The sequence below is a fragment of the Thamnophis elegans genome, chromosome 4 (genome assembly GCF_009769535.1).
Source record: "Thamnophis elegans isolate rThaEle1 chromosome 4, rThaEle1.pri, whole genome shotgun sequence".
Lineage (NCBI taxonomy): Eukaryota > Metazoa > Chordata > Lepidosauria > Squamata > Colubridae > Thamnophis > Thamnophis elegans.
Window position 1 is genome coordinate 30,497,653 of NC_045544.1, and position 110,287 is coordinate 30,607,939.

The 110,287-nt window shown below is 38.4% G+C and overlaps 1 protein-coding gene across 2 annotated transcripts; it reads right to left on the bottom strand.

Moving 5' to 3' along the window:
- Window positions 1-3,038: 3,038 nt before the first annotated feature.
- On the bottom strand, window positions 3,039-48,803 carry SCML4 (Scm polycomb group protein like 4). Of its 2 annotated transcripts, none has more exons than XM_032214865.1 (7): window positions 48,603-48,803; window positions 32,805-32,934; window positions 30,979-31,179; window positions 28,028-28,219; window positions 19,800-20,066; window positions 8,554-8,699; window positions 3,039-3,164 (listed from the first exon to the last, which is right to left on the bottom strand). In XM_032214865.1, the coding sequence occupies exons 1-7, from the start codon at window positions 48,801-48,803 to the stop codon at window positions 3,039-3,041; spliced, it is 1,263 nt and encodes a 420-aa protein (XP_032070756.1). The 2 variants fall into 2 exon arrangements, with proteins under 2 accessions (XP_032070756.1, XP_032070757.1); XM_032214866.1 differs by having other exon boundaries at window positions 19,800-20,069; window positions 48,603-48,758.
- Window positions 48,804-110,287: the final 61,484 nt, after the last annotated feature.

The window sequence follows — 110,287 nt, forward strand, 5'->3', positions numbered from 1 at the left end:
GTACAGTTATATTCAACTCTATATACACTCAGATGAAACAGAACACCTTTGTCCTAAAAAGCAAGAATTGTGCTTAACTGTACAACTGTACAAATATCTTGTTCTGGTGTTCTCAAATTTTCAAGTTAAAGGAATTAATCCTCTATGCTACCTCAGAGCTCAAGGACTTACTTCTTCAGTTATTGGATACACTGTTAAGCTTATTCACATATGTATTTCAGTTTAATTGACCAAACCTCAGAGGACTTGACCTGATTTAAATGTGCTTACAAAAATAGTTTAAACCCCTAGAGATCAAGATATGTATATATACCTCCAGTCTAATGAGAAGGTGATCTAGACATAATAAGACGGCTGTGAAAGACAACTGCTCGTTTGCATGTGGGAGGCTCCTGTGGGACCTATCCTGCAATTATGCTAACAGGATGCCAGGTTATGGACCTCTAAGGACCAGTAGTTGTGGATATGCTGACGATGTGCATGTGACAAGCTCCAAGAGGCCTCTTTCTCTATCTGTGAAACATCTGATGCATGTAGAAAGGCCCATGCCTTGCAGCAACAAGATGTAAAGTTATTCAAGTTAATAACAATAAGAATATATATATCTGATCTATTTTTGGACACCAATACTCTGAATATTTCCAGGGTATATGAGATTGTGTTAATCTAAACAAAAAAGTTAGAATAGCTGTAATGTATTCCCAATATGTATTCCCAATACATTCCCAATATTAGGGCAAAACAAAACAAAATCTTTTTTTCTCTGAGATGTACTTACACACAATTTTTAAACCGAGAAAAACAAGGTATTATTCAACTTTTCCAATTTATCCCTTAAAAGATCTTGTTCTCACCCACTGCTTACCAGATGTATCATGTAGATGGAATAATGGCAGATATGTAGTGTAACTGTATAGGATAATACATCTGTTGAGAATTAATGCAATTTTTGTAATTTTAGCTACAAGATAAAATTAATGATAATGTATGTTTCTTCTAGAGTGAACATCCTTGTAAGTCTACAGTGCAGCGTTTAATTATTTTATCTTTCTTTCTGATACATTATTTGTGTGAGTCCCCTCTCCCCATTCCAAATACACAATATTTGCAGAATAGAACCAGATCATGAAGGAAAATTGTTAGTCAAGCAATTTGTTTTGTTTGTAAGCTTCCTAACCAAAATTCCCGACCATAGGATTCTCATTTACTGTTCTGATATCAAAACTGTCTTCTGCATGTGAAAAGTAGAAGTACCATCTGCAGCAGGAAGGTTTGATTAGAGTAGAAGCTATAAGCCCATATTTGATTAAAGGTGAGATATCACTCAAGGGAAAGTTGTTCTTTAGAGTGCAATGATGCTATCACAGCTCAAGACTGGAGTTGATTAACATCAAATCCTCTTGTGACAAAACAGGATACTTGAGATAAGAGAGAGAAATATTCCTGTTTCTACTGAAATAATTCATGTTTTCAAAATAGTGCAAACCACGGGACAGATTTCCCATAATACCATAGAATAAAATAATATCTTTAGTTAATTGGATACAAATTTGTAGATTTCTTGGTTCTTAGCTAATCAGCCTATGATCAATGTGCATGCATCAAATAAGTAACTGCAGTATTTTTTTAGTTAACCAAATCACATCAAAGTTTGGTAGGAAATGTGGCTCAGAGTGGATTACACTCCACAAATTTGACAGCTAACCAGTCACTGGTAATGGTTCCTGGCCAACAAGAAACAATCTTTCTACTACAAGTTGCCAAAAAAATACTTTCCTTGAGTTCTTCAAGCTTGAAGCAGGCAGATGTTATTCACTTCAAAGCTTTGGGAGAGATGTGACCTCTTGCTCCTGGCCGTCTATTTCTCTGCACATTCAGGACAGTTTTGGTAAGCCAGCTAAACCACCAAAGAACGACTAAGCAAATTAACATCTGTAACTTTCATTCCAGTGATGTTAACAATTGTCACATAACGTTTTCAAAGAGTATGGAGCAGTTCTATGAATTATGAATGTTTGGCCATGGCCTTTCTTCTAGACTAGATCTTGTGCAGCCAAGAGTTAAAGAAACTGTGGGTTTCTACATTATGTACTAGACTTCGGGGGCAAACTAGAGAAGGGATATTTCCTCATTGTTTTCAAATGGTATGATATTGTATACTTATCATGTTATAAAACAGTCTGTTGCCAATATGCTCCTGGCTATCCAAAATCACATTACTTAGACCTTCATGCTGATGACTATGTAGGAAAGCATATGATTCAGGGTAGCAAGAAAAAACCTGGAGAACAGCAAACAGTTAGCTGTTCAGTCAGTTTACAGGCTGAATGCCATGAAAACATGATTAAATTCACAGTGTATGTCCAAGCAAATGCACAATTTTTATCTTCATATTCCCAGAATATTCTGTGATCCTCCCAGGTCACTGGGCAAAAATATAGATGGGTCTCCTGTTAAAGGAATGCATGTGTGGTTACACAAAAGAATTAGATTAGGAGTTTGTTTGCAGATGCGTGAATGTTGCTAGACTACAATTGATGATTGGCAGCTAAATGCATTCATTGATTCCAATTAAAAACCACTCTGTTTGAGGTGATATGAGAGTGCTTTGACTCTGATAGCAAATTCATAAGACGAGTCACCTGATATGGCCAGATGCAATGGCCAGACTTAAGTGAAGCAGCCCAGAAAAAAATTTCCTAAAGCTTTTCAAATGTCTTCTTTTCTAAAAAGTAGGGAAGATCTTTTGGCGTACAATTTTTCTTTTATGATTACAAAAATAGGACTTAATAATAATAATAATATTAACAATAACAATATGAATAATACAAAATAATTATAATTGTATACTTTTTTGGAAAAGTATTCACACAAATCAGCAAAAATGGTGAAGATGAAGACTTTTAGAAAGGCCAAGTTCTCAGTACAAAACAGAGGAGAAGCAGCTTGAAAATGGATTATTTTTCCATAAGGCAACTTGTTACCTTTCATCTACTTCCTTGATTTATATTGGAATTGTTTGGTCTTTTAAAAAAGCATCAGAACTTGGCTTGTTTCAATTTATCGATGTGATAACAGAGTTTGAGTGCCGGTCCCAGCTTCAGACCCAAATATTTCATGATCATGTCGCTTTTCAGTAGCAAGAGAGCATTGCCATCAATCTCCTAATACAAAAAGAAAGACAGAAGATGGAATGAAGAGCATAAATCATAATTTGGAACTGTGTTTGCAGAAGAAATAAAACAATTTGCTGCAAAGCTGTAGAAAGAATTGCCCTGCATGTCTCTGACGATACCAAACATTTTTGAGAAATTCAACAAAGTAGGACCTCAATTCCCAAATGTTCTACTATTCCAGAATTGGATCTATTTAACTGAAGTGCTGGTGAATTTATTTATTTAAACTACGTTCATGAAACCTGCCACGCCATGCAACATCTGGTAATATACAACATTAAAATGCCTTCCATAAAAATGTAAATGAACACAAAAGTAATAACGAGATCACTGAATAATGAAACACCACCACCATGAAGAGACAAGAACTAAATGTGTGAGCGTAAGTCTAAACGGAAGTCAAATATCAGAAGCAGCTGTTGATTTTCTTGATGGTCCAGCTTCATCAAGTCCTCTGAGTTCAGAGCCAGTGTCAGATGTCTGTTCTTGGGGTACTACATAGTCACAAGGAAATATGATCTTTCACAACAGCAGCAGCAACTACAAACTAACAAATCAGGTAACAGGGCCAGGACCGTCTAGAAGCCGCCGATAGCAATAGCACTTAGATTTATATACTACTTCATAGTGTTTTATAGCCATCTTTAAGCAGTTTATGCAGTCAGCATATTTCACCCAACAATCAGGGTCCTCATTTTACCAACCTCGGAAGGATGGAAGGCTGAGTCAACCTTGACCCAGTCAGAATTGAACTCCTGGCAGCCAGCAGGTTTAGCCTGCAATACTGCATTCTGACCACTGCGCAACCACGGCTCTTATGCTCATAGTCAGATGACTATGAACTGCAAAGGAAAGGACTTTAACGAATGCTCTAACGTGAAACAGTTGAAATATGAACTATAAAAGTTGCCTCTTACAGGATCTCTGCAGGAGATGTCAAAAAATGTCAAGATGGCAACCTTGGCTGCCCTACTGAACCTCTGTCCCCTTTTTATATGTTCTGTGTCTGAAATCAGGTAAAAGGGATGGAGACTTCAGTTCAAGTCTCATGGTTGTCACCAGACACAAAACATGCCAGGCCAGTAACAATAAGATAGCTGAGCAGCTTCTAATAAAGTAGAAAGAATTTGAGGACAATATTCACAGTGGGAATATTGTGCTCTTTGTGAAATGGGAGATTGCCACCCCTAGTAAAAACAGGAAGAACAAAGGGCCCTTACCAGATAGTTCCAGAGCCCAAGCACAGAGGCAGAAATAAGTTCACACAATCAAGAGACTCATGCATTGTCCTAAAACCCCATATTTCTTGTAAAGAGAATGTATTCCTCAGATGCTTCTCTCCATGATTTACTTGCTGGGATCACCTTCATGAAGGGTATATTGCAGTGATGTCTAACCTTTTTGTCGTTGTGTGCCGAAAGCACGTTTGTGTGCGTGACAATGCGTGTGTGCGTACCTACACCCGGTTCACCGACAAATGCGCGATACACATATGCGCGCCGACAAAACTGCAATGGACAAATGAGCACCGTCAAAATCGCTAATTGATTCTCGACAATAGCACGCCGACAAATGCACGATGACAAAATCGCGTCATCAACAAACTACAGACAGCCCTGTGAGTGTGCTGGGCCTTTAACATAGTGGGACGCGTATACGTACGTTATAACCCTAACTCTAACCCTAACCCTAACCCTAAACATTTTTTGATTTTATTGTGCTTGTCATTGCGCTTTTGTGGGCGCGATTTTGACATCGCGAATTTGTGGGCGCGATTTTGACGTCGCGTTTTAATCGGTGCTATTTTGTCAGCGCGCATATGTCTATCGCGCAATTGTTGGGTCATGCCTATACCCATAATGCAATGTGCATGTGACACACACAGACCGTGTGCCCTGCCCCCAGTGCATGTGCCCCACTCCCCGTGCCCTCTTTTGGGCCTAGCAGGCCTCTCTGCAGCCTCTTGGGAACAAAAATGGTCTCCTGCATGCGGCAGAGATCCAAAAATCATCTGGCCGGTGGGAGACACACAGACAAGTACAGTGGAGCTGAGCTAGGGTGACAGTTCACGTGCCCGCAGAGAGGGCTCCACGTGCCACCTGTGGCACAGGTGCCATAGGTTCACCATCACGGGTATATTGCATCAACTAGAAAAGCTAGGTGTGTTGCAGTCCAAAGTAGAGCTAAATAATATCCAGCAAGCTGGGGTTAACGTAAAAAGCTCCAGAGAATTTTGTAAAGCAGAAACAGCACACCAGGCAGTGATTGATTACATAGTCTTCCATCACAGGCTTGGTTTAGTTCTAAAGCTGAACCATATTAATCATTTCAGGAGTTGTTTATAATGGCCACCGGAGCAGGGATGGGTTCCTGCCAGTTCTAACCTCTTCTATAGAAGAGGTTCCACAAATCTACAGTGCCGTTTAGAACCAGTTCCAGCTCCCTCCCCTCTCACATCATCAAGATGAAGAGTGAGAGGAGGAATTCTGGGAGTTGAAGTCCACAAGTCTTAAAGCTTTCAAGTTTGAACACCCCTGGGGGTTTTTTCTAAAGGGTTAGGTGTGCAAGGGTCTTGTAACTTGACAGCTTTAAGACTTGCGTGCTTCAAATGCCAGAGTTTCTGAGCCAACATTTTGATTGCTAAGCAAGAGCTTTGTTAAGTGAGTTTCACCACATTTTACAAGTTGGCCATGCCCACCCAGTCACCTACAGAAGAGGTTCTAAAAAAAATTGAAACCCACCACTACCACCGGAGCTCATAAGATGCACTGGCTTCTCAAACTCTGCTGTGAGGCTGCAAAAGCATAAAGCAACTGGAAACATTTCATGTTGCTTTATTACAATCTAATCCTGTGAACACCAACTGTCAGGTTTAATATTTCAATAGTGGTGTAAAACTCTCCGAGAGAGCCCACTAACCAATGCAAACAAGCTCTAAATCATAAGGCTGACTTTGCTGTAGCTTCTTAAAGTGTAAAACATTCTGCTTGGTAATTGAACAGAAATGGAAGGATTGCTTTGCCATCTCTTCCCCCCCCCCCCTTTGCTCTGTTTTTTAAAACAACTGGGAAAACAAACTTTATACTGCCCAGCAATATTATCACTCTATTAAGGTAAACTAATTGGAAATAAAGCTAAAATAATCCATGCAAAAATGGTTCAGTCTTAACAAATACATATGCTTTCAGTTCTATGTCTCATCAGAGGAGGCAGATCCGATTCTGAATGAACAGGTTAAATCTGTCTTCATTCAAAAGCTGCACTTTCTCTTCTGTATTAATTTTTTGGTCCCAAACCAGAACTCAGCGAGAATTCTGTTGCATCAAAATCTCATTTTTGGGTTGGCTTCCTTATTTGTTAGTTAGCCTGATGGCTTTGATTTTTAACTGTACCTGTGAACTCTGTTCGCACACCCAAGCACAATTTGCTTTACATACAGCTTGTTGAACAAACCACAAGGGATTGAGTTTACACAATATACTAAGCTATAAATCCTGGCTTAGAAACAATAAGGACGGAGTTTACATAACCTAAGCTGTGGCCAAAGGAAGCCTGTTGCCCAAACTTTCCTTTTATTGTCCTACTTCTCCCTTGAAAGTGCATAGATCAGCCCAGCTGGCAAGGGATTTAGGATCTGGTGAAGATCAACCATCCCAAGAGTAATGAAGCATGCCTTAATTAAGACACACAGCGTTGATGTCGCAGATGTTGTTTTCAGAATATACATTGCTGATCTCTCTTTGTTGTGACAAGTCAAACGAATAATTCTTCTCATTGGACAGTGGTGGCATGTCACAGCCAAATTAGCTGAATGCAAGGAAGGGAAGACAGGAGCTCGGAATGTCAGTGGCATTCGGGACATCAGTTTAAATGATGCACCTACATTTTAAAATGATTTAACGTGCTGAAAACTGTGGTTAAGGTTAATGGAGTAATCACTTGTCTCTCACCTCTGGTGTCTTCTTGTTAATCCAGTTTAGCTACAAACGTTAACAATTGCTCAGAAATGAGTAATTCAAAGGCATAATTGAGCTGAATACAGCGATAGTTTTAATCAACCACTAGACCTCTTGTAGGTTTCCCTGCGAAGCTGACTGAATTATAAGCAGGAGGTGAGTGAGTGCCAGGGTGGGGAGAGGATTTAAAACCAATGTATCTTTGAATTCTCATCTTTCTTACAAAGGATATTGTTATTCTACAAAAAAAATGCTAGCAATCCTAGTTATTGGATACTTTTCTGACTGAAAACAAAAAGCCAAACAAGGTTAGCCCAGCTAGCTCTTCAGCAGACTTTTTCCCACAATGACTGAAGTGGTATTTCTGGGGAGTGCACAAAAAGATGGTTCTGCCATTCAGTTCTCTTGCAATTGACCCTCAGTGGCAGGCTGCCTGGCCCTGGGGTCCCTCTTTAGCTGTAGCACTAACAAGCTTTAGATCCTCTCTGAATCCATCCAAGCCCCACCTCAAGCTCTCTAAGATATGAGTGCCATCAAGTTGTGCCTGAGATCCATGGTTCCACCACAAAACCGCGAAGCCCTTATCCGCGCTGACATAAGTGCGGAGGGCAAATCCGCGCCGTTCGAAGCGCTAAGGAAAAACGCGACCCTACCGCGATGACATAATCGCGGAGGGCAAATCCGCGCCTTCCGAAGCACTCAGCACCCTAAACCAAACCCTAAACCTAACCCTAAACCTAACCCTAAACCTAACCCTAAACCTAACCCTAAACCTAACCCTAACCCTAAACCTAACCCTAAACCTAACCCTAAACCTAACCCTAAACCTAACCCTAAACCTAACCCTAAACCTAACCCTAAACCTAACCCTAAACCTAACCCTAAACCTAACCCTAAACCTAACCCTAAATCTAACCCTAAACCTAACCCTAAACCTAACCCTAAAGCAAACCCCTAAACCTAATCCTAACCCTTACCTTAATTTAAATCGGCTTTCTGCCACCGCACTGTTTTAAAGTGCCCTTCCGTCACCGCGCTGTTGTCGCGGTGGTGATGATGCGCAGTGATGACGTCGCGGCTTTAGTGACGTGGTTTTATCACCGCTATTTTGACGAGCGCGGTTTTGTCGTGCCATGGACATCCATATTCAGTGTTTCTCAATCTTGGCTACCTGAAAATTCATGGACTTCAACTCCCAGAATTCCGCATGCTGGCTGGGGAATTCTGGGAGCTGAACTTCACCCATCTTCAAACACTGCCCTAGATTAATTCTATTTGCCTGGAGGAAGACTCACTTTGATTAATTTTTGTCAGCTGTCCGTTTCAATTTACATTTACATTGGTTCAAGTACAGACCAAAGCAGTTTGCTAGAAGGTTACATTTGGATCCTGTCATTTATCGCAGAAAGACTTCTACGTACGTGTTTCCTGAAGAGTTCCACGTGAGGTCCTAAAGCATGAGGATCCGCATCTTTAACAAACCATACCACATCATCAACAGTCCAGGTCAAAGGATTTTTGCTTGTGGGTCTTGTGGCATCCTGTCTTTCTGGAGATGGACTGGAGGCTATAGGAGTGAAGCAACAATTAGTGGGAGAGAATAACACATGACAATCCATCCACTGTTTCAACTGTACCGTGTCGGCTGTGACCAGCCACACCAAACAATTTGAAGTCTAGATAACTAGGTTACATTGATACGATTACTGTGTTTGTATGTCATTTTAAGCTGTAATAAAGTTTCTTTGGGTTTGATTTAATATAGCGTGTGAACTCAACCTCTGTAAGTTTTAAAGCATGTTTCAAAGCTGACTATTTTGTATGAATGCAGTCAGTTATGGTTAACCAATAAGCCAGTGGTGAAATTCAAAAAGTTTTTATGGCCGGTTCTCTGGGCGTGGCTTGGTGAGCGTGGCAGGGGAAGGATACTGCAAAATTCCTATTCCCAGCCCACTCCAGGGGAAGGATATTGCAAAATCTCCATTCCCACCCCACTCTGGGGCCAGTCAGAGGTGATATTTGCCGGTTCTCTGAACTACTCAAAATGTCTGCCACTTGTTCTCTAGAACCTGTCAGAACCTGCTGGATTTCACCCCTGCAATAAGTCCCTATTAAGCAAAACATGAGCGAACCTATTTTCTGAACTTACAAGAAGGTTTTAATAAATGCATTTGTGTAATGTTAATGCCTGTTAGTTTTTGAACAATGCACAGCAAGGAAACATAATGTCAGTGCTGCTTCGCCTCATTGCTGCTTCGCTGATACCAGAGTGATTGGCCAACCGACCCTAAGGTCACAATCATGGGAATGCAATACAGAACAGGACTGAGCTCATCAAATGTCAAAAACATTACCAAAACAATTTGTTTTTAATTTAATTGGACACTAGGGAATAGTTGCAGGGGGGTGGGGACCTGGAAAGGGGGAAAGTTGGTAGGCAGTTTTCACACTCAAGGCTCAGATCTGCCTTTTTCTATCTTGTAACCACTTGGCTTTAGTAAAGTTAATCCTTTCACGACTTATGCAGCCCAAGGCTCTTTTTTTGATAAACAACCAGTTCGGGACAAGTCCGAAACGTAAGTTGTGTTGCATTCAGGAGCAAGCAGTATTTTCATAGGCATTATTACAAGTCGAAATAACATCAAAAACACAGTATGTATAGCATGATATTGTGCAAATAACCTAATTATGTAATCTATATTGTGACATCTATTACAAATATACCATATTTTTCGGACTATAAGACGCACCGGTGTATAAGACACACCAAGATTTCAAAGAAGTAAGTAAGAAAAAAAGTTTTTGCCTTCCCTCAGCCCCAAGCAGCACTCTGCAGGCTTCAGCAGGTCTGGGGCAAGGCAAAAATGCCCCCATTTTTGCCTTTACCCAGCCCCTGTATTTGCCTTGCCCCAGCCCTGCTGAAGCCTGCAGAGTGCTGCTGGGGGCTGAGGGAAGGCAAAAAAGCCTATGTTTTTGTGAAAAGAGGCCCGTTTGTTTTTGCAAAAAATTTTTGCCCCAGCCCTGCTGAAGCCTGCAGGGCTGCAGGAGGCCAAAAATGGCTGTATTCGGTGTATAAGATGCACCAACATTTCCAAGCTCTTTTAGGGGGGGAAGGTGCACCTTATACTCTGAAAAATATGGTATATACTTCATGAGGTATATGTCATTTGCTTGCACACACACCCCAGGATGGCCATGATTCCATAATGCTGAGAATGCAGATGTCCTAATGCTCCGCAATAAACCTTGACAAGCCCACATTTTATATCCTTGCCAAATGTCACTGGTGGTTGAATTTCTTCGGTACTAATAATTGTGTAGGGGATGTGAATGAAATCCAAGTTCCATAGAAAAGGCTTGTGTATTCTTTTTTCTTTCTCTCCCTCCTCTATAGAAACTTTCCCCAATCCTGCACCCTCCAGAATTGTTCCAACTAGCATTAGACAATTTGGTGTCTCCAAGCCCCTGGAGATCTCAGTTCCATCAGCTAATAGAGGCAAACACAAAGGCCATTGGAAAAGTCCCAAACCAACATTTCTAGAGAATTCTAAGCTGTCCATCTTTGTTTTTAAGTTCAATTCAAAATTCCTATCCAGGATCACCATGAATGACTGGCTGGGAATTCTGGGAATTGCAATTTTAACTCATTCAACAATACCAGCCTAGAAAATCTGTTCTTGGCAATGCACTAATGTCATTCCTCCAAATTAAATTATTTAATAGGATTTTAAAATATCTATAATGACACAATATCACCAATCCTCGTAAGATTTAAGCCATGGGAAAGAGTCCTGAAATGAGAGATCTCACAAGATTTCAGGTAATTTGGGGAAAGAATCCAGGGCCTGAAAACAATGATCAATCTCTGCTTTACAGCCTAAGCAAAGGTGAGGAACCTGTAGCGCTCCAGAAATAATGAAAATGCTATTTGTGGACTTCCACTCCCATGATGGATAGGGAATTCTGGGAATTGAAGTCCACATATCTTAAAGTCTCCATGATTGAGGAACACTGGTTTAGGCATTCAGGAGGTAAGGATGAAGCATTTTAATTCAGCAATAACTGAAGGGCTGCTGCTTGCCTATCTATTAATGTCTATGGTTGGTATACCAACCTAAAATGGTTGTGGCAGATCGTGGCGTAATATGTTACGTGAATCCAATCAATTAGGTTGAATATTTAATTATGGTTAATTAAACCATGGATTTCCTTGTGTGAACACAGCCTATAATTTCTTCTGATAGGATCTTTCTTAGTGTTTGGTGGATGTGCAATTCTACACCTTCAACATATATAAAAAAGCAGTAACATTTAAAATAGTTCAGCCATTGATTTTTATACGTATTTTGCTTTATTGCCACTTCATATCTTCTTGCAATTAAATTCCAAGGAACTTGCATTCAGTATAGATCATTTTCACTTTATCACTTCACTGTCATTTTCATCCAGATAAGGTTGAAATTCAGATAATATATGAAATGACAGCTTCATTCAATCTTTTGCTATGGCATCCCAATTGGGACTGAGATCTTTTCATAGTCCATCTAAGCTAATCCAAGTGAACATGTGTTATTTATAGGGCTATTACCATGTTACTTTTTGCGTCCATCTCTGTCTGATAAATGTACAATGTATTTTTCATATTTATATTTCTGTTTTAATGTTATAGTTATTACATTGTTGCAGTTAGTTTGCCACTTCCCTCGTTTCTTATTTGATTTCCAAGTAAAGCTTTAGCATTTATTTTTTCTGTTGTACCCTGTGTGATTCCAGATCAGTACATATAAAAGAAAGATGCTAATAGGATAGGAGAAGAAATAAAAAAGCAAATCAGCTATAAATGCTTCCATTTCTTGTGACATGAAACAAAAAAGCTGTTAGCTACCAAGTTGTTGATTGAAAATAGTAAATACCAAATTCTGCATCATGTGCGCAAAGCATCTATTTCATAACTCCGCTTTGATCCTATCCCCATATTCTACTTGTGATTATCCTGTTCCATTTTTTTTGACATTGTTTTTTGAACTTTAAGTGTGAAACTCATGGACTTTGTCCAGAACTCATATGCTTCTATCAATAATGAAATCTCACCATTTTATTTTTATTGATGGTTTCAGATATTTGGATTGTTTTATTATGTCCATCACCCAGAGTCACTACCTGAGATGAATGACTATAAAAATATGATAAATAAATAAAATAAAACCCGTGGCACGACATAACCGCGGTAGACTAAAGCGCGCCGACGACACCGTGGCGCTAAAACCGCGATGTCAAAAGCGCGTCCACAACAGCGCGCCGACAACAGCGCGCCGACCGAAGCGCGATTTAACTTAAGGTAAGGTTTAGGGTTAGGTTTAGGGTTAGGTTTAGGGTTAGGTTTAGGGTTAGGTTTAGGGTTAGGTTTAGGGTTAGGTTTAGGGTAGGTTTAGCGTTAGGTTTAGGGTTAGGTTTAGGGTTATTTTTAGGGTTATGTTACAGCGCGCTTCTGTCAGCGCGCTGTTGTCGGTGTGCTGTTGTCGTGCGGTTTTGACGGTGCGGTTTTGTCACCGCGCTTTAGTCACACGCGCTTTAGTCTACCGCGGTTTTGTGGTGGAACCATAAAACCAGCTATTATCTGGTAGAAGAAGAAGGGGATGAAGACTAGGAAGGAAGGAAGTAGAGAAGGAAGGGAGGGAGAAAGGAAAAGAAAGAGAAAACAAGGTGGTGTCTTAGCAGGTGCGAAGGATGGTAAACAAAGCATTCTAAACTGTACCTTATAACCTTCCAAATGGGATAATAATAATATAAGAACAGCAAAGAAAAAGAATAATTATGTGAATGTATATCTATAATCTGTATGTAAGAGAACAAATGACAGTAAAAATATATAGCATAATATAGGTAAATAATATCTGGTCATAAGTAGCTAAGTTTAAATAAATAAAGAAATGTACACACAAATGGATAACGAATAAGGAGATTATGAATGAAAGATAGAAATGTATAGTAGGGAAAACACTAACTGCAAAGAAACCGGTTCGGAACTGCTGTATGATATACGATGGAACTTATTGTTCCTATGTTGTTTTTAAGTTATGTGTTTGTTTTTGTTGATGTGTTTATGTGTTTAAAATAAAAACAAAAACAAAAAAAACCTAGATATTATCATCACAGGTAACTGATCAAAGCAGCCATCCAAAAGGCAAAACAAGATTTCAGTAAATCATGGAATCAATATGTCATTTAAATTAGAGAATAATCTCCTTTGGCTGCAGTTCACATGGTGAAAAGTAAATCATTTCTACGGTGTTGTCTATTATATTTTAGAGGAGAGCATGGAAATTGCCTATCCTTTGAGTATCTCTATCCCTATTTCTACCCACCCACCCCCCTCGGTCTGATAAAATGAGTGTGAAATTAGAACCTGGCAGCTGACAAATTCAGAAAGTCCTAACAATGACATCTTTTTCTCCGTTTCTCATTATAGGATAAGTTATGGCTGCACTTTTCCTTTCATCAACATTTGCTTCATCAATATTTTCCTTCAACAATACAAAGGAAAGGAAACATTACATGAGGGACAGGCCTAACCTTTGTATCATTTCTGGTTTTATGGCTTTGTAACCAGGAGTTTAGATGTAATGACTTTCTCTTTGGAGAGCTACTAAACAACACAATGATGAATATGGTGGACATACATTTTAATGGCAGGGAACCTGGACAGATTAAGGTCATTTGGCATTTAATCAAAGCAATAAAGCATTTTGGGAATGAAAGTGCAGTTTTGTTTTTATTCTAAGACTGAAGAATTATACAGCTTGGTGGTTGTCTCTGTTCCTTTCCTGAGCATTTCCCTTTTTCCTTACTCCTCTTTTAAAGTGCCAGATGGCACAAGATTAAATGATACCTGCTTAGTTGTTCTTATATCTGTGGTGTGCTTACATAAGGGACAATTTAATTTTAAATTTATTTTTATCTAGTCTTTATAATTTTCATAAATAACTCAGGATGGCAAACCTGCCAAATACTTCTTTCTCTTCATATTTTCCCCACAACGATATCCTTGTGTGGTGAGTTGGGCTGAGAGAGAGTCACCCAAGGTCACCCAGCTAGCTTCCATGCCAAACTCTGGACCAGAAGTCATAATCTCCCAGTTTCTGGCTTGGTGCCTTACCACTAGACCAAGCTGACCTAACAAATGGAAGATTAAAGGCTTAGACAATGGAACATAATGTTAGTTATATAGTTTAGTTTAAGAAGTCTCACCTCAGTTTATCCTCAAAATAATCCCACATGATAGCTTGAAGAGACAAGAAATAACTGAAATTCAAACAAAGTATTTCCATAATTCCAACTCATCACATTGGCTACGTGGCCCTCTATATGATACTATTTGCTTTATCAATCCTAAGTAGCTACTGGAAAGCAATTTTCAGAAACCTCTAGCTTAACATCTTAGCACAATGCAAAATATCTTCAGGAATTGCAACAGTGCTAACTTCTCATTAGCCTGCCTGTTCTCTGGTCTTGTACAAGAACTATCTGGATATCAGCATGGATGTACATCATTGATAAGAGTCAAGGAAGGGCAGGATCCCTGTAGATAGCAGCCCACTGAAAACTCCAGATGTAATTTCCACCCTCTCCTTGTACAGCAGGAACTCATTGTCCTGTTTGAGACTGGAGAACTGTGCTGGGTAATGTTAACATTTCTGAAAAGAGCAGACCAATGGCCTGATATTCTACAATGCAGTTTTCTATGTTTCTACTATACTACTGCTGTAAAAAAAAACAGCATCAGAATGTCTGACAGAGCTTTACACAATATAAGTCAGTAAGAGACAAATGAAGGGCATGAGAGATATGGAGGAATTGAAATGTCTACTACAGAGATGGCAAACGTTTTCGACACCGAGTGTGTCGAAACTGGAACACGTAATGTGCGCGCCGGAGGCTCAGAAACTCAAAGAACAGCTGGTTTCTGGCCAGCTGGTCTTCGCAGGCATTAGAGCACGGGAAACCAGAAGACCAGGTGGCTGGCACATGCATGCACACTGGAAACCAGAAGAGTGACGGTGACGGTGTGCAGCCCACACAGAGGGCTCTGCATACCACCTCTGGCAAGCGTGCCAAAGGTTCACCATCACAAGTCTAGTAGATGAAGAACAGGAGAGCCAAGAGACTCAAATATATTATTAAGAAATGAAAGATCCAGAAGCAGAGTGTAAACTGTTAAACAAATAGAGATTATAAGAAATTATTGCCTGTTTAAAGTTACAATGATCAGGTTTTATGAACATAAGGTTCACTTCTGCAATATACTGATAAAGATAGTCTTTCTCCTAAGATTTCCTCTATTTGACATTTACATACTTTAAATGCTAAACTCAAAAAGCCAAAAAAAATGAACCAAATAAGCCCAGCTGTTTGCTTATAAACTAACCCAGAAAATAAATTCCATGAAAGGCCTTCCAGGAGAATTTTGGACTCGCATCAAAAAGACTTTAAGAAACTAAATTCAACATCATGAACTGAGTTATAATTGATAGTCTAATGTAAAACTGGTTGACACCACTCTTCTTCATGAATATTGTATGCAGTTATTTTTTGTTTTGCTTTTTCTTTCTTGCTGTAGGAGTTCTTCCTGTATATAAATCCTGCATTTATGCATCTGAAATTATTCACACCAGGGATTAAATACATTAATAACAATCTCATCTCTCACATGTCATAGGTATCCTAGGGCACTTGTCATCAGAATTAATCAAGATGATAAAGAATACTCAAATTACAAAGAGAGAGGACTGTTTGCCACCAATAATTACCCATAAAGATCATAATTTAGATAAAATCCAATTTCCCGGCTTTGGCAGGTGGGAAGGAAAAATGCAAATGAACTCTGGGGTGCTTAAAAACTTAGAAAGCATTTCAAAAGGAAGGGGAACCTATTTATCCATTCTTAAACAGTGTATACAGAATGTGATAACATCAACTAGTAGATTTGGATTTACATAAACACTCCTGTTATTGGGAATCAAAAGCTGCATGAAGTTAGAATTTAGCAACTTGACTCATAGCATTTCAAGAGCTCCCATATTAATGCTGCTTTGCCCACCCCCCACTTTAAAGGACAGGAGAGGGATTGATCCTTGTGTGCCTTCACTCCATGCAATGAGCTTCTCAATGTTTCCTTTTTTGAAGAATGGGAATTGCAGACTTACAATATCCACCAGAAGAAAAAGCCAACCTAATCAACTCTGCAGAAAATATAGCAGCTAGTATTGATGAATGGAATGACTGTCTCCTCTAGGCCAAATCCTAAAGATTGCAGTGCTGCAAATAAATAAACCCTTGGTCGACTTCTTCCATTTTACTTTCTCAGTCCATCTCTTGGGCAGTTACTCAATGTACCTCTTTGGTCTACTGAACAAGATCTGTTTTGTCATTTCTCAGCTCCTAACTTAGCAGCAGCTGGCTGTCCTGTCTTTATAGGTATGTGATTGCTCACCTGGGACTCAGTTTCCCTGGAAGTAAGAGAGTTCCATAGCATTCACATTGTAGCAGATTCTGGATCCCCTTCATGCTGCCAGAAAACACGGTGCAGCATGAGCACATCATTTCTGCATATCACCTGCCATTTAAAAGCACACCGTTCAAGGAGAAAAATCTCCTGCCTCCTTTGTTGCGCAGTACATGGCAGCCTGAGAATCAGAAGAGGTTTGGATTGCGCTGATCAGGCTTCTGACTGTGGTGCCCACCAAAATCTTGAGTCCTGTATGCTCCAAGAAAAAAGGGAGTTGGAGCAGAATTCTAGACTCCAGGCAGAATGTATTAGGGTTATGCTTGTATCTTGTGTGCATGTGCCTTTAAATCACTGTTTACACTATTTACACTTTGTGACCTCCTGGACAAGTCACTGCAGTTGTCTTTGGCAACATTTTTCAGAAGTGGTTTGCTCTTGCCTTCTTCTTCGGGCTGAGAGAAAGTGATTGGCCAAAAGTCACCCAGCAGGCTTCAATCATAGCTATGTCTAGAACTCACAGTATCCTAGTGTAGGAAGTTAGCTCCCACCCCTCTCCTAGAAAAATGAAATATCCTGGGAAATATAGAAACGGCAGAATATTATATTTCCAAGGATCAGAAATGAAGAAACATGTTTTTAGGCAGGAAGCAGACTCTTTCTTAATAGCCCCCACCTTTGTCAATGAGCCATTAAAATGCCTGAGCCAGTCTAATCTACATAACAAAGATCTCCCCCCCCTCAGCTCCAGGGTGATGAGATTAAGGCATGATAGTATTAGTCCTTTACCCATCTCACCACAGAACACCTGTGAAGAAGCAATGCTCAACCAAATGTGGGCTCACAGCCTACCAAGTTGCCCCTGCATGGCCCCATGGGAGTCTGACAACCAATCAGAATACAAGATCAAGATCAAAGGCCAGAGAGGGCATAAAACCAGGAACTTTCAGCATCTCGGTCTCTTTTTCTTCTTCATCTAACATCTGGAAGCATGTGATCCCCCTTTTCTGTTCAGGAGCTCAAGCCATGTGATCCTATCCACCAGTAAATCATCTTTCCAAGCAGCCTCCATGTTTCCAGTGTCTTTTTCTGGAACTGAACCCAGAAGGACATTTCTTCCAACACTAGTTTCTAGCCTGAAGCCTTAACCACTGCAACAGATTACCTCTCTTTAAAAAAAGATGCTTGTATCTTTAGAAAAGTTAAGTTTTAGTGACCTATGTTTTCTCTTGTGAGGCAAAACTAATTTTATCTGGTCAGAAGTTGCATAATTTTGGTGATAGGTAAATGTAGTTTAAAATTTTGCTACCACTAGGCTAAATGATAACATTTGGGTTTCTATACTGAAGTTATCTCCTGTTTTATCAACCCCTTTCCTCGTGGCTTAGTATTTCAGGCATGGTAGGTAGTAGGAGTAGGGAGAGGATAATTTCGGACTGTTTCTTATCTCATCTGAGGATTAATTATTGAATACCTCTTGATGGAAATGTATCTGGCAAGAACATTGCGTGAACAAGCTGTGGGGTAGGTCACTTACTAATAAGAAGAAAAACGGTCCTCAACTGGACCATATCTGTTTAACCAATAGAAGATAATATTTGTAGCTCAGGGTTGAAGTATGGGGCCCTCTGGGTGTTCTCTGAGTTTGGTGCACTGATGTTGTTACCTAGTTTGGCAATGAAACGCCTGCAAGAAAACCACCAACCTCAGAAAGCACCAAATAATATCTGTTTATACTGTCTGATTCAAGACATAAGTGGCAGGGGAATAAGAAAATACAGAAAACTCTAATTCTTTGCTGCCATCTAATGGCCATTTGGATTTTTGGTAATCCTATTTTAATAAGGGATGTGGTGGCTCAGTGGCTAAGATGCTGAGCTTGTCTATCAGAAAGGTCGGCAGTTCAGCAGTTCGAATCTCTAGCGCCACGTAACGGAGTGAGCTCCTGTTTCTTGTCCCAGCTTCTGCCAACTTAGCAGTTCAAAAGCACGTAAAAATGCAAGTAGAAAAATAGGGACCACCTTTGGTGGGAAGGTAACAGTGTTCCATGTGCCTTCGGCGTTTAGTCATGCCAGCCACATGACCACAGAGACATCTTAGGACAGCGCTGGCTCTTCAGCTTTGAAACGGAGGTGAGCACCGCCCCCTAGAGTCGAGAACAACTAGCACATATGTGTGTGGGGAACCTTTACCTTTACCTATTTTAATAAGTTTCCTTCATGTACTCTAAATAGCAGAAGGGATTTCATTCCCCCCATTAGCCTCAACTAGTATAATAGATCACATCAATCTCTGAGATTCCCCATTCTATTGTACAGGTAGACTGGGGGGGCACTATATTTATTCAGTAGGATCCAATTTTTCTTCATTTTGAAAAAAAGTTGCTTATTATTATCAAATGATAGTTGATATCTGAATCCCATGTCTGAACTTTTAAATGTTCTTATTTACAATTTTCTTCCATAATAAGATTAAGGTGCGGGGTGGTAGTGGATTAAAGTGGTGGGGGGGATGGACCTGCAGGGAAGTTAAATAGGTATATCAATAATCTATGTCTTATTATGTTTAACTGACCCCATCAGGCATCTTTAGTAGCTCCCAGGTATGAGATTCCTACTCTATCTTTTCCAACCTCAGAGCAGAGCCTAAATGGATGGGACTACATTCAGTACTGTCCAGCGACTTTATAAAATAACATCTTGATGATATCTGGTTTATAAGAAAGAAATAATATGCAAACTTCAGAAATGTTCCACTATTACATAAAATACAAAAGGGGTTAAATTAGAGTCCTAAATCATTGTTTTCATCAGAGCAGTCAAGAGAATTTAATGGGAAATCTAAAGTTACTGTCATAATTGTGTCTTATACAGTTACTGTAATTTGTGCGGGTTTATGTCCCAGCACTAAACTTAACTTCTATGGATTTAAGTGCATTTGATTGCACGAATAAGCCCTGCATGTCTGCAGGCTTTGCACAGAGTTTACATCCTTACACAGTTATTGCACAAAGCTTGGGGTGGGGTTTGATGCCACAATCCTACTGTTATCTGATTGCAATTACTGTATACGCAATTGCTTTCTCAAGAAGAGGTTTGAAATAAAGACTACAGGAATCAGCAAGGTGATAAAATCATTAGGAGAAAGGGGAAAGTGTTGTGTTACCATTTCTGTTTCCTTCCAGAATGGTTCCGTTTCTGGTTGGGCTTGATGTTTGATGCCTCAGGGTAGCGGTTGATGGGCCTCCCGAAGCCACTTGAGCAGAGCGATGACTGCAGGAGGAAGAGGACCCTCCACCGTGCCGTCCCTCTCCAGAACTCTGTCTCATAGAGTACAATGATCCCATGCAATTAAATGCTGAATCCGAGGGATCGATGCTGTAATGCTTTGTAGCCAGTGGATCAACCAGATAATCTTCAGGTATAACTGTTTCTGCTTGAAAGAGAAGAATCAGGTTATCGTGGAACGCAGTCCTATTTCCTAAAGCAACAAAATTGATTTTGAAAACTTGTTCTTTTAATTCTGTTTTAAAGACAGTTTAAATCCACTAGCAGATTAAAGTGTGAGCTACTGCAAATGGAAAGAGTTGTATTATATACAAATTATTAATAAGGATGTGTAATTAAAATAAGTTGGGGTTTATTTTTAAGATGATAGCTACCTAGTTTGGAAATTAATTAATACTGACATCACTGTCAATCTGAAACTCAGAGCTTAAATTGCTTTGGAATGATGATCTGAATATGTGCAGAAAAGGTATTATTAGGCTTAAATAAATATGTAAATTCAAGAGCTTTCTGGGGTGGTACAAACTAAATCACAGAGCAGATTGGTGATTATTAACTATTAACTCTCCTCTTTGATTGCAGTTACAACAGGAAGGCGTGAAAGGGGCACTTCATTGGTAAAACCTTGTACTACATTTTTAGTCACGAGAATAAGCAAAATAGATTTTGACAGATCTTTAATCTTCCCCAAAGAAAATGCTTTTTATTGGTGCAAGCCCTATGTCTTATTTGAAATGGGGCTTTGTTAGCAAATTACAGGAAAGGAAGCACAGGTGATGCTTGGCAGCAGTTGTCTAATTAGAGTTTTCAAACTTTTTCAGGCTGTAAAACCTGTTTATTAAAAAATTAAGAAATCCCGGGATCCAGGCTCAAGAGGCAAAGCTCTAATGATCGAAAACTGTCTGTGTGGATTGAGGTTTCCTTTGCCTTTAGTCTCATCAAGTTTTTATGGAGTTCTGTGAAACACAGCTTGAAACATCTTGGTGTAAGTTACTCTTTTAGAATGCTTTAGGCATGATACTATAATTATGGGAAGCAGAATCAAAGAGTGGGAACCATGATAATATTGGAGAGGCTTCTTATCTTTCACCTTACACTTGAACACTAATTCCCAGATACTTGCTGCTGCAAAATACTGATACTGTGATTAAAAAAAAAAAGCAGGGGTTATAATATTTCCAATTTTATTTTCCATCGGTGTTCTCTGCACCACTATAGTCTTTTCTTTTATTCATTGGCATTAGCAAGCCGTTATGACAAAAATATTAGTCATTAAAATGCTACCAGGGAAGATAGCTCTTGACAGTTTAATTTCAGAAACACGAATGAACTAGACTGTACATTACATCCAGAATGTTATCACATTTTCTGCACATGCACATTAAAACAATAAAGAAACAAAGACTACCTGGGGATTTAGAATTTGCTACAGGAGCAAATGGATCTCTCTTTTCTCAGTAGATGATTTCTCTCTGATAAGAAAGAGTCTTCATAATATTACATGCAAATGTGAAAGTCACATGCTGAGGCTAGGGCGAAGGGTTCATCAATTTGGCAACTGACCATATTTCCATGTTCGTGTTAGCGGTCTCCATAACAGCCTTCTCCCTCACATTCCTCTCAAGATTGGGACAAGTGTGCTAGTTTAGGAGATGGGTGTTGTAGTCTTATCTGGAGGCTGAAAGGCTGCTCTAATTTTTTCTTGGAAACAAATTATAAGAACTAGCAGGCCTGGCATTCATTTGGGGTTATAACATTGTTTTCTCCTTTGTCTTTTTTCCTTTTCCATTACTGTATTTTCCTTGGTCAACCCCCCCCCCCCAAAAAAAAACCCTAGTTACTAAGGAATATAGTCAATGTAAAAATATTGTGCTGGATATATGCCAAGGGTCACTTCTGTTCTCACCAGATGCCCTTCGGAAAATCACAATCTCATAAACTGATATCGAAAGACCATTAATTTCAATGCAAATAGTATTAAACTAGAGATTAAGAAGGAAGATGGATGAGAGGTAATTGGAGTCATGGGATAACACCCCCCCTCACACCATTTTTCAATGCCCTATAGCCATGATGGCGAACCTATGGCATCCTGGAGTCATATTTGCCGGCACGGCAGACCTCAGCTCCCAAACTTCCGGTTGGACCGTTGGACTGTTTTTCACCCTCCACAGGCTCTGGGGGTTTCCGGAAGCCTGGAGAGGGCGAAAAACAGGTCCAACGGTCAAGGGGAAGTTGGTTTCCAAACTTCTGGTTGGCCCATTGGGCCTGTTTTTCACCTTCCACAGGCTCCGGATGCTTTCCTGTAGCCTGGGGAGGGTGAGAAAATGGCCCAAGAGGCCAACCAGAAGTTCAGAAATAATGTTTCTGCCTTCTGGAGGGCCTCTGGGGGGGCCGGGGAGGCCATTTTTGCTCTCCTTAGGCTTCAGGAAAACCTCTGGAGCCCAGGGAGGGCAAAAACTCTCCACACACACATGGGGGGGTCGAATGTGAGGGGGGTCACACACGCATGCACAGGTGGGCAATTTTGGCACACCTTTAGAAAAAGTTTAGCCATCACTGACTGCCCTATAGACTTCTTCCCTTGGATATTCTTCAACTGTTGCTTTCCTTTATTGTTAGGAAATGGGCCAGAGTGGGATGACTCAATCTATTTGCTATTTCTTTCAGATGGAAGAGAGACAGACAGACATTATATATCATGTTATCTAATTTAATGAATGTGGGGTTCACTATTTATATACAGAAACATTTAAATAGTGTTGAAATATACAGCTTTGAATATGTTTTATCTAAACGTTACCTATGTTCAGAGCCACAGGTTGGGTTCCCTCTTCATTTTAACAACGGGTAACCAGACAAACTATAAAGATACCTGCCAGATTCCAGAGGGTTAATAAATAACACAGGGAGAAAGGAAACTTTGCTATCTGTCTTAGGCTCTATTTTAGCCAGCAACTGCCTGAGATATTAGCTGCTTTTGAATTATTTTAAATTATGTAGCTGCCACTCCTGACTCAACCTATGCTTCCTGAACCACCTGCAGCTTTCAAAGCTTTACTGCTTATCTATTTCATAAGATGATAACCATGTTTTCTTGTATTTAGCAGTATCAATAGCACTTAGTCTTATATACAGCTTCAAAGTGCTTTACAGTCGTCTCTAAGTGCTTAACAGAGTCAGCCTATTGCCCCCAACAATCAGGGTCCTCATTTTACCCACCTGGGAAGGATGGGAAGCTGAATCAACCTTGAGTCTGGTGAGATTTGAACTGCCAAATTCCAGTCAGATGGCAGTCATCAGAAATAGCCTGCAGTACTGCACTCTAACCACTGCGTCACCGTGGCTCAGAATACAATATAGGCAATACAATAGTCAGATGCTTCACCTCCAATAGATTCATATACATAAATATTTCTTTCATCTTCCACGAAATATAACAAGCCAATCTCTGTGAATGGTCCCAACAATCAGGGACCCCCAACAATCAGGGTCCTCATTTTACCAACCTTGGAAGGCTGAGTCCACCTCGAGCCGGTCAGAATCAAACTGCTGGCAGTCAGCAGAGTTAGCCTGCAATCTTGCATTCTAACCACTGCATCCTCACACCATTCTTCCTATCACAGCTATTTTTTGGAATGCGTGATCAGTAGTCAAGTGGCTCCTGGTTCAAAAAAAAATTGCGAACCTTGGGCTTAGAATTAGAAGATTCTTTCCTGCAATTATGCCAAATGGAGCCAAGCCGTGAAGTCTCCCTAAGATTCACCAATTTATCTAAACTATTGGGATCACATACTTTTGCTTACAAAACTGAAAATGATGTACTGTATGTATGCATTACAAGATTTAAAAAAAACCCTCATATATTAACAAAACTGATCAATCTGGTCTGAAATCTACCAAAGAAGCTTCTCCTGTAATGCCAGAAGAGCCCATCACATCTGTCATCAACCGAAAGCAGCAGAGTGCATTAACGTGTCTGGCTTGTATAGGGAACATGTTTACAAAATGACTCTTTAGGCTGTGGTCACAAGAGAGGAGTGTCTGGAAAGACACACAAAGCATTCAAAAGTGAAGACGGCCTCTGTGCCTGCTGAATTGAAACCGCATCCTTTTGATATGTATGTTGCATGTGTGTTCGATACAGTGGTGGGATTCAAATAATTTGGCAACCAGTTCTCCCAGGGTCGAGTTGGCTGTCATGGGAGGCATAGCCCATCCCCATTCTCCAGCTCCGCTGCTCATGTAGAATGAGCCTCCCATGATGGCCAATCTGATCCTGGGTGAACCAGTTGTTAAATTAACACACACACATATGCTATCAAAGTGGATCCTGGGCGCTGCGCTGCAATGGAGAAACAGGCAACAGAGTAGCCAGCACAAGGGGGTGAGGAGCAGGGAAAAGAAAGAGGGAAAGCGGCCTTCTTCTCCTTCCCTTGCGCTGGCCATTCCATTGCCTGTTTCTCCATTGCAGCGCAGCACCCAGGATCCACTTTGATAGTTGTGGGTGAGTAATTTAACAACTGGTTTGCCTGAACTGGTGTGAACTGGCTGAATCACACCACTGTTGGTGAGAAGGATGTTCAGTCGTGTAGACAAGGACACCATCTTGGCTTTTTTTGACTCTCTTGCAGTTGCCCTTGTAATAGCCTGTTATACAAATACCTGTCCCTTGACTGTATTGCTGTCATTCAAGACCTGTCCAGGGGAGGCAGAGGCAGCAGGACCCACACCCCACTTTTGACTGAAGCTCAGCTTTCACAAAGAATGAAAAAACCTGTCTCTCAAATCGTCCCACTGCATCTCATTTCAAATGCCGGAGACAACCTAGCAGCCTTCCCTTCACCAACTGCTTCAGACAGGCAAATAGCTTTCTATTAAATATTGTTGTGGTTGACTAGATTGCACAGATCTCCTGTTCCCACTTTAAACCTGACCTTAATATTTTATGTATTGTTTAAAGGATAATGTTCCAGGCAGAGGAATCTATGAGGCAATAAATGAATTGTGCAGGTAATTAAATGACGAACCAAAGCCAGAAATACTGATAACCATAAAAACCATTTATTTTGACTTTACTCCAAAGCTATGTGCAGCAATTATTGTAGGAGGGGAAAGAAGATTGAATGCTACAGGACTAAGTGAAAGGAAGACTAAAACAGCACATTTGTAGCATACAAGGAATTGAACTCAAATTCTGTTTGTTGTGTTTTTCTGCCTGCAGAAGAACACTTCGAAGTCAGGTAAAAGACACTTATGACTATTACGCTGAGCCATTAAAATATGTTTTTAATGAGTTCCTCAAAGCATTTAATGCATTTTACAGTCTGGATAAAAGAAAACAATGCCATTAAATTTCATAGCCTTCTTTGCCAGCACGTTCTAAGAAAGATTCCATATTTAGCAAACCTGAAGATGACATAGAAGGAAAAAATAACCCCTATCTCTCAAATTCTATTTGACTAGAAGCCTAAATACATGGCAGAAGCGAAGCCTAATATGCATAACACAAATGCTGTTGAAATTAGATTTCTTTTTTACCTTAACAAAAACACATTTCACAGAAAGGCCAACAGTTATATTGAATTTCAAGAAAAATCTCTCCCTCCCTCCCTCCCTCCCTCCCTCCCTCCCTCCCTCCCTCTCTCTCTCTCTCTCACACACACACACACACACACAATATATGGAAGAGAACAGAACCTATGACCCAATTTGTTTCCAAAAGTTTTGTTACTTTGAATCACTTTAAAAATAGTCTTCATCCTCTAGCAAAATTCATGTACTCCAATTACCTACATTATTTTAAAAAGAATTTAACACTCTTTTTTCTTTTACACACACATTTGTATTTGTATTTGTATTTGTATTTGGTTTATTTGTATGCCGCCCTTCTCCAGGAGGGACTCAGGGCGGCGAACAACTCAGGGGGGAAAGGGAACATAAACACAATACACATAATTAAAATACACGAAAATCACACAGCCATACCAGTCGAGAGGGGAGGGGAACTCACCAACCCCAGGCCTGCCGGCACAGCCAGGTTTTGATGGCTTTCCGGAAGGCCTGGAGAGAGGTGAGGGTCCGGATCTCCGCGGGGAGTTCATTCTAAAGGGCCGGAGCTGCTACAGAGAAGGCCCTCCCCCGGGTAATAGCCAGATGGCATTGGCTGGTGGACGGAACCCGGAGGAGGCCGACCCTGTGAGATCTAACGGGTCTTTGGGAGGTAATTGGCAGCAGGCAGTCTCTCAAGTACCCAGGTCCAATACCATGAAGGGCTCTATAAGTTACAACTAGCACTTTGAAGCGTATCCGGAGACCGATCGATAGCCAGTGCAGTTCGCGGAGGATAGGTGTAACGTGAGTGTACCGAGGTGCACCCACAATCGCTCGCATGGCTGCATTCTGGACGAGTTGAAGTCTCTGAATACTCTTCAAAGGCGCATGCATTCCCTCACAAACATTCCCTTCGGTTTCTTTTTTGTAATCTTTATAACTCTTTCTGTTGTTCCCCTCAGCCCTTCCTCACTAGTGCTACTTCTCCTCACTGTCACTCTGACTACTCAGCTTTCTCCCTTCATGCCATTCCAAACCAGACAAAATTCTACTACAATACTGTTAACAATGAAGCTGAGCCCAGAAACCCAAATGTTTTTTGTTTCCCCGAGGCTGCTCAGGAAAAGCTTGACCTCGATCTTGAAAATCTCTCAACAAATGATGAGCCATGATGGCACAGTGGTTAGAGTGCAGTACTGCAGGCTACTTCTGCTGATCACTGGCTGCCAGCAGTTTTGCAGATCGAATCTCACCAGGCTGAAGGTTGACTCAGTTTTCCATCCTTCTGAGGTGGGTAAAATCAGGACCCAGATTGTTGGGGGCAATATGCTGACTCTGTAAACCGCTTAAGAGAGGGCTGGAACACACTATGAAGCGGTATATTAGTCTAAGCGCTATTACTAGTGCTAGTTCTCCAGCTCAACTTCTAGTGTACTTAAGACAGAATTACTTTATAGCTCCTTCTCACATTTCTGCCTTATCTTTAAGGAATCTTTACCTTAATTCCCTATGTTTTCTCCTTTACCAGGGCTCTATCCTATCTGTTCCCAAGGCCTGTTAAATAGTTCATCACAATTTGCAATGAAAAATGGATAGCTGGGTAAAAGTTACTATGAACCCCTGCCCACCCACCTCTGTTTTTTCATTTGAAGAGTGCACTGTCTGTGACAGGTAAATGAGTCCTCAGTTAAATTCCTTTTCCTTTCCTGAAACTGACATTATTTTTATAATTGACAGAAAATATTGGCAAGAGAATCTAAATTATGTGGCAGCACCCTAGCTAACATTGGCTCATGTCAAAAATTAATCAGGGTCAAGTCCAAAATTCCTTTGGTAGGACACCTCAGGGCTGGAGCAAGCTTGATAAATGAACAATATGCATGAATGGGAAAGTAGTACCTTATTATTGTCAAGGAAGCTTTATGGAAACACAACTCAAAGAAGATTTTAATTATATGACAGTATCTATTCTTTTCCCTAGCTTTGACCTAAATGCCTTTTTTTTTTTTTAGAAACTTAGAGCTGGAAACCACCATGCAGCAGAACAACCAAATCTCTTCCATATGCTGCTGCAATCACAATGTTCCTCCTCCGAAAAAGCCCAACCCCTGTATATACATTTTAGAAGTGAAGACTGAGTCAGAGTTCTCCTATATCACATTTGATTTGAGATGCAACTTAAATATGTAGGAAAAGTATTTTAGTTGGGGCGGAGCAAAAAGTAGCATTATATATTTTGGCATGATGTAGTAGTCAAATAGTCAATTGGAACTAACTTAGTGGGATCTTTTTTATTCCATTCAATCATGCCTGATTCTTGGAGCCTGCCTTGATAGGTCCCTACTATTTTCTTGGTGAGCTATTTCAGAAATGGTCTGCCATTGTCTCCTTCCAGGGCTTACTGAAAATGACTGGCCCAAGTTTACCAAGTTGGCTTTGTGGCTAGGGCAGGACTAGAACTCACAGACTCCCTGTTTGTACCCCAATACCTTAACCACTAGACCAGCTGGCTCACTCTTGGAAGATACATATGTTTATAACGCTTAAACCTACCTGATTCCATCTGTCCATTTTCATACCCTTCTGGGTTTTCAGAAGTGTTATATTGTGGAAAAGGCTGATTGCTAAAAAGATTGTCACATAATAAGTTACGGCAAAGCTTTTTGAGGAATCGCAAAACGTAACCAATACTGTTCACAACTGGGAGACTCAAGAGGTGCTGTTTTCCTTCAAAAGAGGCAGAAACTGATGGAGAGAGAAAAAATATGTAGATAGTTACAGTAGTTATAGTCTTACATGCAAAGCAAGCTTATGTCCCCCACCATTGGCTTAGTGAAACAATGGCTTATATAAGTCTAATATGACCTCCTATCAGCACGGCCATTTTTACACTATCCACAGTTGCTAAACTACACATTTTCCATTTTAATTTATGTTATTGAAATGCTACCACTTTAAAGTTGTGGTAGGAGAATTTTTGGGGTTGGAGTTTATCGTGACCCGACAAATGTGCGCCCGACAACAGCGCGCCAACAAAACCGCAGCGATAAAACTGCGACGTCGGCAGCGCGCCCACAAAGGCGTGCCAACAAAAGAGTGCCGACAGAAGCACGATTAGGGTTAGGGTAAGGGTAAGGGTTAGGGTAAGGGTTAGGGTTAGGGTTGGGTTTAGGGTTGGGTTTAGGGTTAGGGTTAGGGTTAGGGTTAGGGTTAGGGTTAGGGTTAGGGTTAGGGTTAGGGTTAGGGTTAGGGTTAGGGTTAGGGTTAGGGTTAGGGTTAGGGTTAGGTTCAGGGTTAGGTTCAGGGTTAGGTTCAGGGTTAGGTTTAGGATTAGGATTAGGTTTAGGGTTAGGGTTAGGGTTAGGGTTAGGGTTAGGGTTAGGGTTAGGGTTAGAGCGTGCTTCTGTTGGCACGCTTTTGTCGAGCGCGCATTTGTCGGTGAACCGGAGTTTATACCAATGGTTCCTCAATTCTGTCAATTTTGATGGAAATAAAAAGGATGTCAGAGATCTTAAAAAAAGTTTTATTTTACCTTTGCTACATTGAACTGAGTCTAATCAAAAGTTTTCAACTGCCACTGCATTCACATTTTTGGGAATTCAACCTTAGCCATATAAGAAAATAATAATAATTTTACCAGATATAACAACCTGGCATATTTTCAGGATTCAGCTGAAATGTTTTTTGTATGTGTATGTTTAGCTTTTTGTTCTTTCAGCACAGGTGCAAATAGAACCAAAATGCCCAGAGGGGGAATGAAAATGGAAACAGAATATAAATAAATGTTGCACTGTGGGATAAAGCTTAGAATTGCACAACATGACAAGTCTTGTAGTGAAGTAAAACAGATTTAATGGAGAAAATAATTGTCAATATTTTTTTAAAAAAATTCTTAAAGCATATTTCTACCTGTATTTTAAAAAGAATGATATAAATATTGTGATTCATTACTGTATTTCAAAATACAGCAATGAGCTGTGGAAGCTTCTTGGATGAGAACCAAAATGTCATCAATTAAAAAAACCAGAAAGTCCAGTTGCCTCTTGAAAAAGCACCTTTGGGACAACCATGACCTGAATGACCAAGAATCTTCATAGGCAATATATTTCAAAACTTTTATAAATATTATTAATTTTAAAGCCATGAAATATGGATTAAAACACTTCAAAAAGCAGGAGCCAATATCCTATTGTATAATAAATACATAACATCCCTTAAAGAGAATATAATCTGAGAGACAGCAGTTGTCAGACTTGGAAGAGATCTTTTACATTGGGCCTTCAGGCCTGCCACGTTTTCTACTGTGGGAAAATGGGAGGGGGGATTATATGGAGTATGGGTGATAGATAGTCAAGGTAACATTCTTTTCTCAGAGAGTCAAGGACACCTTGCCCTGCAGCTGCGCTGATGTAACTGGGAGGCATCTCATGTTTTGGATGGTGCCTGATTGGGTCATGTGATGGACATGTGGGTGCTGGCCAGGGACTTGAACTTTCTTTTGTGTGGGGAAAACTTGGAAACTTTCAGATTCGAGTTTTCCCAGATGTGCCAATATGACACCTCTAATAAAATGGAACTTTGAAGAAACTCAAACCCCAGAGTCTTCTTTCATTGGGGGTGTTACTTGGAACCCTGACAACAGTTAGAGCTCTCGCTGACAATCTTTTCATCAGAGTGATGTATGTATGTATTTGATTTATATCCCATTTCATTTTCAGTCAGAAGTTCCAAACACTAGAAGCAGCATGCCCTCTTCCCATTTTTCTTCACAACAACCCTTGGAATAGGTTGGGTTGAGAGATAATGATTTTGTCCAAAGTCACCCAGTGAGTCTCTGAGGTTTAGGATAGATAAAATGGCTGCCTTTGTCACAGCAGGTGACTGTACCTGTTTGATTTTAGCTAATGTCAACAAGCTGAGCAGAGTAAGAGCAGATTAGTGCAGTACTACTAGGATACTACCAAGAAATCCAGGGCTTGTAAGATAGATCAGGAAAGAGAACAAACAAGGGAAGTACATGTTTATATAGCCACAAGGAGTCAAACTCAACACTTTACCTTAAACAATGACATATTATAAATGGGGAATTACCTAATTATTCACTGTCAAACAGGCATGGGGCACAGAAACAAGTTGAAGAAAGAAATCAGGTGGATTGGAAATCCAAAAAACATTGACTGTTTATATGTTTACATGAATGCATGACAGATCAAAGTGGAGATGAATTTCCATTGGTGAACAGCTATTCAGACTTTGTTCTACTTATTCATTTATTAAATTTATATGCCACCCATCTCTCCTAGTGGTGATGCTAAGCAACTTACCAGACTTTCTCAAATATAGAATGGATGCAGGGGAATATCATTGGAGGAAAACAAAGCCCTACCAACTCTACTCTTAATCTTTTTTATCAATGAACACTGGATAGAAGACTGTTCAAGGCCCTGGTTAGCATTCCTGAAAGCAGAAATACATTGACTGCAATGCACTGTCTCCATTTTTACCTGACACCATTTCAGCGCCATAGCCCTGCTTGACAAGCGAGAAGACAGTCTTTTGCTGGTGGGCACAATCAATGCATGCCTGAACTGTCTGCTGTAGCACTATGGAAGGTCGTTCAGGTCCAAAATGATCTGGGAGTTGCTGTACTCTCTTTCGCTCAAGGTACGGCCCCACATTCGCTTGCTTGTTGACATAAAGGCAGACTGTAGGGAGGGAAAAAAGTCCTTGTCATTGTCCAAACAGATCTCTAAAGACTTCATAAAATGTCATTTCCTTTCTGTGTCTCTGATTTGGTTTTGTAAACTGGAAATTCAGGCCTTTGCAGACCCCCACGTATCTGGCATCAGGTTGGGAAAGGCCTCACTGGATAACTATAGAAATATAGTTGTCTCAGAGGTGCTTTTTCAAGAGGCAACTTTCTGGACTTTCTGGCTTTTTTTTCTAAGACGTTTCACTCTGAGCTGAAGCTTCTTGGATGAGAAGTGAAATGTCTTCAAAGAAAAACCAGAAAGTCCAGTTGCCTCTTGAAAAAGCACCTTTGGGACAAGCATGACTTGGATGACTGAGAATCTTCATACACATATAGACATTCTTGACTTGTTTCCAGAGAATGGTCTACAATTCTGAAGGATTTCCAATTGAAGCCAGAAATGTAGACATATAGAAGGAGCTGAAAACCCTGGCTCTGCATAATTAAAGAAAATCGTGAGTATAAAATGTGAAAGAGAGCAAGAAATCAAAATGGTTAAAATTTGATAAAATGAAGTTTTTTTAAAAAGAAATGTTAGAATTCCTGAGGAAAAAGGGGGATTGTGACTCTTTTTTCATCCATGTTTCTCTAATTATCCCAGATGTCAGCATAAAGACTTTTACTGAGTCTCCCATTGTATCTTATATTCCATTCTACTTGGGTTTAAACTTTCAATGCAATTTATTACTATAAAATACAAAATTACCTTAATCCAATCTATTATGTAGTTGCACAGATTAATATAGTAGTTTGTAATATCAATATTGGTCTTTTCTAGAACAAAAATGCTAACATTTGATATACCATAACTTTTTTTTTAAGAAGGATACTCTACTGTATGCAGATCTATTTAGGACTATGTCTTAAAAGACTGGTCTCAGTCATATTAAAACAAGACACATTATTATTGCTGGCCACAAAAGTATTAGAGTTGTCATCATTCAGAACATACATCATCATCCTGTTTCCAACAGAAATTAGAGAGGTGACAAAGAAATTATTACATAGCAAAGAAGATAGATGTGCAATGCTGTGGATAATAGACAATTATTATAACCATAATAAAAATGTAGTACTTGAAGTGTTAAACAGCTACTCAGACTGAAAAATAAAAAGTCTCAAAGCATTTTATTCTGAATAAATAGGGGGATAATGGCAATAATAGCATCACATAGCTCTGTAAGCCACTAAAAGGCTACATAACAAAGCAGAAGATGTAAACAAAGCAGGAGAACCCATTGTAAACACAAATGAGGGGCACAGATGGCTTTTCTAAGTTCTGATGATGAATCTATTCATGCAAAAGCACCCATATTTTACTTTCAGCCTGTGGCACAGGGTCTCTTAAATCAGTCAGTACACAAGTTGCTTCTGCGCATCTCTTTTTCTATTATGCACAAACCAAAGGAGCAAATAATACTGAAAACAAAAATAGAGGAAAACATCAGTTTGGAAAGACAGCTGGCAAGTTAATTGATAAGCTGTCTTGGGGCTCTCAGAAGGACAGGGAAGAAAGCTTGCTTTAAAACATGGGATGTAAAACAAGGCTTTCATTTTGGTGGATTTGATTCCACATACCTGTGAGGGCTTGCGGTGCTGCCGAGTTGGGGATTGTAGCCGCATCCTGGGGGATTGAACTGATGTCAGGTTCTGGGGTGCTTCTTGGTGGGGAGATTGCTAAAGGAGTCATTAGAACACGAGATTTCAGCTGGAAGACACAACAGATGTTGGTCATGAAAAAAAAAACATATCAAATCTATTCTGTTATACCACAACTTTGAGATCTTTCAACTCCCAGAAATCTGTGCATGGCATTCTTTCCCTGAGATAGAACATAGAACATCAGAGTTGGAAGGGGTCTTCTAGTCCAACCCCCTGCTCAAACTGGAGACCTTATAGCTTTGCTGGCTGAGGAACTCTGGGAATTGAAGTCCACAAGTCTTAAAGTTGCCAAGGTTGGAGACCACTGCCTTATACATTTCAGACAAATGGCTTCTTAAAAGCCTCCAGTGATGGAGCATCCACAACTTTTGAAGGCAAGCTGTTCCACTGGTTTATTGCTCTCACTATCAAGAAATTTCTCTTTAGTTCTAGGTTCTCTCCTTGGTTAGTTTCCATCCATTTCTTCTTGTTTTACTTTCAAGTGCTTTGGAAAATAAGTTTACCTTCTCTTCTTTGTGGCAGCCTATTGGAAGACTGCTTTAATGGCACCCCTAGTCCTTCTTTTTACTAGACATATCCAATTCTTAAAAACATTCTTCATATGTTTTAACTCCATCCCCCTAATCATCTTTGTTTCTCTTTACTGCACTTTTTCTAGAGCAGTGATTGCTAACCTTTTCCAGACCAAGTGCCCAAAGCACGCAAATCCCCAAAATGCAACGGCCTCCCCACACATGAGCTCTGCCCCCTGGCGCATGCACATGTGAGCCCCTGCAAATGGCCCACCCCCTGCATACACATGTGTGACCCTCCACCTTCCCCCCCTCCCCGTGCATGTGTGTGTGACCCCCCTGTGTGTGCCACACTCTTTACACATTCATGTGTAGCTCCCATGTGCATGCCCTTGCCCCCGCGTATGCACAGCAGAGAGCTGAAGGCTAGCTGAATGGTGGGAGATGCACAGACATGCGCAGTGGAGCTGAACTGGGGTGACAGCTCACATGCAATCTGAGAGGATGTGTGTGCCACCTCTATGCCATAGGTTTGCCATCACGGTTCTAGAGTCTCAACTTGTTTTTCATATTGTAGTGACCAAAACTGGATATGGTATTCCAAGTGTGGTCTTACCAAGTTCTTATAAAGCAGTACTAATATTTCACGTGATCTTAATTCTACCAATCTGTTAGTGCAGCCTAGGATTACATTGGCTTTTTTGGCTGTTGTAGCACACTGCTGGCTCATATGTAAATGAATGCCTACTAGGATTCCAAGATCCCTCTCACAGTTACTGCTATTGAGCCAAGTTTCACCTAATCTGTATTTGTACATTTAGTTTTTCTTGCTTAAGTGTAAAGCCTTGCTTTTCTCTACATCACAGGTATCAAACTTGACCGTGTCACATGACGTATCGTGACATGTCGTAATGTTTTTTGCCTTTATGGAGCTGGGCTGGGTGTGGCCTGTGCGTGACGCACCTGGCCTGCAGGCCGCCAGTGTGACTGGGCTGCTCTACATTGAATTTCATTTTGTTAGATAAGCTCAAATCTGCTGAGTTGAGTCTGCTGAGAGTTGATTAATTTCTCTAATTAATAATTAGAGAAATATGAGGAAGATGAAGAAGATGACAAAAACAAATTGCATTTTAATTTGCTATGTACATTATCTACAACACTACCTTAAGATGTAATTTGTCCCAGAATTTATTTCTTCCAGAATTTAGGAAAGGGACAGTGAGGAGTCATCAAATTTTCTATAGTCTCACCCCAAATGTGTATCTTAGTTGGAAAGTACCATTAACTTGCAATTACTCTTTTCAATATAATTATTTTCATATATACTGGGATACAATTTAGCTGCTACTAAGGGGCCTATTAAAAGTCAGTTATGTAAAATCTACATGTTCAAAGACACATTTCCCCTTTTTATAAATGTCAGTCTGACACAATGTGTGAGGACCTCCAGGAATTACTCAAAACAGATATACTGTGTCTAGTTAGAAACTAGATGCTTGTCATAATCCCCACATCCTTCTAGATGAAATTTCTGTAAATATATTTCCACCCTACTGCCACAAGCGTCAATAAGTAATAGTGATAAAGTTGATATGATTAAATCCATCTGTTTTTTTCCTATAAATGCTACAAGACATATGTCTTTGTAAACAACGGGCACATTTAGCAATTTACTGAGACAGAATTGGGAAGCAAATATGTAATTTATAGATGTGCATCCAAAGCCAAGATTGTATCATAAATTAAAGCAGGATAATGTGAAACAGGTTTTCATATACAGTATCCGGGATGGAGAAAATAAGTTTGAACCCACTGCAGTTTGGCAAAGACTGTCTCTGTCTGCAAATTGGAATGACCTGCTACAGGTTTTCCTTTCCTTGCTTTAACTTCTGTCGCCATTCTTCTTTGTTGCAAGAGTATGAATGAGTTCCAGATGAGTACAAATGCCATATCCAACTACAGCTCTAGTTCAACTGTAGCTGAGTCCAATTTGGCTCTACCATTCAGATACTGTAGGCTGTAATCATCTGGGTCTGGGGGTGGAGAACTAGGACTCTTTTATGACCAATGAACTTCAACTCCCAAAATTCTTGAGGCAGCATGGTTGGCTAAGGAATTCTGGGAGTTGAAGTCCACAAATCATAAAGGGGCAGTAGTTCCCCACTTCTGGTCTAGACTTTACTAAAGAAATTGGCCCCAGGTTAACTTTTAGAGATATACAGCAATATTGCAACTAAAGGAAACTTCTACCAAGCATGCTTTTCACTCTATTTCCACCCCCTAATCCCCGCACAAAATCCAAAATTTGCAGCAGATTTTTTTAATCGGTATCAGTTCTACCCAGCTAGAAATGCTGAGAACCATCAGAGAATACCACATCTTACTCCCTGAACTGCCCAATTTCCTGAAAGAATGAAAATTCACATTCCATACAAAGGGTGGGGGGAGGACACAATTAGTTTCCTCTCCTTCCACCCAGGTCTTCAATGTGTGTGAATGCATGTGTCTTTGTGTCAGTGTCGACTCTTGGACTAGCCCCTGCAGATTTTTTGGTAAAATCTTTTGGAAATGGTTTGCCATTGACTCTTTTCTAGGACTGAGAGTGTGTGACTCTGCTGGTTTGTGCTATTTTTTTTCAGAATATATGTGATATTTTGTGGTTTTTTCCCCCAGAATATATACAGGTTAAAAAGAATACCTTTCTACCTCTCTACTGAAGCTGTCGCAAAGGTGCTTTTTCAAGAGGCAACTGGACTTTCTGGTTTTTCTTTGAAGTTGTTTCGCTTCTCATCCAATAGCAGTTAGACTTATATACCGCTTCATAGGGCTTTCAGCCCTCTCTAAGCAGTTTACAGAGTCAGCATATTGCCCCCAACAACAATCCTGGTCCTCATTTTACCCACCTCGGAAGGATGGAAGGCTGAGTCAACCCTGAGCCGGTGAGATTTGAACAGCCGAACTGCAGAACTGCAGTCAGCTGAAGTAGCCTGCAGTGCTGCATTTAACCACTGCACCACCTCGGCTTATTCAAGAAGCTTATTGAATAAGAAGTGAAATGTCTTCAAAGAAATACCAGAAAGTCAAGCTGCCTCTTGAAAAACACCTTTGGGACAACTATGACCTGGATGACTGAGAATCTCCATAGACTTCTAAAGAAGCCAATTTATGACAAATTACAATGAATAGTAGGCTAGATAAGTATTATGTAAGATCCACCCAGAGTCAAGTAACTCTCCAAAAATTGACTATTATTAAGTGTTGTACCTTATGATTCTTGACGAATGTATCTTGTCTTTTTATGTACACTGAGAACATATGCAACGAAGACAAATTCCTTGTGTGTCCAATCACACTTGGCCAATAAAAAATTCTATCCTATCTTATCCTAGCCTATTCTATGAAAAAATGAAGGATAAAGAGCCTGAAAGAAAGTCCAACCCAGAACCCTTGTAATGGCACTTGATTTTTCTTAAGCTTTATATTTGTTTTTGTTTTTTAAATTAAAAATATTTTCATAATAATGCTATAAACCCACAAAGCCAATCGAAAGCAGTAAAGGGGGTGGACCTTGTCTGATTTAAACAGACTTTCAAGAGACAATCAAAAGCAATGGAGAAGAAAATTGCATGTTAGAAGTCCTAATTTAGATCTGATGTAGAGTTTATAGAACACAGTAAATCAATAAATGAAATGATCTCTTTTGCCTGCCGAAATGAAAATCACCAGATACAAACAATCTGTCTTTACATGCTTCTGCCTAACCTCATATAGGGTTTTTTTTAACTTATGCAACTTGAACCCTATTTTTATTTGTCCCTTGAGTCAACATACTCTCTCTTGCACTCACTCATTCTCACGTGAGTGCATAGGCATAAAGAAACATAAAAATGCTTTCTCTAGGAAAATAACAGTCCACTTAAAACAGTATTTTATGGCAAGTCTCTCCCAAAATCTAAAACTTGTCACCTAGTGAATAGACCATACTTAATTGAATGGTTTATCAAGGCAAAGTAGATTTCCCTGATCTGGCACTATTCAAATGGGCTATATAGCTTTGTACTCAAAGTGGTTAGAATGCAGTATTGCAGGCTAACTCACCGCTCACTGCTAGCAGTTCGATTCTGGCTGGCTCAAGGTTGATTCAGCTTTCCATCTTTCTGGTCAATAAAATAAGAACCCAGATTGTTGGGGTCAATATGCTGACTCTATAAACTGCTTTAGGGCTGTAAAAGCTTTATGAAGTGGTATATAAGAGACTGCCTGCTGCCAATTACCTCCCACAGACCCATTAGATCTCACAGGGTTGGCCTCCTCCGGGTGCCATCTACCAGCCAATGCCACCTGGCTATTACCCTGGGGAGGGCCTTCTCTGTGGCAGCTCCGGCCCTCTGGAATGAACTCCCCGCAGGGATTCGGACCCTCACCTCTCTCCAGGCCTTCCGAAAAGCCGTCAAAACCTGGCTTTGTCGGCAGGCCTGGGGGTGATGAGTTCCCTCCCCTCTCGACATGTATAGTTGTGCAACTGTTGCCTACTTTTATTATTTGTATTTTGTCTTTTATGTTCCCCCTTTTTTTCCCCTTTGAATTGTTCACCGCCCTGAGTCCTCCCGGAGAAGGGCGGCATACAAATAATAAAATACCTAATACCTAATACCTAATATAAATCTAAGTTCTATTATACTACTGGGCAGTTGCCTGTAAATAGGTCTGTGCATGGGCAGAACATCAAAAATGTGAAAAAAACATGCCGCGGCGACTGGGGAACTGGTTCGGGGGCGTAACAAGTCGGCCATCCCTACCGGATTGGCGATCCAGTCTCAATTTCCACTACCGGTTCATCTGAACTGGTGCAAACCGGTAGCAACCCACCTCAGGTGAGCTCCCATAATGAATGAACAGGAAAGTCCCGAGATACAACAAGGAAGTCTTTCCAAATTTTGGAAAGCAAACTAACCCATATTGCCATCTATATGTGCATTAAGGAAGCATCATGCCACAAGTCCAGATCAATCTAAGCCCATCACTGTTTATATTGTACCTCACTGAAACAGAAATGTTTATCCATAAAAATAAAAATAAAAAATCCAACTATCTGAAAAATATTTCTTAGCTAGAACCATATATTCCTGGAATTATTATTATTAGTGTATGGCGCTGTTACAGTAGCTACAGGGAACTACAGTGCAATTACAGAGTAGTAGTTTGGCTGCCAAAGTATTAACTCTGTTGTAGGAAATGCTCACACACATCCCACGGTGCACCATAAAAGGAGGAGCTGGTTTTGCATCAGAAAGAAAGATAAGTGGCTCTTCCTGCACATCATCCAAGGCCCCCTCCCTCCCCTGAGCTGCTTCACAAACAGATGTTGCGACCAGGAAGGTTCAGAGAACAGGAATCTGACTGCCTGCACCAGAGGTGGGTTCCTACCAGTTCGCACCTATTCAATAGAACCGGTTCATCAAATCTACCGAACCGGTTAGAAGAGGTTCCACCAGTGGACCCGGAAAGCAGGCCACACCTACAGAAGAGGTTCCGAAATTTTTTGAACCCCACCAATAATCATATCCAAGGACCACTGGTCCTTGGATATGATTATTCTACACTATCATGCTCCTATTTATAAAACTCAGTGCCTCTGTGAAAGGTAAGGATGACTGCTGCATTTGTGGTGCAATCAGAACATTGTGTGTGTTGAAGTTGTTTTAATGCAAACCAAAGATGCCTTTTAAAAAACAAGTTTACATCATATTCTTATGTATGCCAGTGCTGTGTGTGAGTTAATTTAAGATGGTTCTGACAAGTGTTGTCGACATCTTCATATCCGGTCACATGGGTGGCAAGCCACTCCCATCTGGTCACATGGGCAGCAAGCCACTCCCACAAAGGAGGCCACACCCACAGAGTAGGTTCAAACAATTTTTGAAACCCACCACTGGCCTGCACTGAGCACCAGCTTGTTCAGGAACTCCTCAAGTGCCAGAACTCAAACCGCTGAAGCAGAAACCCTCTCCCATATCATTAAGCCATTGAGCCACCACGTCTCTTATATTCTTAGAAATGAACAAATCATTCATTTAGCTTTGGCCCTGAATGAAGACATTTGGAAAATGATGCTAAGTATACACACACACACACACACACACACACACACACACACACACATATATATACATATACATACACAGTGAAATACTGCTACACAGTCACACTTGTCAGGACTATTCTTCAGCCTCCATGGTACCACCTGATAATTTTAAAGATTGGATTGGTCTTACAATAGTTTCCTCTGGATACCTATTACTTCAGTTGTGAATCACACAGCTTACTTGACAATAAATGTAGCAGCAAATGCGAAAGTATCTTGTTTCCCTCTGGAAAACAAGTGACCGTACATATTTCTATTGGATGTTTGCTGGTGCTGGAAAATCGGCAGAGGGAGCGGGAGCGGGAATGCAGGGAACAGACACTGAATTAACATTTTTATTTTTTATTTAAATTATGAATAGACTGACATACTTTCCCCCAAGGATATAGAAATCCCTCTCTTAGGTTCTTACGGGCCCATTTAGCCTTCCTTTCAACTAGATTGCCATTCCTCCATCATTGCCACTAGAAATCATTATGTCAGAGTGAAATAGACTACTTTATTAAACATGGCTTCTCCACAAAAATAGCATTAGGTATGCATAAGCAGCATGGAGATGGTAGTGGGGAACAGACGGCTTCATAAATATGTAGATAAGGGGCAAAGTGTAATAAATCTGGATCTCCAGAGTGGTACTTGTGAAAAAGCTATTTTAGCAGAACTTTGAGAGCAAAGCTCAACATACAACCCTGTCAGCTGAGCTGAGATCTTTCCCCAAATTGAGATTAGATGAATTTTGGATTTTAATGTGGATGGGATGTGACTCTTGATATATTTAATTTACAAATAGAACAACAACTGCACAAAAGGTTACACACAATCACACACTTGCTCCAGTCAAGGAGCGCAAAAAACAACATGCAGCAGAACCACTAAACTGAGTGCTTTCTTTTGGCTTCCATAGAGAAGTTTAGTTCCCTTTAGTTTGGGAACTAAAGGAAACCATGAAGGCCATGGCAAACATTCATCGTGATTATTTACTGAGCTAAAAGGTGGGGAAACATTTATTCTTTCAGCTAAAACAATCTTCTGCCAAAAATGGTGTCAAAATGAGTAAGCATTGATGCCTCGTATAATGGAATTGCTAAATAAATTCACAAGGAAGAAGTGAAACCACCTACTGTAAATCACATAGATACCTGTACAGTTATGTGTTACAATGCAGCATAGAAATGCAGGTCCAGAATCCAACTGTAACTGTAAACTTGTTTGCTTCACATTGTCATTTGATTATTTTGCAATATGTTTTTTTTGGTATTCTGAGGATCCTGAGAATTTCTCTAGTCTGCTAAACATTAGCAACTAAAACAGTCCTTTCCTATCGAAAGGCAGAAGATAATAAAATCAGGAATAAAATAAATAATGACCTATCAAAACAGAACTGGTTTTAGAAATAAAACATCCTCAAAGTGATAATCAAATGCGTAGATAAAACTGACACTCCCATTATCCTAGGTGACATCAGATTGTAGGAACAAGCTGAAATAATTAGTGCTCCCTCTGCGTATGTTTCTGTTGATGTCTTTAATCTTCTTGTAAACTGCCAAGAAACTGCCATGGAAGAAATAAATAAATAAAATGTAGGCAATTCCAAATTGGATGCCCTATTATTTAACCATATTTTAATGGTTACAGTTAAACTATATTACTGTTAAAGAATATTAATGAGGGGACCTTTTATTTTGTTACTAATTCACCTCTGAGAGTTTCAATAGTCTACAATTCTTTCCATACTAGGCAGGCAGGCAGGCAGGCAGGCAGATAGAAGATAGATAGATAGATAGATAGATAGATAGATAGATAGATAGATAGATAGATAGATAGATAGACAGACAGACAGACAGACAGACAGACAGACAGACAGACAGACAGACAGACAGACAGACAGACAGACAGACAGACTAAATACATGATAAGTCATCCTTGAAGTTACTTTATTCAATGTCAGCATTCTTCTGGAACCATTGGCAACATTTTGGATCATCATTTACTCACAACAATAAAACTCTCACCTACTTGTTTGTTTTAATTTATACACATTGCAATCAGAAAGATACTTGGTTATTAACAATAGATCTATAACAATACAATAAATCCAACAAATAGTAAATCAAAAAATGTCATATTTGATGCAACAAAACTCTCTCTATATAGATAGATAGATAGATAGATAGATAGATAGATAGATAGATAGATAGATAGATAGATAGATAGATATAGATATAGATATAGATATAGATATAGATATAGATATAGATATAGATATAGATATAGATATAGATATAGATATAGATATAGATATAGATATAGATATAGATATAGATATAGATATAGATATAGATATAGATATAGATATAGATGATATATAGATATATAGATATATAGATATATAGATATATAGTTATTCAGGTTTTCTCCCGCGTAAAATTGGAGATGTCTTGGTGACGTTTTGACGAAGTCTCATTCATCATCTTCAGGCTTGGTGCTTCCAGGAGCAATGTGAGATCTCGGCTGTTTCGAAGAATCTCACATTGCTCCTGGAAGCACCAAGCCTGAAGATGACGAATGAGACTTCATCGAAACGTCGCCAAGACATCTCCAATTTTACGCGGGAGAAAACCCGAATAACTAGAGACCTACATACTAACACCCGCGAAAATCTCAGAAAACATATACTTTCACAAATCACTGCCGCATCCCCCCATGGTGATATGATCAAAATTCAGACACTTAGCAACTGACTCATATTTATGATGGTTGCAGCATCCCAGGGTCATGTGGGCACTTTTTGTGACCTTCTGACAAGCAAAGTCAATGGGGAAGATTCACTTAACAACTGTGTTACTAACTTAACAACTGCAGTGAATCACTTAACAACTATGGCAAGAAAGGTCGTAAAATGGGATGAAACTCTCTTATCAAATGTCTCACATAGCAACAGAAATTTTGGATTCAATTGTGGCCGTAAGTTGAGGACTACCTGTACTCTTTCAGATTTGAGAATCAATTCTATCTCAAAGAAGTCAAAATTTTGCAGCAGCACCCTCAATGCCCAATTGATTTACAGCCAAATTAAGCTATTACCAAATTTTATGTAGTGATTCAAACCAATTTCAAAACAATGTGTTTTTTTTTATAGGTACAATACAGTATATGATGATTTTGTATGATTTTTGAATGGTCCATAATTATAAATGCAGAGAAGTATAGAATGATTAATGCAACAGCTTATTTAGTTTTGAATTTACTGAATTTTTAATGCAATAGCTATGGAAAATAATAATGGATAATGGAAAACTGCACAAAGCCCATGGATAAGAATTCATTTCTTCATTTCAAAACCTTCCATCTATATGCACTTAAATATAATATTCAGTATGAACACTACTACATCTCAAAATAATATTGAGGAGCTTTCAGTACAATACAAGAGTTATCAATGTTATGACAGAGATGCTTTCCTCTAAGAATTATCCAACAAGCCAGATATAAAAACTAGTTGATAGGAATAGATGATAGATGATAAGAATTTCCAGAGAAAACCTGATGGACAGGTTAAAACAAATGTCTGTTGGACTATGCTGTATACCAGAGTTCCCCAATGTTTCCAGCTTTGCTGGCTGATGGTGGGTGGGGAGGAAGAGGACGTTTCCACTATCAATTTATTTCTCTGCACAACTCTGTCTTAGTGGTTTGTGAATGGAAAGCAACTGTTCCTTCTACATGAATCAAGAGATTCCAAACCTTCAAAATACTAGAGGAGACATTTCTTGCTACCACCTCCTCTAGCCATCCTTGCTGATAAACAAGAAGAGTACATGATTATGAACTGAATATGAATTGGTAATCTGCAAAGAAGACAAATTCAATTTTAGACTGCACATAGAACCACAGTTTCCAAGCCAAGTAATTTCCTCCTTATTCTGCAGTGATCATCTTTCTCCCCCCCCCCTCTCCTCTCATTTCAAATATTATCTCGAATTCTGGGTATCTCAGTTTACGAAGCATTCAACAGACTACATCAAATATAGAGAAAGGTAGCAAACATTATCAGGAACCTGGAAACTACTGTAAATCCTATTAAGAAAAATGAAAAGAGCTGAGAATGTCCTTGAAAGAAGAAGAATATAACAGTAGCCTGAAAGGGATGCTATATAGAAATCACAACCTGTTCTGTATCACTCCGAATATATGGTTTGACACAGTCAGCCAGATGTTCTGTCTGGATTTGGCATTTTTATCCACCTATTGAGCAGGGTCGGTTGCTGCCGGCATTACTGCTAATTTGGCGCGTGCACAATTTTGTGCGTGCAAAAACATGCCGCACTGATCGGGGAACCGTTTTGGAGGCTTAGCAGGCCTGCCAGTTCCGGTGACCCAGGCTGGCAAACCACTACCAATTCGGCCAAATTGGTAGGAACCCATCTCTGCTATTGAGTCCTTTCCAAGAACTTGGGATAGACAGATGTTGATGGTGTTAAAGGTATCCTTGCAGGCTGTAAGTTGTCCCAAGTAAAGCTGCCTTTTGCAATTGACTGATGGTGATTTTGTCAATACGATGGAACTCAAGTGGTGCTCCAGTTGTTTTGGGATTGCATCTAACGCACCTATTACTACTGATACTACCTTTGCTTCCTTTTGCCATAGCTGTTCTATTTCTATTTCCAGGTCTTTATAGTTTTGTTATCTTTTCCTGTTCTTTCTCTTCTCTTCTGCTGTCTCCAGGTACTGCCACATCCACTTTCTAGGCTTATTATTAATAAAAAAAAATATTTTCCTAAATTATACCAGACCCAATAACAAGAAATTATCTATTTATCACTTTATCACTTTTTTTCTTGAGTTTCCACTCTAATTACTATAAAATATAAGGCAGAAAAGTTGTACCAAATAATAATTATTTTTTTAAAAAAAATCCATGTACAATAAGGAGCTTTGTAAAATTTACTCAGTAAGATTTAGGTGCTAAAATAATTTACAGCCTCCAGAATACTGGGGATTGTTCCCTATAAAACACAAGTTCTATTGTTCAGCCTTAGGCATCTTCATATATTAAAAAGTATCAATAGAAGAGAATATATGTAACTCGGAGTTGAACAGTGGAATTCTTGGTGCTTTCTGGACTTGGTGGTTTCCTTTCAATATTTCAATATTATCAGTCATGGTGAATGTGGGGTTTGCTTCCTGCTTATACACAATGGTTTACCCTGCTAGTGTAGGTGGGGGTGTGGTTATCACAGATAAGCAGAGACCAATACTAAATAAACAATCAAGCAGAAAGCAATATTCTAATAAAAAAGCCACCAAGGAGACAATCAAATAGACAAAACTAATGAGATATTCTAATCAAAGAGCTAGCAAGGAAAACCACACATCTTCATCTACACTGGAAGACCAAACTACTATACATAAACAGGTAGAAAACTCCACTTTCACTAGCACTGATGATGCTACCTAATCTGGTAATGAAATATCTGCAAGCAAGCAACCAAGCTGAGAGAGTCCCAAGGACTCCACATATTAAAAAGTCTTCCTACAATGAAACAATTGCATCTGGATGAGAACTTAGTTTAGAAGTAACTCATAGTTTTTGAACTTTGGGTTTACCATTAAAGTCAATGGTCTGTTATTAAATCACCTGCTGTGCAATATCATGGATGATCACATAAAGTGATTCTCTAAATAAATATCCATACACCTTTTGTTTTGTTTTTCCTGATCATAGCAATAGCAATAGCAGTAGACTTATATACCGCTTCATAGGCCTTTCAGGCCTCTCTAAGCGGTTTACAGAGAGTCAGCATATTGCCCCCAACAATCTGGGTCCTCATTTTACCCACCTCGGAAGGATGGAAGGCTGAGTCAACCCTGAGCCGGTGAGATTTGAACCGCTGACCTGCTGATCTAGCAGTAGCCTGCAGTGCTGCATTTAACCACTGCGCCACCTTGGCTCTATCATCTTTACATCTGGTAATTGTTGGAAGTTCAGAATAGGACACAATAAAACCAGATGAAAAAGACAGAATTAATATCACATATAAAAGTCTTGCAGTCTTGGCAAGCTTCCTAAAGATTAAAAAGGATCAGCTCTGACTGGATTCACTTTCTAGATTGGATGCATATAAACTTGTAACTAACAGGGGCCTCCAATCTTGCTGGCATGGCTAGCTGAGGAATTCTGAGATTCAAAGTCCATAAGCCTTAAATTTGCCAAGGTTGGAGAGCCCTGATCTAACAGACTTTGTGCAGGTGGCATCTCAAAGCAACTAGAAGCAGAACACTCTCTTTTTCATATTGCAAACATTGTGTGATTTGTGCAGGGACCTGGCAAACTACAATTTATTTTACAGCTTCTAATACAATATATTAGAAAATATTCTATAAAGCTTGATTCCTGGAATGAAAAACATTCAATCTTTTCTGGGGGGATGTGGGGGTTGGCAACGGTTCAAAATAATCAATTTCTCCTATCTGATCAGAAAATAGAGCTTTATTTGATATTTGTAACCATGGCGTTTTTATTGTTAAATGTAGGAACTCTTATTTGGTTTAAAGTAGTGTTTTGCTTCTTTGGCAATCTGAGACACTATAGAGAAAACAAAGTCATGTTTGGCTGTAGGAAAGTCCCAAAATAAATTCCTGGCAAATGGAACTGGAAAATAAAAACACTCATTTGTTTGAAGCTCTAGAACGGCTCATGATTAGTGTCAACAATGCTATGCAAAGAGATTAATGGCACTTGTACACTATCACTATCCACTCCTCTAACCCTCAAAATGACCTGCAGTCAAGTAGAATAACCAAGGACATTGCACTGCCCAAGCTGTTACACAGTTCATATCAGCTAAATTCCTCATGCCTTATTTTACCCAAAGATGGACGGAAGGAAGACCAAAGCAATTTGCTTCTTAATACCTGGCCTGATACTTGCCAAAGAAAAAAGAGAGAAGTGCAGTATGTTGTCAATTTCACCTCTGCTCATTTCACCTGAATTACCGAGGAAGAGATGCAGGGCTGTCAAACCAACATTTCACAACACAATCTGCTAAGGCAGCTGAATCTCAGATCTGAGGAAGAAGGTTGAGGCATGAATTCCCTCAATGGAGAAGCAGCTTGTATCCAAATTCCAGAGACCCTCTTCATTCCCCGCCCCCTCTTTATTGCGGCTGAAAACCAATTCCTCTTTCCCTGCAGCTAAGTGGTGAGTAAACTAGCTCAGCTGCCAAAGAAAGTCAAATGGCATGGGGGTCATAGAAGTGAAAAGCTTGTTCAGCAGCAGCAAATCGTCCTGTGGAGGGAAATACCTTTATGCCATTTCCTAAGCCACTAATTGTGGTTCATGCAGAATAGGTAGTTGCTACTATGCGACGATTTTTGGAAGGTTTAATAAAACTCAACAGACAGGTTGTTACAAATTTCCCTAGATCTGGGTAAGCCAGCTTGAAGATTTTACATCTTCTGATAATACCCTGAACAAAGTATTCTGATAAGGCTTTGCACAAGGACTGAATCTAAGCAGAGGCAATAATAATAATAATAATAATAATAATAATAACAACAACAACAACAACAACAACAACAACTCCGCCGTTGCCGGTCCCAAGCCCGGATGAGAAAGGAGGAGGGTTGGGGTCAGGTTGGCAACCTGGCCCCATAAAAAAACCCCGCCAACCCATACAATATGGTGAAAGAAACGAATAAAAATTTTATACCGCATCAGTCGTCGCGCGGGTTAACAAGGGCCGTGGCGGATGTTGGGGTCCCTGGACATCCGTCGACAAGTGGGCTACAAGTGGACCAGCCAACAAAGTGACAAAAATATAGTGCAGATGAAAACCGTGCCATAATGGCCTGTTACTACAACTCAGAGCCAGAAAAAAGAGGTTATTTAAAGTGAATGTTTGAATTATGGAAACAACAATATCCAGATTCAAATGTTAATGAACAATGACTAGCAGATCAAAGGCAATTTATTATATGGAATAAAGTGTTTAGTGAAGTTGAACTTGAGGATATTCAGGCAAATTGCAAAACCCAAAAAACAATATCACAAGCGGAAATAACTGATATTCAAGACACAACTAAAGACATTATAGTAGAACTCCCAGAAGAAGCTCTTGGGGAGGAAATAACACCACCACCACTACAACCAGTTATCACTGAACCAACTGATGAACTAACTCAAAAACAAAAAGAATTGAAGGATAAGATCATGGAGCATTTTCTGCTTAATGAGAAAAGGCAACGTTTACCATCACTAAAAACTGTGCCTAAGAAAATTTTGGCCCCTATCATGAAAATGGTTAATGCAGTGTTTTCAACAATTGAATCGGGATCCATCTTGGAAACGAACCAGTTAATGTACAGCGGAGCTGTAATAGTCACTAATGAACTAGGCATTAAAATCAAAGTACCTAGTCACACAACTGACTACCTACAATGCCATGACCGCATTGCTAAGATCATTTACTGGAAATTGTGCCAAAAGTTTGGATTTGAGTACAGCAAAAACCACTGGGAACATCAGGTTCAGAAGGTTTTAGAGAATGAGAAAGTCAAGATCTTGTGGGACTTCAGAACTCAGACTGACAGGCACTTGGCCCACAACACACCTGACATAACAATAGTTGGAAAGAAAAAAGTATGGTTCATTGACAGTGCAATACCTGGAGATGCACGAATTGAAGATGAACAGCAAGAAAAAATCACAAAGTACCGGGACTTGCAAATTGAAGTTGAGCGACTGTGGAAAAAGAAATCGTGTGTTGTCCCGATTGTAATTGGAGCCCTTGGAGCAATACCTAAAAGGCTACCTCACTATTTGGAAATTTTAAATTTATCAGACTTAAACATTCTGATTCTACAAAAAACCACCCTACTTGGAACAGCTTATATCCTCCAATGTTACCTTAACAGTTCCTAGGTCCTTGGTTAGGACTCGAGCTGTTGAGCTACCAACCAGCCCCAAAGGCTGGTGAATCTCACCAAAGATTAACCAAATAATAATAATAGTAATAACAACAATAACAACAATAACATAAACAGAAAATGTTATACCTTATATCCTGGTTTTCGCCCTCGCTTCTTGGGGATTTTCACAGCTGGCAGAGAACCGGGAGATGAAGAGTAAAGATTATGAACTGCCATTTTCATAGGGCTGGAATGGAGCGGAGGTCTTCCTCTTTTTCGACCTGGAATTCTAGAAGACTGCATGTCAACAGAATCCAGTCTTGGAGGCAGGAACGGCAAATGATTCATAAGTAAAGGAGCTGCAATTTTAAAAAAAAATTGAAGAGTGAGGATATATTTAGCGTGCAACCATCATTATTCCCCAGCATGATAAGTGACATTTTGTGAATAAAGAGTAAGAAATACAGTAGTAAGCAAAAGAAAAAAAGAAAAAGAAAGACACATGGTTAAAACAAAAGGAAAGGATATAGTTTCTAAGCCGAAGAGACTGCGCTGTCCAAAGATGTCTCTGTGGTCATGTGGATGACATGACTAAACGTCAAAGGCACACGGAGCACTTTTACCTTCCCACCAAAGGTGGTTCCTATTTTTTCTACTTGCATTTTTACATGGTTTCAAATTGCTAGGTTGGCAGAAGCTGGGACAAGTAACAGGAACTCACTCCATTATGCAGCACTAGGGATTCGAACCACTTAACTGCCAACCTTCTGACTGACAAACTCAGTGTCTTAGCCACAGAGCCCCATTAATGTTCAATAGGCACATGTTATTCTTGATTCTCATGAATGGAGGTGAATATAGATGTCCCAGGATAACGTTGCAGGATCCAATCTGGGTCAGTCAAGGGACCAAAGATTTAGCCTTCCAGGCATTCGGACTTGTGCCGGAGGCCATCCTCAGGGAACTTCTCTCTTACCAGAAGTTCTCTGAGGATGGGATCCAGCACGAATCTGAAAACTCAGAAGGCTAAACCTCTGGTCCCGGTGACTGACACAGCTTGGATTCTTGATTGTCTCTCTTGTTTGACAACAAACAGTTCTTAACAATTCTTCTCCTACTACATTCAAGTTATGTTTGACCACATATATCCTCACTTCCATGTAATAAAGTAGACAGAAACCTACTCTTATATCCATCCATTTTCACTTTTTTGCCATGTATTCCTCATAACAGATATATACTGTACTAATTCCTATCTTCCTGCCAACAGTTGAGGATTTGTGCATCCTCAAATTTTTCCATTGATTTTCTCATCTTTGATAAACATTCTACCAAAGTACACAATTTCACCATTTATACATAATTTGCAATTGCTCATCATTTTCTCTGTAAAACACAACCACATTATCTTCTGCTTTGATGCATTGGTTTTCAGATCCATGCACCTTGTTGGATTATACATTGCTTTAATATTTGCAAATCATTCAGGTTCTCAGCCAACGAAATGATATCATCAGCCTACAAGAGAAATTGCATATTCATGTCTCCAACTAGCAGCTCTCTAATATCACCACAAACATTATTTATATCTTAATCCACACATACATTAAATAGCCCAACATAATACTTGACTTAGCCCATATTCAACATTTAACCCTTTAGTTACAGTAAGCATTCTGTTTATCTTCCCAAATGCTCTATTTCCATCCGATAAACTTTTATTGCATCTAGCAATCAACTTTGAACTTCATATTCACTCCACACTCCACACCATTCTGTAATTCAAGCCCATTTGCTTTATCATTCGCCTAAATTAAATGAAGAAATGAACAATAGACTGTCTTTCTCACCTTCACCTATTTCTCAGTGACCCACCATTTGTCTTTCTGGCATAAAGCTACACTGCCTGTCTAAATATTGTTCTTTGCCATCAGTCATATCCTTTCAATCAAAAATCTACCAAATATGTTTCCAGGGACATCTAATAAGCCATTCCCACGCAGTTTTTGCCTTTGCTCATGCTACGTATCCAGTGGTGAAATTCAATTTTTTAAAATACCGGTTCTGTGGGTGTTGCTTGGTGGGTGTGGTGTAGCTTGGTAAGCGTGGTGTGGTGGGCGTGGCAAGGGAAGTATACTACAAAATCTCCATTCACACCCCAGACTGGGCCAGCCAGTGATGGCATTTGCCGGTTCTCCAAACTACTCAAAATTTCCGCTACCAGTTCTCCAGAACCTGTCAGAACCTGCTGGATTTCACCCTGTACCTATCCCTTTAGATGGGGAGAACAATAACAGTGTACTTTCAATTGTCTGCCCTATATGGAGTCTTCATTCACATGTTTATTTGTCAATGATTTCTTCGTGGGTACTAATATTTCCATATTTATTTCACTAACATTCCCACCTCCCTTTTGACTCCAAGCTGGACAAGTTTCTACAATTTTCTTGGTAAGATTTTCTGAAATCATTTGCCCTTGCCTCCTTCCCAGGGCTGAGAGAGAGTGACTGGCCCAAGTCACCAACTGGTTTTGTACTTAAGGCAGAACTAGATCTGTCTTCTAATTTCTAAGCTTGTGCCTTAGACATGCTTCTCAGAATTACCATGCAGATTCGTTCGGCATTCCCTCATTTCTGATTCACCCCAAACTATTGCATCAAGCTCATTTATTATTTCATTCATACTGCTGGAGATATTTTGATTAGAACTCTTCATCCACTTCCGAAACATTTTTTTTAAATTTTCACCAAAACGGCTCCACATTTTTTTCTGCCTTTTTTATAGATTGGCTTTTTTGGCTATGTTTTTTGCAACTAACTTATACTCTCCATACACATACAGCATCTTTCTCTCATTCCTATGTTTTTAACAATCATTCTCAACATTTTTCTCATCCATAGCCTCTTTCTCTTTATCATTCCTCCAAGCATCCTTCTTCATCCTTCCTAGTTTACATACTACTGTGCCACTTTATTTATTTATTTATTTATATTCTACTCTGAACAGTGTCCACTTTATCATTTGTTCAGTCTACTTTCCATTCATTTGCTTCATGGATTAATTGGAATGATTTTTCACATAGGACTTGTTCTTTCCCATCCTGCAATTGTTCTAGTTTTCTCATATCTTTCACTTCCTCATTCTTCCATGTCCATTTTTGATACTTTCAAATAATAATCTATCCCACAACTAAGGACCTAACCACCTTATTCTTTCACTAATTATTTCAATATTAGTATTCCGTTTTATAAACGATCAGTGATGCTTTTAGATTTGCATTCATTCTTTTGCCATATCTATCTATCATATACATATACATAAAGGTAAAGGTACAGGTTCCTCTCGCGCATATACGCTCATTGTTCCCAACTCTAGGGGGTTGCTCATCACCCTTTCAAAGCTGAAGAGGCCAGCACTGTCTGAAGACATCTCTGTGGTCATGTGGCTTGCATGACTAAATGCCAGAGGTGCACCGAACGCTGTTACCTTCCCACCAAAGGTGGTTCCTATTTTTTCTACTTGCATTTTTACATGCTTTAGAACCGCTAGGTTGGCAGAAACTGGGACAAGTAATGGGAGTTTACTCACATACATATACATCATATACATACACATACACATACACATACACATACACATACACATACGCATACGCATATGCATATGCATAGGCTTCTTCTTGCCTTATGCAGTTGGAAGAAACAAACTTTAAAAATTATTTTGTGAAAATCTGTTATTCATTCATTCTTGGCTTTCCTAATGATCCAGTTATTTTCTTCTGTATCCCCACTGTATTCCCATCTACCCATTTATGTCATCTAACATAATTATTTTTCCTGAACTCAATTCATTCAGAATTGTGCACAATTTCAACTCTTGTTCTTCCATTACAATTTAATGGAATTTAGAGAACTCTTGTTCTTCCATTAAAGTATGGGTACCCCAACACTGGAACCTTTTAAGAAAAGACTGGACAGAGGGTTGATCTAGATGACCTCCAAGGTCCCTTCCAAGTCTATTACTGTTACTGTTACATTGCCATTCATTGGAACGTAACATGCAACTTTCACCGATATATTAATTCCCACTTTCACATGCACTTATAATGACAGTGACACATTCATACTTTCTGGCATACAATTTTGCTCTTTCATTTGTAATTATATTTAAGCCTTCACACCTCCGCATCACTTCATCTCCATTCCTCAAAATCAAACCTTCATTCAGATAACATTATTTCCTCCTCCTTTCTTTTAAATAGTTTGAAGCTGCTATAAAGGCAAATTTTCAGTAGGAAAAACATTGTCATTTATTAGCTTTAAAAAACCATCTTAGGGCCAATCTGGTATGGTTTTGAAATTAATTTTGTTAATTTTGAAATTCTGTTTCTTTTTAATATAGTTAGTGTCACAGAATTAAAGGACAAGAAATCTGATATGCAGAAAATAATACATGAAAGGAGTATTCCATTTATGTTCCCGAATTTCATGAATGTGAGTAGTACTACATAAATTAACCTGTTGTAATAGATAGTTTTAATGGCTTAATGGATTTTTGATATCATTCGCAAAAGGTCGATAGTGGAATTATAAATGAGCTATAATAACCTTCTGCTCAAGCTTTCATTAATCTTTCAACTGTTAAAGCACTAATTCATAAATTTAAAGGGTCAAATCCAAGGAATGATTGCTGAAGTTTGCTAAGTCCACTCCCTCAATACCTACAGAGACATACACTCATCTGAAAATAGTTTTGGGAAGGAACCCTTAGTAGCCCAATATGCTGATGGATTTCTATGGGATTTGCCCTTGTTGACAAAAACCAAGTGATGCAGAATTTAAAATGGCAGCAGGGAAAAATCCTCCCAAAATTTTTGTCTTCTAACAGAGGTCTTCATTTAGATGCAAACATCACCAGATCAGACACAGCGGATGTTCTCCACTCCACTTGTGACAAGATCGTAAAACCTCCACTAGATGCATAACAGTGTGTTTCACAGTAACCTCTAACTAAGTGAAGACATTTAAAGAAGCCTAATAATATCTTTTAAAGGGACTTTTATTTCATTTCTATAGAAAAGCCTGAGTAAGTAATTATGCTGTTGAAGAGGCAGTGAAATTAATGCTTTACTTAAATATGGGTTTTTACAACGTCCAGCAATTGTTCCTTTGGGGAAAGAAGTTATTACATGCATTAACTCAATTTCGAGATTCAGTATTTTTAGATGTGCATATTCTTTAGAAGTTTATTCCTATAACATAGGAGTTGACCTGGTGAAAGAATTGGGATTTTCCATACCTTACCTACAGCTGAAAGACCTATTGTTCTGCACTGCAAAGGAAAATATTCAGTGATCTGCAGAATTGATGCTAGCAGCAAATTTCAAATCAATATCTTATCAATATAGATTAGCTAGGGATGACTGTAATGAATTATGACTTCCATTCGTGGAACAGTTTACTGTACATCATGCATGTAATGTATATGTAATGTAAATCTATAATTAGATATTCTCTATAAATTGTTTATTTTTACAGATTATATTACAATTTTGTGCATTCTTTTTCTTTGCTTTTTGGTCTTAGTTAATAAGGGCTGAGAGGAAAAACAGGTCTATGTGTTGCAGCCATTTTAAAATCCCATAATATTGAACAAAGAAAAATACACTTTATTTGAAGGTTATATTCATGTGCAAGAGAAATGTGACTAGTATTCTCTAACAGATGTTTTATTGCTGGAAGGTATACCACTCTCTTTTTTAAAAAAAATTCAGAAAATTAATTTTAAAGAAGTAATTACAATCACCACATTGTCCTGTGAAATCTTCCATGACCGAATGTAGGGAGGAGTCTATTATATTTGTTTTTATTTCATCCTTAATAGCTTTTCCCCACTTACGCTGTGAATTTTTCAACTGGGGGACAGTCGGCATGGTGAAACCAGTGATTTCCTCCTCATTTTATCCTGACCCATTCAACTCTTTTAGTACATGACAGATGTGCAGCCCAGTGTTTCTGGCTTCCTCCTGGTGCAAGCCAGATTTCCTGCTTTCCCAAAGATATTGAGTTTATGTGTTGTTGTTTTTTTAAACATAGTCATGTCAAGATATTTGACTGGCTGGTTTCTACCATATATTACTTCAGATCTTCAGATGAGAAAACACACAATGCAGGCATAGCTCATTAAAATATGATGCTAGTAATTTATTGACGGGAAGATGCACTGTGTCTCCATGAGTTTTTCCTCATTGTTGCAATTCAGCCCCACTCTCTTGAACTTAAATGGAATAAACACAAAGCAAATGACCAGAACTGAAGTCCTTAAAAATGCTAAATAGTCCCATATTGTGCTTGCATGGTTGACTGGCAATTTCGATGCACATTGAAAGTAAGAAGAATAGTAAGAGCTTCGCCTCTTACTATTCCAACATGAGCACAGCTCCCTGTGAGTGTAGAATGGTGAAGTGTAATACATGTAGACAAGGCAGCTATAAATAATTCATTGAGCAAAAAGCTCTCTCTACTGGGATTAGCTATTTTCATTTGGGTATTTATTTTGGGAGAATAAAATTAATGTGAGATGAAATAAAACAAGCAGCAGCAGTCAGCCAGAGCAGCCAGGCAGATATGAAGATTGTTGTGTATATATTGCAAAATCAAAGATGAGTTATAACCCATTGGCAAGAGAATGGATTTCCAACTGGCTTCTGCACAGATTCTCTTCTAACTGAGTGATAGGCAACTTTTGGGGATAATACACATTTGGAACTTTAAATGCATGCCGTGGATGCATTAAAAAATGGCTGCCATTTACAAAATGTCTGCCATGGTAGGAGTGGAGGATTTACCAAAGGACCATTTACCAAAATTAAACTAGTCATTGGGATGGTTTCTATCATCCCACTGGGATCTTTGGACACTCTTGGATTATTTCTTGCTTGGCTAACAAGTATTTTCTGGTCTACACTGCATGGGTCCCTGTTAAGTACTGAAGTCTTCCACACCATTGACTTGTATTACTGGTTCCTGATTGGCTGAGATGCGAGCAGCCAGCTGGTGGGAGAATTCCGCTATCCTATTGGTTAAGCGGCTGACAGCTCTAGTAGAAAAGGGCTGTCAGCTGTCCTTTGCTTTGCTGTTTGCCAGTTCGAGGTTTGCCTTACATTGAGCTGTATGTCACTGTAAATAAAGGTTGTGTTAGCTTCAACCTGCCTTACCTCAGTCCCTGTCTGCCTTGTTCTCCCTACAGAACAGTCCCCAATTATCTGTTCTGTAATTGTACTGGAGCTGGATCCAGCCCCAGGCTTCACAATTAAAGCTGAAACTCAAGGGAGACATCCCAACACCCAAGGAAGACAAATCCTCACTAGATCTATTAGGACTTCCTGATAGGTTACTTCTGAATACCTCTATTCTGCTCTTCAGGGTGGAAGGGAATCAGAGCAGATGGGTCCTTGGTGACATTTTGCAGCACTTTTTTTTAAAGTCATATTCACCAACAATGACACTTTGCTGTCCTTCAGGAGATGTTTCTTTGAAGTATGACACTCAGGTGACAGAAAGTAGAGATGCAACTGAATATGCTTCTCACTAAGGTTTGGTTAATGAGCCAGAAGAGCTGGAAAGCATCTTTGGAGGAAGAGGCCCGGAGGAGTAGAAGTGACCAATTTCCATTGCTGCAGATTTACCTTTGTTCTTTTGGTCTGACATTTTTATTGAAGACTAGCAGCCTATGGCAATGAACTGATGATATAAGAGTCCACAGGCAAGAAAGGTGCAGACAGAATCGTTTTTTTTTTTAAAAAGTAAATATATTAAAAATATAGCTGACAAGGTGACATAGATCTCTATGCTTGGAATCCATGGTGGGGGGAGCATAAAAATAGAAAATATTTAAAGAAGAAACCATCTTTGTGTTGTACACAATGAATACCAACATTGCTAAGAAATAGAGGATGAAGAATGTATGGGGTTTTTTTTCCCTTCATTTGCGAGAATATTTCATCAACAACTTTTCATTACTATTTTAATAATTGCTATTTTAAATTATTGTTATTTTATTTACACGTAAGCACACAAAGGGCCACAATAGGATAGCCTCAGAGGTGGCATTCAGCCAGTTCTGACAGGTTCTGCAGAACTGGTAGCAGAAATTTTGAGTAGTTCAGAGAACCAGCAAATAGGCTGGCTCCGCCCTGGCTGCTTCCCAGCCTCCCAGCTGATCTTTTTTTGCCCTGAACAGGAGAACAGAGCTGGAAAGCAGGTTAGTGAGGTGGGGAGGGAATGGGGATTTTGCAGTATCCTTCCCCTGCCACACCCACAAAGCCATGCCCACAAAGCCACACCCCTGAATCCCACCACTGGCTTTGAGGCTATATCTTGCATTTGATGGAGAGACACAATAAAGTGTTCATAGATGGTAATGGAAAAAAGCAGTTGGTTTTCCTGAGACTTCACACTGTTTCCCACTGTTGGAGAAACTAAAATGAAAAAACAACAACATCATGCTGCTAATAAGGGTCACATGTAGCTTAGACAGTGTTTTGTGTTTTTATTTGTGTAGTGGAATAATTTGTCTTAAGGGTTTTTCCTCTTCTTTTTGCCACCTGGCATGCCTTTTTCAGGTAAAAAGAGAATCTAAATCTAATCAATGGGCCAGTCAATCAATAGAGTCAGTGTTTCAGTCCACAAACTAAACAGCTTCCTTTATTGGCTTTCTGTAAATGTAAGGCTAATTTAATTATTTTAAAAGCAAATCTTAATTTTCTGTCGAAACATTACAACAGTGATCATGTTTACCCAGCACCAAGTAATTTCTGCCCAATAGTTTTGTGTATCTTAAAAAGCTTTTTCCATTCTGAATGTTAAATATTTATCTTTATACCTTTATTCAAAGCTCTGGAATGCACACTTATGAAGGTTATAAGTAGATTAAAAGTTGTCTGAACAAATTGCTCACAAAATTATTGGTTCGTTAAAAATACCAGTGATAAATGCTCAATAAATATTCAATCATTACTTTGGAGGACAAGAAAGCAGATGCAAATTCAGATACCCCTACCCACACCTGTGTGTATAACATTATAAATTAAATACACCAAATGTAGGTTCAGAAGATTTTCTGATGTTTTAATGTCTTTTAAAAATGCATAGCACAATACTAGTTCCAAGATATCACTTCCTATCTTAGCATTCTGCTATTCAAAAATACACATACATGTACATATATACACACATACTCACAAAGACAGATAGGAGAAGTGTAAGGACAGTTCAAAGAGATTTCACATCAGAGTAAACAGTGTACCTTTATGCCTCATTCTATTATCTTCCAATATGTTTCAGCCCGCATTACCATGTTTTTGTTCTAAATGTATTGTCTTGTAAAACCAGGCTGCACTTGCACTACTGGAATTTTAAGCACTTTCTAAACACATTTATGACAGTTACAAGAAGCTACAAGGAGCTTGGATTATAGCTGGCTTGATACTTTGGCTGCTGGCTTGATACTTTGGCTCTTCTTTCACATTATGTCTCTATCATTTTACTCTTCAGCTTCTGTGGCCTTCCATTACATAATAAAAGCAACAGCTGTGCTATGTGGATTATCCCAAAGGTGCTTTTTCAAAAGGCCACTAGACTTTCTTTGTTTTCCCTTGAAGATGTTTCACTTCTCATCCAAGAAGCTTCTTCAGTTCTCATCCATAGAACTGAAGAAGCATCTTAGATCAGTGTTTCTCAACCTTGGCATCTTGAAGATGTCTGGACTTCAACTCCCAGAATTCTGGGAGGAATTCTGGGAGTTGAAGTCCAGACATCTTCAAGTTGCCAAGGTTGAGAAACACTGTCTTAGATGACAAGAGAAATATCTTCAAGGAAAAACAAAGAAAGTCCAGTTGTCTTTTGAAAAAGCAGCTTTGGGACAACCATGGCATAGACTTTGTTGAAGATGCCATTTTGCTCATTGCTCAACTCATTAGTCCTCACTTCCAACTATTCCCAGTTGTGTTCTTTATATTCTCTGTGTAACTATTTGGTTTATGAAGGACAATATTCTATACCAATGATTCATAACCTTTTGCTCTGCCAAAGAAACTAAGTCTCAGCCTCATAGATGTGGGGGGGGGGGGAATTTGCAGGAATTCTGTTGAAAAGAAGGAAGGCTACAATAATGTTGCTGACACTATTGTTATAGCAATACACTGACAGACAACTAACTGTTGCCAAAGGAGTATTTACCATTAAGAGAGCTGTCTTCATCATTTCTAAATTGAAAAAGCATCTAAGGCTGTAGAGTAGCCTGGCAAGCTGAATAAAACCCTGAGAACAGGTAACAACAAGCTTCTTCTGTGTTGCTGGCAAGAGTCCCCAGGAGCCAACTTATGACTTTACATTTTAATGAAGGAGTGGGTTATATTTCCGTTCCCAAGCTTAAATCTCTGACTGATGTAATGTTGAAGTGCAGGAATTGCTTTGGCAAGATGCTGTTTCCTATTCTGTGGGGATTTGACCGGAGACTGGTGATTTGGTTTTTCTTCTCTGGTCTTCTCTTTAATGATTTATTTTTGAATTTGGAAACTGTGCCCCAGCAAGATGGATGGATGGATGGACATTGGTTGGTTGGTTGGTTGGTTGTTTGGCTGGCTGTGTCCCACCTTTATTATTATTACAAATAACTCGATGTAATGAACCTATCCAAAATACCTTCCTTCTCTTATTTTCCCTACAACAACACACCTGTGAGGTGAATTGGGGTGAGATGGAGTGACTGGCCCAAAGCTGGCTTTCATGGCTATGGCAGGACTTGGACTTACAGTCTCCTGCTTTCTAGCCTGGTGCCTTAACCACTTGTTGAAGATGACCTCCATATGTGATTGGTGGTCTTTGCACCTAGAATGAAACCCCAGTTCTTGTTATTTATAATTACAAGGTGTCGTATAAAGCAAATACTCCAGATATAGAAATTTGGCACTTAGGAGCAGCCAAAAGGAACAGGTTTCCACAGGGGAATGGGCAAGGGTAAAAAAGATATCCCTGGGAGCTGGATACTCCTCACAACTGATTACAGGATGCTTATGTCAAGGTTGAAATGTGAGACAAATGCGCCATCTACTAAATTCCTGGGCCAGCCAAAAACACCTGCCTTTTTTAGGAAGAAGTCAGAATTATTTACTTAACCAAGATAGTTATTTTTCATGACTTGGCATTGAAATGAAAGCGCTGCTTGGAATTTAATAGAGTTTTGGCCTTTAAATCTTAACCTTACCTGTAAAATATCTTACTGAAATTGGAAGGTTTGTATGGTTAAGCTCCATTTCATGTTCTCAGTCAAGTGACCGCAAGCACAAAGGACCTTATTATGGCCTTAATCACATAGTGTGTCAGCATAATTTACAAGTTGCTCTGTGAGAGCACTGTTTGAACAAGCTAATAAAATAAATAAAAATAAATGGTGCTGTATTTTTTCAAAAGCCCTAACAGCTTTTATTATCTGTACCCAGAACAAATCTGCAAATCATAAATACCTCCATGAAATTTATCTGCCTTTTCTTTATTGTGCTTGTCTTTTTTGAACTAACAGTAGCCCAGTGGTTTAAATCTAAAGGCTGCAACCATCCAACACATTTATTTGGAAATAAATACCATTGAGTTCAAATGTACTGAATAAACACTTCTTGGACTGATTTAGGAGAAATAATCATCAGACTATATATATTAATATCCTAATTGTGTTTGTACATTTGCTATAATTAGTTTGCTATTTGTATTGTATGGAAAACTCTGTGGCATCTTGAACTTTAAAAACATCACTTGAGTTCTGCAAAATGAATACTGAAAAAGGCAAAAGCTAATAATGTAAAATGAAACTATAATTCAGTATTGTCCTAATGTATATCAAAGGAAAATGCTGGTTTCAGTATCAAATTGGTTTTGAAGCATTTTAAATACTTTGCTTTGTCTCCTTTACAAAATTCCAGATAACATACTTGTATGCATACAGCAAAATGTGCATCGTCCATTAAACCACTCTGGTTGATTAATGTGAACTTGTCTACTACCTTCTTATTTCTGTCCTATTATGGCTTCTTAATCATAGTCAGAAGCTCCTATATGGTTTAACATACAAGTTAAATGTAACCAGAAGTGAGGGTGGTCATGCTGTACTGCACATCATGCTAAATATGAATAGTTTAAAGTGTTATAGAATCACACTGATAATACCCAGATATTCCAAACACTTATAACATTTTTCATATCTTCATAACACTTAAATTCACTGTATATAAAATGTACGCATTCAAACCTGAAAACAGCAGTGGATTTTTCTGGAATAGATTATCAAATATTTACTGTATAAATGAACTTATATCCCTTCTTATTCAAACCTCCAAGCCATAGATTTTTTTCTTCTTCTCAGTACAGAGAAAAGCCAATGACTATTTATCAAACTGGGAATAAGCAACATACAACGTGTGGCTTCTAGTATTTTGAGCCCGAGTCAGAGATATTGATGTCCATTTCCCCAACTGTTTGGATTCAATAGATCTGCAATGTTTATTACAAATAAAGGCAATATTTTCAAAGACATCAGAGCTATGCAATCAAAGGGAAGGCAAATTTTGCAGTATTGTCCCGAATTTTTTACAGGAATGTACTAATATCTTGCATCTCGTGGCTTCAGAAAAAGCTAAAAGCCGTTTCACTTAGATTCAACACAGCTGTTTTACACCACAATAGGTGTTGGAGCCATAGTTTCATTGTCAATACAGGTTACACAGTTACTGCCTTGAACTCTCCAAGGTCCTGATATTGCTAGAGCCCAGATCTGTTCTGCCTGCCATTCCCTAGGTCAGGGGTCTCCAACCTTGGCAACTTTAACTTGTGGACTTCAACTCCCAGAGGGGTAGACCCCTGCTCTAGGTAAAAAATCATTGGTGGTTTCCTGGGAGGTCTTCAGGTGGACCAAGACACAATGGCATTTTTTAAATAGCCTTCTAACAGAATCTGCATGTATATAGGTGCATAGTCTCTTAGAAGCAAATGAAGGCAAATATATGTGTCCCATGATAATGATGTGAGGTTGAATTTTGTCCATTGTCACACAAAAAGAGCTGTGTCAGAACACTATAGAGCAGAGTAAAAACTCATTGTAGCACCCAGCAATCTAAGCAACTAGAGAGAAGATATGTACATGAACAATTCAAGCATAATGGATACTGACAAGCATTTATTACAAAATGTGCAAAAAGAAAAGAAGACAAAAGAAAAAAGGCGGTAAAAGACAAATTATATGGCACACCCTGCCATACACCAAAAACATTTCAGAAGCAGTAGAAGATCTGCAAGTAGGCATTGCACATTGCCCAGAGGCTACCATACAAGGACAAATTATGCATTGCAAAGATTGTTTGGAGATGGGAGATACTTCCAATGTAATCTATCAGATCCCCTGCATAGATTGCCCCTGTGACTACGTAGGGCAAATGGGGAGGAAGCTAACCACTAGATTGCAAGAACACAAGCGAGCAGCCAGAGGAGGAGACCTGAACTTATTGGTAGCCTCACGTTGCAATGAACAAGGACACATTTAGTTTTGCAGCAACCAAGATCATTGGCCATGCAAAGATAGCCAGTGTTCTGACGTAGGCTTCCCAAGATCATGAAGCTCCTCATCCTGATGATCTCTTTTAATTAGGTTAAATAGAATTCCTCTCCAGAAAAGTCCTGGCAAACAGTCTTTCATGAGATTTCACAACTACAGACCTTCATCAGGCTTGGAGAGTTGCCAGGCCGATATCTTCCAAATGCTACGCTATAGCAGCAATTATTTGGGAAGAAGTCAGGAACAGATCTTCACCCTAATGAATTGAACTAATTGCCTCCTGCAAACTCCCCTCCCCTTTTGCTCCTCTTTATTCCCTAGGGGAGGGGCCATTCACCGTCCACCTGTGCTTTTACCATCCACCTGTGCCTTCACTCCAAGAGTCGGCCCTTGTTCCTCAACTGTTCCCTTCTCCTGGCAGCTCTTCACATGCGCACATTGGGAACAGGATCCAGCTGTTCTTCTGCCCCACTTATATCCGACTCCAAAGGCAGCTGATAACTGTCAGATGGCCCTGGCCCCATCTCTGCCTCCAAAACAGAGCACTTATCAGAGCCTTCCGCAGACTCCAGGACTGAGCCATGTTCCTCCCCAGCCTCCTCACTGTCTGAATCTGCTGCCAGCTCTGCTGGCTGCTGGTGGGCCACAATGATTGTTTGAAGCCTGGGAAACGGGCTCTTTGTCGGTTAACAGGAAAGTTGATTTACCATCAACCTATCAAATATTTAGGTGTTGAGGACTTGGCAGCACAAGGAAACAGCCAATCACCAGCCATCAACACATCATTCAGCCAATAGAAAGGCATCACATAAACCTGACTCGCAGAACAGCCCAAAGCATGTATTCCAGTAGAGAGAAATTTTTTGAAGATGGGCTTCAGCATAAGTTCAAAAGCTTGGAAGAGTATATCTCTGGTCCCAGTGACCAACCCAAATTCAATCTCTCATCTCTTAGAAGCATTCATTTTCTCTACATTTTACATCTAAAATGTGTTTCTTGGTTTTGTGATTGTTCTTTATTGCTTTGTAACACTTGGTTTGATTCATATGAAAAGATAATGGCAACAGTGACAACTGGTTCTACCACTGGAAAGTTCACTGCAAAAGGTATAGAAGTTAAGAGAAAAATCCCAAAATGGCATGCCTAGTCTGAAGAAAATTCATACGGACTACATACTGAATGCAGTACAGATCCATGGAACCAAAGGGTATCAAGTCATCATTAAGGCTCTCTCTTGCCCTCAACAAATAGGAACAGTATTTTTCTTTGATAAGAGAGGCAGTGTGCTCTCATGTCCCGCCTGTGGGCTCCCCAGAGGCATCTGATTGGCTCCACAGGAACAGAACACAATGCTGGTGTTCCACAGCAGGCCTCTCATACCCTTAACATTAAGTCACACTGAGAAATGAATGCCGTTTGCACAGAAGTATTCTATTTGCTATTTTGCCTTTGCCTTTTCTCAGCAAAGCCTTTTGGATGGCCACAATACATTTGATGAAACTAACAAACAGCATTTGTAGAACAAGCAATTCTTCATGGTTATGAAGCAATAATACCTTAAACTTTCCTGGGATCACATGGCAGCTGGGGAAGACAGCTGCAGAATTTATTTATTTGGTTCAATTTGTTTATGCTGCCTGATTCCAACTGACTCTGGGCAACTTATAAAGTAAAAAGAATATAGAACAACAAATAAATAATACCACTTGAAAAACCAAAAGTAATTTCAAAATAGAGAGTAGTTAGCAATCCAGAGAACACAAAAATCTGAAAGGGGCGGTTCTCCATCCACTGCCAGGTTTTCATGTCCTTCCAGAACATCATTAAGATGGGAGCCATCTGGATCTCAGGGAAAACCTCATTCCAAGGCTGCTTTAAGTTGTGGCCAACATGTGTAATATTTGGGCTCCTGTACACTCACAGGCACATTCTGAAGATCATATCCATGTATTTTAAAAACTGCACAATCTACAAGCCATGGAAGCCTTCCAAATACAAAATTACAGGAGAAATGTCAACCAGACAGAAAACAAACCATATGTTTTGATATCAAATTAGCTTTGTTTTGAACATTGCTTTTAACTAAATCATGCTCTTGAGCATAAGCAATTTTTAGAACCAGAGGTAGGCTAAATAACAACAGAGGAAGTGTTTCTTGCTCTTTCCCCATTCCTTTAACTCTCCCTCATCAGACCACATTTTCTTCATTATTCCTCTGCATTTCTTAGGCTTCTCTCCTATCTTTCCCTCCAGAGGTTCAGGGGCACGTGTGTGAAATTCCCTTCCTTATCCTTTATCCATACCATGCAATATTACAATACAGGGGAGTGCAAGTCAAGAGACAGTAACCCCAAATCAGCCAGTGAACTTCCACAGCTTAATCCAAGATTGCAGCCCCTTAATCACAACATCACACATATGCTTGCCTTAGTAACAGGTGGGGAAGATACCAAAGAGTTCTACTGAATGCCATCATGCTTTGTAGTACGAGCATTCTGTTCCTCTTTTGCTTCACAAACGATCACAAAAGAAATAAAATTGCAGGTAAATTATGTATTTAGTTACCTATTTTACTATTGGTAATATTTGTTACGAAACCTAATAGATAATACTTGGTTAGTTGCTTTTGTCAGTCTTCAGGACAAAAAAAATTAACATTCTCAGAATAAAATATTCAGCATCCTTAGTGTGTTGGGGGGGGGGTTTGCACATTCTACACAGCATTCATGCACCATTAAATGACAAGAAGATCCAGCTTTGAGAACATAGATTGTTTCAAGTTGATTTTTCAAAACGGTTTATTGTGATTCAGAATTCAATTGCATTTTTATCCCAAATTTCTTGGTTAAAACCATCACTCTTTCTGACTTTCACACAGTCTTAGCTTTTTCATATCTCTCAAGAAGAGTGATGGAAAGATTTATTTCAAATGTTCATAATTAATTTAGACATACCCTCCTGGCTTGTAAAATACAAAAAAGGCACTCCACAAAGTCTATACTTGCTGTGTCATACCACAAAGTTCTAGATGGATTGTTGGTTCTTTTCTATCTAGAATTCTTACATTTAAAATGCTGCATGTAGCAGTCTCATTGATTCCATGTTCTCCTTGCAGTCTCTTAATGCATGAAGCCATTAGACCTGTTATTGGTTTACACAAAATTTCTGTCTTTCAATAAAGGATCAACCAAATGATCAGAATGGTATTTGTTTTATATCCTTCAACTAATACAGAACATGTTGGATTGTTAAGTATTATAGGCAAACAGTGTGAAATGGAATATTCTACGATGTTTTATGTTGCTTGTGACATTTGGCTTTTGAAATTTATTTTTGGATGGATCGATGTTTCAATTTTCAGCTTTTGGCCAGAAGAAGAGAAAGATATAGAGCTGAACTTTGCTCTGTTATCATCTTAATGTAGTTGCTGCCCTTGCACAGATATGGAACAAATGTGGATTTTGCCTTTAAACTCTGCTTGAATGCTTTTACATAAATTGAAATATTAGAAAACACCAATAAATTTTACAGGCACATTTTCAAAAGAAACAAAAATCTAAATAACTATTCTTTGTTTCTAGAATTCAAAAATGGGAATGACTGAATCATGCTATAAATCACATTAGGAGCATCAAACAATTTTCATTAAAATACCAGGGAGAGTAAAGAAGAAGGTATTTCCCCCCAAATAGTAACCTGAACACATACCTCTTGAAGACTTATCATTTTTATCATTGTATCTATAATCACATTGCTATTACATGTCTGACATGCACTTTGAATGGATGCATAATATGAGGAAGAAGCAGTATCACTCTTCTCCCAACTATGCAACTTTGATTTTAGATCAGAAATAAGTATGTGAGAACTATTGTAATGAAATATTACTAATTTCAGAGGTGGGATCAAATACATATTGGCTGGGAGTTCTCTACTCCCTAGCTATATGCCTTGATTGCCTATATGATGTGCAACCCAAAAGTGTTTATGAATAATAGTTAAAAAAAGATTCAGACCACAACTTCACCATCTAAACATATCCCTAGATGCAGGAAAAGAAGTGCAGCATGCTCATTCTCCAAGGTATTTGGAGTGAGGACTTCTTGCTACAAGCAGAAGAACCTAGGATGCAACTTGCAAATGTTCTCAACTAACAGGCCCTTCACAATCTGAAGCTTAAATATCATCTTCCAACTCTGTTATCTTATCCTATCCTATCCTATCCTAAGCACAATTCTTATTAGGTGAGGCAACTGTTTGGACAACTATAATAAGGGAAAAGATACCTTCAGGCTTAAACCAGTGGTGAAAGTCAATATTTTTTTTATGTTCTATGGACATGGCTTGGTGGGTATGGGAGGGGAAGGATAATGCAAAATCTCCATTGCCACCCCACTCCAGGGGAAGGATATTGCAAAATCTCCATTGCCACCCCACTCTGGGGCCAGCCAGAGGTGGTATTTGCCTGTTCTCTGAACTACTCAAAATTTCTGCTACCAGTTCTCCAGAACCTGTCAGAACCTGCTAAATTTCACCCCTAGGTTAAACCAACTCCTTCCTCTGCAATGCCTCAGTTCTGGGGTGACCCAGAGCTAGGGAACTTTCATTATAAAACCAGGTTCATCCCTCTGGGAACCAGGAGGTGATTGAAGGGGGAATCCTCACCCCACAGTGGGTCTGGCTAAATATAGAAATAAATCAAAACATAATTCTGCAGATCAACCCAGTGAAGGTGGGTACCAGAAGAGACCAGTCAACTCCAAGTTTTTAAAGAAAAATAAACTTTATTAAAGGTGCCAAAAGATGATAAGGTGTGACATACACAACACGCTGCTAAAAAGGGATATTTTTAAAAAATATGCCATGTTCGCTACACCCAAACAACTCACGTTCCCACCTTGCCTGAATCCTCCAAAGCTTCAGCTAACTCTCTCCAAAACCCTAAACTCTTCCTGCCCCAAACCTGACAGAACTTTCTGCTTCTCCTTAATTGGTTCTTGGGGGTCAGGTGACTCTGTCTGGGCATCTAAGGCTGGCTTGTGATTTAAAAGGCCAGTTGCTTCCTACTACAGAAATAAAATAGCTTTGATCAATTCTGCTGCTAAATTGTTAATTTCTCTGGTTTTGACTAATTTTATTTCAGTATCAAGAATGAGACATATACAACAATGAAACTACATAATAACTATTTATTAAGAACAAATCAAATTTGATCATGCTTTACTGTTTTCAGTACCAAAATAATTGAAGGCAACTTTTAAAGATTGATTGAAAACATAGTAAATGCCTTCTACACTCCCTTTTTTCTTTCATTTTCTCTTTTTATTGGTAAAATCAGATCCCTATTAAACATTGCAATGTTGAACCACAGTTTGAAAATTCATGCCCAGAACTCTTTGGGGATATGAAATCAAATGCAGCCGTTTGCTGTTCAAAATTAGGCTGTAATCATATCCTTGGTTTCCTGAACATGTTCCCCCACAAAAAGAAAATTCTGGATAGAAATTAATTCAACTGTATTGTTAAACTATTCTGCTGAATTAGAAATGAAACCAGCGAGGTTATTTTTTTAAATCTAAAAACAGTTTTTCAAAGAACTAATTTAAATTTAAAGCATTTTTTTCTAGAACAAAATGAAAATCACAGCTCATATTTTAAAGCGCAGTTAGTGCCCATCTCCGTTCTTGTCTTCCCTGAAATCAAAAGCATTCCTTCACCACCACTCCAGACCAGTAGTGAGTGAAATACAACCAGTGCTTTTCCAATTCAAGAAGGGAAAAGGTGGAGTTGTGGTTTCTAATCTCATAAAGTCAGACCAGAAAACTTAATCAAACCCTGCTTGACCTTGAAACAAGATTAAGTGTTTAATCTAATCTGGAAACACAATGCTCTGAAGAAACATGGCTGGAATTGGAGACGCTTAAATCAACCTTTGATAAAACAGTAACCCAGAGGGCAGCTCTCTTTTCACTCTTTGAATGCCCAACATAAGCTTGGTCTTTATTAGCAAGAAGCATGACCACATGCTGGTCTGCTTGAGGGGGAAAAGATGGAGAAATCGTAATTCTCTTTAACTTTTCAAATTCTACACACTATCTTTCTTTGTCTCCCGGATTCTGATGGCACAGCGGACATCAACTGAGACAAAGTAAGGCTACAACTGAGTTTCTGAATCTGCAAGCTACTTAAGTTATCAACCAAGCCACTTTACCAACATTATTACTACCACCTGGTAAACCAAAGATGCTTTTTGCTGCTAGAGTCCAAGCTTAAATTACTCTTCAGAGGCTCCAAGCCTGAACAATAAAACACAGTGCTCACCTAACCAGTCACTACCTTTAAAATGAGCCCACTGCTTCTCCAGCTTCTGTTACTCTTTCCAAAAAAAAAACAACCCCTAAACCCTAGGTAACATGGGAATACCTAACACTTCTCAATTCTCTTGAAGTGGGATGTATACCTATACCACACCCATGTCCTTATTTCTATACTGTACTCTCAAAATTTATAGGTTGGCCACACAGAAGGTAAGAGCAGTTTCTCCAACAGTCATTTAATTTAAAAGTCATCATTTTAACTTTTTTTTTTCATTTATGAACTAGCTGATTATACTATTATTACAGACAGATAATTTACAGTTGAGGAATTGTATCAATTATCCCAGTGTGGAACTCAAAGCACTCTATTTTGGTAACAGTCTTGTCAGAATACATCTGTATCTCTGCAGAAGGATTGATTAGGCGATGATGTTACAGTGAGACTCAATCATTCAGATGATTGAACTTTAGAAAGAAAAAGCATCATTCAAAAAAAAATGAAATGATTTGCATTATGCATGAATGTTAATTGACAGGCATAATTGCAAATTTAGAAAGAGTGGCTTCAATATAAATAGAAAGGTGTATCTCACTATTGCAGGGAAGATTATGACCAAACTGGTTACATATTTCTCTTCATGCTAGTATCAGGTGTTAATTGTGAAGGAGCAACTTTAAGACACTGTTCTATTACCCCTCTCTTCCTACTTCAATCCAAATCTAAACTGGACCGCCCTTCAAATAAGGGATCCTTACTAAAGGAAGAGACACCAGCTATCTATAGAATGTGTCTAAGTGACTTTTCCCCCAGCACAAAATACTTTGTCTTACTAACAGCAGGGCAGTGCTTGACTTTTGCACCCAAGCACAAAAGCCAACTTTAGAAAGTAGAAATAAAATGCTGTTATTCCAATTTTAACAAAGTTATGGTTAATGAAAAGAAAGGCTGCTGAAATAGTGAACTGTCATTTGCAGAATTGACCACAAACAGATGTGGGGAGGACAGGTCTCTTGGATGTCGCCTACTGAGCATTTGATGAAACACCTGCATGATTGACAGTTATGATTCTTGCTTTTATTACTAGTTAATTGTAAGGACAAGTGAATATGTCCTTCCTGGCATACCAAAAAGCATAAGTACTTTGTTCAGCAGGTCATCAAATCCACTGCTGTTGAAATCAGCAGGTAAAAACCACTCTTTTAAAAAAAATGAAGGCAAAAAATAGAACTTGTTGCATCTAGCAGGACAATCTCTTGAAAGTAAGAAGTTTACTTGCATGAAATGAAAAAAAAAACTAAGTCAAAGGGCTTGATTAAAAATCATTTATATTTTTTAAAAATACATAGTTTTTCAGATTTCATTCTATCCAAATATATATAGATACATAACCTGTATTTTATGTATATACAGGCTGATGGGTGGTGAAAGAAGCATGAAAATAACTGTAGAATTTAGACAGAAGCAATTTAGTCCATCAGCCTGGTGGGAAACTGCTAAATACTTAGTGTGGATGTGTATTATAGATTTTATTTATTTATTATTTTATACTAGAATTTTTAATTGTACATTTACTGAGCATTTTTTTCTGGGTTCTGGTCTAAGACTGTAATAAATTGATTGAACTGAAATGTGGATGGGGGGAAAGCATATATGAAAGGACATCAGAGAAACCTATGAGCTGTGCTTTTAGTTGATGCTTTACTAAAAGTAAAATTAAGGAAAGAAATATTTTTTTTATTTATTTGCTCTTTTTATCCTACCTTCATAACATTATACTTTATTGACTATTACTTTTCTTTATATAAAGTCAAATCTCATTCAGGAGAGCTCAGCTGGTGATTTTATGGAGTGTTTTTTTTAATTCTACGAGTTCTAAAGGCTTGACATACACAAACTAATTGAAGCAGTGCTGAATGGACGTCCTTTTTAGTAACAATAATTTAGTATCAATAATTTGATATGCTCATGGTTCTCGCCATAAAGAAACTCTTAACTGGGAAAACATTGCTGGCAATATATACAGAGAGACAGAAAGATACACAAAGAAAGACATTCATTTTGCAATATTGTCTTCAAACTGAAGAACTTTGTCCAGTAAAAATGGTGTATGACACTCATAGAAAATAAATTTCACATAGATATGCTGATTGCCTGACTTTACACAAATGTCACCATCTGTATCACTTCTGTTAATTTAAAAAAGGCAAGCTAAAACACCTGTTTAAAACTGTTAACACTAATTCACTGCCCAGCTGCTTACTCCATACAACGGCAACTTCATTTTGAACATCTAAGGAACCTGTTCACCTATAAAAAACAGAAAAGAAATAGCTAATTAGGGAATCTTCTCAGATGGTGAAAATGGTCTCTAATCCACGAAAATTGTTGAAATTAAATTTTCTACCCAGTCCTTTAAACAAAATAAATGAATCAGGTCCTAGCAGAGCCCAGATAGTACATCATCTGAGGCAAAGCTCAAAGAAAGGGACAATGATTAAGAGAGCTTCCAGACAAGTAATTCCAGGTATTCAGATAGCACTTTGCAGTTAATCCATCTTTCCCTCCTTCACATATTCCTAGAGGGAGGAAGGATGGAAAATATTAAGGGGTTACAAAAAGATGATGACATCTGTGGACTCTTCTTTCCCCCTCCCCAGTAAAATGCTGTATTTGTAGCATACAAAACATTACCTCTGAAAATACCTGGAAGTACTTCTGTAAGGAAAGTGCCTTCTTATTTAACTGCATGCCAGGACTAATAATCAAATGTGACAGTAATGAATGGCTAAAGAGAGAGAAAAAGGTTGTAACCATTTCAGATTTCAAGCAAAGAGCCACATTTTTTTAAAAAAAATGGTTTATGTAAGAACAGAAAATTAGCTTGAGCTAACCAAACACCATTAGAGCCCATATTCCTCAAGAAGCTATAAGAATGGTCTATACCTGCTCAATTGTTTCAGAAAAAAAATAATTTTATTCATAACTGGACAATAAAAACTACAAAGTTCTAGATGGATTGTTGGTTCTTTTCTATCTTTGCTAGAATTCTTACATTTAAAATGCTGCATGTAGCAGTCTCATTGATTCCATGTTCTCCTTGCAGTCTCTTAATGCATGAAGCCATTAGACCTCTTATTGGTTTACACAAAATTTCTGTCTTTCAATAAAGGATCAACCAAATGATCAGAATGGTATTTGTTTTATATCCCTCAACTAATACAGAGCATGTTGGATTGTTAAGTATTGCAGGCAAAATATCGGTTTATGTAAGAACAGAAAATTAGCTCGAGCTAACCAAACACCATTAGAGCCCATGTTCCTCAAGAAGCTACAAAAAATGTCTATACTTGCTCAATTGTTTAAAAAAAAATATTTTTATTCATAACTGGACAATAAAAGAAAAATCCTAAGAAAATTGTAGGACAATTTATTAACAAAATGAATCTTACTCTAAATAGTTCAATTAAATTATCTTAATTTTAAAAATTGAACAGCTTTAGTGGTTAATAAACATGCAATGAAAATCACCAGATTGTGAATCAATAGACAAGGGAATGAGCTGTATGTCAAAGGGAGTTTCTCCAACTATGTATAGGAGACTGAAGACAACTCAGTGATTTGGGGATCAGACAAAATGCAGGATCAAATGGACGCCAGACCAGATGAGCTAACAAGGTTTGCTGAGCAGAAGATGCTGCATTTTCAAGGACATTTTTCAAGGTCACAGAATAATTTCAAGAGCAATGTGAAGAACAGAACTGCTCTCCCATATTTCTCTTTCAGTCCAAAGATTTATCTAGTAGGTGACATTGCTTTAAAAGGGTAGTGCTGGGGTTTTGTTTCACCTCAGACATGTAACATTCGCAACAATTAATATATTCCTGTCACTTTGAAAAGACATGGGATTAATTCAGATGCAATCAAACTTTCTGCCAGAGGGAAAAACAAGCAAGGTAAAACATAAAAGCCTCTTGTTAAAAATACACAACAAATCCTTTCAAGCATGAGAATTCTCCTGGAACAACCATCGTAATTGCCACTATAAAGAGGAAACAGGAGCAGGAGACCATCTAATCCTAAGAACTGAGCAAGTCTTCCATAGGGAAACTTGGGCATCCCAGATATTTGCAGCTATATCTGGCAGATGAATGAAGCCATTCTGACAAGAAAGGGACACAAAAGAGGTTGAAGGATCTCACTGAAATTTGTAAGAGATCAAATTCAATTTGCATTCTAACACATCATCGTTAACTGTATTGCAAATTTATGTACCCGTTGCTTTCTGCTTATTCAGACAGACAATAATTGTCTGGAGCACAGCATTTAAGAGCGTACCACATTCGTTTTTATTCTGAAATAAAATGAAAGCCAGGGCACAGAAAATAAACAAAAAATACAAACAGCCATTGGAGCAAATATGATTAAAGCCTTGCAAGACTGTAAACTGTAGCACAAGCGATAAACTTTGGCTTTTAGAAGAGAGTTGTAAGGAAGAACATATGTGTAACACAATCCCAGGGGAGTCTGGGCTAGTGGTTTGGTCCTCCTGCCATCTCTTTTTTTGGTTTCAAGCTCTGAAGTAAATGATACCACAGCTTTGAAGCAAGAGTTTGCTTTGCATTGGCCTGGATGAGTTTCATCAACACAAATTTCTTCTCCAAGTCTTATATTTAAATATCTTTTAACAGAAATCATTTCTTTTGCGTAAAATTTTTCACAAAAAATAAGATTAATTAAGATAAAACCATGAAGACGAATGGTGATTGTATGCTTGGGGAAGATGGAAAAGTGATGGTTGCTATCAATACAGAGATCAATGGGTCATTTTTATTTTTTATTTTGCCCCAAAATAAAAACTGACCTATATAAAAGGAACATAAACCTCAAACAATTTTGAGCAAACGTGATTAACTGCTCTGATGTTTCAGACGGAGAATGTTCCCAGACAGAAAAACTTTAGTTCTTTTGATAGGTCATCATTCTCCATAGCCAAAATTGATAACAATAATAACACACTTTTATAAGATATAATAATGTTAGATTTATTTATTGAATTTAATAAACATTTTTGGATGCTTAAACACCACCTATTACTTCCTGGCCAATTTAAATTATTGAAAGACGAGCTACAATTCAGTTAGAATGTAATAAATATAAAGGGGGGGGGTCCTATTCAAATTCATGAACTCCCTGAAATTTATCCAGAACTACCCATAGACCCTAGGTTAAGAGCTCACACTTTAACATATTATTAAATCTACATTATATGCATAATTCTCTATCTTCTCATTTCGATGGATAAGCACATATCCCACATCAGAGAACATTCTTCTTAAATCCACCATTTCATATTTACATATATGTTATAGTCATCTTGGATAACTACATTCAGTATGCAGAAGAAGCAGGTTTTCATTTCTTGGTGTCTTTTTTTTTTAAATCCCATTTTAAAGAAACAATTTCATTCTTCCAGAACAATTATATTTAATGTGGTTTAATTCAGGGCATTCTTTGTATGCTACATATTAATGCAACCATCTTCAGTCTGGTGCTTTTGAGTGGGTTGGACTACATAATCATTCAACAAAAACAAAGTTGAGCTAAAATATAAAATGGCATCTCCTCGTCAAGGATGGGTAGCTTTCATGTTTGGAACAACTACATTTTTCTCCTTGTTTACTAGAATCTCCAAATCTACCAGTGAAGATCTGAAAAAATAAGCAGTAGAATTCAATAATTTTGAGCCCGGGACCTTATTTCAACCCCCAAACTAAAAATTCTAACTCAATTTAAAGTCCATTCTTAGTTTTGTCAAGTTTTCTTCATATCAATGGTATAATTTGGGTTAGGGTGAAGAGCCACTTTGTTGCTTCTGTTTTCAGATAATTAAGAGACAGATGCTTTTACAGATCTACTGGAAATAATTTGGTCCTTTCCAGTATATCCTGGTTTAATTTCAATCAATTTATGTTTCAATCTACATACCCTTTGTTGGAATGGATGTGAATATTTGTTTTAATTCCCCCCTAATAGTAATACTAGTGATGGATGTTGTTTTATGCAATGAAGATACATATTTGGGATTGAAGGTATTTCTAAACTAGTAGCCCAAAATTATTATTGTATAATCCTAGAATAAGGGAAAGGCATTGCATCTCTCAAATACAGTTCTGATTCAGTCAAGGAATCCAGATTAAAGCATTGATAGTTTTCTAGCTTCTGCTTGAATATCATGGCAGTATAATTCTTTACATAGTTATTTGTTCCCACATGGATGAGAGCAGTGGATAATTTTCAAAGATCAGACCTTGATAAGTCTTGGAAGTTGTTTATCACATCCTTGGTGCTCAGCTGAGAAAAAGGATAAATATGTATCTGTACATATTTAATGCTGTATCAAGAATGTAAAATAATTTCAAATGTAAGAGCTTGGAGCTGTTCCATTGTTTGATTCAAGCATCTAGTTACTGGGTTTAAACATTAGGACAAAATGTCATTTATTTAATTTTAGATTCATGCAGTGGCTCAATCCAACCATTCACTATAAGTTTACGCCTCAGTACTATAGATGATCCAAGGCATTATTTTTTCCAATTTATCAGATTATAACAAACTATGGTTTAGCATGAGCTGTGCAATTAGTCTATGAGATCCTCACAAAAGAGAAGATTTCATCTTATACACCCAAGAGTGAGATCTTCTCCCTTTAGCTAAAAGCTAACATTTCATTTAAAATCTTTGAATGAGAAACTCAATTTTTTTTTAAAAAACTATGTATATTATAATAGTTATCTTTTGCAAATGCTATAGGCTCTCAGAAATGTAACTCTTCACACAGATGGTGAACTAGACACATTATGAAGTTTTTAAAAATGATGCATTTTGCTTTACAGCTAACTTAATATGCAAATAGATTCCAGTATTTACTCAGCCATGACGGAGCATACTAGGGATGCCTCTCGTTTGTCACTAATTGAGGAAAGTGCATGAAGGTTATCAAATGGAATCAGAACGTATGCAAAATACTCGACTCCTGCTATGGCTAGTGCAGAGTTGCAATAACATTAATGATAAACATGTGCATTTTAGCTCAGTATCTACAAGTAGAGGAAGTACTGTGTAAATCGGAGAGGAAAATGAGGTATGCATCCAGTAAATGAACCAAAAATAAATATATATGGACACTCAAGTCAAATAAAACATTTGATTACATCCAAAAGCTAGCTAAAAATGAACCCAGTGAGCTGGGTCAGCTGCCACCTTATGCTTGCTTGTGCTTCACTGGCATATGGTGACCGACTGCCATGAACTGTGGGGAGGGGGGATAAAGGGGGGAATGCTTGGGAAAATGAAAGAAAGTGCTGTATCTCCTCGAGATGCTGCTTCAAGGTCACCCCAGCTGGAAGGAGGAAGGAGCCACATACCAAACTCTGCTGGGACTGACTGTTATGAAAACATCCTGCCTGAACCTGATTGGTTACACTGGGGTAGGCAATGAAAAATAATTAAGGGAGGGAAAGTAGAATGTAGGGATTTTGGCACGTGATTCTCAGTTCTGCCTTTGCAAATACTTCAATACACTTGATCTCTAATAAACTATACCTTTCTCAACAAAGGGAACCAAGGATTGATTCTGTTTGGAGGTTTAAGTTGTGGCAGGCCAAGAGAGCTATTGTATGACTTATGGCAAGCTTTGAGGGTAGGATTGGGGATATCTATATACTTAGGGTGGTTTAAAAGAAACTAGGCTCTCCAAGCAAATGTTTCTGCAAGGGAAGATGGTTGTGGGAAATTGTCACACTTGCCTATGGCCCTATGGGAGGCAGGGGGGGGAGAATTGTCCCAGCATTTGGATGACTTCCCCATCTTGCAGGCAATCTTTCCAATTGAATGCATGAATTATGTTTGGAGACTAGAATTACAAAATGAATTATTCACCTGGTATTGACATAACAACCTGTGTTCTATAGCAGAGTCACAGCATCTGGCTTCATATCCTGACTGTTTCAGAATGCAATAAAGATATGTCCGTCATCTTTCACGAAATAATTAACATAGCAATAGCTAATCTTTTTAAAGTTTCTTTACAATCTCTGGTTACCTAGGTGATACCTGTGATTAGAACATTTCTCATCACATTAGCATTTTCCAATAGTGCAAGTCCATTTTGTAGCACAGTGGTATGGACTTGACTATGTTTCTCTCACATAAACATTTATCCTCAGGGAAATATCCAGTGATGGTGTTGAAAATTGCCAATTTTGTATCTATTATATGAAAACACTATAGGTTTTAATTAATAAATAAAGTTCTAACATATAGCCCAAAGGGGGATGTGCATGTACTAAAGATTGTATTTTCTTTAAAGCTCCTTTGGGCTGTTATTTTAACAGATGAAATTCCTTAAAAGGCCAGCTGTTTTGAAAAAATAAATAAATCAGCCTTTTGATCTATGCTTATGATCCCTGGCATTATTATCTATCAGTCAACAAAAAGGGAAGTTATTTTTAACTACAGTTAGATCACACATAGCAGAACAGCAGCGAGCAAAATTCATGATTATGCAAACACAGTCACAATTGCTGGTCCAATGACCAAAATAAAGTGATTTGATTTGTTCAGGAAAAAAATCCTCTTCTGCATCATTTTAGGGTTTTTTTAACTACATCACAATTAGCTTTCAATTGTAAGGTAGCAATATTACTTACAGTGGTGATGATTCCTTCTGCCCATAATTTATACATTTTAATTCCATTTTATTAGGTTTTTAATTTTTATATCATCATATAATTGCTTCTGCTTTTCACTGATGGGTTAAATAAATGACTTAATATTTATTGGATATTTCAGTCTTTAGTGAAGAATGCAATGTTTTAGTTGATATATTGCCCATTCACCATTTCAGTGGGATCTTTTTATGCTGCTGAGATATTTCATCTACCATCTCCTATTTTTACTTTTATATTCTTTTAATGAAGTACATAGAGAAAATATCCCTAAATCCTAAGGTATGCATACCAAGTATTTTCTGATTTACCTACATATGCACGTAACTGTAGCTACAATGATTCTCAATTGTTAGTCATGCAAGTAGCTTTCAGATCTGACAGTGTAAAATAAGTTTATATATGTATGATTCATGAATATTAGGCATTAATATGTATCTTGGGCTTGTAAGGATATAAATAGCATTTTGTTCAGGAATGGATACTTGTAAAGGACAATATCTTCTCTCTATCTGCAAGCTCTAAAATATCTGAATGCAAAAAGAAAAATCTGCACAGTGTTGTATGGTTAGCACTCATTAATGGCAAATATTTTAATTCCTTGTTATGTATATTTTTGCTGGAGGGCAAACTAAGGAAGAACATAGTTTGATAGGCCACTAAATGTCCTGTTGAAAAGGCTACACGGCCCAGATGGTATCCTCCTCTCCTCATTTCTTGACTCTTGATTGGCACAACAATAACATTAGGATTTCCATAAGGTAAATTTTCAGGTTATCTATACCAATATATTGTTCCCTGTGCATTTTGCTCGGTGCAAAACTGCAATAACAGTACATTGAATAAAATAATTAATTATTTAATTAACTGAAGATGTAGGTTGAGCCAATCAGAGAATACAGCAAGAGAAACAGTTATATGTTTACATTACACTGTAACTCCAAGGGTATTTAGTGTTTTAATGTTCATGAGGATAATGTTTTAGTTTGTTAATGTATAATTAAACAAGATGTTCTTCTACATACCATGTTTATTCTAAGGAAGGAAAAATAAAGATTTGAATGATTAGTTGCAGAATTTAGTGGCTTTCCATAGGCAGAACTGTATGTGTTGCTAATGAGCGAGAAGGTTTAAAAGAGTTTTCAGTGTCACTGGCTTCTGAGTTCCTTATAAATTATTCTTGCTGTAATTAATAAGGGGGGAGCTAGATAAAATTCTGCAATGATCTCTTTGAAAGTTTAAATGGTTTCTCTTATTTCTCTGCTCTGTATGTGCATATATAAATGTGCATGTAACTGATTTCCCAGAGAACCAAATTAATGCTGTGGTTAGATTTCCAACCATGTTTGAAGCTTATCTCTTCACCTTGGGGCAGTTACTCTGTTTCAGTAGCAGCCTAGTAAAACTGCTAAGGCTGTTATGAAAATAATCAGGAAACAAACAAACAAAAGCCCATGAACTAGAAATTATTGGGGGGGGGGGGACCCAAAGAAATCTACTCAAGAAAGAAAGGACCTGTGAAAGCAAAAGAGACAATTGTAAAGGGACCCTTGTGTATGCCATGCAGAAAAAGTGGAAGCTAATACAATAACAAAAAAAGCATGACATTTTTTAAAAACTCTAATTTCAGATAAGCCAAAGCTGTCCCAAAAGTTCCTCAATTACAACTTCACCCAGGGGTGTGTGTGTGTGTGTGTGTGTGTGTGTGTGTGTTTGTGTTTGTGTGTGTGTGTGTGGAAAGAAAACTGCCCTGTAGCAATTAATGTTATCAAAAGAAATAACAGAGAAAGCATCCTTGTATAACCCAGGATGGGCTTACCTGTTACCTGTTACAGTTAATAACTATATTTTTAAAAGCATGTTTCTCTTGTTCTTGTCCAATTGCATTCAATTTGCAGATATAACAAAAGAGGGAAACAAAACTCACTGGACAAGAAAGGAAAGTGCCTCCATTAGGAAAAAAAAACATTAAATATCTGCTTCACCCAGCATCCTATCTCTGATTAGAGGCCAAACCAAGTCTTGCCAGGAAGCCATGTGAATCAGACAGTGCTTCTCTAGTTTCTGCCCCCTCTCATCTGATAGACTATCTCTAAACATGGAAGTTCTGCCAAGTTATCATGACCTGATAGAAGCATGATTTGCCAGTTACACCAATCCTTTGGAAACTATATTTAAATCAATACCTGAGAGAGAAAATTGTATTGCAGTACACAGGTGTGCATGCATGTCTGTGTGTGTACACCATCTTCATTGCATGTCTCTTTCAACATAAGCCCTATTAGGCAATGTATGCAAAGAAGTATGAAATGCCATGCTAAAGAAATTAAGGCACAAGGTAAGAAAAAGAACTTTGTCCATGATTTTTTTTAATCCTACCTGTAATTAATGATAAAGGTGGTTGTTGATGATGATGATAATGATGATGAATGGATGATGAGTAGGTTGAAGGAAGAAAGGTATTCAGAAGCTTAAAAAAATAGTATCTTTCAAGTCCAATATATACAAAAGTTGGGGTGTTGGCAGTTCAAATGATTGAAAAACACCCATTTTCAAGCACAATTGATTAGGAAGAAGAGACTTTTGTATTATTTCATATTTAACATAAGCTCATTAAGCCCCATCTCTAAGAGGAAAGGAAAAGGATTTGCAAAGGACATCATGCTATTTCACTTTCAATCATCTATTTTGTCTACACAGAGACAGAAGAAGCAAAGAAAAACAAGGGTGAAAATTAACTGGGAACTGTCTCTGGGGAAATGTATTAGATAAACTAGGAAGTGCCTCAGATAAATTCTCAAGTTTATGCTGGGTAGTCATTGTTTGCTCATTCATAATATAAATTCTTGCTGTGGGCTGCTCAAACTCATATATCCATTTGTAGTTTTTATTCTGTTCTCTGTGGCATCCATCTATGTAGTAAAAAGTGTTCTGCTTACAAATGTTTCAAACAAGTTTCTGAAAATACCAAATACGCCCAGCTACTACATTCATACAAAGCTCTGCCTTAGAATTGATTCTGGTGGGAGATTCAGTTTGATTTTTTGATTTAATCCCGACATATTTACATTTTTTACTCCAGATATAGAAATTAAACTACTACCCTAGTCCTTTCCTATCTTAAAAAAGATATTTAAGGAAAGTCTCTAAACATTATTCTTTAAAATACATGCACACTCAAATAAATAGAACAGAAATATATTAAACAATGCATTTCTCAAAGCAGATATTTTAAATGTCAGTCTTTGATTCACAGACAGGTTATACATCAAAATAATTTGGAAGAAAACCAATGAATAAAATAATTCATTGGATCTAAATCCAAACTATGTAATAGTTTCACTGGTTAGAGACCACAACTGCCCTTTATTTGGTATTTAGCTCCAAAGGCTTCTCTACACTAGAAATAGCCATGACTACCCGTCTAGGAACAGTAGAAATATTTTAATCCAGTTTCTTTCAGGATTGCCTCTGTACACTCCAACATGAGATTCTTGTTTATGTTTTTTCCAGCCTTGCTTTTCTTCCAAATTCAACCTCAAAAACTAAAGACAGATTTCTCCCTCATACACACACCTTTAAAAGCATCTGCTTCTCCAGGCTATTTGTTCACGATTCTAAAAGCATTTTGTTCCAAAATAAAATCTGCATTTCCAGAAAAACCTCACACACAAAGAGAAAAAAAATCCATACTGACACCTAAAATCCATTCATGGGTGCTTATTTGCAAACTATTGTGACAAGGGGGTGTGAGAGAAAGGAAAGCCAACTTCTAAAGATGCTCATTGTTCAATTACTCACATTATCTCCTTGGTACATAAGTAACAATGTAATAATATGCTTTATTAAACAACAGAAGCTTTTCACTGGTCACAAAAGAAAATTGGTTAAAAGCTATTTTCATTTCAAGATGTAAAATGGAATAGCTGTTCAACACACATTGCAAGAAACATTTTCAAAAGACAAAAAAAAAGAACACAAGCACATCATTTGCTAAATCACAGATCTTTTTTTTATAAGTTCTATGCTTCATATTCTCTAAGCGAAAACCACCTAGCTTCACAACACGAATTCACAGAGCTTCTCGCAAAATTTCCGGCAAAATTTGTAAACCAACAACCAATATTCAGGTATAAAATAGATCAGAGGGAACAGCTCCAAGAAATCAGTCTTAGGAGGAAATCAATTATGAGAACGTACTATATATTTTCTGCATTAAACAGCTGTCACAAGATGCACACACACCTCTCCGCTCCTCAGAAATGGGGAAAGTGCACTTCCATGGACGTGCGAAATCTTTAAAGCACTTAAATTTAAGGCACTCAAAAAAAGAAAGAAAGAAAAACACTGAACTCACCACACACCCACAGTGTCAGTCTCACGGACACGGTTTTTTTTAAAATTAAAAACCCGCGAAAGGGATTTTTTTTTTTTTTGCCCTCGACACCGAACAGTTCCAAAGGAGACACACTCTTAATTAGCTCGAAGCTGGATAAACTTAAGCCGTGGCTCGAAGCGCCCGTGAAAAGAGTGGATCCCGTGCCACAGATGCCTGCGTGCACGCGACACATGCATGCACCCCAGCCGGAGCTGAGCGCGCGAGGGATATATGACAGGCGAGCCGTGCACGCCGCTCGAGTCTCAGCTGATTTTCCAGAGCAGAGCAGAGCAGAGCAGGGCAACCCAACCGCGCCGAGCCAGCGGAGGGGGAACTGCAGACTCTCGCCTCGCCTCCCCTTACCTAGCGCTAACGTTTAATGCTGGATCAGCTCCTTTACAAGCCGGTCTGTTGGCCCAAAGAGGAGAGGACTTGTAGCACGTGTGCAGCGACCCTTCCACAAGCCATTTCCCCCCTTGCCTGTTAGCCCGCCGAGCTTCCCCAGCTGCAAACATCTCATTAGACTAATGCATTCAGCACGGGCAGAAAACTCGATTTACCATAGCTACAGCAATGAATTTCCATTACGATGACAGCTTCTACCACATCATGTCCGGAAAAACCAGCCAACCACTGCCTTTTAAAGAAATATCTCTCTCTCTCTCTCTCTCTCTCTCTCTCTCTCTCTCTCTCTCTCTCCCTCCCTCCCTCCCTCCCTCCCTCTCCCTCTCCCTCTCCCTCTCCCCCTCTCTCCCTCCCTCTCTCTCTTCTTTCTCTCTCTCTCTCACACACACACACACAATGCAGAAAGGGAGGCCTGCGCGTGGGTTCTGTATTCTCGTTGTCCTGCTGCTGCTGTTAAACTAAATGGGAAAAATCGTGGCGTTTGACAGGCTGCATAAACGCATTTTGCACGTTGGGAATGTTTTTTTTTTTAAGCAACGTTTCTTACACACAGCGACAGCAATTTGACAAGGGACGGAGAGTGAGCGTTTGGAAGCCCTCCTCTTTTTTTTTTCTTTTTTTTTAAAAACTATTCCTCTGTCGTTGCCATAGTAACCAGACTGGATCCTCGTCTCTTTGTCCCAGCCATCCAGCAATGTGGCCCAGGATTGCGCTTTAGACCACGACCCCAGAGGCTGCCGGAACTGAAGCCGCCGCTTGACTTAGGAGAAGCTCCAGCAGCCGCTCCGCAAAACTTGGGAGTTCCCCCGACTGGGCGGCTTCGGAAGACCGAGCCTTCGGAGCCCCGCCCCGCCCCGGACCCAGAGCTTGGGGAAGGGCGCCTCCCGTGTAGCAGCGAAAGCGAAGGGGCAGGTTGCGCTTAGGGACTGAATCGGTGCAAACGGCGGCAGAGGGCAAGCCAGGAGGGTAAAAACGGGAGACACGGTGGAGTACCTCCCCGCCTTGCCAGCCCTCTCGCTGAAGGGACTGCAACCCAACGAAGGGCTTCCATGGGAGGTGGCAAAGTCTGAAACAATTTGAGCTTTACTAGACTATGGTTGTGTTGAAAGTATTAGGGAGCAGCCCTGTCTGTTGCACTAGGAGAGAAAATCACCTAAACTTCAAAGACCTCAGCTGGGTTTCTACTTGGATAGGATACCACCTGAAAATCCCAAGTTTATCAGCTAAACGGTGAGGATGAAACTCTCAAAGGTGCTTTTTTTTTCCCCAAGAGGTAACTAGACTTTCTGGTTTTTCTTTGAAGACGTTTTGCTTCTCATCCAAGAAGCTTCTTTGGCTCTGAAGCTTGTTGGATGAGAAGCGAAACATCTTCAAAGAAAGAAACAGAAAGTCCAGTTGCCTCTTGAAAAAGCACCTTTGGGACAACCTGGATGACAGAAAATCTCCATAGATAGTGAGGATGAAAGTGCATTCAAAAGAAAGCTCTTCTGTATGGTGGTCACAAAACGTTCCATGGACAAACTCATAAAACCACCAAAAGTCAAGAACTGAATTGAAAGGGACTACTTTGGTAACCTGTGCCTGTACTAAGTACATATCTACACAAACTATGTATTTATGATACAGTCCCTTGGATAAAATGCTCAGGAAGTGTAGGGAACCTATGATATCCTGGATGCTGTGTGACTCCAACACCTTAGAAAGTGTCAACAGTGAGGAACAGAATTCAATAACATCTGGAGAATTATAGGTTCCATATCCTAGTCTTAAGCAATTGCAAAAACTTCACACCAAAACTATAATTTGTTAGGCTCCTTGAGACAGAATAAATAAGATTGATGATGGTGATGGTGATAGCAATTTTTGTGCTTGTCCTCCCATCATCTAGTAACAAAAGGAAAGCGGAAATTGAATCCAAAAGTTCTAGAGATGCCCTCTAGAACAGTGGTCACCAACTGGTGGTCCATGGGAACATTTTGGTGGTCCACAGAAAAATTATTTGCATTTTTAGATTGCACTAAATACTATTTATCTTCTTTAAAAAATCATATTAGTGGTCCGCAGGATTTTAAATTATGAATTTGGTGGTCCCTAAGGTCTAAAAGGTTGGTGACCCCTGCTCTAGAACAACTTTCCCCATGAAACTCTAAAGCTCAACTACTTCAAACAGAGCTGCCTGGAAATTCTGAGGATAGGAGGAATATTGATGCTTTTGAATGCTAGTATTGAAGAAGACTTGTGAGAATACTATGGACAGACAAGACCAACCATCAAATAACCCAGAGTTCTCACTCATGACACAAATGACCAGGCTCTCAAATTATCCTATTGTAGACACCTTATGCGAAGACCTAACTCCTTGAAGAAGGCTCTAATGCTGGGAAACACGGAAGGAATGAGAAAATGACTAGCAGCAAGGTGGATGGACTTCAGTTATCATGGCAATCAATGGACAATTGGAATACCTGAAACACCAGGTTAGGGTGAGATCATCATGGAGAAAACGTATATATGTGATTGCTAACAGTTGACAAAGACTTGATAGCACATAATCAATCAAGTCTAAATCTGTCTGTTGGTAGTATCTTCAAGAGGGTTGATTACATGCTGATAAATTAAATTAAATGCCCTTTCCTGCAGAAGGAAATGGTTCATTGCCTGAAAACATAATTGGAAGTTGTGACCAAACACAAGAGGCTCAAAATCATGCTGATTTTTCCTATGAAACCATCTTTTTTCTCTCTCTCTCTACCTCTTTCTCCTACCATTTGAAATGTAATGATTTAAGTTATTGCTAAGGGAATAACAATCTACATGTTTTAAAATAGAGAAATATTTAACGAAAATACATTATTCAACAAATTATCAATGAATATGTCTGTATTATTATTAAGTCATAATAGATAATCATTTTTCAAATGTGCACAAACTGTCACTAGCTTTGCAAAAGGGTAATCTGTTTTATTAAACAATTAATACTTAGCAATCTATGTACTCTTAGAAATGAGACCAAATTATTTTATTATGTTATTATAAATGAATCATATCAGTTAATATCCATGTTATACCTAATCTTCTTAAACTGAATGAAAAGATTCCAATTGTCATAACATTTTCCTTTCAGTTCCATCTCTTAATTTAATATGTACAGTAATTTAGCCAATTATTGCTAACTGTGTTTTAATGCTAGTATGAGATTATTACTTCCAAAGCAACGTTTTTTAGTATTTCAAAAAATATATATACCAATTTATGGAATGTCATGTTGGCATAATATTAAACTTTCCAGTATTATGGAAGTATTTTAATCAAACCGCAGTAGCCACAGTCAGGAAAATCAGAATAACAGAATTTCCTTCTTTTGTTCATATATCATGATATTACGCATCCAAGCTTACAGTTCTGCTTTTTTACTTTGAGGGGAGGAGCCCATGATCCAGAGATAGGTAGATTGACTGTTCACAGTTATGTAGATTTCCAAGACCCATCAGCCTGAGCCAATAAAAATAGACACTGCAAAGTATAATCCCATACTTTTCAAGGCCACCAAAATCCTTTATATCCTTAAAAAAATATCATACGCTGAAAGATAGTTTCATTGAATCATTTAAGAAAATGTCATTTGCCTACTCAGGAAGGAAACTCTATACCATTTCAGATGAATGGTTGTCCAAACTCTTCTTAAAAACATCCAGTGTTGGAGCATTCACAACTTCTGGAGGCAAGTCGTTCCAATGACTAATTGTTCTAACTCACAGGAAATTTCTCCTTACTTCTAGATTGCTTCTCTCCTTGATTAGTTTCCACCTATTGCTTCTTGTCCTGACTTTAGATGCTTTGGAGATTGCCCAGGGACAGTGACATTTTCATAAATATGAACCAGTAGCATCCAAATTTTGACATGTGGCCATGTGAATGCCTCAATGGTCATGAGTGTGAAAAATGGTCATGAGACACTTTTTCCAGTGCCATTGTAACTTTGAACAGTCACTACATGAACTATCTGTAGTATGCATATTTAAAAATGAGCCAGATTCCTTAAATGAATTCTGAACATTGTTTTTCAAGACTGGTTAGAAATCTCCTCACCCCCAAAAAAATAATTACTCAGATTTTTTTGGAGATCTTTCCTCTTCCCCTAAACTTCACTGAAGATGTTTCCTAGCCTGACAACGAGACATTCAGAAACCAACCCACAAGCTTAGAGAACAAAACTTCACTCTTATCCTACATCTGAGCTATAGGTATTACTATTATAAATCTTCCCTATTCACAGCAGCTGCTTCTAACACAGCATAGGATAAATATGACAAAAATATTGAATAGTTCCATTTGTATCATACAGCAGTGATTAGTGCTAGGACAAGCTATTTAGAGCCAGCCCTCATTTTTTTTAACCAACTGCAGTGGAATATTTTGATTAGGTCTGATTTGTGGCCTAATTTGTACAAAATTGTGAAAAAAAATTGTCATTTTAACTTTTTGGAACCGGATTTGCTTTTCCCACCTGCCATTCAGCTTCAATTCCCCAAGAGCTCTCATCCTAATTCATTCTAGCTTCTCCATCCCTCTTTTAAAGAGTGGTGCTCCTTATCAGATACAACTAATACATAATACAATGCAACTAATGATCTGCATGCTTTGATTCACACTTCTGGTGAATGTTGAACTGACCATTCACTGGAATCCTTAAATCCTCTTCATGTGAATGGTCATTCAGCCAGATAGCCTCAATCTTGTATGTACATATTTTTCTACTGAGGAAATTTTTCTCATCACCATTATACTTCATCCCTTTAGACTGGGCCCATTGTTCAAATGTGCCAAAATCCTTTTGAATTATAATTTTTGTGTCCAGAATGTTAGCCAAGCCTCATAGTTTGGTGTCAGAAATGATGAACAATCCTTCCATTCCATCCTCTAGGTCACTTATAAAAATGTAGAACAGTACTGGCTCAAGGATAGACCCCTGGGCTTCTCCATTTGATACTTTTCTCTAGGTTGACTGGACAACCATCTAAGAGCATACTTTGAATATGATTGTTCAACTCATTGCACATTTATTTGACTATAGTCTCCTCTAGCCCACATTTAATTTGTTTGCAAGAATATCATGAATGACTTTAGCAATCATTTATCTGAGCTTAACATTTAAAGTTATATCAATCAAGTCAGATGATGTTGATAGTGTTATCTAATATATGTTGCTGGACACAGAAGCTGTGTGGCATGGCATGTGCAGTTATTTTCTTTTAACAGAGAAGATAAATAACATTTTTCTGAAACATTTCCCCACCCACATGCTGTATGTAGATGTAACTGAATATCTAACTTTTAACTAGGTATTTATTTCCATAATTTCATAGATGACTTGCTGGCTGATGGAAGAGGGATTTAAATTAGATTAATTTAGATCACTGAATATTTAGATTTAAATCACTGAAATCTTAGTCTGAATTTTAACAGTTTAATCAGGTGATATATTGAAATAACTTTGTAAAGGAATATGTCAGCAGAAGCCAGAAGACATTACTCCAGCCTGTAAGGGAGAATCTATGGAGGCAAAACCCATACTGGTTTGGATGCATGTACATTTTTCTATCACAATCCATATTTCTTGCTGTGGAAAGATATGCCAGAAATGGGCAGTGCTGAGTCCAAAAATGGGATGAGACAAATCTTAAAGTGGGCAGAATCATCTGTTTCTCCTTCCATTCCTTTGTGGGCTACTGGAGAAAGAACAATCATAATTTACTAAAGGCCTGATTGGATGCAGGGCTTCTACACTCAAGCCAAGACCACAACAAGATGGGATGTGTAAATTAGTATTTTTTTAAAATCCTGACAGTTACAGGTTTATGCATCAAGAACTTTAGAAAGATAAAGTGTAGGGGGGAAATGGATACTATTCCAAACACATTTTTATTCCATCCCATCATATTGGGACTCTTAGCACAAAGGAAAGAAGCGGGGAGAGTATGGAAATATCTGGGTTTTTTTTAAAAAAAATAGCAGAAGGTATTTATTTTTGGTTTTTCCACAATATGTCGCTTTCCTGAAATCTTTTCTTGAACACAAAAAGTAGGGCTTTCCTTAAAAACAATAATTTGCCTGTCGCACCAAGTTTGAGCCTATCATGAGCTCTACATTTTGGATCTGTCTGTATCCAGAAGAAGACTTAGTGGAATAGTTCTCAAAAAAAGGCCAACATACCAGTGGTGGGATTCAAAATTTTTTACTACCAATTCTGTGGGTGTGGCTTAGTGGGTGTGGCAGGGGAAGGATACTGTAAAATCTCCATTCCCTCTCAATCAGCTGGGACTCGGGAGGCAGAGAATAGATGGGGGCAGGGCCAGTCAGAGGTGATATTTACCGGTTTTCCAAACTACTCAAAATTTCCGCTACCGGTTCTCCAAAACTGGTCAGAACTTGTTGAATACCACCTCCGCAATATACTCCATATTCAAGGGAGGTATGGATATATCACCATTCTTGACTCAAACAGCACTCCAGGTTTGCAAATCATGGTTAAACAAATGAGTCCCATTAACAATCCAGCTAGTTTTTTCAGAATAGTTCAATCAACCGTATTCTATATTCAAAGAAGCATATCTGGAAATTCTGCCTGGAGGACAATTTAGAAATTTGGTCACCTTACATGTGTGTGTCTGTAAATTCTCTTTTCAGATAAACTGGCATAAAAGTAAACAAATTGTGGCCAGTATGATGAAATATATATAGTAGACTAATTGAATAATCTATGAGTGATGAATATTCATACAGGTCCTTTTTGTGTGCTCTGTTTTTCTTTTTATAAACGAAAACATTTTTCATATGAAATCCTACTTGCTCAAATAAAATTTCATTTAGCTTTCAAGTATTGTTCAGAGGCAGTAGCTGCGTCACTGAATTATATTAAAATAAATAAATCAATTGCAATCTTGTCTCTCTGCAAGAAGTGAAAATCCACCAATGTGTTTTCCCAGCTCTCAGGCATCAGAAGAATATTTGGAGCTGTCTAAGGTCCTTTTTCCTACTTCCCTTTTCAGACATTGAAGGAGAAGGTCTATGGTGGCAAAAAAATTATGTCTGGTAGCAACTTTTTCTACTAAGAGTTTTTATTAAAAGACATGTTTTCATGATCTACAGCTTTCTTTCCATTTTATTATATATTACATTACACTATATGTCACTTTCTAGGTTATCTTCTGGTGTTATTGTCCAAACACTTGATTTGATCAAGCCTTTTTTTCCTATTCACTGGAACATCAAGGCATATTACAGTCTTGGATTCTCCTCCCACTCCCTTTATAGTGAGCATCCATCAAATAACAGTTCCAGGTCCTAATTTGCTTATCTTTCTTTCTCCCAGTTCAAACTACCAAACTACCAATATCAGGACTTATGTTTCCATCCTTCTGACTATAATTTCCCTTTCACCATCTCCCAACCCCCATCACCGTGCAATCTGCCTTCCCTTATCTCTTCATACAATCTGTTCACTCATTATATTCCTCTGGACAGGGTTTTCTTTCTATTCTGTATTCCAAGATCATGCTATCCAAACTTTCAAGGATCTTAATTAGCTCACTAATCCTCTTCAACTATATGAACATCTGACTGCCATTGAAAAGGGGTTTAAAGATCTCCTTATTTCATTAGTGCATTACTGTGGGACTTAATGTGCTGCTTTTTTTTCTCTTTACTGTAATATTGACACTGTCTGGATTGGAGTTTTGTTTTAAAAATGTATTAATCATGGATCTACATTTACTCTGGGAAAACTGTGTACTACTTTTTAAAGTATCAACAGTAGGATTTATTTATTGTAATTGTATATATCTGTTTATTGCTTTGGTTGTTAAGTTGTAAATTAATTTTATTGGGTGGAATTGTGCAATCATGCATATGTTTTAATTTATACTGCACATTGGTAAAGATATATAATGAATTTTAATTATAAGCATTATAATATATTCTACCAACCTAGTTTTATTGAATAATTAGCTTAGATCAGTGATGGGCAACCTTTTTGGCGTGGTGTGTCAAAAATCAGCAAAAAATCGAGCATAACTCGCGTTGTGTGTCACTTCGACAAAAACATAATTTTGCGCAATTTATAGTTTAAACTACAAAAATGTATAATTGCAATATATAATTGTATTTAATAAACCAAAAACAAATTATTTAACATACCTGCTTAGTAACTTCTTTGTTCATCAGTCGATTTCGTATGTTGCCCTTGATATTATTGAACTTGTTTGGGGTGCCGTGAACCAGGGCTGTGGAGTCCGCTGCTTCCAGCTCCACGTCCTCATCAACATGCCGCTTCAGCCCGCCCCTGCTATGAATATTCCTAGTGACGCGAGGGCTGCTAATGGCGCTCACAGTTCCCGTTGGCACTCCGCTGTTCCCTGCTGTGGTGCGGTCGTAACCGACAGTCCCAGTACAGAAGTAGACTCTCTGTGCCGGCCTGACTGGAGAGAGGCGCGCACTGTTCTAATCACTGTTCCCGCGCTCCTCTCCTGCGGGTCCTCCCTCGCCGCGCTGATGACGTGTGTGCGCACGGCACGCACGCCTTACCAGCAGCCCCTGCGCTCAGAAAGGGGCGGCAGTGATACAGTAAGTGAGTGTGGGCGGGGGAGATCACACGTCCTGCCCCCCCCCGTTCCTCCAGCACAGATTCTTTCATCCTCGGCGGCCGTGCAGGAGCCGAGGATGAATCGCATGAAATCCTGTGCGTGTCACCCCAAATGGCTACGCGTGTCAGCACTGACACGCGTGTCATAGGTTCGCCATCACTGGCTTAGATGATTGTTTAGAGAACTCAAACATTGTTATCATAATAACATCATTATTTTATAAAAACATCCAAGTACCTGTTGCAAAAATTTGATTTAAGAAACGTCCTAGGCACATTAAATCCTAACAAATTTATTATAGTGAAGTTTTTCTTGAGCTATAACCCATTTTGTCAGATTATAGAATATAATAATCAGATATTTGTGTCTATGGTTCAGGATAATAACCTATTCCATAACTACTGTGATATTGTGTCTATTGTTCCAATAGAAGAAAATATATGTAGCTTAGGTTTCAAATGTGGCATATTTGGTGCTCTCTGAGCTTGGCCGTATGATTATAGACATTTAATTACCCAACTCGGTAACATCATCAGTGCTAGTGAGTGTGGGATTTGCTCTCAGTTTATATACAGTAGCTTTTCCTGTCAGTGTAGATGGGGATTTGTTTCTACTTGGTAGTTCCTTGATTATATCTTTTTTCTTCCTTGATTGTTTGCCTGATATCAATCCCTCCTTCTCTTGATCTAAGATGCTCACACTTTCCCATTTGAAACTATAGTTGAGTCTGTCCATGTGTTGTAAGAATAAGAAGTTCTCTTCTGCTAGTTGATGTTCCTACATCACTTTGCTAATCTTCTTCATTACTTTTAAAGCCCTCCATGGCATCAGACCTGGTTACCTGAGAGACCGCCTCCTGCCAATTACCTCCCAAAGACCGATTCGATCGCACAGACTTGGCCTTCTCCGGATTCCATCCGCCAGCCAATGCCAGCTGGCGACCCCCGGGGGGAGGGCCTTCTCTGTTGCAGCTCCGGCCCTCTGGAACGACCTCCCTGTTGAGATCCGGACCCTTACTACCCTCCTGCCTTCCGTAAAGCTACTAAGTCCTGGCTGTTCCGGCAGGCCTGGGGCTGTTGAATGTATCCAGCCCCACTTTAATTGTGAATGTTGTTGTATTTTAAATTGTTGTTTTGTCTTATTTACCCCCCTTCCCTTTTTATTGTAAGCCGTCCCGAGTCCTTCGGGAGTGGGCGGCATACAAAACCAATAAACTCAACTCAACTCAACTTCTGCCTGTTTGTCCTACATATTCGCTGTTACAATCATTACATTGTGTGTGGTTTTTTTCCCTTGGGCTACTGGTAATTTTGTGTTTACTTAGGAAGTCTTGAAGGACTCTATCTAGTTGGTTAGTGTAACATAGTGATACCATGGGGTTGTAATAGATTGTTGGTTGTTTCCAGCAGTGAAATCCTCTGAAGTCTGCTACCGGTTCAGTGAGTCTGCTACCAAGCACACGCATGTGCACCTGAGGGGCACCTGTGCAGCACTAAAAAAAAAACATTTTGAAGCCTTCCAAGTCTGCAAAGGTAAGTAGAACAGCGAGGGGGGGGAATCTGCTGTGCCATGTGATTTAGATTAGCTAGAAAGCAGGAAATCCGACGATTCTAGCTAATATAAATCACGCGTCACAGCTGATCGTCACCCAGCTGATTGTCAGAAATACCGGTTCACCCGAACCGGAAGTATTTTTTTATTACTGGTTCAGGCAAACCGGTCTGAACCGGTAGCATTTCACCCATGGTTATTTCTGAAATGTTTTTTGAGGTATGATAGTTTTATGCTTTTCATAGTTTGCATTGGTTATGTAATGGTTGAGTGGTCAGGCATTTTTTTGATAAAACTGTGAGGGTATCTATCCCGTTGGAAGATGTACAGGCAGTCTGCTTCCTTGTTCTGGTTTTCTGGGTCACTGCAGTACATTTATACACATCTGAATAAAATTCTTACACAGTTAGTCTTGTGGGAGTTTGAGTTTTTACTTCAGCAATTGAGCGTTTAGCTAGTGTAGGTAGTTTTTCAATAGAGTTGTTTTTTCTAATATGCTGTTGTTTTGTCTGCTGATGAGGATATCCAGAAAGAGCAGTGTCTTTTTATTTTCTTCTTCCCTTGTGTAATATTATTTCTTTGAAGATGTTATTATTTCATGGGTTTTTTCTACTTTTCTTTTTTTATTATGACAGTGTTGTCTACATACCAGATCCGTAGTTTTCGTTGCATGTGTGGGAGTGCATGTTTGTAAGATGCTGCATTATGGCCTCTGAGTCCTGAGAATGGTGATTCCAGAATGGAGTATTTCTGTGATTTGTTGGTGCATCTGACCCTCAAACTAAAAATAGGTAGTGATGCAGAGGTTGATCAGGTCCATGATTCTGGGTATTTTAATCTCAGTATATTTGGTCAAAGCTAACAATTGATTTTTGCTGCACAGATTAACATAACCGCCCTTTGGAAGTTATCAGTATTTTATGACATTTTGGTTAGTTCAAATAAAGATAGAATCCTAATGTAGTTTTTAACATTTTCTCAATAAGTTTATCTGCTTCAAAAAAGGAAGAAGGTGGCAGAAGTTATGAAAATTCTATAAAATATAATTTCCCTACAATGCCTAACAGCATTTACTTCCATCCTTTTATTCATTGCTTCATTTTATTTTTAACATCCTTTTTTCATTGAAAAAAGCAGGCTGTGCCTTTAAACAATTGAATACTAGATACTCTATTTATTTCAATATATTGTGGTTGGATATAGGACATAACATTATCCTCTGCATTGACATTTATAGGTCAAGCTTTCTCAAGAACCCCCAAATCAGTCTTTTTAAACATTCAATACTGACATATTTGTGATTACATGATGTAGACTGTTTCACAAGGTCCAAAACTGTCATTCTTTTTTTCAAATAATAAATAAAATGCAAAGAGGAGGAAGGTGGAAGGAGGAGGAGGAAAGAGGAAGAATCTTGTAATACCGTTTGACCCCCGAAATAAGGATTTGGCCTTATTTTTGGGGATGTCTTATTATTTTTGAGGTGCAGGAGATGGCAAGTGTGGTCACCTCATGGCTACTGCTATGTTGCAATATTTTCATGGAGGGCTTATTTTTAGGGGAGGGCTTGTTTTAGTGCATGCACTCAAAAGCCAAATTGGGCTTATTATCCAGGGAAGTCTTATTTTTGGGGAAACAGGGTACCTTAAAGGTTTGTAGCTTTATGATAACATGGTTCTTCATAGATATATCTGCTAGTAAGAAAGCATTTGAGATAAGATAATAAGTAATTGGCCCCAGATTACCATGGAGCTTTGATTACCAAATGCTATTCAATGTTTACACCTATATCAATCTTGGTAGCAACTGAGACAGTTTCAGTTTCTAACATGATAGTGTTCTTTATATAGTTTCATCACAGAAACAATAATCAACAAATCTGATTATCATTTTAAAATCCCATTAGGTTAGCAATATAAAAGCATTTAAGATTATTAGTTGTCTTTCATTTTAGGTTTACTAGTGTTTTGAATCTGCTTATATTTGATATATTGTGAGCCATTGAGAATCTCTGGATTGGAGCAGAGGAAGGGAGGGAGAAAGGAAGAAGGGAAGGAAGAGAGGGAGGGAGGGAGGGAGGAAGGAAGGAAGGATGGATGGATGGAAGAATGGACAGAATGCACATAGGGGAATTTCCTGGAATCTCACAGCTGACCTTCACACCTGTTGCTTGGTCGGGGCTGGAGAGGAGCATTGGGTTTAAGAAATTGCAGAGAGATACTATGCTTGCCTCTCTGTTCTAAAACTTTTTGTTTGCCTTTGATACCATAATGCTCACACACATATGGATATGGGTCTTACCAATTTTATTTTGGAGTTCATACATTATAATGATATTCAGCTATTGGTTTATTAACATTTAATTTATCTTTATTATTCGTGTGTGTTTTTATTGTTGTTTCCACTGATTTTGACTGGAAACCCAGCTGCTGTTCTAATCCATACAGTGTGTTTTTCATTCAATACTGATGAAATAATAAGGCTTTCTATTCCAAAGGATCTGACCCATCAGTTTCATAGGAATGGAACATTGATGTCTTTATGAGCAATTTTAAAAACCACAGAGGGGCACATCTAACTTCTCTCTAAAAGTTCGTGTATTTTTTGTCCTCGTAATAAACTCAATTAATTGTGCCCAACAAACAAAATAAACTTCTACCTCCTTACCCACCTGATCTATTCAAAAAATGAAAACAGATGAGTTCCACATGAACATATGGTCATTGGGAATGTTTTCTTTTCTTTTTATATATTAGGTAATGGAAAATGAATGTAACAAATGGAACTAATTCATTTCAGGTTTTCATTCAGAATGAGACAGACATGCGCGCGCACACACAAACACACACACAGGGGGGGAGACCCACCAAAATATAGAAGCTGGATATTTCAGTCATTATGTGATCCTTCAAGAAAAGTATTCATAGAAATCTCATCATCTTGTATTAATAATCAAGAATATAAACCAGGAGTATCAATATTCTTATGTTAATTTTTTGGATCGATCACAACTTCGCAACATGTGGTGTTTGCAGAATAACCTCTGCTAGCAAACAAACAACATATTCCCAAGGGAATAGCTATGGGATCCTATGGTTCTAACATAAGCTTAATGAGTGTTTCCCTTCTTAATTGGCTTCCAGAAACCTTTTTATTTTATTTTTTCAGTTTTGCAAGATTGGCCTGAAATATTCCACAAACATTTTAATTTAAATGTTATTATGCTTTTATATAATTTATATATTTTAAAAAAGAGAAATTCAATTTTAAAAAGTATATAGATACTGATAAAGTCCATTCTACTGAATTTAGGCTGATCATTAAAAAATAACAATCATGTAAAGCAGTGGCTTAATAAAAAATCCTTACTAATGAATAGGTCAGGGGATTGATATTGCTAGATCAGAAGCAAAAAAGAAAGGGATCTATTTCATAATAAACAAAAAAGTGGTAGCTATATTTTCATCAGTGGTAACATTCTCAAAACAATTGTGCTCCCATCAAGGATGTACAGACCAGTCTAAATTGGTTAATGTTAGTGTGACATATAATCCTTTAATTCTGTGTTCTTTCAGATGTATTGGGATTTTTTAAATCAAGTTCCAAAAGTAAATCAGAAGTGTTGCTATATGAATGTTTCTGTAATAAATGCAAGTTGATATGTGAATTTTGCCACTTGATGTTGACCATCTTCCACAACTCTTGATATGGTCTTTTTTTAAAAAAAAAAAAAGCTATATATATGAATTTTTGCATCAGCTTTTTGTAATGATGAGATTCTAGAAAGAGTGCAGAGAAGAGCAACGAAGATGATTAAGGGACTGGAGGCTAAAACATATGAAGAATGGTTGCAGGAACTGGGTATGTCTAGTATAATGAAAAGAAGGATTGGGGGTGACATAGCAGTGTTCAAATATCGCAGGAGTTGCCATAAGGGAAGAGTCAAGCTATTCTCCAAAGCACCTGAAAGCAGAACAAGAAGCAATGGGTGGAAACTAATCAAGGAGAGAAGTAACTTAGAACTAAGGAGAAATTTCCTGACAGCTAGAACAATTAATCAGTAGAACAACTTGACTCCAGAAGTTGTGAATGCTCCAACATTGGATGTTTTTAAGACAATGTTGGATATCCATTTGTCTGAAGTGGTGTAGGGTTTCCTGCCTAAGCAGAGGATTGGACTAAAAGACCTCCAAGGTCCCTTCCAACTCTGTTATTCTATTCTATTCTATTCTATTCTATTCTATTCTATTCTATTCTATTCTATTCTATTCTATTCTAATGCATAGATATTTAAAAGTAAGTTTGTCTTTGGTACATGTTTTATTTGGAGAAGAAAAAGAAAATGTTCTCACCTAATGCGCTATCTTATGTAAGTGTTTGAATTCAAAAATGATGAATGTCATTGGACTTTGTGCATTGCTACCATGCATTGTGCAGTGGAATCTGTGTTTAACAACTGTTCCATTTCACCTTAACCCATTTCTTTGTCATCCTTAGTTATCACTGTACAATTACCTTGTGCATGAAAACTATTAATTAGCTGATCAGTTATCACTGTCTCTTGGTAATATCTTACAGGGTTCTCTTATCTCACTCCAGTGGTACAGAGAAACGTTATGGCTGGAGTCCCCTCCTGCTTCAGTCAGTGAGCAGGGCTAAGTGTTTTGTTTTGCTCTTAGCACTTCACAACACCTTCTGGGCCTGCCTTCTTGACTCTGGGACTATTGATCAGTCTCTTCCACTCAGCCTGCCAGGGCCAGATTTCATATACTGGGAAAGACAAAACCCCTATCTCCTTGAGAGTTGAAGAGCCATTGCCTATCTCACCTGGTTTAGCACATCGGTTTTGTGAAACTCTCTTGGGCTCCCTGAGAATTAATTCTTTCGAACACTTCAATATTCAAGCAGCAGAAATGACAATTCCTAACTCTAGTGCCTTTTGATTGCTTAGCAGAATAGTCATCATAACATGTATATGTATAACTGTTATTCTCAAAATCATCACATTGGGATCATTACAGTTCAAAGTGCAGCTGATTTGTAATATTGGGGGATGTGGGGATGATTGGTTGAGTTCTCCCTGCAAATCTCACATCTTTAATGTTATTCTGTTACAAGAAAACAGGACAATTCATCCCTTGTTTCTAATCTAATCTCTTTAAGAATAAATGGACTGCTATCCACTGCCCTGCAGTCATTTTTTTGAGACTTACTATAACACTAGTAAGAGGACAAAAATAGATCTTTCAGCCTCAATAAAAGTGAAGGCGGGAACCTATAATCAAAGAAGCGTCTGAGTCCTTGTCTCTTATAAAAATAGCAGTAAAGTAGAAATACAGCTTGCTCTTGGGAATATTATTTGTCCCAAGCATAAGAATTAAGGCCGAGCAAAGATTTGATTAAAAGATTCTGCCTGAAGGCAATTCAGACAAATCTACAAGCTCCATTGATTGAATGGCTTTTGCCAAGCACTGTTTTTGGAATCTTTAACTGACCTGATTTGACTGTTCAGATTGATTTTCTAAATTGAATTACTGTGATGGTTTCCAATTGAAACACCAGTTCCAATCAATAATTAGTCAGATCAGGGACAACTTGAATGTCCTGAGCAGAACTTGTGTTAAACATGTGTTGAAAATTCATTGAATGCGGGGGGGGGGGGGGGGTGTTTCAACTACCATCTTTGGGAAAGTAAAGTGTTTTTACATACAGTGTTTCAGTATATAAATATGTCATCTCAAACATTTTATTCATTACTGAAAAGGAACATATTTAATTTTTTAATTATTCAGAAATGAACAACAAAAAACAGTAACTCAATTTTAAAAAATTAATAGTATTCTAGTCTTCAAGCCTTTTTCTTGGCTAATTTTTGTGGTAGATAATAATTGTTTGAGAAACTGTAAGAAAGAAGGGAGAGAGAATGGCATTTTAAGTGAATCTGGATTTCTAGCTTGCATTTAGCTGGATCTAGAATATGTGTCTTTTGCAAAGGGAAGATCTCCTTTCGTTCATATCAGGTTTCTAATCCAGGGGAGAACTTTTATTAGTGAAATGGAATAATCCTTATGTTACTCCCAGAAGGTTACTGCTTCAGAAGGTAGAGAGAACTCTGGAACCAGGTTTAGGCTGATACAAGGAATTACAAGAGAGAGGAGCAATTACTGGATTGGCATCTCTCCCGCATTGTTTGTCTTGTTTTATTTTGGTTTTTTGGCAAGTGGAAGAATTCTGAGATCAGTTTTGTGCAGGGGACACTCTTTCCAGTGAAAAAGAAGACCTCACTGATAAGCATTCAGTATTAATTATTTATGGAATTCCACAGAATGATGACGCAGACAGAGTTGGTATGATTTTTTTTTTACTTGTTCATTTATTGAGAATATTTTCACGTGTCTTCAAATTGATCAAAAATGCAAAAGCAACCAGATTGGAAGAATATGTTTCAGATATGTGGAAACCTTACTGTTACCAAAACAAATGCCTTGCTTCTCAAATTCCCAATTTATGGCATCTGTTCTGAATCAGTTGCGTTTTCAAAAAGCACTGCATCCATTCAAATAAGCAATTGCACAAACCCATTCACAGTAACTTAAGGCCTTCTGTTTATACCAGTTCCAGTTTAAAAAAAACACATACAGGATCCATATATTCAGATGTTATTTTCTGCCCAGAGACATTGTATGCTGTCATTGTATCTTATAGAATTTGAGTCATTAACTAAATATCCTCTCTATTGTGATCAACCTCTTCCATGTCACAAATTATGTACATTTTCAGCCATTACATCCTAATCTTTTGAAACTTGATTTACATGGAGTAATTACAGAAACCTGAAAGCTAATAAATCAGTGGTTTCATATGAATACAAATCAGGGCAATTAATTAAATTATGAAGGAGTAGATTTTAATAGTATTGTTTGATAGGACAAACGGGAGAAAGAAAACAAAAGTAAAGCTTTAAAATAAATGTGTTGCTATGAACGAAGAGTGTTTTGCAAATATGTTGGGGCTTGTAGTGCTCCTCTGATCTATGTACCATTTTCCAATAATATAATTTATTGCAGTATTTTTCAAATGTTTACTCAAAGCTCTGATTGAATAAACATTGTGGTTGGAGAGCACTAATAGTATTATTGCAATATAGTTGTCAGTCATAAGATTTAATGCCCTCTTCTCTCTCTCTCTCTCTCTTATTCCTCTCCACCCTGTAGTACATGTATATCTGCAATGATTGCTTGAAAAGAGACGTATATATTTTTGCAAACATCTTATTCATCTCCGTGATTCAAATTTAGAATATCTAAAGCAAATTTATGAGGCTCATATTCAGATTTAGTCACACTTCCATCTGATTTCAGAGTGACAAATTCATCCAAATCTGTCGTAACACCAGAGCAAATAGGTTCCATTCAAACAAAAGCTGCAGAGATGCTTTCAAGATGAGCTTTCAATATGTACCCATCATGAAACATAAATTTTCTGAATGGAATGCCAAAATGTGAAAAAGGGTATTTGAAAGGATTTTGGTCTTTCAAATAGCTGTATATTTATTTATCTAGCTCGAAATTATTGCCAAACCAGGGCACAGACTTTGACAAAGAGATTCTTAATGTAAACTCTGAGCTGGTGCTAATTATATAAAGTTACACTTCATATTGAATCACATTGTTGCAAACAGTGAAAAGAGGAATAATTAAATTAAATCCTGTCACTTAAACAGAGAATAGCAGAGACCAGGTTAGTACAGCACCAAATTCATTTATGTTAAACAAATGAATTATGCTGGAGGGGAGATTATGAGGTGATGATTTTTCTTTAGAAAGTCAGGAAAGGGAATGACTTTATATTAGCTTTGTCTGATTGCTAATTGTGGCAAAAAATACTGTATGATGGATTAGATTAGGTCTGATCCAATGCTTTGTACATCTTTAAATAAACCGGGAATACTTTGCAGGAATGACGTGGTCTGGGTCAGTGGTGGGTTTCAAAAATTGTTCGAACCTACTCTGTGGGTGTGGCCTCCTTTGTGGGAGTGGCTTGCCGCCCATGTGACCGGATGGGAGTGGCTTGCCACCCATGTGACTGGATATGAAGATGCTGATGACACTTGTCAGAACCACCTTAAATTACCTCACACACAACACTGGCATGCATAAGAATATGATGTAAACTTGTTTTTTAAAAGGCATCTTTGGTTTGCGTTAAAACAATTTCAACACACGCAATGTTCTGATTGCACCACAAACGCAGTAGTCAACCTTACCTTTCACAGAGGCACTGAGTTTTATAAATATGAGCATGATAGTGTAGAATAATCATATCCAAGGACCAGTGGTGGGTTTCAAAAAATTTTGGAACCTCTTCTGTAGGTGTGGTCTGCTTTCCGGGTCCACTGATGGAACTTCTTCTAACCGGTTCGGTAGATTTGACGAACCAGTTCTACCAAATAGGTGCGAACTGGTAGGAACCCACCTCTGGTTCGGGTGCCTCTGCAGAAGTTGTAATTTGGCAAAACTCTTGTCAAATTCACCCAGTGAAAAGAAAAAAACCCAAAAGACCAGCATTTCATCAAACTGTGCTTGTAAGAGCAAAATAGAGGTCAAGTTTTTCACGCCCACCAACGCAACACAAAATGGCCCTTGAAGCCAAAACACAGCCTAGCCAGTTGGACTGAGGATATTTGGGCATTATAATTAAATGTTTGGGCACTGAATTAAATACAGCAGGTGTACCACACTACTCTACTGCACCAGAGAGGGGAAACAATTACCGTATTTATCGGCGTATAACACGCAGTTTTAAAACTAAAATTGCAAGCTTAAACCCTGCCTGCGTGTTATACGCCGATACTCCGGGTGGCAGAAGCCCGGGACCCAGTCAAATTCGCTGCGCAAGGTGAAACGGCCGGCAGCAGCCCTGCTCTCCTGCTGCGGCTTCTGTTTCAATAGGGAAGAAAACTTCCTTTCGCTTCCCGGGCTTCTGCCGCCCGGCAGAAGCCCCGGGACCCAGTCAAATTCGGGAAGCGAAAGGAAGTTTTCTTCCCTACTGAAACAGAAGCCGCAGCAGGAGAGCGAGGCTGCTGCCGGCCGTTTCACTTTGCGCAGCGAATTTGACTGGGTCCCGGGCTTCTGCCACTCGGCAGAAGCCCCGGGACCCAGTCAAATTCGCTGCGCAAGGTGAAACGGCTGGCAGCAGCCTCGCTCTCCTGCGGCCAGCGTCCGTTTCAGTCGCTTCCCTTGTCCGTCTTGATTGCTGGAAGCAGTAACAAACGGCGCGTCCGCTCCGCATCGCCCTGACAACCACCCCAGCCGGCGGCTGCCAGGCCTCGCTGGAGTCAATTGCAAAGCTGCGTTCAGCGCTTTGAGGACCTGAGGCATCTTGGGAAATGTAGTTCCCTATCAGAAAGAATGGAGTAGCTGCGAATTTGTAACAACATAATATAACTTGGTGCTTCGCAGGTTACAAAAATCTCGTTTGATTTGCACACTGTTTTTTAAAAGTTAGATAAAGAAATTATGCTGTGAAAGCGACTAGATAGCCCCCTCCCCTTCCTGTGTGTGAGAAAGGGAAGGAGAGGAAGGAAGGAGGGAGGGGGGAGGAAAAGAAGAAGGGAGGGGGGGAGAAGATGGAAGGAGAAAAGATGGATGGAAGGAGAAAGAATGGAAGGAGAAGGAGGAAGATGGAAGAAGAAAGGAAGAAAAAGAAGAAGGGAGGGAGAAGGAAGGAGGTAGGAAGAAAAGGGGAAGAGAGGGAAAGAGCAGAAAGACAAAGAGGATGAAGTTGATAGGCAAGAGGAAGGGGGAAGGAAGGGAAAAAAGAGGGAGAGAGTGAAGATGAGGAAGAGGTTTTTGGTTTTCCAAAAAGCAGTGATTCTGATTAAGTTTTTTTGCTCAAAGAGGTGTTTTTTCATTTCATATTTGCCTTTTAAGAGGAGTTAATGTTATAATTCATGTTCTAATGTTATAAATTTTAATCCAACATTAAGTTCCGAGCTTCCAAGTCATTTATTTTTAATGAAAAAAATTTTTACTCAAATTTTTGTGTTAAAATGGGGGGTGCGTGTTATACGCCGGTGCGTGTTATACGCCGATAAATACGGTACTTCTAATGTGTAGTGAAGATCAGATCTCAGGGTTTTCCAAGTCTTAACAACACACCCCTCTTTACTCACCTCCTAACTACTCCCTTGGAGTCATCTTAACTCCAGATTCAGACCACATGACTCTCCAGATCTTATGAGAAAAACAATTGTGCACCAATGCTATATCAATGTTACTCAGACTGGAGGGTTGCATAAAGCAAATTCATATACAGAAATATCCTGCTAATACACTAGTCTCATTTACATATCATAAACCTATATATGGCAAGAGGTTATTGTGTGTATTAACACAGGTTAACATTTTTTCTAGTCTTTTTTTTAAAAGTTCACAGCATTAATTTAGTTATTCCTAGTGTACAATGTTTATTATTTTAAGCCATTTTTCTCCAGACAAGTTTTGCTGATAATTAGTAGAGATGTTAATGAAATGAATGCAATCTTCAACAAAGATTTTTACTTAAAAAGATACAGCCTTCATTTTTTAGTAACAATGAAAATTGTTGGCTTGATTGATATGTAGCATCTATTGCATCCAACTAAAATAAATTGCATCTTTCATTTTCTGATATCAAGATGTTCATCAAGCTTCATTTCAAGCTTTTTCCCATATTTGTTTTGAAATGAAAGAAATTGTCATATAAGAACCATTAAAATAACTGTTGGGTGGAGTTGTAGTCTCCTACAACGAGCGAGCGCTTCCAAAGAAAGAATATTTGGCATTTGGCATTCTTGGATAAATGGGAACAACTTCAAAAAGGAAATTATTTGTTAACTTCAAAAACAGTTTAATATGAATGCAATTTCATATTAATTTTTATTGTTAGCCGCCCTGAGTCTCTCGGGAATAGGGTGGCATACAAACTCAATAAAATGAAATGAATGAAATGAAATTTCAACATTTTTTGCATTATTGAGTAAAACTCAGGCAAGACATATGAAGGGACAAATCACTTTCTATGTTGCACATTGGAAAAGCAAATAGCATTGCCAAAAAAAATTAAACATGGAAGGTAGGCTTTTAATATCTCAGTTACCCTAAAATTGTCTGAAACTCGGAAGTTGGAAGGACTATAGAAATTGTCAAATATTTATATTTTAACAATCAGTTTGTAACTCAAGAGTTTCAACTTCCATTTGCAACTTTTCCAGCCAGCTTCTGGAAAGCAAAGTCAATGGAGAAAGTACAAGGGAAAATCACAAATTGCAATCACATCATGTCTCACTTAACAACCACAACAAAAAAGGTTATAAAAGTGGGTGCAATCATGTGATACCCCACTTAATGACTGCACTGCTTCATGTCAAATTTTCCCATCCCAATTGTGGTCATAAGTCAAAGACTACTTGTACAGACAAAGCTATTGGGCCAAGACCTAAGAATGAATGTGTAATCTTTGAAAATCTGCTTAGATGAATACATCATTTAATCATAAGTCTGTCTCTGCGTTCATTGGAAAAGAAATTAATCAAAAGGCACAACTGATCACAAAATAGATTAATCTCCCAACATAATAAATGAAAAGAGGATGTAAGAAAAAGAATACAGAAGATGCTTTGAAAAACAGGAAAAGGTGTTTTGTTACAAAGTGCGTAATCTTATATAAATGGGATTTATTAAAAAAAGTATGTTTGATTTATGAAGTAAAAAAGGTTGGGGATCAGAAAAAAATTGTATATAAGAAAATAAATTGCAACAAAAAAATGAGATGAAGGAAAGATATTGTGCAAGGTGTATAGAGAGAAAACATAGTTATCAAGAGTGTAGTAAGAGACTGATTAAGATAATACAGTAGGAGGCACAGAAAATACAGCAGAGTTTTGATAGAAAAATTACTTGAAGAGGACTAAACAAATGTCTCCAGCAGATTGAAAAGCGTTGAAAATAAAAATGCTTAATGATTGGAGTAGAAAAAATGAACTGCTAGGAATATTGTTTTAATATTCTGTACAGTATAGAAATAATAGTAATATATCAAATAATGGAGCTGAAATGAATGATACAAATTTTGCTATATACAAAAAGTCCTATAGTAATAAATAAATAAATAAATAAATAAATAAATAAATAAATAAATAATCAATCAATAAATGCTATACTGTAGAAATGTTGAAAAATAGTAAGGATGCAGAATCTTTAATGTGTGAGTGGAGACTGAATCTGTGCCTACTGATTGGAAGAATGTATTAGAGGTGGTATTCAGCAGGTTCTGACCAGTTCTGGAGAACCAGTAGTAGAAATTTTGAGTAGTTCAGAAAACTGGTAAATACCACCTCTGACTGGCCCCACCCCCATCTATTCTCTGCCTCCCAAGTCCCAGCTAATCAGGAGGAAATGGGGATTTTGCAGTAACCTTCCCCTGGAGTGGGGTGGGAATGGAGATTTTACAGTATTCCTTCCGCTGCCATGCCCACCAAGCCACGCCCACAGAACCGGTAGTAAAAAAAAATGATTCTCACCACTGGAATGTATATAGTCTCCTAATACAAGGAGAGATGTAAAAATGGTTAATGCAAAAGCACAGAAAGATTAATTTGTTAAAGATTTCCTCAGAAGATGTTTGGCAGAATTTCTATTGGAAAAATATGACAGGTGACAATGAAAAAAAATTGAGAACTGTATGGAGGCAAATCAATTTTTTGATTCTTCAGCAAGGTCTTGAGAAACATGAATGTGAGGGACTTTATTGCACATCTGATGATTTAGAGAAAGTGTACATTAAAGTGAAGATACTGGACTATAGAACATTTTATGAGACTATGGAGTTGATGGTTGCTGAATTTGATAAGAACAGCATATGATGGAATAAAATGCATATGACAAATGGAACGCTAGCAAATGGTTCATCATTGAGCTGAGGAGTAAAGTATTTATGAATACATATATAGAAAATGCTGATGGTGATGTTAGATATGTGTGGGATTGATGATTGATTAATTGATTATTGACTAACTATGTATGCAGCAAAATCCTTCCAGTCTTATGCAGCCTACAGCAAAGATATAACATAACATAATAAAGTATCCACAATAAAATTAACTCATAATCCCAAATAACAAGATAGGCAATTACAATTTCATAGGAAAATGTAATGAAATGTAAATTACAATTATACAATGATGAGTTGTCATTCCCTGAGGGGCCCCTGGAAAAAATATTTTGGGTTTTTTGCACTACATTTTGGAAGGCCATTATTTAGCTACAAAGGCTTTATTAATATCTAATATTTAATATAATCTTCTTTATGTAGAATTTAGCTTCTACAAGAAATCTATTCCAGGGAAACAGTGCTTGGATGAAGAAAATGTGTTTTCTGGTACCCGCATCCTTCCCCCTACAAAATTGGGCACCAGTAACAACTTTTCCCAAGAGGATCCCCTTTGGTAGAATGCAGACTGAAGCAAGCAAATCCTGTGAACACCTTGTATCTAAGCCATGTACACTCTATTAGTCAAAATTAGCACTCACAATTGCATCCTGAAATCTATTGTTAAAAGCCAACAACAAAGCTGTAATATGATCACCATAAGGAATGCAAGTCAGCAAGAAGAGTCAGTGCATTTTATAATAAGTACAGTTTTGGGATGATATTCCAAAGCAAATCAACATAGAGGACCTTTAAGATTAACATAATTGGAAGGAACCCTGGAGGTCTTCTAATCCAACCTCCTGCTCAGGCAGAAAACCATATACCATTTCAGGCAAAGAGTTGTCCAATCTCTTCTTAAAAGCTTCCAGTGTTTGAGCACCCACAACTTCTGGAAGAAAGTCATTCCACTGATTAATGGAATGTCAGGAAATAAACCAGAGAATGAAGAGCATCGGCCAAGTTGTCCTTCCCCAAGCAACATCTGAGTTAAGATCCCCCTAGCCAAACAATCCCAAACAGATTCTACTTCCAGTTCCTAGCCGTGTGTCCCACCATGGCTTTTCTGTAGGGTCCCGGAATCAATCTCTCCACTTTTGCACAACCACCAATGTTGTAGAATGGGCTGTAGCTGTAGCTTAGGTTGATGCAAGCGGCTTCATCAACCTGATCACTTTTTGGCCCTTCAATCTCCTTCCATGCTAAGAATGTCTTCTAATTGCTGTCACAGTTGGATTCTTGAATCTTTCCCCCCAATTGATTCTTCACTCTCCTCTTGCAGGTCTGGTACATTAGCCTCCAGCATCAATCTCTTTGCAGACAACAGAAGCCCAGGTCTTCCAAATGAATTAGTCACTGGTTCAGAATTCATGGTCTCATGAATCAGTCCATGATTCTCTTTTACCACATTTCAAACTTGCCCTTCTTATCTAACTCATCTCAAAAGAAACTAAACATAAAATATTCCACACAAAATAATCCATCAAATAAACAAAAGAACACCAAACATTTTAACCCTGAATTAACATTTGCTCCAGTGGTGAGATTCATTTTTTTTTACTACCAGTTCTGTGGGTGTGGCTTGGTGGGCGTGGCAGGGCAAGGATACTGTAAAATCCCCATTTCCTCTTGATCAGCTGGGACTCGGGAGACAGAGAATAGATGGGGATGGGGCCAATCAGAGATGGCATTTACTGGTTCTCCAAACTACTCAAAATTTCCGCTACTGGTTCTCCAGAACTGGTCAGAACCTGCAGAATACCACCTCTGATTTGCTCTCTCATCCAGAGCTCAAATTGGCTAGCATACAGACTGCCATCTTGAAAAACAACTGTAGGTAGATGGAAGATTGTTGGCTCATAAGATGAATTATTTGCAGAAAATATTAGAAAATTAATATGACATCAGAAAGATACTTAATGTATCAAAGATCAAAGTAGTAGGAAGGAAGAAGAAGTAGGATTGTTGTAAAATAAGATGGGTTTATGGGATGGTAAGAAAGCAATTTCAAGTATATTGTCAACTGTAGGGGAGAAAAATTGTTACAAATACATATTATTAATAACAGTTGTGAGATCATATAATTGTGAATGTATATATGAGAAATAAAAAAAAATAAAATAAAATAAAATAAAAAACAAAGTAGTTGTGTTTAACAGGCAATGGAGTGAAGAATTGCAAGATATAGGGAAGCAGAATAAATAAATAACAATTTGTACTAAATGATCATTAAACCTGAGAACATTGCTGGAGATATTTTTTAAAAAATGGAAATGCTATTAGAAAGATAGTGGATGGTATGTTATTTTTGCTTTAGTTGTTTGTTTGCCAAAGAAGAAAAATGTTTTGTAAAAAGCATGCTTCTTCACCCTTATTTGGGCGTTATGTCAGGAAAATATAAAATTAACTTCCACACCCTGAAAATAGTTCACTTAAATGTGTGCATGGTATGATATGAACAGAAGAATTCAAGAAGAAATGGGGGATGAATGCGCATGGATTGAATTCAGTGATGGGATTCTAAAAGTTTTACTACCGGTTCTGTGGGCATGGCTTGGTGGGCGTGGCTTGGTGGGCGTGGCAGGGGAAGGATACTGCAAAATCTCCATTCCTTCCCCACTCCAGGGGAAGGTTACTGCAAAATCCCCATTCCCTCCCAATCAGCTGGGACTCGGGAGACAGAGAATAGATGGGGGAAGGGCCAGTCAGTGGTAATTTACCAGTTCTCCAAACTACTCAAAATTTCCGCTACCGGTTCTCCAGAACTGGTCAGAACCTGCTGAATACCACCTCTGATTAGATTGAATGTGCTAATGAAGTTATCTCTTATGCATAGAACAAATCAGGACTGAATTACAAAACAAATATAGAAATGGAGAATGAACAGGTTGAAGGGAAAAAAGATGAACAGATTGTGGTTAGAAGACAAGTTCTATAAAATGGTGAAATTAAAGAACAAAAAATGATGTTCGAATCTGTGTATGGCTCTGGTGGATATAATGGTTTTTTGTAAAGCAGAAAGATAGGAATAGATTTTTAACATAAATATATTTATATTTATTTCTTTTTTCTCTCCTATTTCCTTCATTTTCTTTGCTTACTATTTGATCTTTTTTTCTTTTACATAAAGCTTCTGAGTTGAAATAGAATAACATAATGGATATGCACATATGATGCATACATTTACTTTTCCAGTTTTAAACATGCTGTCTGAAATAATTCGTTATATGTTTTTAATAGTGTATATAAAAGAGACAGATCATTGTCAGTAGGAGTTTTGATTATTTTTAAGGTTAGTACTAGACACAAGAGGGTTTATTTTTAACTATATGGGTAAGTTTAAAATTATGTATTTTAAACTGCTTTTTTCGTTGCTTTATTGTTGTGACAAGACAGGATGTAAAGATTTTTAAAGAAAATCAGATTTCTTCCCTGATTATAAAACTGGTTTTGGTAGAATCAGCTAAATTTATCTGAAGCAACACAATGAGGCATAGTGTTTGAATGTCTTTCAGGTTTCTTCTTTTAGCAAATTACATTTTTGTTGTGATTGCGGTATATATTATCCAGTTGTCTCCCCCTTCTGGAAAGGAAGATGGCATTACAATAAAAAACTTTTTTAAAAAAGGTCAGCAAGTCAAAAAGTAGCACGTTAACAAGATTAGCCACCCCATCCCAATCCTTAATTTTAGGATGGATCAAGTGAAGGAATCTATATAAGCAGGGCATCAAGTGTCTTATAATGTATACTGGAGAGGAATGTGCAGCAGGGATTTCAGGAGAAAAAATTATAACCACTACATTGCTAGTGGAAAAGATGTCAAGAGGTGGAGATCATCCTAAAATATATATGCCCAATTAAGCCCTTTATATTTATTTCTTTTTCCTTTCCTATTTCCTGCCTTTCATGCATGATACATATCTCTCTTAACATCTTTCCAAATTGGGTAAACAGATTCACCGGCTCGGGGTTGACTCAGCCTTCCATCCTTCCGAGGTGGGTAAAATGCGGACCCGGATTGTTGGGGGCAATATGCTGACTCTGTAAACCGCTTAGAGAGGGCTGAAAGCCCTATGAAGCGGTATATAAGTCTAACTGCTATAACCATCTGCTGCTTCCTAGAAGTTACATTCTGTGGCAAAACTTGGTTTATCATGGTATAATATGGGAAATGATCTTGAAATAAAATAGCTGAAACAAAACCTTGCCATGAAAAAGTACTAAGAAGAATCCTGTTAGATCTGATTTTGGAAAAAGTCCATTGAGTTTCCAAGAAACAGTATGAGTTCCATGGTTGTCAACCAGATACTCATAAGGCAGGGCACCAAGCAAGGAGATGAGTGAGTACAGTTACAACATGTTTTACAACTATTCTAAATGTTGTTTCCTGGATTTATTATGGCCCTTGACCCTTCTGGTTCTCCTTTACTACAGGTGTAGTCTTTAGAGGGACAATGTACAGCATTGTAGAGAACCTACTATAGGCGACACAGTAAATGTTATAATTAAAAAAAAATCCTAACATTTAGAGAAAGTGCTTTATTTAGCTTTAGTAAAGGCACATAAAGAGAAATATTTCATATCAAGCACATGCTGCGCAGAATCCCTTTTCTTATCACTTTTTAAATACACTCTTTAATCTGCCAAGTGCTCCAGCCAAAAGACACCTAATGGGGCTGCTATAGTCCTACCAAATATTTTCCAGAATTTCTTTTTTATGCCAGATGAGGGAAAATAACAGATGAAAGTGTTTTGAAGTTTCACTTTACAAAAATGTTTTTCTAGCTCTTAATGTCAGAACCCAAATATATCATTTTTCATTCTTTATTGAGAAAATATGCTATTAAAAAGAATCCTTGCCTATAACTCAAACTCCTGCTTGGAAGAGCCTGATGAATGTTCAGTAAGAGAGTTCCAGCTCACTATTTAGCATGTCCTTCATACTTTAAAGGAAAAATATAAAGATCAGTAAGTCAGAACTCATTAATGTGGCAAAAGCTGTAAATTCAAACTGTTCCTGTTTCAAGTGAGATACAAATCATCTCTTGCCTAAAGTTAAGAAAGGTACCCAGGTTTATGATTCACTACATCATAGTAACAAAAATAGTATATCCGTGTGTTTGTCTGTGTTTGTGTGTCTGTAATGTGTGTGTGTGCATGTGTATGTATACGTATCTGTATGTCTGTATCTGTGTGCGCTCTCTCTCTCTCCTGATTTCTCTCTCTTCCCCCCCCTCTCT

Excerpts from the sequence above, each read along its gene's own strand:
- SCML4 (XM_032214865.1), bottom strand. The coding sequence starts at position 48,803 with ATGAATCATTTGCCGTTCCTGCCTCCAAGACTGGATTCTGTTGACATG. Across the intron at positions 32,935-48,602 it reads GGCGAAAACCAGGATATAAG|CTGAAATCTCGTGTTCTAAT; the intron begins GTATAACATTTT and ends TGTGTCTTCCAG. Across the intron at positions 8,700-19,799 it reads TCTGGAAGGAAACAGAAATG|CCTCCAGTCCATCTCCAGAA; the intron begins GTAACACAACAC and ends TCACTCCTATAG.